The sequence below is a fragment of the Leptodactylus fuscus genome, chromosome 7, assembly GCF_031893055.1.
Source record: "Leptodactylus fuscus isolate aLepFus1 chromosome 7, aLepFus1.hap2, whole genome shotgun sequence".
Classification (NCBI taxonomy): Eukaryota; Metazoa; Chordata; class Amphibia; order Anura; family Leptodactylidae; genus Leptodactylus; species Leptodactylus fuscus.
The window spans coordinates 38,958,352-39,102,530 of NC_134271.1; the positions used below are offsets into that span (position 1 = coordinate 38,958,352).

Below are 144,179 nucleotides of genomic sequence, written 5' to 3' on the forward strand. Positions count from 1 at the left end.
ACAGCAATATATTACACATCCAGTCTTGGTCAATAAACTTGTCATAATTTTATTTATTACATCATACACATATATAAAAGATGGACATTAGAAGGGGAATCTACAAATACAAACTGACTGGGTAAAAGTGAAGTGCAACAGATGGTATATGGTCCCTTTAAGTATTTACATACAATGGAATACACATGGATTAAGCTAATGCCAGAAAGGACCTCAGCATTGGAGTCCTTTATACACCGTATGTGGCCATTATATACACATAGCAATAGTATCAATAGCCGCTGAGGTATATATCATGATTGGCCACTAAGTTATACACATTGCCACAACAGCTCAAAGAAAGTGCTAGAAGTTTAAAGTTACCATGTGGTCCAATATATGTCTCCTATCCATTAAAGTAATAGCATTGATACACACACATTGGTGACTATAACAACATAAGTTAACATGTATCCTATACCACTATATACAGGTTTAATAGCACTGTGGCTTACCCATGTTGCCAATAGGAGGTATACAAGTCAGGACAGGCACTCACTCCCCAGTACTTGGTATAGTTTAAAGGAACCCATGCATTTACGCATATACTTTAGGTTGCTTATTTTTGGTTGGTTGTCTATCTTTGGTATGAAAGTTAGTCTGACAGGCCAAGTCTGCAGCCTACCTTGAACACTACCCCTTTCTCAAAAGAGGAGACGAAGACATAAAATTGGTGCAGTGGTGAGTTCTAGGTGCAAGTGAGCCACTTATGCACCAATAAACTGGCATGACAAAATTAGTAAAGTTTCTCCCATTATGTGTCTCCAGTCTAAGGCCAGGTCCTCACATTGTGTCTTTACAACCATCTGAGGCTATCCTTCTGCACTATAGTGGTAGTATAAAAGGGCATTCACACATTTTCCTCCATGTGAATGCCCCCTAATGCATGGGATTTAATCAAATAATAATAATATCTGCAAAGCACTGCTGAAAGCGTCGGTGCTAATAAATAAAAACCCACGGCAAAAAACATATTGGTTGCTTTTTGCCAGAGGCAGGTCCACTAATGGGCTGAGGCAAACAAAATGGTATTTAACAGGGACAAATGCAAAGTTCTACATCTGGGTAACAGAAATGTAAAAAACATATATAGTATGGGAGGAATAGAACTAAGTGATAGCATAGGGGAAAAGGACTTGGGCATAATAGTAGATCACAAATTCAACATGAGCCAACAGTGCGGTGCTGCTGCAAAAAAGGCTAATAAAATTCTGGGATGTATTAAGACAAGCATTGAATCTAGATCAAGAGAGGTCATTATTCCGCTGTACTCTTCCCTGGTCAGACCACACCTGGAATACTGTGTACAGTTCTGGGCGCCTCAATTCAAGAAAGACATCGATATATTGGAGCAAGTCCAGAGAAGAGCAACCAAAATGGTGGAAGGTCTGCAAACCATGTCCTATGAGGAGCGGCTAAAAGAACTGGGATTGTTTAGTTTGCAGAAGAGAAGGCTGAGGGGAGATTTAATAGCAGTCTACAAATATCTGAAAGGTAGTCACAGTGCAGAGGGATCTACCCTATTCTCATTAGCACAAGGAAGTACAAGAAGCAATGGGATGAAACTAAAGGGAAAGAGATACAGATTAGACATTAGGAAAAACTTTCTGACAGTGAGGGTAGTGAGAGAGTGGAATAGGCTGCCACGGGAGGTGGTGGGCGCTCCATCAATGGAAATCTTCAAGCGGAATCTGGATAAACATATAGCTGGGATGATTTAGGAAGACCTGCACTCGCAGGGGGTTGGACCCGATGGCCCTTGAGGTCCCTTCCAACTCTACCAAAAGTAAAAAAAGTAAAAGTACTAATGGATATCTGCCATGGACATCTCGCTGCCTCACGGGTTTTTATTTATTAGCGCCTAGCAGAAATGTATCATTTTCAGCTGCTGTGGAAATGCAGCAGATAAAAACACTGCATTTTACAGTACTAGCAATGTGAATGAGAATTCATTCCTCTCTTCTACAGTGTGGCAAAAAATAACTGTAGAAAAGCTGCATTTTCAAAAACGCTGGTGTGTTTGATGTTAATTTTAGATGAGGAATAAAAAAGCAAACTAAATACCAGTATTACATTAAAGTTGCAATTCACTATGTGGGGCCTTAGCCAGGAGGTGCCTCATGGAATAAACTGGAGGGGCAGCATTTTTTAAAAAAAATAGCAGCTACTTGCCATGAAAAGTTGTCAGATATTGTGTGGGGGACCATAAAAAGCAGGGTCATGCCTTGGTATGGAAAAGAATGGTTTATACACCGTGTGGGAGTATAAAAGGTGGTCATGTACTGTGTGGATGGCTAAAAAAGCAGGGGTCATATACTGTGTGGGGGCAAATAAGGGGGTCATATAGAATGGGGGGGAGGCAGAAAAATTAGGTGGCCCATCATGCAAACAAAGATAACCAGGGGGTTATTGGGTTTGTGTGTTTGGATGTTTGTTCCTCAATCACGCAAAACCCGCTTGACCAATTTGGCTGAAAGTTTCCACAAACATAGTTAATACACCCAATTGCGGAATAGGCTACTTTTCGTCACAATAGCGCACATACGTTTGTGCCAGGACCCCCACAAAACCCAAACTCACACCACCATCTCTGCAATCTCACACACGTTGGACCATAGCAAGCCACAAAATTCATATTGCCCTCTACAGCCTAGCCCCTAACCCCACACAATCACATTCACATATACTTTACCACTTTGCCCCTCACCTTAACGATACTCCAGGAGGCTCTCTCTTTAACGCTCCGGAGCAGCCATGTTTGCCGACCCCCACCGCTCTGACAATCCGCGACACCGCCCACCCATGTCAATACCCCTAGGCGATCTAATAAATGCAAAAAAAAAAAGTTTAAAAAAGTAAAAAAAATATAAAAAAAAAATAAAAAGGATTAAAAATTCAAATCACCCCCCTTTCCCTAGAACACATATAAAAGTAGTTAAAAACTGTGAAACACATACATGTTAGGTATCACCGCGTCCGAAATCGCCCGCTCTACAAAGCTATACAAATATTTTTCCTGTTCGGTAAACGCCGTATCGGGAAAAATGGTCAAAAGTGCCAAACCGCCGTTTTTTCACTGTTTTGATTCTGAAAAAAAATTTGAATAAAAAGTGATCAAAGCAATAACATTTCCCGAAAATGGTAGAACTACAAAGTACACCCGGTCCCGCAAAAAAAGACGCCCTATACATCCCCGTACACGCACGTATAAAAAAGTTACGGCTGTCGGAATATGGCGATTTTTTTTTAAAATTTTTTTTTTAACACAGTTTTGGATTTTTTTTAAGGGGTCAAAATGTAAATAAAACCATATAAACTTGGTATCCCTGGAATCGTAACGAAACACAGAATACAGGGGACATGTCATTTTGGTTGCACAGTGAACGCCGTAAAACCAAAGCCCGTAAGAAAGTCGCAGAAATGCATTTTTTTCTTCAAATCCACCCCATTCTGAATTTTTTCCCTGCTTCCCAGTACATTATATAGAATAAATAATGGTGGCATCATGTAGAAAAATTTGTCCCAGGAAAAATTAAGACCTCATATGGCTCTGGGAGCGGAGAAATAAAAAAGTTATGGGGTTTAGAAGGAGGGGAGTCAAAAACGAAAACCGAAAATCAAAAAATGCCATCGGCGGGAAAGGGTTAACTTCAAATACTTCTGGTCCCAAAGTCACTATGTACAGTTTCTCACAACACCGTATATATAGCAGCTCAAATACAAATTAACTTCAACACAAAAGTCTCACGTATTCTCTGAATTACTGCAAAAACAAGATACAAAGTTACATTTCATATCCCATACCTTATACACACTACGAAAACCTTACCCACTCCTGTATATACCCACTTCTACAATCACCGCAGACGAAGTCGCGGGTACCAGCTAGTATAGATATATTTTTTCTCTGCTTGCCTCAGGCAGCAGGGAGGCTCGGTTCACCCCTAGCCTTAAAAGGTGTTTTTCTACGAAGAAAACTTAGCTTTCGAGTATGTGATTGCTGGGAGTTCTACAACTGGATCCCCCATTCATCACTAAAATGGAGTAACAATTACATATGCATTCATTGGAACTATGCTATACTAGTCCCACAGTGGGGAAATTTCAGTATGTTACAGCAGCATAGTTATACAGATACAGGATAATACACAGTAATATATTACAGAAGTAGACACATATGCTGAGAAGAGAAGATATACTAGGAGTCCATAGCAGCTAAGGAACAGAAGAAGAAAGAAGGAAGACATCATAATCATTAGTTCTCTGTGCAGAGTGATCTTCGCTTGGTCTGATGTAGATTATACAGCCTGATCGTGGTTGGAAGGAAGGACTTGCGATAGCACTCCTTCTCACACTTGGGGTGAAGCAGACGGTCACTTACGGTGCTGCCAAATGCCATCAAGGTTCTCCCACATGGAGCTTACCACGGACAGTATCCTTCTGTCACCCACCACCTGTACTCAGGGGTGAACCTTCCCCTTTCGCCGCCCGAGGCGAACTACAGAAAGCCCCCCCCCCCCGGAGGGGGCGTGGCCGAGCGGAGGGGGCGGGGCTTAGCGCCGTTCGAAGGCACGGAGATGACCTGCTCTCTGCCTGAGCGTGAGGGGAGGCAGCTGGAGCAGCGCTGCTCCAGTGGCCTCCCCAAACCACCGCTCGGTGCTAAGCCAGTCCCGGACAGCTTGTCCTGGACTGGCTTAGGGAAACAAAAATGCCGCCCTCCCTGGGGCCCTGACATAGCGACGCCTGAAGCGCTCGCTGCCTGTACTGGGTCCAGGGGGCTCCCCAGGACAGAGCTGGCCCTTCTGATCAGCCTGTCATGTCTACATCTGTCCCTGGTTGATATACTGCTCCCCCACCAGGCCACACCAAAAAAGATGGCTGAAGCAACTACAGAGTTGAAAAAGGCCCTAAGAAGTGGCCTCTGGATTTCGACGCCTCTTGAGCATGTAGAGTCTGCTGTGACCCTTTCTGTGCAGTGCCTCCAGGTGATCAGCCCAGTCTAGTTTAGTTTATTATTGAGGAGCACACAGAGATACTTATAAGTCCTGACTATCTCAATGCAAGTCCCTTGGATCTCCACCGGGGTCGGAGCACTTTTCCGTTTACTAAAGTCCAGCACCATCTCCTTGGTCTTACCAGCAATAAAGGGGCTCTATCAATGGGAAAAGTCATTTTTAACTCATCACATCCTTGCATAGCCTTTAGAAAGGTTATTTCACACCTACCTTTAATATGTAAATTGCCTCAGCGGTGTTTGAATAAGTCAATTTTTTTTATATGCTAATTAGACTGGGTGCACGATGCATCGTGCAATCTCTTTGCTATTGCTTCCTATGGGTGTATACAGCACAGGCTGCTGCTGCTGATGACTCAGCTTCCTGTTTGCACACACATAGGAGATAATAGGAGAGACAAGTGCTGCTGGGAACTTCCTGTGGTGGCTGAAAGCTCATTAGCATATGAATAAAAACGGACTTAGGGTATGTTCACACATCAGTATGCCATCCATCCGGTTTGAATTCAGTTTGACACTTCAAAACGGACTGATACACATACTGATTGCATACTAAGGGCTCGTTCACATCTGCGCCTGGCACTCCGTACTTCAGGTTTCCGTTTCCTGCATAAAACAGAGCAGGAGACGGAAACCTGCAGGAGGCTTTCTCACCCATTCATTTGAATGGGTGAGAAAGCTGTCCGGCGGTGAGCATTTTATGCTCTCCGCCGCGTAAACCGGGTTTTATAATCCGGACACAGAGTCGGACATGCAGTACTCTGTGTCCGGATTAAAAAAAACGGTTTCGCAGCGGAGAGCATAAAATGCTCACCGCCGCTCACGGCCGGACCCGGTCTGTGGTTTCCGTCTTCTGGCATGCAGAAGACGGAAACTACAGAACGGACAGCTGAATGCAGGTGTGAACCTAGCGTAACACCTTTTTATGCTGATAGCAAACGTTCTCCATCCCCTAGAGGACAGATAAGGGGATTAAAAGTAGCAATTGTAAACAGAGTAGAGATAAGGAGGACATAAGGACATTTATTATATCTCCTTATCTTTACTTTGTTTACAATTGCTACTTTTAATCCCCTTATTTGTCCTCTAGGGGATTGCTATCAGCATAAAAAGGTGTCAGTATACAATCAGTATGTGTATCAGTCCCTTTTGAAGTGTCAAACTGAATTCAAACGGACGGATGGCATACTGATGTGTGAACATACCCTAATTCCGTTTTTATTCATATGCTAATGAGCTTTCAGCCACCACAGGAGGTTCCCAGCAGCACTTGTCTCTCCTATTATCTCCTATGTGTGATAATAGGAGAGACAAGTTTGAGGGAGAACGTTTGCTATCAGCATAAAAAGGTGTCAGTATGCAATCAGTATGTGTATCAGTCCGTTTTGAAGTGTCAAACTGAATTCAAACGGACGGATGGCATACTGGTGTGTGAACACAGCATTATTCAGAAACCACTGAGGCAATTTACATACAAAAGGTAGGTGTGAAGTAGATTTTCTAAAGGATGTGCTATTCAAGGATGTGATTAGTTAAAAATGACTTTTCCCAATGATAGAGCCCCTTTAATCCTGAGCTGGTTCCACTGGCACCATTCAACAAAGTCCCAGTTTAAGTCTCTGTATTCCCTATTGTCGCCATCAGTGATAAGGCCTACTATAGCAGAGTCATCAGAGTACTTCTGTAAGTAACAGCTGGATGAGTTGTGCCTAAAATTAGCAGTGTACAGTGTGAAGAGAAATGGGGCAAGAACTGTACCTTGTGGTGCCCCCGTACTACAGATCACAGTGTCAGACACACAGTCCCGGGCTCTCACATACTGAGAGCGGTTTGTCAGGTAGTCTAGGATCCAGTTGGAGAGGTGATGGTCCACTCCACCAAGGTTCAGCTTCTCCCTCAAAAGGCCTGGGTGAATGGTTTTGAACGCACTAGAGAAATCAAAGAACTTATTCTCACGGTGTTCCCAGGCGAGAGAGAGCTCTGTGAAGAAAGTGGATGATGGCGTCATCTACCCCAATGCCCCGCTGATAGGCAAACTGGAGTTAGTTTGTAAAAAGACCCCCCCCCGTTTTGTTAATTACCTTGGTAATTGATATGTAAATGAATTTGATCGTGCATGGTGGGCGTGTCGTGCACCCCTTAGCGTCATAGCTTCTGCATGCCCACCGCTGCCTACAAGCCCTCCTCCTGCTTATTCATGGCGGTTTCTATTGAAAGCACATGTGTGCGCAGTAGAGCTCCCTCCAGTGCGCTACTGTGCACGCTCCAGCGCCATTTTCCCATAGAGAACATTGCGAGCTGGAGCATGTGCAGTAATGCGCTGGAGGGAGCGCTACTACGCAGTCGCGTGCTTTCAATAGAAACCGCCATCAATAAGCAGGAGGAGGAGGGCTTGGAGGCATCGGTGGACGTGCAGAAGCTATGATGCTAAGGGGTGCACGATCAAGCTCATTTACATATCGATTACCAAGGTAATTAACAAAAACAGGGGTCTTTTTACAAACTGATAGCTGTACTTGAATAACCTTTTTAAAGACTATTCAGGCATATCTTTAGCTCATAACCTGTAAATCTGCTGATAGAGCCGGTTTAACTTGAAATTCTCATTAAAAAGTCAAAATGTAGACAATTTCCCACTGATGGGAAGATACAAAATACCTATTGTCACTGTCACAGGAAAATAGGTGCTGCTGTCTCTCATGCTGCATATTACTCAACCACCACATACCCCATACAACACAACACACAGTGTCCAATGCAGCACTCACTAAAAGCAACAGCTCCCAAACACAACTTTATTAACCAGCTCTCTCCATTCACATCTTCCCAGTACAGTCGCGTCCACAGCATTGCACAACAACGAACATACCCTCACAGCAGGAACCAGCAGTAGAGCGAAATCCTGTACCACGTGACTCATTGGTCACGTGACGTTACTACGTCACAGGGTCCTTATCGAGAAGGGGAACTAACCGCTACTGAGGCCCCGAACGCTCGACACAGAGAAAGTTGGTGTGAGGTTAGAAAGCAGGGCGGAAAACCGGAGAAAGGGCGAGAAACCAGCGTGGAGAGAACGGAAAGCTGAGTGCGGGCTATTGGCACCGATGAGTGCCACACATTGTGGTTCTGACGAGTTGGACTTCAGGCTCATATTCGGGGAGGAGGCGGCACAGCCCTTAGAACCGGCAGGTAAGACGCTCTCCAAGTGTTTCGTCTTGTCATTACTGGCAATAGGAGTGCGGTGAGCCACTACGTCATTCATGTTTGACCGGGGGGGGGGGGGTTGGTGCAGGTGTTGTGGTATAACCGTAAATAGTAACCTGCGTTGGGGTCCGATTAAGTGACTTTCCGATAGGGGGTGCTCTGTTTGTAACGTAAAGATAGTGACATGTGTGTCAGGCTAGTGGGTAGGGTTATAGTTCCAGGCACTTGCAATACGTTTGTAGGCTGGCCATGAACTGGCGTCATGAACTGTTTGAGTTTGCCGACAGGGCAGGAAGCGAAGGGCCGACAAGCGGAGCTGACAATGAAGTGTCTTTTAACGTTGTCCTTGTGTCAGAAATGTGGCCGTCATTCATCTAAGCACGCGGGGTCGTCACAAGAGTGACGGGGAGAGCTCGGTTTGTTGACAAAGCGCCTCAGTATTGGGGCAAGTTCGACATGTGTGACGCTGCGGGTTCCGATTGGATACAACCAGATGGAGTTGTGACATGTGATTGAGCGATCAGATCGAGTGAGGCGAGCGGTGACGTGGGGACAGTTACTGGCCACAGCCGGGTCTCATCTGCTCCTCAAGTAACAGCAACTTGTCATGGCAGAAATATTTGCCTTATATGAGCGCACACATTATTTATGGCCTGTGCCTGATGTGAAGGTTACACATGCCAGGGAGACTTCTTACTGCTTGGTCAGTGCTACAAGTACAAACAGTTTGTAACTTTCATTTGAGGAATATGAGTTATGGATGTTTCTGTAAAATATAAATGACAGATCTGTCTTGTCATGTTACATAGCCTCATAATGAATGCACATTGTAGAAAACCGCACCTCTGTGTGGCAGAAATAGCCTTCATGTCTATGTAGTTGGCAGTGCTTTGATTTTTAGTTGTAATTAGATTTTATCGAATTTTGTAACAAAACAAAATAAGCGCACAACAGAGTGTAAACAATAATGAAAACAACGTAATAAAAATGCAAGCGGATGTGCAGGTCTGAAACTGATAAGGAAAGAGAAGAAAGAGAGGGGAGGGGTAACAAATGGACACCAGGGAACAAGCAGACACCAAAGGGAAAAACATGAAAATAAAGGGGGGGGGGGAGAAGAGGGAGAGTCATGAAGACAGGTTACGGTTGGTTCACACTAGCGCTTGTATTCCGTCCGGAAGGAGTCTGCATGGACACCCCTCGGACGGAATACAATCGCAATTGGAAGCTCTATGCTGTCAAAGCACACGCACCCTATAGACTATAATGGGCTCCGTGTACTTAAATGATTCGTGCGCGGCAAGCACACGGAGCCCATCATAGTCTATGGGGTCCGTGTGCTTTGACAGGACATCGCTTCCAATTGCAATTGTATTCCGTCCGGGGGTGGTGTCCATGCGGACTCCTTCCAGATAGAATACAAGCACTAGTGTGAACCAACCCTTAGAAAATTTGGATGACTCCCGAAATACCACCCATGGTTGCCAGAGGGTTTCAAACTTGGAGGAGACAGGGGAGTCCTCCGTGACCAGAGTTTCTATCCACCTAATGAGGAGAAACTCCTGGAGCCACTCAATCAGGGAGGGAGTCACTGAACTACGCCAATGGAGCGGGATAGCCGTCCTAGCGGCCGAAAGTGGCGGAAGAGATCACTTTTCACTTGAGACATCAGACCCAGAATGAGGGAGAGGAGAAGGGACCATGTCCCGCCTTCTGATTTTGGAGTAGAGAGAACACAGAAGGCCCAAATCTCCCGCGATTGGCTGTGCTGTGAAGAAGGACGTCTCTGACTGTCAGAAGCGCCCTTCTGACCATAGAAGAGCTACGGTACCGGGACCAATAGCTCTTCACACTGGGCCCACATCGGGAAAGCTGACAGTGCGTTGAATTCAGCACACTGTCAGCTTTCCGGCAGTATATAGAACTGCCTGTGGGCAAAATGGTGAAAGGTCCTCTTTAAGTGGGTATTGTTTTTATATTTGTTTGATCACATAGTTCACACCATATTCTTGGCCCGTTAGATATAGGCAACTGTACACTTGTAATATGGGGGATATGTTTGTCTACTGTAACATCCACACAGACTCCTGAAGAAGTATGCTAATAATTTTATTATCAATACTGTTTTCGAAGCCTCAAAAATGTTGATTTTTTTCAATAAGGTTTTTCGTCACGGTGATCTATCTCTATAAACCCCATTGGTGGGTCAAAAAACCCGATTATACACTTCTTCTATAATGAATTAAGCCTCATTCACTACATGCATTATTTCTAGTTATTTATTTATCAATTTCTAATATAATTTAGCACTCGATTGTCTACTCTAAAATAAGATGGAAGTATTAAAACTGGAGATTCCTGGTGTAAGTAGTATAATAGTAGTGCAAGCATAATTTGTTTTTCATATTGGCTCACCATTTTCTACTGTATTTTCAATGGTATATCTGCAGTACATGCCCATGAGTGCTCACACCTATAAGCTACCTATTAAAGACTAAATAGACACCCCTCCTTATGTTTCTCCCAGCCAGGGCATCCTCAGGGGTTTGTGGAGTCTAATCACTGTCATTGTGACACAGACCTAAATTATAGCTCCCTTACAATTCTATGGGCACATGCTGTACCTCTGTGGATCTGTTTTTTGGCACCTGTGAGAAGAATAATTGTGGCTTGATTCAGCACACGCTGCATTACAGAGATATGCCTGTAGGTAACAAAGCCTTATGATGGAATACAGTCGCCTACAGGGCCATAGTGTGTACAAGTAGTGAAGTTTGTACACTAATTACATGTGTTTGTATTTTGTTCCAAGCAGAGAAAGTCTTTCACTAATGGCATTGATGATTTAGAGAAAGTCAAAGATGCTGCCTGGTTGATGCACAATTGTAGCAGCTTACAGGGGGAGATTTATCAACGGGAATTGTTGGTCAGATTTGCTGGGATATGCATTGATGCAAATTTCTCATGTCACACTTTGCATGTTTGGCATATCATTAAGTCTGATGATCCTGTCTTGAGATATTATTCCACTTGCTGCACTACCCCCTTATTGTAGTGAGAGTGTGTCAATTTTGCCTTCAACGTCATTTTAGTAAAAATACAGCAACTCTCTATTAGAGATGAGCGAGTACTGTTCGGATCAGCCGATCCGAACAGCACGCTCCATAGAAATGAATGGATGCACCTGGTACTTCCGCTTGGACGTAGCCGGCGCGATTAACCCCCCGCGTGCCGGCTACGTCCATTCATTTCTATGCGAGCGTGCTGTTCGGATCCGAACAGTACTCTCTCATCTCTACTCTCTATCTTTCAACCACAACTCTGGAGTGCAGGACTTGATAAATCACCTCCCCCCCCCCCAATAAAATAAATAATAATACTGGCCATAACTTTAGATGAAGCATTAAAGGAAAAATCAAAAGGAAAACCCGCTACATCTGACTGCATGTATATATGCAATGACTGCAACGGACAACCCCAGACTGTAAGGGCCAACAACAGACAAAATAGAAAGAAGCATTAAAGGGGTTGTCCATTTTCAGCAAATAAATGTTATTGTTTTTATAATGAAAAGTCATTAATTCTGCTTATTTCCAGTGGATAAAGAAACCAGTCTATGTTCATGTGATGGACACACAAGTGCACAAGTCATTGATGCTAAGTTCATATTTGCACTGTGGTCTCTGACGGAGAGTTAGACTGCTGTTTCAGACCCCATTTTCTATAATGGGGGGGCCTCTTTTTCAAAACTAAAACTGGTGGAAAGAAAAGTCCTCCATGCAGGACCTTTCTCTCAGAGGATTTTCTGGCAGTTTCTGCAACAGAGAGGCGCACATTTGAACCGGGCCTGTTCACAAAGTGGAATTTGCCATTTATTTAGGTCTAATCAGCAGCTAAAAGCCGCAACAGAATATCAATGCTGGGACAAAAAATGAAGAGGAATCAGAGGCAGATTTCCACCTCAAATTCCTTTTCGTTTTTGCACATTTGCAATACTACTGTGCACCTGTGTCCATCATATGACCATTGTCTGATTTTTTTTTTTTTTTTTTTTTTTTTTTTTTAATTTATTTTTTGGTTTTTTATTCCCCTAAAGCAGAATGAATGATGGCAAGCAGAGATTTGGATAACCATGATGAATTGATACTGAAAGTTTATTGGAAAATTGTGTAAGGGCTAGTTCACATGGCGGAAACCTTTTATGCCATGTGGCTATTTCGCGTGGCTACCCGTGATGGGATGCCAATGCAGTGCATCGGCATCCCATCACAGTATCCTGCTCCCTATTAGGCCCCGATGAATGGGCCCAATCAGGAGGTAGCCTCGAGCCACGGACGACACGGCTGACTCAGTCGCGGAATCCGCCTAAAGATAGGGCATGCTGCTTTTTTTTTTTTTTTTCCCCGCTAGCTGAAAAAAATAAATAACGGAAAAAAACTGCTAGTGACTCCCATTGAAATGAATGGGAGGAGGTTTTCAGGCGGATTTTGATGCAGATTCTGTGTCAAAATCCACCTGCAAAAACCTCTGTGTGAACATACCCTAACTTTTCTTTATGTAAGCAAGACCAGAATAATTATTTGATGACACTGGACAATCCCTTTTAATATAGGCTGATATGCGCAGTGAGGGCTGCCATCAGGAACTTTGTGGGCCTAATGTATCTTACAGTTCCCTGTCCTGTGGCCCTCACACAGTTTATATAATGTTCTTGATTGCTCTCCCCACAATATAATGCTTCACAGTGGCTCCAAACACTATAAAATTCTCTGCAGAGTCTTCATATAGTAAAATGCTCCACAGCGGCTTAAAACAGTATAAAATGTGTCCAAGAGCCCCCCCCCCAACAGTATAATATGCTCCCTAGTGCACCCGCTGTATAATGCTAACATTGCATTAACTCTCCTGGCCATCCTTGTAGAGTCTGGCAGGTCACTTCTGGCCTCTTGGCTGATTTCAATCGCCTTGGGGTCACCGATTTGACTGTGTCATGATGTAGGTGGTTCGGAGCACATAACGTCAGCTACAGTCCTGAAAAGGACACCGGGGAACCTCAGAATACTAAGGAGAGGTGAGGCCGGGTGAGTATGAGTTTGTAAGTGGTTGTTATTTTTACTCACCTTCTCTGGGCTTCCACTTTTTATATTTTGCAGCAAACGGGCTTCTTTTGGAAAGGGGCCTGGCAACATGTACGTATATAAATACATGCATGTACATAACTTGATGCTGGGCCCCTTTCCATTGGCAATGTGGCCAGGCCCACCAATAATCCTCTGATGGCAGCCTGGTTTGTCAACATTGTGACATGAAAAGCAACAGCAGTACGGACTCCTGACCTATTAATAGCTATAGTATTTTACGGAATTAAAAACCTGTACAAATGGTCATATATATTTGGGGAAACATGTTGGGCTGTTAGGCATGTTATTTCATTACAAAACCTCATAGCTGGTACATGGGTATACCGATAATTTTCAGCAAATTCTGGGTCTGTCAGTGCTTCTTCATGTCCAAGGTAGGACAGGTAATATGGCACATACCATGGTTCACTTTGTTGCATTCTGCTTAGGAAATTTATAACAAGAATGAAACAGGCTATGTTCAGATGGCTGAAAATGAAGTGGAATTTGCAGTGAATATCAGTCTCAGATTCCTCTTCATTTTCCACTTCCCGCAGCAGAATGAAGCAGAGCTAGATCAATCAATTCAGTGAAGTATGGAGTTGTGGACTCCGCTGCAGAATCAGTCACAGAATCTGCAAAATCGAGCAGGATGCTCCCTCCCCCCCCTCCTCCAATGGGGGATGGACAGCAAGTAGAGCTCCACAATACCTTGATAAATTGACATAGAAAGTATATTGCAAAATTGTATAACATTTATAAGGAATAATATTTATTTGCTGAAACTGGAGAACCTCCTTATCCTGATTGCTTTTCTTCCCAGTCCCCATCATTTTCAATAAGGGGAGGTGAATAGGCTGCTGCTAGAAGCACTGGGCAGTGATTTATCTCCCTAGAGAATCAAAGAATTTCAAAAGGCTCAACCAAAACCAAATTGCCACTTTATTTTGCCATTTCATCTCCCAAATAAAATTCTGAAAAAAATTGACTTGTCTGCAACTATTGAGCAACTTTTTCAGTACGCACCCCTTTGAAAAGACCACTCCTTGGCCATACATACATCGTGATACCAATGTATATGCAGCTCTGTGCTGACTGGATCACTGGAGTGCTGCAAGCAAGACTCTTGGAAGGAGCATGGGAGAGAAAACTGACCAATGTCACGCTGGAACAGAGTCAATGCCAGATTTAAAGGGTTTTATCAATTTTGCATTTTTATGATTTAACAGTACTATTACAGGGATCATAAACATAACAAACCAGTACCCGACTGTCTCCGTACACGGTTTCCAGCAGCAGTATCTATGTTGCTTTGTATTCAGATCCCGTGCTTTTTGCATGAGGGTACTGCTGCAGCCGTCACAGGCCTCAATGGTCTTCACATCACATCAATCATCTGCCCTTTGTGAACAGGCCACCTTTGAGGCCTATGATTAGCTACTGTGCGCCCCTCATCCCCCCACAGAACAAATGGAGCGTCATTGGTGATGTCAGCAGAGGCGTTGTATACAGAGCAATGGAGAGGCCACTGATAGAAATGGAGGAAGAGGTGAGGTGTTTTTAAAAAAAAAAATAAAAATAATTTTTTGTTTTTATCCTGAGAAAAATCATAAAAATACGAACTGGATAACCCCTTTAACGTTCTAGTCAATGTTATCTGCCACTAAGGTGCATGAGCGTACATGCCCAACAGTCCCATTTTTGACAGGACAATGTTAGGAACTGGGTTACAAAGGGCCTGGGTGACGTATCATTTTAGAGACTAGGATGAAGGACCACAATTTAAAGGGATACTATGCTGGGGACTAGTAATGGGAGTGGTATCATCATAAGGACCACAGTTTAAAAGGATACTATGTTGGGGATTAGGAAATAGAGGGGAGCCGTGCTAAGTACCATGATTTAAAAGGATAACATGGAGGGGACCTGGAATGAGAAGGGCAAGCTGTGTTTATTCCTAGGAATGAGAGGGAAAGCCACACTGGACACCAAGATTTAGAAAGATACAGTCCTATGAAAAAGTTTGGGCACCCCTATTAATCTTAATCATTTTTTGTTCTAAATATTTTGGTGTTTGCAACAGCCATTTCAGTTTGACATATCTAATAACTGATGGACACAGTAATATTTCAGGATTGAAATGAGGTTTATTGTACTAACAGAAAATGTGCAATATGCATTAAACCAAAATTTGACCGGTGCAAAAGTATGGGCACCCTTATCATTTTATTGATTTGAATTCCCCTAACTACTTTTTACTGACTTACTGAAGCACAAAATTGGTTTTGTAACCTCAGTGAGCTTTGAACTTCATAGCCAGATGTATCCAATCATAAGAAAAGGTATTTAAGGTGGCCAATTGCAAGTTGTTCTACTATTTGAATCTCCTCTGAAGAGTGGCATCATGGGCTACTCAAAACAACTCTCAAATGATCTGAAAACAAAGATTGTTCAACATAGTTGTTCAGGGGAAGGATACAAAAAGTTGTCTCAGAGATTTAACCTGTCAGTTTCCACTGTGAGGAACATAGTAAGGAAATGGAAGACCACAGGGACAGTTCTTGTTAAGCCCAGAAGTGGCAGGCCAAGAAAAATATCAGAAAGGCAGAGAAGAAGAATGGTGAGAACAGTCAAGGACAATCCACAGACCACCTCCAAAGAGCTGCAGCATCATCTTGCTGCAGATGGTGTCATTGTGCATCGGTCAACTATACAGCGCACTTTGCACAAATAGAAGCTGTATGGGAGAGTGATGAGAAAGAAGCCGTTTCTGCACGTACGCCACAAATAGAGTTGCCTGAGGTATGAAAAAGCACATTTGGACAAGGCAGTTTCATTTTGGAAACAAAAATTGAGTTGTTTGGTTATAAAAAAAGGCGTTATGCATGGCGTCCAAAAAGAAACAGCATTCCAAGAAAAACACATGCTACCCACTGTAAAATTTGGTGGAGGTTCCATCATGCTTTGGGGCTGTGTGGCCAATGCCGGCATCGGGAATCTTGTTAAAGTTGAGAGTCGCATGGATTCCACTCAGTATCAGCAGATTCTTGAGAATAATGTTCAAGAATCAGTGACGAAGTTGAAGTTACGCCGGGGATGGATATTTCAGCAAGACAATGATCCAAAACACCGCTCCAAATCCTCAGGCATTCATGCAGAGGAACAATTACAATGTTCTGGAATGGCCATCCCAGTCCCCAGACCTGAATATCATTGAACATCTGTGGGATGATTTGAAGCGGGCTGTCCATGCTCGGCGACCATCTAACTTAACTGAACTTGAATTGTTTGTCCAAAATACCTTTATCCAGGATCCAGGAACTGATTAAAAGCTACAGGAAGCGACTAGAGGCTGTTATCTTTGCAAAAGGAGGATCTACTAAATATTAATGTCACTTTTCTGTTGAGGTGCCCATACTTTTGCACCGGTCAAATTTTGGTTTAATGCATATTGCACATTTTCTGTTAGTACAATAAACCTCATTTCAATCCTGAAATATTACTGTGTCCATCAGTTATTAGATATATCAAACTGAAATGGCTGTTATAAACACCAAAATATTTAGAACTAAAAATGATTAAGACTGCCCAAACTTTTTCATAGGACTGTAACATGCTGTGGTTATGTGTATAGGTTGGAGTGACTTCTACACACTACCAGGGCTGTTTTTATTAGTCCTAGCCTAGGCCTGGTTTTGCATGATGTGAAAAAACATGTAATATATAATTTCCATCGTTTTTGGGGAACAGTATATGTTTGCTGATTCCTTTACACACTTTAACCTGTACATTTTTCTGTGCATATTTCATATATAGTTTTCCATTCCGGGGGTCCCCAAGCGGACTCGCCGAACAGAAACCCGAACGCAGATGTGAACTGGGCTTGACAGATGAGGTCTTCCATTCATGTGTTACTAAAGTAAACAAACAAGAAAAGGTCCTGCATGCACAACTTTTTCTCCCGCCATAAAAGTAAAAACACGACAAATGAAAACCTATTTTTTTTTGTTATTGTTTTTTTAAAATATTGGGGTGAATGCAGACAGACCCCAGTGAATGGAGCTTCACCTGAATATCATTTAATGACTTTTGCTCTCAGACTGTGATGGATGAGCGCAACAGACATTAAATAATAGTATATATAAGACAACAGTGAAATTATATAGTACACTAGCTAGCCATAATGTCTTAATTAAAACAGTCAATGAACATTGAGTAGTAAGGCTACATTGACATCTGTATCAGCGTCTTCACTGCTATGCTGAGGAGATCCAACAGACCGAAACAGCGCTGTCCATAGCTGGGAATCTGTTCCTTTTGGAATAGAAATACTAGTTTGGCAATAATCTCTGCATTATGTTATTAGGCTCACTAAACGAGTCATGCATGATGTTAAGGGGGCTGCCCCTAGAGGGCAGCAAACAGAGGCACTGTTCTCCTAATTACATCCTGGAGAATAGATTTGCATATTTTTTTACCCATAATCCCTAGCGGAGCAGAAATGGCTTGTAAGTCTCCGTACTGCCTATGTAGGCGCACACTCTCCCTAAGGAGTATGATTACCTCCTGATCCTAAAAAAGAGGAATTAAAAAAAAAAAAATAAAGAAAAAATTACATGACATGGGGTTATATTATTGAATGGATGAATTTACTGATCCAGAAGGATGTAGTTCTGGATGGCTGGTGATTGGCCACCTTGTTCCTCCAAGACTGCCAGCAGGGAGGTGGCACAACGATGTTTTGTCCTGGAATATTGAGAAGTGAGATGGGTGTCAAAATGAAGTGATCTGAAATGAATATGGGGAGTTCTTAAAGGGGTTCTCTCTCACACCAATTCGTCTGCTGTCTCTTCTTCCCACTTCCTGTATTCGGCTTTGACTGCTTGATAAACGAAGTACTTCAGTAGATACAGACATAGCTTTTACCATAAGAGTTTGATTATGATTACCATAAACCTTTAATAATGCAGATTAAATATGCACAGTAAACTTATATTACATTACAAAGGGATGGAGGGGAACACTTACATCCTACCAGGACAGACAACAGACTTGCAGTAATCTTGTGTTATCTTTGTGTTTACGTAAGAGAAGGGGGTCTGATCACTAATGCAATGCATTGCAAAACTAAGCATAGAGCAGTCTGTAATAGAATAATACGCCATCAAAGCGCATGAGCTTTCAATAGGCTTCCGACTATCTTGAAAATGGATTGATTGCCCTGCCGGGAAATCTTTTTTTTTCAACTTTAAATTTTTATTATTTTGGCACTTTACTAATTTGTCATAACATTGATTTTATTTTAAATTTGATTTTTATTGAAGAGACAAAAGAAAGTTATACAATATATAAAACAGTAATAACAAAAACCAACAGAATACCGTACAATAGATATTTGTATACAAGGTTAATGCTCCATTCAGCAGTCCAGGTGCGGAAGCATCTGCAAAAAAAAAAAAAAAAAAAAAAAATGTAGCCGTATGTATGAAGACCAGAAAGCCAAACATACATGGGTTTCCCAGACATCAGTTACTACGGTATAACAGAAAGAACAAACGAGATCAGGAACAAGGGAGGAGAAAGAAAAGGGAAACACAGAGAGGGAAGGGACTAGAAAGGGAGGGGATAAGGGTAACGAGATAGAAACAAAAGAAATCAAGAGAGCAAAACACAATCAAAAACAATATACCTGAGTACAATGCTGTTGTCACAGAGGGTGCAACAAATACAAAAATACAAAAGTTGCAGAATAGAAAAACCATAGAAATATATCAGCCACCGTTATCATGAAACAATTTAAGGGGTCGCGATAAGGCCAACCTGAGACTGCAATGGAGGAGATGCTTTTCTAGTTTCCATATAAGAGAGCCAGAGGGACCATTTGAAGCGAAAGCTGGAATAAGTATGATTTCTATTGGCCAGCATACGCTCCAAAGTGAATGCTAAGTCAACGTGATGGATTAACTCAGTTACAGTTAGACAAAGAGCAGATTTCCACTGACGGGCGATCATAGCCCAAGCCGCCGGCACTATCTGCCCCAGTACAACCTGTGTCCCTGAGGGGAAAAGACTAGTATCCAAAAAACAAAGAGCAAGACTGGGGAAGGGGCGTATAACGAGACCAGCTATAGTGGACATAAATTCAAACACTGCCGTCCAAAAGGCTAAGGTCGGAGGGCACTCCCACCATAAATGTATGAAAGAGCCTATGTGACCACATCCCCGCCAGCAAAGTTTCGAACAGGAGGGGTCCATGTGCGCCAGTTGACTTGGAGTCCTACAGTGTTGGCTAAAAGTATTGGCACCCCTGCAATTCTGTCAGATAATACTCCTTTTCTTCCAGAAAATGATTGCAATCGCAAATTCTTTAGTATTATTATCTTCATTTAATTTGTCTTCAATGGAAAACCACAAAAAGAATTGTCAAAAAGCCAAATTAGATATAATTCCACACCAAACATAAAAAAGGGGGTGAACACTGTTTGAAAAATCATGCCCAGCGCCACTTAGAAGTCTCATCCCAAACAACCTTAAGCTGTTCGAGAATAGACGTCATATAATACTTCTTAATATCTGGGACACCTGCACCTCCATTAGACCAAGGCCTGGTCATCACTTTAAATCGGACCCTGGACCTCTTGCCCTCTTGCCCTCCCATATAAAACTGGAAAGAATAGACTGTAGTTTAGGGAAGTACGAGTCAGGGAGAGGAATGGCAACTGTGCGAAACATATATAAAATGAGGGGCAACGCTATCATTTTAATAATGGCTATTCTGCTTGCCCAGGATAGCATCGGTTGAGAGAAGGAAGCTAGGAGGGGGATATAGTTGGCAGCAAACAGATCAGAGCTACGCGCCGACAGGGAGATGCCAAGGTACGTAATACGGGAGTCATTCCATTGATGGTCGCGTTTCAACGAAGGTGGGATGACAATGGGTAAAATCTGGGACTTAGAAGAATTATCTTTATAATAAGAGACCCTACCAAATCTCACAAGGGCATCAGTAGCAGCACTTAAGGAAGAACTAGGGGAGGTCAGAGCCAGTGTAACATCATCAGCATATAGACCAATCTTGTGCTGCTGACGGCCCACAGTAATACCTCCAATATTCTCGGCCACGCGAATGGACTCCGCCAGGGGTTCCATCACTAAAGCAAAGATAATGGGAGATAGAGGGCAGCCCTGACGGGTTCCATTTGAGATCCAGAAAGCTTCCGACAGAAAGCCCGATGAAAGCACATGAGCCGACGGGTGGGAATAAAGAGCTAGTATAGCAGACTTAAAGATAGGGCCCATTCCAAATTTATCTAAAAGACTATCAAGGTAATTCCAGTGGACCCTATCAAGAGCCTTCTCGGCGTCCAGGGCCAAGAGCAAAGAAGGCACACCATCTTTTTCGGCTTTCTGGATGAGGTCTATAAACCTCCACGTGCAGTCCGGGGCCTGTCTTCCAAACACGAATCCTACCTGATCAGTTTTGATCAGCTGGGGAAGAAGATGGAGTAAATGCTCGGCAAGAATTTTAGCATATAATTTAACATCAATGTTTAGAAGTGAAATAGGTTTAAAATTAGCCGGGATGGTGGGAGACTTGCCTGGTTTTGGGAGGGTCACTATGGTAGCGTACAACATTTCCTCCGGGAAACACTGTTCCTCCGCCGCCTTTCTAAACACTACTAAAAGATGAGGGGACAAAATGTCTATAAATTTTTTGTAGTAAATCCCCGAGAAGCCATCAGGTCCAGGAGACTTTAACGGCTTCATCGAAGATATAGCTTCTTTAACTTCTAGTAAGGTGATAGGAGAGGCCAGGGATACAGATTGTGCAGAAGAAAAACGGGGAAGAGACACAGAGTCCAAGAACCTATTTCATCCTTAGAAGGCTGATACGTCAGGCGATCCTCCCTGAGATTATATAATATAAATATCTGAAGAAGAAGCTCAGAGGAAGCTTCGAAACGTCATATTCTGTCATCATTATGAGTTAGCCATTAAAAAAGGTATCGCCTACTGAAGACTTGCAAAGTTTTTTTGTTTTTTATATTTTATAACCACTGGCTAACACGGTACCAAAACAAACATTTTCCTTTTACTGAGATTATATAGGGACTTGTAATATAAGCGGAACTGTTCCGCAATAAGGTGGGGGTCAATAATTTTGTTACCTTGATCATCCAGAAGGTAGGCAATACGGGATTTGGGATGAGATTGTTTGTTTGATTTTCTTGGCTAAAAAGGCACTAGCCCTACTATTGTGGACATAAGCCTGACACTGGAAACGTTTGAGAGCCAGATCTTCTTGACAGGCCAGGAGCCCCTGCAGACGGAGTTGACATTGCCTAATCTCCGCAGAGACAGAGGGGGTGGGATTGAGCTTATTAATTGCGGAGAGAGAGGATAAAGAATGAAGTACCGCATCTATGTCCCTAGACTGCTCTTTTTTGACTCTCGCACGTTCCAAAGTACATGAGGGTCTGACATGGAAGGGGCATTAAGGGAGAAATATTCCACTAGGGCCTCACGGAGATGCTTGCTATAGGAAGGATGATCCAGTATATATTCATTCAAACGCCATTGGGTGGGCGAAGCAGTGGTGAACTTCTCATGCAGGGACAGGCACACCAGAACATGATCAGTCCAGGTGATCAACCCAATATTGGTCGATTCCGCCTGCATCAGACCTATTTTATCAGTGAGAAAGTAATCAATTCGGGAGGAAGAGGAGGAAGAGGATGAGAAGTAACTATAGTCTCTTTCGCCACCATGCTGGCAGCACCAAACGTCATACAGGCCCTGATCAGTCAGAGAGGGGGTTAAAATTGGGGAACGTCCCTTGGGATTAGAAGAGTCCAGGGAATTATCTACTAAACAATTGAAATCACCACCGATGATTAACATTCCAGTGGCGAAAGCACAGACTTCCAGTATTGTGCCTGAGAGCGATTCGGGAAGTAAACAGTTACCAAGGTATATTTAACATTATTAATTAGGCAGTTTCGGCCCAAAAATCGGCTCTTGGGATCAGCTAAAACTGACTCGAGGAAAAAGCTACTGAGTCTCGCACAGCAATAAGGACACCCTTACGTTTAGCATCACAAGAAGCCTGATATATATGAGGAATTAGAGAATTTAGGGCTCTTGCCTGCATGGAAGTGAGTTTCCTGGAGAAAGAGCACGTCTTACAATGCTCTGCTGGAATTTTAGACCATTCTTCTTTGGCAAACTGCTCTAGGTCCCTGAGATTTGAAGGGTGCCTTCTCCAAACTGCGATTTTGAGATCTCTCCACAGGTGTTCTATGGGATTCAGGTCTGGACTCATTGCAGGCCACTTTAGAAGTCTCCAGTGCTTTCTCTCAAACCATTTTTCTAGTGCTTTTTGAAGTGTGTTTTGGGTTATTGTCCTGCTGGAAGACCCATGACCTCTGAGGGAGACCCAGCTTTCTCACACTGGGCCCTACATTATGCTGCAACATTTGTTGATAGTCTTCAGACTTCATAATGCCATGCACATGGTCAAGCAGTCCAGTGCCAGAGGCAGCAAAGCAACCCCAAAACATCAGGGAACCTCCGCCATGTTTGACTGTAGGGACCATGTTCTTTTCTTTGAAGGAACCTTTTTTTTTTTCCTTCTGTAAACTCTATTTTGATGTCTTTTTCCAAAAAGCTCTACTTTTGTCTCATCTGACCAGAGAACATTCTTCCAAAACATTTTTGGCTTTCTCAGGTAAGTTTTGGCAAACTCCAGCCTGGCTTTTTTATGTCTCTGGGTAAGGAGTAGGGTCTTCCTGGGTATCCTACCATACAGTCCCTTTTCATTCAGATGCCGATGGAGAGTATGGGGTTACACCGTTGTACCCTCAGACTGCAGGGCAGCTTGAACTTGTTTGGATGTTATTCAAGGTTCTTTATCCACCATCCGTACAATCTTGCGTTGAACTCTCTCTTCAGTTTTTCTTTTCCGTCCACATCTAGGGAGGTTAGCCACAGTGCCATGGGCTTTAAACTTCTTGATGACACTGCGCACGGTAGACACAGGAACATTCAGGTCTTTGGAGATGGACTTGTAGCCTTGAGATTGCTCATGCTTCCTCACAATTTTGCTTCTCAAGTCCTCAGACAGTTCTTTGATCTTCTTTCTTTTCTCCATGCTCAATGTGGTACACACAAGAACCCAGGACAGAGGTTGAGTCAACTTTAATCCATTTCAACTGGCTGCAAGTGTGATTTATTATTGCCACCACCTGTTAGGTGCCTCAGGTAAGTAACAGGTGCTGTTAATTACACAAATTAGAGAAGCATCACATGATATTGCTAACAGTGCCAATACTTTTGTCCACCCCCTTTTTTATGTTTGGTGTGGAATTATATCCAATTTGGCTTTTTGACAATTCTTTTTGTGGTTTTCCATTTAAGACAAATTAAATGAAGATAATAATACCAAAGAATTTGTGATTGCAATCATTTTCTGGAAGAAAATAAGTATTATCTGACAGAATTGCAGGGGTGCCAATACTTTTGGCCAACACTGTATGTATGCGTGTGTGCATGTGTGTATTTGTGTTTATGTGCATGCACGTGTGTGGTCTGTGTATATGTATTTCTGTGTGTGCATGTATGTGTGTGGGTGTGATCCATGTGTATGTATGCGTGTGTGCATGCACGTGTGTGGTCTGTGTATATGTATCTGTGTGCACATGCGTGTGTGTATTTGTGTGTGTGTGTATACACGTGTGATCCGTGTGTATGTATGCATGTGTGCATGCACATGTGTGGTCCATGTACTGTATATGTATGTGTGTATGTGTGCACATGATTCGATGTGTTTCTGTGTGTGAGCTCTGTTCGTCCTTGTGTGTAGTGTGCATCCATCTGAGTGTCTTTGCGTGCGTGGTCCGTGCGTGTGGTATTTATGGGGTGGTGGTGTGGTATTTTTTGGGGTGGTCTTTGTGTTGTATGTGTCTAGAGTGGTCTAATGTTTGTGTGGTGTGGTGTTGCATTTGTGTGGTGTTGTGCTTGTGGGTTGGTGTATGTGTGCTGTCTGTGTGATTTTTATTAGAGATGAGCGAACAGTGTTCTATCGAACTCATGTTCGATCGGATATTAGGCTGTTCGGCATGTTCGAATCGAATCGAACACCGCGTGGTAAAGTGCGCCATTACTCGATTCCCCTCCCACCTTCCCTGGCGCCTTTTTTGCTCCAATAACAGCGCAGGGTAGGTGGGACAGGAACTACGACACCGGTGACGTTGAGAAAAGTAGGCAAAACCCATTGGCTGCCGAAAACATGTGACCTCTAATTTAAAAGAACAGCGCCGCCCAGGTTCGCGTCATTCTGAGCTTGCAATTCACCGAGGACGGAGGTTTCCGTCCAGCTAGCTAGGGCTTAGATTCTGGGTAGGCAGGGACAGGCTAGGATAGGAAGGAGAAGACAACCACAACAGCTCTTGTAAGAGCTAAATTCCAGGGAGAAGCTTGTCAGTGTAACGTGGCACTGACGGGCTCAATCGCCGCAACCCAGCTTTCCCAGGATCCTGAATGGAATACACTGTCAGTGTATTCCCGTATACCCGATATATACCCCGATACCCGTTCCAACGGTGTGCCCCCCCACCTTCACCCCAGAAATACCCTGCAAGTCCCCTAGCAATAGAATTGGGGCTATATACACCCACAATTTTTACTACTGGTATACAGTGCCATTGTCTGACTGGGAATTCAAAGAATATATTGGGAATACAAATACCCTCATTTCTTGCTACTGCCATATAGTGCCAGTGTCTGACTGGGAATTCAAAGAATATATTGTGGTTACGTGCACCCACAATTTTTACTATTGGTATACAGTGCCATTGTCTGACTGGGAATTCAAAGAATATATTGGGAATACAAATACCCTCATTTCTTGCTACTGCCATATAGTGCCAGTGTCTGACTGGGAATTCAAAGAATATATTGGGGTTACGTGCACCCACAATTTTTACTACTGGTATACAGTGCCATTGTCTGACTGGGAATTCAAAGAATATATTGGGAATACAAATACCCTCATTTCTTGCTACTGCCATATAGTGCCAGTGTCTGACTGGGAATTCAAAGAATATATTGTGGTTACGTGCACCCACAATTTTTACTACTGGTATACAGTGCCATTGTCTGACTGGGAATTCAAAGAATATATTGGGAATACAAATACCCTCATTTCTTGCTACTGCCATATAGTGCCAGTGTCTGACTGGGAATTCAAAGAATATATTGGGGTTACGTGCACCCACAATTTTTACTACTGGTATACAGTGCCATTGTCTGACTGGGAATTCAAAGAATATATTGGGAATACAAATACCCTCATTTCTTGCTACTGCCATATAGTGCCAGTTTCTGACTGGGAATTCAAAGAATATATTGGGGTTACGTGCACCCACAATTTTTACTACTGGTATACAGTGCCATTGTCTGACTGGGAATTCAAAGAATATATTGGGAATACAAATACCCTCATTTCTTGCTACTGCCATATAGTGCCAGTTTCTGACTGGTAATTCAAAGAATATATTGGGGTTACGTGCACCCACAATTTTTACTACTGGTATACAGTGCCAATTTCTAACTAGGAATTCAAAATGCGCAAGGCTCCCGGAAAGGGACGTGGACGAGGCCGTGGGCGAGGTCGGGGGAATGGTTCTGGGGAGCAAGGTAGCAGTGAAGCCACAGGGCGTCCCGTGCCTACTCCTGTGGGGCAGCAAGCATTGCGCCACTCCACAGTGCCTGGGTTGCTTGCCACATTAACTAAACTGCAGGGTACAAACCTTAGTAGGCCCGAGAACCAGGAACAGGTCTTGCAATGGCTGTCAGAGAACGCTTACAGCACATTGTCCAGCAGCCAGTCAGACTCTGCCTCCTCTCCTCCTATTACCCAACAGTCTTGTCTTCCTTCCTCCCAAAATTCCGAAGCTTTACAGAACAATAACCCAAACTGTCCCTGCTCCCCAGAGCTGTTCTCCGCTCCTTTCATTGTCCCTCAACCTGCCTTCGTCACGATTCCACGAACCTAACAGAGGAGCATCTGTGTCCAGATGCTCAAACACTAGAGTCTCCTCCATCTCCGTTCGATTTGGTGGTGGATGACCAGCAACCCACCCTCATCGACGATGATGTGACGCAGTTGCCGTCAGGGCATCCAGTTGACCGGCGCATTGTGCGGGAGGAGGAGATGAGACAGGAGTTGGAAGAGGAAGTGGTGGATGATGAGGACACTGACCCGACCTGGACAGGGGGGATGTCAAGCGGGGAAAGTAGTGTGGATGTTGAGGCAGGTGCAGCACCAAAAAGGGTAGCTAGAGGCAGAGGCAGAGGTCAGCAGCTTAGGCGAAGCCAGGCCACACCCGGAATCTCCCAAGATGTTCCAGTTCGTACCCAGCCCCGAAAAACTCCCACCTCGAGGGCACGTTTCTCGAAGGTGTGGAGTTTTTTCAAGGAATGCGCCGAGGACAGATATAGTGTTGTCTGCACAATTTGCCTCTCGAAATTGATTAGGGGCTCTGAGAAGAGCAACCTGTCCACCACTTCAATGCGCCGTCATTTGGAATCCAAGCACTGGAATCAGTGGCAGGCAGCAACGGCAGGACAAAGGCCGCCTGCCGTTCACGCCACTGCCACTGCCTCTGCCACTGCCTCTGCCACTGCCACTGCTGACTGTGCTGGCGATGCACTCCAGAGGACGAGCCAGGACACCACTTCATCTGCCTCCGCCACTTTGTTGACTTCTACCTCATCCTCCCCTGGTCCTGTCTTATCTCCTTCTCCTGCACCATCAAAGGCACCATCAGGCGTTTCTTTACAACAACCCACCATCTCTCAGACATTGGAGCGGCGGCAGAAATACACTGCTAACCACCCACACGCGCAAGCCTTGAACGCCAACATCGCTAAACTGCTGGCCCAGGAGATGTTGGCGTTCCGGCTCGTTGAAACTTCCGCCTTCCTGGACCTGATGGCAACTGCGGCACCTCGCTATGCCGTCCCTAGCCGTCACTACTTCTCCCGGTGTGCCGTCCCCGCCTTGCACCAGCACGTGTCACTCAACATCAGGCGGGCCCTTAGTTCCGCGCTTTGCACAAAGGTCCACTTGACCACCGACGCGTGGACAAGTGCATGCGGACAGGGACGCTACATTTCACTGACGGCACACTGGGTGAATGTAGTTGAGGCTGGGACTGCTTCCCAAACTGGCCCGGTGTACCTCGTCTCCCCGCCTAACATTCCTGGCAGGGACACGAGAAGAACACCCCCCTCCTCCTCCTCCGCCACCGCCTCCTCCTCCGCCACCGCCTCCTCCTCCGCTGTTAGATTGACCCCAGCTACGAGTTGGAAACGTTGCAGCACTGGCGTTGGTAGACGTCAGCAGGCTGTGCTGAAGCTGATCAGCTTGGGGGACAGACAGCACACTGCCTCCGAGGTGAGGGATGCCCTCCTGGATGAGACGGCAATATGGTTTGAGCCGCTGCACCTGGGCCCAGGCATGGTCGTTTGTGATAACGGCCGGAACCTGGTAGCAGCTCTGGAGCTTGCCGGACTCCAACATGTTCCATGCCTGGCCCACGTCTTCAACCTAGTGGTGCAACGTTTCCTAAAGAGCTACCCCAATGTTCCAGAGCTACTGGTGAAAGTGCGGCGCATGTGCGCCCACTTTCGCAAGTCGACAGTAGCCGCTGCTAGCTTAAAATCTCTCCAGCAACGCCTGCATGTGCCACAACACCGGCTTTTGTGCGACGTCCCCACACGCTGGAACTCAACGTTTCAGATGTTGAATAGAGTGGTTGAGCAGCAGAGACCTTTGATGGAATACCAGCTACAAAACCCTAGGGTGCCACAAAGTCAGCTGCCTCAGTTTCTCATCCATGAGTGGCCATGGATGAGAGACCTTTGTGACATCCTACGGGTCTTTGAGGAGTCCACAAGGAGGGTGAGCTCTGAGGATGCGATGGTGAGCCTTACAATCCCGCTCTTGTGTGTTCTGAGAGAATCCCTGATTGACATCAGGGATAACTCAGATCACACAGAGGAGTCAGGGATAGCATCCGATCCGTCACAGCTGGAGAGTAGGTCCACACATCTGTCCGCTTCATCGCGTTTAATGGAGGAGGAGGAGGAGGAGGAGGAGGAGGAGGAAGAAGAGTTGTCCGATGATGTGATGGTGATACAGGAGGCTTCCGGGCAACTTCGAATCGTCCCATTGTTGCAGCGCGGATGGGTAGACATGGAGGATGAGGAGGAAATGGAGATTGAACTTTCCGGTGGGGCCAGAGGAGTCATGCCAACTAACACTGTGGCAGACATGGCTGAGTTCATGTTGGGGTGCTTTACAACCTACAAGCGTATTGTCAAAATCATGGAGGACAACCAGTACTGGATCTTTGCTATCCTTGACCCCCGGTATAAAAACAACATCTCGTCTTTTATTCCGGTAGAGGGGAGGGCCAATCGCATCAATGCTTGCCACAGGCAATTGGTGCAGAATATGATGGAGATGTTTCCAGCATGTGACGTTGGCGGCAGGGAGGACAGTTCCTCCAGTAGGCGACCAAGTTCTCACCGGTCCACACAAACGAGGGGCACACTGTCTAAGGTCTGGGACACCTTGATGGCACCCCCTCGCCAAAGTGCCGCCACAGAGGGTCCTAGTGTCACCAGGCGTGAGAAGTATAGGCGCATGTTGCGGGAATACCTTTCCGACCACAGCCCTGTCCTCTCCGACCCCTCTGCGCCCTACACGTATTGGGTGTCGAAGTTGGACCTGTGGCTTGAACTTGCCCTATATGCCTTGGAGGTGCTGTCCTGTCCTGCCGCCAGCGTCCTATCTGAGAGGGTGTTCAGTGCAGCCGGTGGCATCATCACTGACAAGCGCACCCGTCTGTCAGCTGAGAGTGCCGACCGGCTCACTTTGATAAAAATGAACCACCACTGGATAGAGCCTTCATTTTTGTGCCCACCTGTGTAAAGCACCCCAACATGAAACTCCATGTCTGTACTCAACCTCTCCAATTCCTCCGCATCCTCATACTCATCCACCATAAGCGTTGCACAATTCTGCTAATACTAGGCTCCCTCCAACATGATTTCCCCCAACTCTGCTGGTTAGAGGCTCCCTCCACCCTGATTTCCACCAACTCTGCTGGTTAGAGGCTCCCTCCACCCTGCTTTCCCACAACTCTGCTGGTTAGAGGCTCCCTCCACCATGAATTTGCCCAAACTGGGCTGGTTAGAGGCTCCCTCCACCATGAATTGGTCCAAACTGGGTTTTTTAGAGGCTCCCTTCACCATGAATTGGTCCAAACTGGGGTTTTTAGAGGCTCCCTCCACCATGAATTTGCCCAAACTGGGCTGTTTAGAGGCTCCCTCCACCATGAATTGGTCCAAACTGGGGTTTTTAGAGGCTCCCTCCACCATGAATTTGCCCAAACTGGGCTGGTTAGAGGCTCCCTCCACCATGAATTTGCCCAAACTGGGCTGTTTAGAGGCTCCCTCCACCATGAATTGGTCCAAACTGGGCTGTTTAGAGGCTCCCTCCACCATGAATTGGTCCAAACTGGGTTTTTTAGAGGCTCCCTCCACCATGAATTGGTCCAAACTGGGGTTTTTAGAGGCTCCCTCCACCATGAATTGGTCCAAACTGGGGTTTTTAGAGGCTCCCTCCACCATGAATTTGCCCAAACTCTGCTGGTTAGAGGCTCAATCCACCCTGATTTTCAAAACAAATGTTGGTGCCAACCTCAACTTACTACAAGGGCCAAATTCACTGCTGGTGACAAGCTCTCCTCACTGCAAGTGCCAAATACACATGTTTCAAGGTGTTTTCCTACTGTCAGAGAGGTGAGTGTGTAAAGTGTGTAGTTGTTAGGCTGTGATGTTGGGGTAATAGAGGGTCTTTGGTGTGTTAGATGCCCCCAGACATGCTTCCCCTGCTGTCCCAGTGTCATTCCAGAGGTGTTGGCATCATTTCCTGTGGTGTCATAGTGGACTTGGTGACCCTCCAGACACGGATTTGGGTTTCCCCCTTAACGAGTATATGTTCCCCATAGACTATAATGGGGTTCGAAACCCGTTCGAACACACGAACATTGAGCGGCTGTTCGATTCGAATTTCGAACCTCGAACATTTTAGTGTTCGCTCATCTCTAATGTTTATATGGTGTTTGTGATGTGTTTGTGTATTGTGTGTGGTGGTGCAGCCCCTTTAGCAGTGACTCTTTGGCGCCGTCGCTATTATCTGTCCCTGTCAGTCACAACTGTTGTTTTCCCCTCAGCACTTTCACCTTCACATTTCCCCATTATATGTATAGGGCCTAACTTCGGTGGCCCCAATCTCATGACGGGGGGACGCTAGCAAGATGTAACATGTGCAGTATTCCTGTGGGTGGAGAGGGGGCATGCCAAATTTCAGCCAAATTGGGCGAGAATTGTGAATTTGTATAGAGCAGACTACTACAGATTTTGAGTTTTATACAGTGGGGCAAAAAAGTATTTAGTCAGTCACCAATAGTGCACGTTCCACCACTTAAAAAGATGAGAGGCGTCTGTAATTTACATCATAGGTAGACCTAAACTATGAGAGACAAAATGAGAAAACAAATCCAGAAAATCACATTGTCAGATTTTGTAAGAATTTATTTGCAAATTATGGTGGAAAATAAGTATTTGGTCAGTAACAAAATTTCATCTCAATACTTTGTTATATATCCTTTGTTGGCAATGACAGAGGTCAAATGTTTTCTGTAAGTCTTCACAAGGTTGGCACACACTGTTGTTGGTATGTTGGCCCATTCCTCCATGCAGATCTCCTCTAGAGCAGTGATGTTTTGGGGCTGTCGCTTGGCAACACGGACTTTCAACTCTCTCCAAAGGTTTTCTATAGGGTTGAGATCTGGAGACTGGCTAGGCCACTCCAGGACCTTGAAATGCTTCTTACAAAGCCACTCCTTCGTTGCCCTGGTGGTGTGCTTTGGATCATTGTCATGTTGAAAGACCCAGCCACGTTTAATCTTCAATGCCCTTGCCGATGGAAGGAGGTTTGCACTCAAAATCTCACGATACATGGCCCCATTCATTCTTTCATGTACCCGGATCAGTCGTCCTGGCCCCTTTGCAGAGAAACAGCCCCAAAGCATGATGTTTCCACCCCCATGCTTTACAGTAGGTATGGTGTTTGATGGGTGCAACTCAGTATTCTTTTTCCTCCAAACACGAAAAGTTGTGTTTCTACCAAACAGTTCCAGTTTGGTTTCATCAGACCATAGGACATTCTCCAAATACTCTTCTGGATCATCCAAATGCTCTCTAGCAAACTTCAGACGGGCCCAGACATGTACTGGCTTAAGCAGTGGGACACGTCTGGCACTGCAGGATCTGAGTCCCTGGCGGCGTAGTGTGTTACTGATGGTAGACTTTGTTACATTGGTCCCAGCTCTCTGCAGTTCATTCACTAAGTCCCCCCGCGTTCTGGGATTTTTGCTCACCGTTCTTGTGATCATTTTGACCCCACGGGGTGAGATTTTGCGTGGAGCCCCAGAGCGAGGGAGATTATCAGTGGTCTTGTATGTCTTCCATTTTCTAATTATTGCTCCCACAGTTGATTTCTTCAATCCAAGCTGGTTGCCTATTGCAGATTCAGTCTTCCCAGCCTGGTGCAGGGCTACAATTTTGTTTCTGGTGTCCTTTGACAGCTCTTTGGTCTTCACCATAGTGGAGTCTGGAGTCTGACTGTTTGAGGGTGTGCACAGGTGTCTTTTTATACTGATACCAAGTTTAAACAGGTGCCATTACTACAGGTAATGAGTGGAGGAAAGAGGAGGCTCTTAAAGAAGAAGTTACAGGTCTGTGAGAGCCAGAAATCTTGATTGCTTGTAGGTGACCAAATACTTATTTTCCACCATAATTTGCAAAAAAATTCTTACAAGATCAGACAATGTGATTTTCTGGATTTGTTTTCTCATTTTGTCTCTCATAGTTGAGGTCTACCTATGATGTAAATTACAGACGCCTCTCAACTTTTTAAGTGGTGGAACTTGCACTATTGGTGACTGACTAAATACTTTTTTGCCCCACTGTATATATATAGACTAGTGGATTACCCGCGGCTTCGCTCGCGAAAAATATGTTAAATTGTTGGTTATGCTAAAGTAAAATTTTCAGTGTCACACTGAAATTGACATTCTCAGAGCTACAGTAAATCTTTTTTTCCCACTTTAAATTTTTATTTTGCCATTTCACTAATTTTTTTTTTTTTACTAATTTGACATTTTTATTGATTTTAAATGTTCAATACATATTATGTAGTATATACTATTACATCTTTTTCTTGAACTATTTTTTTTTTAATCAAAAATTAAAATTTATGCCCCTTACACAAACAATTTTAACAACATAGTGCAGCCCTTCCCCCTCCCTCCAGTGTAATCTATAAGTAGTTCACGGACCAAAGAGTAACATTGGTTTCCAGTTACACAACTATATTGTGGTGCTGTTTGGTACACAATGTTTCTGGTTTTACCTTCAGGGGCATACCTGTATATGAAAAGATTTTGGGGGTTACCCACTCTAGAGCAAGCAACGTACAACTGTCCATGTGAGAAACACGGGCTCTCCAAATTAATGCCGGCTACTTTAAGTGATTGACCTTGTGCTTTGTTTATAGTCATAGCAAATGCAAGTCGGATTGGGAAGGGCATGTTGCTTGGTAGCAAAGGAATACGCGGAATGAAAACATTTGCTCCCTAGGGATGGGGCCCCACGGACCGGAAACACCGTCATTTTTCCCCCGTGGGAAACATTGCAGCTTTTTACAGTACTTTCAATGTGGATGGGATTCATGCGAATCCCGTACCCACATTGCGGAAAAAATCGCAGTGCAGAAACGCTGCGATTTCCAAAACCGTCACAGTTTTGAAAATCGCAGCATGTCAATTATATCTACGGAAGCGCCGGTGGCTTTACCGTAGATATAATTGTAAACAGAGAGTCAGCGGAGGAAAACTTCATGAAGTTTCTGTTCAAAGCTCTGCAGGAAGAACCGTGATGCGTTCACTGTTATTTTAAAACGGGGGGGAAGGGGGGGTAGTTTAATATAACATTTACGGTGCCTGAATAGCCTTTTTAAAGGCTATTCATGCATATGTGGGGCTCTATCAGCATGATTTTGCTGATAGAGCCCCTTTAATGCACAATTTTGTGTCGTTACACATGTAAAAATACACGTCAAAATACTCTTCAAAATACAAGTGTAAAATGTCATTAAAATCAATGGGAGTCTTATTTTTACACGTGTATTTTTTACACATGTATTTTGCCAAAATACGCGCATGTTTACTCTGTGTGAACAGGTCCTTACATGTAGCCTGTCTCATCCGTTTCTTTTCAAGCTATGAGTCACGTTGTTCACTTGTCTCAGCTCTTTGACACAATTTTGCGCTCTAAGCTTTTTGATAAACTTGCCCAATAGATGGTCATTTTTTGGGCGGCATATTAAAAAACAGTCCTTAGTATTATGAGCCTTTAGTATTCACCTGACACTGATAAGAGATGTAATAGGATTGATAGTGATACAGAGCAGCCTCACAGTATTACTAGGACCTGAAGGAGCCGCCTCACAGGCAGACTTGTTGCTCATAGCAACCAATCAGAGCTCAGCTTTCACTTTACCTCCACAGCTTCAGTGATGAAAGCTCCTGTATAGTACAGATTTCACATTTCCCCATTATATGTATAGGGCCTAACTTCGGGGGCCCAAATTTCATGATGGGGGACGCTAGAAAGCTGTAATGTGCGCAGTATTCTGCTCCTGTGCGTGGAGAGGGGGCGTGCCCAATTTCACCCAAATTGGGCAAGAACTGTGGCTTTGTATAGAGCAGACTACTACAGGATTTGAGTTTTATATATATATAGATTAGATAATTTGCCCACCATATTTACAGTATATAGCCAACATATGCTGTAATAATATGGAGGATTTTGGGAAGGAGTTAAACAACTAAATCAAATGTATACTTTATTGTTCCAATAATAAAAGCCTGGCTATAATCTAAAATAGTGGTTCTCAACCTTACTAATGCTGCGACCCTTTAATACAGTTCCTCATGTTGTTGCGACCCCAGCCATAAAATTATTTTCATTGCTACTTCGTCCACCATCCCATTAATATTATAAATGTGAAATGTTTGTGGGTTTGTGACTTTGGATGTTCGGATGTTTGGCGGTCAATCACGCAAAAACCGCTCCACCGATTTGGCTGAAATTTTCCACAAACATAGTCACTACACTCGATTGCGCAATAGGCTACTTTTTGTCACAATAGCGCACATACGTTTTTCCCAGGACCCCCACAAAACCCAAACTCACATCACTATCTCTGCAATCTCACACACTGTGGACCATAGCAAGCCACAAAATTCATATTACCCCCTACAGCAGAGGTCTGCAACCCCTGGCACACATGCCAAGAGTGGCACTCCTGCCATATTTCACTGGCACGCCAGCAGCACAGGACCTGCATGAGTTAAATGAAGTCCGAGTCTCTTCAGTGCTCTGCTAGAGCTCAAGCATAAGGACACTCCCCTTTGCAAAGTGTGCAGGAAACCCAGGGGGTGGAGCTTAATCGCTCAAGTCTCTGCCTGCTATAGTGATAGCTCCTGCCGAAGCTGCTAGCAAACTGAAAGTAAGAAACACACAGCTCCCTTCCTTTACTTCCTATTCTCATTAATGTCAGGCATTTGGGGTTATTAGTTTAGTGTTAGTAACTCCATGTGCCTCACATTAATAGGAATAAACCCCATCATGTCCCTCATATTAACCCCTGTGTGCCCCATATAAAGATTACTAATATGTGAGACATATGGAGGTACTAATAAAAGACCTCAATAATGAAGAGACTTAATTATTACCTCCAAGTCTCTCACATATCAGTAACTAGAGATGAGCGAGTACTGTTGGGATCAGCCGATCCGAACAGCACGCTCCATAGAAATGAATGGATGCACCTGGTACTTCCGCTTGGACGTAGCCGGCGCGCTTAACCCCCCGCGTGCTGGCTACGTCCATTCATTTCTATGCGAGCGTGCTGTTCGGATCGGCTGATCCCAACAGTACTCGCTCATCTCTATCAGTAACTCTTACAACAAGGGTTAATGTGAGGGACATTATGGGGTTAATTGCTATTAATAAGAGGCACATGGAGTTACTAAACTGTCATGCACAGGGCCAGACTTTATGTTGCTTGCTCAAGAGTATCCTGTGCCCAAAACTTACATGTACTGGCGCAAAATAACAAATCATACAATGTCGTATGTCGAAGTATATTAACCTGAAATCCCTCTGTCCCAAAGTCACTATGTACAGTTTATACCAACACCGTATAGCGGCTGAAATACAAATTACATTCAACACAAAAGCCTCACGTATTCTCAGAATTATAGCAACAACAAGATACACAGTTACATTTTATATCCCATCCCTTATACACAGTACGAAAACCTTACCTCCGCCTGTATATACCCACTGCTACAATCACCGCAGACGAAGTCGCGGGTACCAGCTAGTTATAAATAATAGCCTCCTCCCCATATAACACCCCCCTTATATATAACTAGCTGGTACCTGCGACTTCGTCTGCGCTGATTGTAGAAGTGGGTATATACAGGCGCTGGTAAGGTTTTAGTACTGTGTATAAGGTATGGGATATAAAATGTAACTTTGTATCATCTTGTTTTTGCTGTAATTCTGAGACTACGTGAGACTTTTGTGTTGAACGTAATTTGTATGTCAGCTGCTATACGGTGTTCTGTGAAACTGTACATAGTGTCTTTGGGACAGAGGTATTTCAGGTTAATATATTTCGATATACGACATTGTATGATTTGTTCTTTTCCGCCAGTACATGTAAGTTTTGGGCACAGGATACTCTCGAGCAAGCAACATAAAGTCTGGCCCTGTGCATGACAGTTTAGTAACTCCATGTACCTCTTATTAATAGCAATTAACCCCATAATGTACCTCCCATTAACCCCTGTGTAAGAGTTACTGATAGAGATGAGCGAGTACTGTTGGGATCAGCCGATCCGAACAGCACGCTCGCATAGAAATGAATGGACGTAGCCGGCACGCGGCGGGTTAAGCACGCCGGCTACGTCCAAGCGGAAGTACCAGGTGCATCCATTCATTTCTATGGAGCGTGCTGTTCGGATCGGCTGATCCCAACAGTACTCGCTCATCTCTAGTTACTGATATGTGAGAGACTTGGAGGTAATAATTAAGTATCTTCATTATTGAGGTCTTTTATTAGTACCTCCATATGTCTCACATATTAGTAACCTTTATATGGGGCACACAGGGGTTAATATGAGGGACATGATGGGGGTTTATTCCTATTAATGTGAGGCACATGGAGTTACTAACACTAAACTAATAACCCCAAATGCCTGACATTAATGGGAATAGGAACTAAAGGAAGGTAGCTGTGTGTTTCTTACTTTCACTCTGCTAGCAGCTTCCTCTCCTCCTCCGGGAATGTTTGCAGGGTGCAGATGGCAGGAGCTATCACTATAGCAGGCAGGCAGAGACTTGAGCGATTAAGCTCCACCCCCTGGGTTTCCTGCACCCCTCTCAAAGGGGAGTGTCCTTATGCCTCAGCTCTAGCAAAGCACTGAAGAGACTCGGACTTCATTTAACTCTTGCAGGTCCTGTGCCGCTGGCATGCCAGTGAAATATGGCAGGAGTGCCACTCTTGGCACGTGTGCCAGGGGTTGCAGACCTCTGCTGTAGAGGGTAATATGAATTTTGTGGCTTGCTATGGTCCAAAGTGTGTGAGATTGCAGAGATAGTGATGTGAGTTTGGGTTTTGTGGGGGTCCTGGGAAAAACGTATGTGCGCTATTGTGACGAAAAGTAGCCTATTGCGCAATCGAGTGTAGTGACTATGTTTGTGGAAAATTTCAGCCAAATCGGTGGAGCGGTTTTTGCGTGATTGACCGCCAAACATCCGAACATCCAAAGTCACAAACTCACAAACATTTCACATTTATAATATTAATAGGATTGTTCCCCCTTGTAATAGTCCTTAATAATTCCTATCTTATAATAGTGCTCCTTATGTATAATAGTTTCTCCATTATAAATACTAGCCCCTTTTTATTTCCCCCACTATAAATATTAGGTAATCTCTTTCCCTTACCAAAAAACAATAAGTCTTGTACTCGCCGGACCCGGTCTGACAGCTTTTAGTCTTCTGCATATCAAACTTTTCTGCAGGTTAAACTTTTCTGTCTTGTACACTGGGTTAGATGCATTTCCCTCTAAGAGTGGTATAGAGCCAGTGGGTTTGTTAGATAGGTCTTGAAGGGAGCTGCCCACTGGGAGATAGCTTGTAAGGTATCTCTTGTTGGTATAGATACCCTATTAGCACATGTGGTTTCTACTGGCTCGAAACTGTGGGAAAGCTTTTGATAAACAGGGTACCGTTATACACATGTTGTGGGAGTGTCCCCTTGGTACTTTCTGGTCTGCTATGTTCCAGTTAGTGTCTTCTTTAGCTGGGGTTCCTATTCTGATGTCTCCAGGACAGGCGCTTTGTTTTCTGGATACAGACCTCTTTCCAGATGGCACTCAGGTGGTTTTGGGACAGATAGTAATGGCTGCCAGAGCTATGATTGTGCGCCAGTGGAAAACTGCGTCGTGTCTGAGTGTAGGGGTGACAGAGCCCATCTAGAGTGAAAGCCAGGGATCAGTGGTGTGCTTTCACTAGCTGGGTGGAGGACTCCAACTCCTCGCTCCTAGATTTTCTGGGATAGGCCCGTAAGCCCACATTGGTACTTGATCTTAGGTTGTCTATATTCTCTACAAACTATTGAGCTACTATTTTTTCCCATCCCCCCCCCCGTACTTACTGTTTCCTGACCATTTCTGCTTACCTTTTTCTTTTGTATAGTGGATTTATAAGAGTTATTGTCTATTGTGTTGATTTTACATTGCCCTAATGGGCCCTGTGACAGCCGCTACCCCCATAGTTACGCCACTGGATCAGATAGTTTTAATATGTCTGATCATTATTAATGCCTTAAAAGGACAATTACTAATACCACAAATTAGCAGTGTCGTGTTGACCTCTGCAAATATAATATGTTCATTTTCACCCTTATAACTTGGAGCAAGCAGAAGATACCTGATGTAAACCAATCTAAAGTGTAGCCTATAACATGCTGTGTAGCACATAGCTCTATAGCCTGAGGAGGCTAAAAGGAAATGTATTGTGTGACTTGTGAGTTATTTGAACTGAATGAACTATTGAACTAATATGTTAGGAGAACGATATTTATATAGTTGAGCTCAGAAGTGCCACGCCACCTATGATAGTTAAATTTTTCAGAGTCATTGTGAATGTGTATGAGGCCCGGTTCACGTCTGCGTTTGGGCCATTCCATCCCCCTCTCCGCATAAAAAACGCAGAGAGAAAAGTCCTGCAAGCAAAACACTTCTCTCTGCGTTTTTCATACGAAACCGCACGGACCCCATTATAGTCTATGGTTATAGTCTATGGGGTCCACCGGTTTCCTAAGGTAACCGTTTTTTTTAAAGCTGACTCCCTGAACGGAAACCCATGCACATATGTGAACCGGACCTGAGAGCAGAAATTTAAAAACTGTTCAACAGCACCTAAGGCCCGGTTCACATCTGCATTTGGGTTTCCGTTCAGGGAGTCCTCTTGGGGACCTTCCCCAAACAGAAGTCTATCTGCATAAAAAAATGGTTACCAAAGGGAACTCGCCGACCCCATAGACTATAATGAGGGCTCTGTGTGGTTTCCGCTCGACTTTTACTTGCAGAACTTTTCTCTCTGCATGTTTCATGCGGCTAGGGGGACGGAATGGCCAGAACGCAGATGTGGACCGGACCTAACAACATATAATTTTTTTTTTAAACTTTAGTTTTATTAAGTTTTTACAAAAGTTTTAGAGTACAAACAGTGAGATAATGTATACAAATATAGGAAAGGGACAATCTGTTCTACTATAATGCCTAAAATACAACTAATTTGAAGTGACCCTCCCCCACCAACCAATTTCCTTAACCTATACACACTGAGTGGCAGAGTAAGACGCTGTATTAAAAAGGGTAAGAATAAAGGATTTCACATAAAGGAACCAAAATGTACTGTATATACTCGAATATAAGCCGAGGCCCCTAATTTTACCACAAAAAACTGGGAAAAACTTATTGACTCGAGTATAATCCAAGGGGGGGGAAATGCAGCAGTTACTGGAAAATTTCAAAAATTAAAATGGTCAGAGTTTTTGGGTGCAGTAAATGCTGGGCTTCTGGGAAAGGGGAGGGGGTGTTTTGGATGTCTGTCTGCCCCTTCCCTGAGCTTGAGGACTGTTTTTTTTTTTCTTCAACCACTTGGAATTCAGTCTGGCAGAATATAGTGTATCTGCAGTGCTCCTATTAACCCCTCCCGACAGAACAGGAGCACTGCAGATCCCCTATATTCAGTAGACCGGGCACTTCCAGACACAGGGATGCCTAATGTGTATGTGTTTCACAGTAATTTTCTACTTTTGCATGTATTCTAGGGAAAGGAGTGATTTACAACTTTTATTTTTTTTAAATCTTTATGGGAGACTCTATACATTTAATATTGTGGCTGGTCATAGACCCCCCCCCCCCCCCCTCCTTAAAAAAAATAAAATAAAATTTGCTCACTCGAGTATAAGCCGAGGTGGGCGTTTTCAGCACAAAAACTGGGCTGAAAAATTCGGCTTATGCTAGGTTCACACTAGCGTTCACCTGTCCGTTCTGAGCTTTCCGTCTTCTGCATGCCAGAAGTCGGAAAGCTCAGACTGGGTCCGGCCGTGAGCGGCGGTGAGCGTTTTTAGGCTCTCCGCCGCGAAACCGGATTTTTTAATCCGGACACAGAGTACTGCATGTCCGACTCTGTGTCCGGATTATAAAACCCGGTTTTGCGGCGGAGAGCCTAAAACGCTCACCACCGCTCACGGCCGGACAGCTTTCTCACCCATTCAAATGAATGGGTGAGAGACTCCTGCAGGTTTCCGTCTCCTGCCTCTGTTTTAGGCAAGAAACGGAAACCTGAACTACGGAGAGGAGAACGCTGATGTGAACGAGCCCTTATACTGTAGTATATACGGTACTAATAATGTAGATTACAAACTTTATAAGTGACACCAGTTCTAGTAGAAAATCAAAATCTAGGTAAATTCACACTACCATTTGAAGCCTGTTGTGATAGTGTTTTTTTTTTTTTGTTTTTTTTTTTTTTTTTTTTCTTTCAATGGATCCTATCATACCGGAAGGTAGATGGACACTGATCTTAAAGGGGCTCTATCATTTGAATAACTTCTTTAATTTTTTTATTGAGATGAAGGGAAAGCGCAGTTTGCAGTGTTCAGCATGGTCAGTGTAAAACACAAGGAGGGCGAAACATTAGCAGTATATAGTTAGATATGTGTATGTAGTTAGTGGCGGGGAGGATAGAAGCAGATTGAAAATGAAGCAACAGTTGTTCTTTAAGATAATTAAGTGTCAAATAGGAAAAAATGGTAATCGCATACAGCTTTTTTTCTTGTCCTACTGCTAAGATTGATGTTCAGTTTTTATGTGTCAAACTGATGGTATGCGAAAATTCCATAAACTTGTTTTCACAAGTGTAAGATAAGAATTTGGACTTCATGTTTTATCACGTAGCTCCATTCTTAGACTTCTACTTCTGAACTGTTCTTAAACCCTGTTTTTTTTTTTGTTTTTTTTGTTTTTTTCCTTTAGTAAGTCCTTTATTTTTGTTTGTTTCATATATTCAAAAAATTCTACCCTTGTGTGGCTAAACTACCAAGTAAGGCAAATATTCCAATCATTTTGATTTAATTAATTAACAGCTTCACGACCAACCCCTGTAGATTAACGTCGGCGCGGCTCAGGCTCTGTGCCGTTCCAACGTTAATTAACGGCCCCTTCTAAATTTGGGGATCGGGTCTCCCCAAGGGTCGGGAGCCTCGTGAACCCAGCACTAATAGTTGCTAGGGTCCCTGGAGACATGATCAGGACCTAGTAGATTCATTAGTGAATGCGATTTTATTCACTATTTTTTTCTATCTGTTCACCATGTTTGTTTTGTTGGCTATCTTGCATTTTTGAACTATGATGGAATAAAAGTTGCGTTTTAACATACCCTAGTTGAGCGGATCTTCTATATATCATTACTTGTTCAAGCATAGCCTCAGAGAGTCGGAGGCTCGGGTAGTGCACCTCGAGATGTAATACCGTATATACTCGAGTATAAGCCAACCCGAATATAAGCCGACCCCCCTAATTTTACCACAAAAAACTGGGAAAACTTATTGACTCGAGTATAAGCCTAGGGGGGAAATGCAGCAGCTACTGGAAAATTTCAAAAATTAAAATGGTCAGAGTTTTTGGGTGCAGTAGTTGCTGGGGAAGGGGAGGGGGTGTTTTGGTTGTCTGTCTGCCCCTTCCCTGAGCTTGAGGACTGGGGTTTTTTCCCCCCACTTGGAATTCAGCCTGGCTGAATATAGGGTATCTGCAGTGCTCCTATTAACTCCTTTCCAAGGTTACAGGAGCACTGCAGATAGACTATATTCAGTAGACTGGGCACTTTCAGACACAGGGACACCTAATGTGTATGTGTTTCACAGTCATTTTCTACTTTTGTGTCTATTCTAGGGAAAGGAGGGATTTAGAACTTTAAATTTATTTTTTTCCCACTATTTTATGGGAGGTTCTATACATTGATATTGCTGCTGGTCATAAAAACTGTGCTGAAAAATTCGGCTTATACTCGAGTATATACGGTAACTTCGATACTGGTGAGCAAGTGCATATATTCTTTTATCTTATACTGATTAATTTTTGTGAAGCACTCTTAGGCTCAAAATGATAATACCCCTTGATAAATTCTTTAAGGGGTGTAGTTTCTAAAATGGAGTCACTTTTGGGGGTTTCCATTGTATTGGTTCTTTACGGGGCTCTGTAAATGTGACCTGGAACCTGAAAACTATTCCAGCAAAATCTGCCTTCCAAATCCAAAATGCATTCTACCCATTTTGAGCCCCGCCATGTTCCCATACAGCAGATTATGATTACATATGGGGTAATGCTGCGTTCAGGAGAAATTGTGTAACAAACTTTGAGGGGCTTTTTCTCATTTATCCTCTTGTAAAAATAAAAAAAATTGGACTAAATTGACAGTTTATTGAAAAAAAAACAACTAATTTTTCATTTTCACGTCCCATTTTGGTAAATTTTTGGTATCATTGAACACCTGGGAGGCCCTGTAGAAGTTGATGCAAATTAAGCCATCCGCTGCGCCATCAATCAGCATTAGATCCAATTCAGATATTAATTTTTCATTTACACATCCCAATGATAATAAAATCTGTGAAAAGGCCGCTGGGTGAAAATGCTCACTATACCCCTTGATGAATTCTGTGAGGGGTGTAGTTTCCAAAATGGGGTCACATTTTGAAAACTGCGGGGGGGGGTTTTTCCCAAAATTTCCAACAAATTTCCTTTTTTTTTTTTTTTTTTCATAAATATAAAAATATTGATCAATATTTACCACGAACATGAAGTATAGTGTGTCACGAGAAAACATTCTCAAAATCACTTGTATAAGTTAAAGCGTCTCAAAGTTATTACCGCATAAAGTGACACGTCAGATTTGAAAAATGAGGACTGGTCAGCTAGGTACTTTTAGGCTTGGTCTTGAAGAGGTTAAGAAAAGTCTTCAAATCAGAGGCAGAACCCTGCCAAATAAAGGGTTGATATACCTAGACCTAGACTTATAAACAATTTCCATATCCCACAGCCCCAGGAAAAGATTTGCTTACGAGGGTGCACAAGTCACTCCCAAAGTGGTTCCCTGGAGCTGTAGAAAGAGGCAGTCCCCGAAAACAAAATAGTTATGGATCAATGCAAAATCAAGTAAAGGGATAATAAACTCTACTAGATCTAAATCAAGGTTGATCATCTCCAAAAAGAATCTGGCAGCCCTCCTCCCGTGGTCATGGCATATCGACATATACAGTATAAAGCCTCGACATCACACGTGACCAAGAATACGTCGACGTCATGTGTGTACGAGGGCAGTTTCCACACATTTCTGTAGATAGAAATCAACAAATATTCATATCCTCTCACACAACTCCCCCCAGCTGCCAGAAACAATTGGTTGTCCAGGATGAGTACCTGGATTTTTGTGGACCTTCAGTAGAAGGTAAATTTTTGGTATCATTGAATGATCAACTGGGAGGCCCTGTAGAAGTTGTTGCAAATTAAGCCATCCGCTGCTCCATCAATCAGCATTAGATCCAATTCAGATTTAAAGGGATTAATCCCGTTTGAGTTAATCCCAGTTTTCATTGGTATGCAAAATAGTTCTCTTGCAGCACTGGGGGTGGGCCCCAGCGCTCAAACAGCACTTGGGGCGTCCCCAATGCTGCGAGAGAACTCTCCAGCGCCGCCTCCATCATCTTCTGGAACGGTCTCTCTTCGTGCCTTCTTCCGGCTGGCTTCAAACTTCTAGGCCTCGTGCAACCGACTGCGAATGCCCACCGGCCACAAGAAAATCGCCGCTTACAATACTGTGTAAGTGGCCATTTTCTTGTGGCCAGCGGGCATGCGCTGTCAGCTAGGCCCGAGACCTAGAAGTTTGAAGCCAGCGGCAGAAGAAGACGCGAAGAGAGGCCGTTCCAGAAGCAGATGGAGGTGGCACTGGAGAGTTCTCTCGCAACATTGGGGACGTCCCCAGTGCTGCGAGAGAACTCATTTGCATACCGACGAAAACTGGGATTTACACCAAACGCCGACCTGGAGTAGACATCTAAAGGTAGTAGAAGAATAGCCTTTCTTAGGGCTATTCTGACGTGGTACCCAGAAAAAAAGGCATTTTAATGATAGAATCCCTTTAAAGGGATTTTACCATTAAAACTTTTTTTTTTTTTTGTGTGGATAAGACGTCGGAGTAGATATAGACGTGGTCTCCGCTGCGCCGTTCCTTAGAAATGCCGGTTTTTACCGGTATGTAAATGAGTTCTTTCGCATCGATGGGGGCGGGCCCACCGCTGCCAGAGAAGTGTCTCCAGTGACGCCTCCTCCTTCGTCCACAGCGTCATCTTCAATGTTTTCTTCCCGCGCAGGCTCGTAACTTAACAGGCCTCGGGCCTTGAGCAGAGCAGACTGCGCAGGCCACGGTGAAAATGGCCACTTGCACAATATTGTTAGCGGCTATTTTCCCGTGGCCTGTGCTCCTGCGCAGTCTGCTCAAGGCCCGAGGCTCCACTCGAGGAGAACTCTGTTGATTTCATAGCTCTCGTTGTTTGCGACAAATTAGATTTTCTTTTTCCAGGCATGTTTAAAATTGGCAAATTGCCAATTTGGGTTAAAATGGGAAAATCCAGTGTGTCAGCACTGCCTGGAGCAGAACAGATAATATGCAAATGCAGGGCACAATCCAACTGAGGGTTTACACAGACTGCAGATCTTGTTTTAACTAGTCTAACAAATATATCCACAGCAGCACAAGATGACATAGGGGGAAATGTTGTGATCGGCGACATAAATAGAGAGAAATTCTGGAATAACCAGAATGGACTTGTTACTCTACCTCGTCCATAGTTGACGTGCCTGTATTACTGCTACTAAAATGTTTTTTAAACAATAGTTTGCGAGCAAATAATTCTAAATCCTTAATTGCTGTAAAATGGTTACATTTAGCTCTGGGTAAAAAAAAAAAAATAAACCCATTCCCATAACTTCCTTTTGGGGTTTCATCAGTACATAATAAAGACTTATTACCTTTTAATGTCTCTTTGCCCATTTGACCCTGTTAGTAGCAATCCCTGTTTTGCGCTTGATGGAAGGAGTGCAGTAAAGAGATTCTTTGCTATCTGAAATACTTCCATTTCCTGATTCCATACGACTTCCTAAAAAATGATCCCCACATGATTCTTCTGATAAGTTGGATCTAATTGAATTGGAGTAGGATCTGACTTCAGTATGTTCCTTCTGAAAGAGCCACTTAGGGATTTTCAGAATCGGAAAATCTCCATGGTCACATTGAAATTTCTTGACCTTAAAGGGGTATTCCAATGAACATAATCATATCTATATTTGTAGATAGTTAAAGTTAAACATTTTTGCAAATATAAGTAATTAAACCTTTTGCAAAGTTTAAAAGATTTTCTCTAAATATCTTGTTGTTGTCTTGATCGGTTGCCAATGGAAACGACCACAAATACAGAAACTTTCTATGGTCTGGGACTTGTCAGGAACCTAGCTATGGTTTTCTTATTGTTGAAGGGTTATCAGGAAGTAATGCAAAAAAGAATGAACATGAGTTAACCTCTACAGCCTCACTACGTCTGCTAAAGGGCAAACCCTTTCTTGATGGCTTCCTGTGGGGGTGGTGCTCTTCATCCCAAGTATAAGTGTAAATATAAACACTGTAAGAAAAAAGTTGCGGGGGCACTCGCCCAACCAGAATAACTGTATAAAAGTTGTCTGTTTTTCAAACGAATAAAAATCATTTCGGAAGAGGTAGTCACACGAAGCATAGGAAGGCAACAGCCGTTTTGAGCTATATCCAAAGCCCCTTTTCAAGCCATATGTGTACACGTGTCACTCACTACCTCTTGAGTACAACTTTTTTTCTTATTGTGGTCATCAGGAAGTGACATTACATGTATGAGAAGATATCCCGGCCACAATAAGGAAATCATGGCTGGGTTTCTGGTCTTAGAAAGTTCCTACATTCATGCTCGTATCCACTGGCAACCGATCAAGACAACAACTTGTGACCACAAGACATTTAGAGAAAATCTTTAAAACTCTTCAAAATGTTTAATTACTTATATTTGCAAAAATGTTTCAATTTTAATTATCTACAAATTTAAATATGGTTATGTACATGGGAATACCCCTTTAAGGTCTTGATTTCTTTTTCCCACTTGGTCAGTTCAATATCCAGAGATTTATCAAAAACTTCAATATCCGGCTCAGAAACACTTTGTTGAATTTTATCCCCCAGTTAATCAATTTCCTTCTCAATTGACTCTAATGCTTTCCAGTCTGCTCCAATAAGAAGCTCGATTAAGATGCTGGAGCACTTAGTCAGTCTCCTCCCACCTAGTAATAAATGTATCTTCAGCTTCTAAAATTGGAAAAATCTGGACCCTGAGACCTCTAGGAATAATATCTCGATGCAGGTAATTTTCTAAAGAGGCCTTATTCCAGCACAGTTTAACTTCACGTGTTTCTACATTATACACTGTAGAATTGCCAAAATATAGATCCCAATTGTGAGAGTCAAGTTTTGTCCCTCTTTTTATAATCCATTAGACTTGGGGATTTCTCTAACATAAATAAATAATTACTGTATAAGCCGAGTTTTTCAGCACATTTTTCATGCTGAAAAAACTCTCCTCGGCTTATACACGAGTCGGGGTCCACAGAGCACAGAAAACTGGAAGGACCTGGAGGGGGGAGGTCCTTTAGTGTTACTGCTCTGTGATTGGCTTGTCATGAGGTCACGTGACTGTGATGTCATCAAAGGTCGTGTAGCCTGTAGGATCACTAATATGTGAGACACATGAGGGTACTAATGAAGGACCTTAATTATGAAGATACCTAATTATTACCTCCATATGTCCCACACATCAGGTAACTCCTTATGTGAGGCACACAGGGGGGTTAATGTGTGGGACATGATGGGGTTAACTGCTATTACTATGAGGCACATGGCGTCACTGAGCTGCATTGCACATGACCAGACTTTTTATCTGCAATGGTGCATTTCCCCCTCCCCCCTCATCGGCTTATACTCGAGTCAATACGTTTTCCCAGTTTTTTGTGGTAATATTAGGGGTCTCGGCTTATATTCGGGTCGGCTTATACTCGAGTATATATGGTAGACCCACACAATACTCCAAAGGACAAATAAATCGAGATGCTCAAAAAAACAAACAATGATGCACACAAAAATCCAAACGAGCAAATGAATAATTCAAAAATGTTAATTTATTAATAATGCATATAAATAAGCAACATAATTATGGCAAAAAGACAGTTCAACACTGAAGACAACTAACTTGTAGAAAATAATCTATTCCCACAACAGTGGGAGAGACACATGAAGAATTAGATAATACATGAGGGGAAAATACTACACTTAGATGTAAGATATGAAAGCCACATGGTTGCCAATACCCAAGTAATTATTTGTATCTCCAAAAGTGTAAACAAGATAATGAAGAGTGACAAAGAGTGACAATCTGAAACAGACCCTAGTTATCACATTAGTTATAGAGATTGTAATTATTCATTAGTGTTACAATTTTTATAGGGAGATAGAAAATTATGTTCTTTTGTTAGCCCATATTTAATTTATATGTACAAAATTGGTCGGCACATTTATGCCATTTTGGCTTTTCTTTAACTCTTTCACTAGTAAATACATAATGTATGACGTGTGAATTCATCACATCTTGCAGTCCATTTTGTTTGCAGAAAGGGGTTGCTTGTCCTTAGAGTTTAGTGGCAAATTTTTTCTGCAAAGTTGTATATATGAAATATTAAAGGGGTTGTCCCACATCGGATACTCACCAGTCTTCGTTGCTATAAAATCTTCTGTCTTCCGGCTTTGTTGCGTCATTGGTGGGCGGGGTCACATATGCAAAGCCAAGCGGCGAGATGCCGCTGGCCCTGCGTACGCGCTCCTAGACCAGTCTAGCCTTCACAATGCGAATACAGACCCGACATCCGCCTCTCTCTATTACAGCAGATGCCGGGTCTGAATTCGCATTGTGAAGGCTACACTGGCCTCACCATCTATGAGCGTGCACGGCATCTCGCCGCTTGGCTTTGCATATGTGAATACAGACCCGGCATCCGCTGTAATAGAAAGGCGGATGCCGGGGAGTGTAGACGCCGACACAGATGCACAGACGCCGGCACAGATGCCAGCAACATCGCTATGCTTCTGCCCTGCATGAAGCCAGCAGCGGCAGAAGCGATGCTGTTATTCCGCTCCCCCCCCCCACCCGGAATAGCAGCATCGCTCCTGCAGCCGCTGGCTTCATGCAGGGCATCTGTGCCGTCGTCTAACCCTCCCCAGCATCCGCCTCTCTATTACAGCGGATGCCGGGTTTGTATTGGCGGCCCCTTCCCCCACAAAGGGTAAACTACCCCCCCCCCCCTCCAGGCTCGCTCCCGTGCACATAGCCCCTCCTCTCTCTCCCCTCAGAGCAGCAGATACATCACTTGACTTATGACCAGATGAGTCAAGGGATGTGTCCCAAAGAAATGAATAAAGTGATATAGTGGACAAACAAAGCAGTTTTGCTGAAGCAATGTATTTAGGAAAAGTCTTACATTCACATTAACAAGCAGTATAGATAGTATCCTTGTGATGGGACAACCCCTTTAAGCTAAGCTGTGTTTTGTTGTTTGTTTTTTTTTATACGGTATGCTGTACAATCTCTAAAAAAAAGGTAGATTTTGGTATCACAGTCAGTTTGCTATATGCAGTATGGTTTTTTTAAAGGGATTCTATCTAGAATCCCGTTTTAAGTTAAACCCAGGTTGGAATAGCCTTAACCCTTTCCTCACATCCGCCGCATGTCGGGTGTTTAACTATGGCAGCTGCCCGGGAGTCGGGCAGCCGCCATAGCCGCCGGGTGTCTACTGTGTTACACAGTAGACAGCCAGCGCTAATGCCTCCAATCGGTCTGGGGACCGATCGGAGGCATTAACCCCTCCAGTGCCATTTTCCCAGCGGCGCATGGGCGCCGCCATTTTATACTTCATTGATGTTGACTTCGTTATCTCCACTTAATGCCATCTTTTATCAGCATTTCTGTGACCACCTACTACGAATCTGTTCAATCTGCCCAGACTTATTGTCAAACAACTACTACGTTTTATTTTGTATTCAATCTTATTAATTGTGTTCTAAATTGAGATGTGGTCTTGTTTTGTTTTGTACTATTTTGTTCACAGTTCTTTTGCACTTGAAAAAGGGCAATTATAGCCTGAAACGCGTTGTGTGTTGAACTATAATAAAGAGGTTTGATTTTCAACTATCTGGTGAAGCGCAGTCCTTACTTTGGTCCTTATGCATATTTCCTTATATGGCTCTATATACAGCCTTTTTTATGGGGCGAATTGTGTTCTATACTATATTGGAGATCATCTGACATTATCATCATTTCATTCAGCTTTTATTTTTACACTACTCTACATATTGGATGGATTTTTATGGGATAAAGGATCAGGCATTCCGTGCAGTAGTTAGGAAGCTCTCAAAGAAAGGTGGACCTGGGAAATGCAGATTTTGCTGGTGAATCAGACATTCATACGCTGCATAGTAAGACTGAAAATGTAATGCTGGGGAAAAAAACCTTTAATGCATTTGGCTAAATACTCATGTTGCAGAAACACAGCTTTTTTTGTTGATTTTGTTGTGGGTTTTTTTTTTAGCTGAAGTCAATGTCTCTAAAAGGAATCGGAAATACTGTATATATGAAGTTCCTTATACCTCTCCCTTCTGCTCAATCCACTCCTGCCTTTGGCTCAAAAAACTGCAACGTTTCCACAACGTGGGGCTTTAGCCTACTAGTGATTTCAGAAGCAGGGAAGAGCCTCTGCGTGTATAGGAACTGAAACTATACTTATTGTGTGTATAGGCTGTCCTATAGCAATGCCCAGAACGTAGCTTAGGAGAGTTTACAGGCTTTTCTCTTGCCTTTGCTTAGTAAATTTCTTCCTAGTATTCCAATAGAAATGGTGAATTATTACTGCATACCAAGTTCAGATACTCAGGAGAGCTGCCAGGTCCTCTGAGTATACATTACTAGATCTTTTTGCATTGTTTATAGGGTCTTGTAAAATACGTAGATTTTGGTTGCATAACTCGGTTTTCAAAGAAAAAAAAAAATCTATTTTGCATTCCTGCAGTTTTGACAGATTTGTGAAGACATGTCCGTGTAGTCCTAGGCATGTGTGGTATGTATTAATTCTGCTCATTTTGCACTTATTTTCTAAGGCACTTTTTATATGCTAGGGGGTTGCTAGCACCATATTTATTTTGGAAAATATGAGTGTGCATGCACTTTTGTTTCAAATAACTAATGCAAACTTGCATGATGGCTGTTGAGTGTAAATTGAGTAGTATTTTTATAGACCCATGTTGTATTATGTTATTTTATGTTAACACAATCCCTTATAAATGTGGTGTGTGTGTGTGTGTGAGTGTGTGTGTGTGTATATATATATATATATATATATATATATATATATATATATATATATATATATATATATATATATATATAACCATTTCCCTGCCACTCACATATTTATACGTCTGGCCAGAATTTAGCTCTTATTCATTTTAAAGATGAAAATCGAAGCGATTCGCTGGTGAAAACACTATTTGGCATTAAGATCCCAATACAGATCTGAATTCCCAACAGCATTTTTAACAGCAAATCACAAATCAGCAAATTTGTAAGACCTGTCATGATGATCTTCTCATCTTTAAAGATTTTCATCTTTAAAATGAATCCAAGCTCCTCTTCATAGCCTTAACAAATCATATCCTTAGATTAGGGGCTCTAAAGTGATAAAGTGAGAAAATGATAAATCCGTCATCCAGATTGCAGCACATAGAGTTACACCAAATACAACACATACACAAAGACATTGATAAAGTTTCTCTCCTCTCCATACCTGATCTTTACAGAGATAAAATACGCCAACCACCGCTCTGAAATCCATCACACACTAAAATAATGGCAATCACAATTATCACTAGTAATGAATGTGATTAGAGATGAGTTAATGTGCTTGATCGAATACCTCGGCCGCATAGCTTCCGGTGCAAAAACACTTCCAGGGCTTCGAAATTGTTACTGCTCCTCCTACCTTCCCTGCTGCCGGGAGCTATGCGACTGAGGTATTCGATCGAGCATATTCGCTCATCTCTACTAGTGATATGTCAATTTTTTTTTGTTTTGTTTTTGCACCCACAGTACAAATAAAACACCTGGACTTCCAGTAAATCATCATATCTAGAATTATGGATCTCTAACACCAGTAATGATGAACCGCAGGAACTTAGGAACTTCAGAGCTTGCATCAATAATATGTGAGCAATAAAACAGCCAATCTGAAACCGACCCTAGAAATTACATTAGTTAGGGGGCGTTCACACTACCGTTGGTGTCCGTTATGAAGATGTCCGTTTAAAAGAAAAAAAAAACGGACACCATAAACGGACACATTAACTGATGTTAGTGTCTGTTTTTTTTAACTGATCCATTTAATGGATCAGTTAAAAAAAAAAAAAAAAAAAAACGGACACATTAGTATCAGTTAGCATCAGTTAGTGTCCGTTTTTTATACTGTCCGTTTTTTCTTTATTGCTGTTTATGCTTTCTGAGCATGTGCAGAAAATAAACAGACAGAAAATAACGGACTGTAACTGATGGCCATCAGTTACTGTCCGTTATATGTCTGTTGCCCATAGACTTCAATGTTAAATAAAAAACGGACACTTTCTGTCCGTTTTTTCAAACGGACAAAAAAATCCTGCATGTGTGATTTCTCTGTCCGCTTGAAAAAACGGACATGGTTGTTAACGGACCCTTAAGGACACAAACGGACACAAACTGACAACAGATGAAATCCCATTGAAATGAATGGAAATTGTAACGGACACAGCTAGTGTCCGTTGCTAAAATCTTGAACGGACAGTAGCAACGGACACTGCAGTCGGACACCAATGGTAGTGTGAACGCCCCCTTAGTTATGGAGATTATACTTATTCCTTAGCGTTACAATTTTTGTAGGCGGATAGAATATTATATTCTTGTGTAAGCTCCGATTTAATTTACATGCGCAAAAATGGTTGGCACAATTATGCAATTTTGGCTTTTCTCCTTTACCTGTAAATACATTATATGTAATGTATGACGTGTGAATTCATGACATCTTGCCGTTTTTTGGAAAGTACATTTTGCTTGCAGGAAGTGGTTGCTTTTGCATGCACTTTAGTGGCAAATTTGATTTTTTTTTTTTTGTGCAATATTTGTAATCTGTTGGCGGCAAAGCTGCTTGAAGGTGGCTGTATATATGAAATTTAAGTTGTGCTTTTATATACGATATGCTGTGCAGCCTCAATAGTTAGATTTTAGATCAGTTTGCTATGTGCAGTATACATTTTTAATGTATTAGTGAATAACCGCAAAATATTGCTTGTCTACTTTATATGTTTTGTGTGTGAATGTACGATTGAATAGCGGTTTTAGGTGCAAATATATGTTTGCATGGCTATTGATAACCCATTCAGACGCACGTAATTTTCAGGTTGTCTACTTACAAGAAATACAGTATATAGGGTTTAGTGGTTCACTTGTTTTTCTGGGTGTATTGACTACATTTAAAAGGATGATATTTTACTAACATTTCTCGCTTCAAAGCAGACTTTTGTTCCTTCTAGTTTTGGTTATTTTATGAAGACATATGCATGCTTGTGTAGGACTTAATGATATGAATGAACATTGCACGTGTTGAACTCTTATGTTTAGGAGATTTGGTGCATATAACTTTTTGTTTGCATTCACTTTTATCAACTAATATAAATTTATTTGCAGTTTTTTCTAAAATGAACAAAGAAATAAAAACCCGGGATATCTATAGAGCACTACTGTGTGACAGTAAAGAAAATCCAAATACAACAGTGGGCAAAATTGTGGACACGGTGCAATTTTTTCATTATATTTTAGAAAAAAATGGCTTAAAACACAATAAAATGAGATATAAATCTTGTAATAAAATGTTTTTTGAAAACCTATAGTAAAAGTTAACAAAGAGAAACAATTCTAATGCAAATTTGATATTAAAAATTAAAATTTCATCCTAAATATATATTTAAACCGTTTTGATGAGCACTGTACATTGACGATGATTTGGTTAGTAGCGTGTTGAATAACCCTTGGCATTAATTACAGCTTTGCATCTTCTAGGCATTGTTTCCACCAGATTTTCTAATTCTTCCTTACTTATAATGTGGAACCAAGAATTAATTATGGTCTCTATTAATTCTTGTTTGTTCTTGGCATGTTTTTTGGCCACGATCCGCTTTAACCTCGACCACAGATTCTCGATGGGGTTAAAACCTGAGCTGTTTCTAGGCTTAGACAGCAGTTCTACATTGTTTTCACCAAACCACTTCTTGCATAGTTTCGCAGTGTGGCAATGGCGCTCCATCCTGCTGAAAAATATAACTGTTTCCTGAGCCAAATAAGTCTAGAGCCGATGGCAGCATTTTAAGCTTTAGAATGTCCTGAATGTATCGTGCTCCATTAATTGACCTGAATTCTGCCCACACCATTCAAAGACATGCATCCCCATACCATGACACTCAGAGGATGCTTCATTGTTGGAATTAAACACTCAGGATTGTAATCCTCCCCCTTTCGCCTTCGTACATAACGCACACCATCACTACCAAACATTAAAATTTTTGTTTCGTCACTCTACAGAACTCTTTTCCAGTCCTCAATCATCCAATTAAGGTGTTCCTTTGCCCATTCTAGCCTTTTCCTTCTTTGAACTTCATTAAGTAGTGTTTTTTTCCAAGGAATTCTAGCCCTAAGGCCAGTATCCACAAGTCTCCGGCGAACTGTTCGATCGGACAAAGAAACACCTGCATTGGACAGAACATTGTTAACCCCTTCCCGCCGATGGCATTTTTTGATTTTCGTTTTTCATTTTTGACTCCCCTCCTTCTAAACCCCATAACTTTTTTATTTCTCCGCTCCCAGAGTCATATGAGGTCTTAATTTTTGCGGGACAATTTTTTCTTCATGATGCCACCATTAATTATTCTATATAATGTACTGGGAAGCAGGAAAAAAAATCAGAATGGGGTGGATTTGAAGAAAAAATGCATTTCTGCGACTTTCTTATGGGCTTTGGTTTTACGGCGTTCACTGTGCAGCCAAAATGACATGTCCCCTGTATTCTGTGTTTCGTTACGATTCCAGGGATACCAAATTTATATGGTTTTATTTACATTTTGACCCCTAAAAAAATTCCAAAACGGTGTTAAAAAATTTTTTTTCTAAAAGTCGCCATATTCCGACGGCCGTAACTTTTTTATACATAGGTGTACGGGGATGCATAGGGCGTCTTTTTTTGCGGGGTTGGGTGTACTTTTTAGCTCTACCATTTTCGGGAAATGTTATTGCTTTGATCACTTTTTATTCAAATTTTTATCAGAATTAAAACAGTGAAAAAATGGCGGTTTGGCACTTTTGACTATTTTTCCTGCTACGGCGTTTACCGAACAGGAAAAATATTTTTATAGATTTGTAGAGCGGGTGATTTCGGATGCGGGGATACCCAACATGTATATGTTTCACAGTTTTTAACTACTTTTATATTTGTTCTAGGGAAAGGGGGGTGATTTGAACTTTTAATACTTTTTATATATTTTTATATTTTTTTTTACTTTTTTTTTTATTTTTCTTTTGCATTTATTAGACCCCCTAGGGGTGTTGAACCCCAGGGGGTCTGATCACTAATGCAATGCATTACAATGCTAATGCATTGCAAAAAAGCATCATCTCTTTTGCAGGCTGTATACACCAGCCTGCAAAAGAAAGAATTTGCAGACCGGCTGGGAGCCTTTAACAAGGCTCCCGGCTGTCATGGCAACGGGGGGTCGGCCCTGGAGCATGCTCCAGGAGCCGGCGATCCCTGCCAAAATGGCGGCACCCATGCGCCGCCGGGAAAATGGCGCCTCCAGCGCCTTTGACAGCAGCGCCGGAGGGGTTAATGCCTCCGATCGGTCCGGGGACCGATCGGAGGCATGAGAGCCGGTTGTCTACTGCTTAAAGCAGTAGACACCCGGCAGCTATGACAGCCGCCCGGCTCCCGGGCAGTCGCCATAGTTACAGACCCGACACGCGCCGTACTATTACGGCGCATGTCGGGAAGGGGTTAATGTCGCTGGAGGTAGATTTTCTGTTCTGAAGAGCCAGTTGAATAATTCTTCTGTCTTTTGTTGCTGATGTTATTTTTCTTCTTCCTTTCCCTGATTGATTTTCAATAGTTCCAGTTACTTCAAAGCGCTTGCACAACTTTCGGACTCCGGATGCCGTGACTCCTTCGCCTATCTTGACGGCTACTTGTTGGAAACTGTAGCCTTCTTTTCTTAAAGTTATAGCAGTAGCATGCTTTTTTGGTGACCGATCAACTCTTTTCATGTTTAGCTAATTCCTAAACTAAAAATTGATACCAAATTCAGTGTCAAAACTCATAATTATTAAAAAATGTATTTTTATTAGGAAATTATTTACCGTATATACTCGAGTATAAGCCGAGTTTTTCAGCACAGTTTTTGTGCGGAAAAAGTCTGCCTCGGCTTATATTCGGGTCATTACGGTAATACCGTAGTTACAGACCCAACATACAGACACAGGGGCTGGTGCTGGGCCGCAGCATCTCCACGCTCCTGGCAGAAGTACCCTAAGTACTTCTGTAGTTTGACATGAACAGCATCGCCATGGAAATGACGATTTTTGCAATGTATTGTAATGCATTGCATTAGTGATCAGACCCCCTGGGGTTAAGACCCCTAGGGGGTCTAATAAATGCAAAAAAAAAAAAAAATATAAAAAAATAATAAAAATTCAAATCACCCCCCCCCCCTCCTTTCCCTAGAACACATATAAAACTAATACTGTGAAACACATACACATTAGGTAGCCCTGTGTCCAAAAACACCCGCTCTACCAATCTATAAAAATATTTTTCCTGTACGGTAAATGCCGTAGCTGGAAAAAAAAGTTGTCTAACTGCCCCTTCCCTGAGACAGTTCCCCCCCCCCACACACACACTTGGAATTCAGTCTGACTATAGCCAGGCTAAATATAGGGTATCTGCAGTGCTCCTATTCCGTCGAGGAAGGGGTGAATAGGAGCACTACATATACCCTATATTCAGCCAGGCTGAATTCCAAGTGGGGGAAAAAAAAAACAGTCCTCAAGCTCAGGGAAGGGGCAGACGGACAACCAAAACACCCCCTCCCATTTCCCAGCACCTACTGCACCCAAAAACTCCGACCATTTTAATTTTTGAAATTTTCTAGTAGCTGCTGCATTTCCCCCCTAGGCTTATACTCGAGTCAATAAGTTTTCCCAGTTTTTTGTGGTAAAATTAGGGGGGTCGGCATATACTCGAGTATATACAGTAATCTATTATTTTTAAGTATAATACAAAATAAATTGTCACCGGCTAAACGTCAGGATCACGCTGGGACCTCAGCTGTTGTAACAATTAATCAATATTGATATAAAACTTTATTTAAAACAGCATAACAAAGTAAAACGTTTAGCAATATCTAATCATTGTTTGGCTAAAATGAAGAAATTCACATACCCGTCCAAAAAGACACGAAACTCAAGAAATTCTTCCGATATCTTCAAAGTTTATAACCCTCCACACACAGTAAACATAACCGTAAACAAGCATAGACTAAAAAACATTAAAGACTTAGCAAAACCATAGAAATATCTACAAGTAAGTTGAAACAAGGCCTCAATTCAAAAACGTGTCCACAATTTTGGCCACTACTGTACATGCAAAAATAAAATAAAATGTGTCTTTATTGATTCCAATTGACAGTAGAAAAGTAGGCTACGCGTTTTGACACTGAACCAGCGTCTTCTTCAGGCCACTAAAACAATAGTACCGTATTTTACGGACTATAAGGCGCACTGGACTATAAGGCGCATTGCCCATGAGCGCCTTATAGTCCGTCTCGGTTCATATATAAGGCGCACCGGACTATAAGCCGCAGTCCGGTGCGCATTATATGTTATTGAAAGCGGCGGCAGGCAGACTTTGCCAGCGGCCGCTTAACCCCCCGCGTGCCAGCCGCTTCTATTGGAAGCGCTCGGCAGGCGAGGAGGGGCTCTATCAGCAAAATCATGCTGATAGAGCCCAACCGTAAAAGTTAGATTAAACTACCCCCCCCCCCCCCCATTTTAAAATAAAAGCCTGAAACAGAATGTGAAACTTACCGAGCGGTGCAGGGTGGGCGGGCATTCAGGCCTCCTCTTCCTCCGATGTTCCGTCCTCCTCCTCCGCCGCTCGCTAACTGATAATGGCCTGGGCGCATGCGCAGTAGCCGTAGTAGAAGCATTATGATATTGCGCATGCGCCCAGGCCATTATCAGATCGCGAGCGCCGGAGGAAGTGGTCAGGACATCGGAGGAAGAGGAGGCCTGAATGCCCGCCCTGCACCGCTCGGTAAGTTTCACGTTCTGTTTCAGGCCGGCGTGACAGCAGGGCTGCCGGACACTTCCCATTCATTTCTATGGGAGCCGGCATGCGAGCGCTCCCCATAGAAATGAATGGACTGCTTTTTTCCATTCATTTCTATAGGGAGCGCTCGCATGCCGGCTCCCATAGAAATGAATGGGAAGTGTCCGGCAGCCCTGCTGTAACGCCGGCGTGTACGGCTGTGATACACGCCGGCGTTCCGTAGTGTGAATGCACCCTTACGGTGCCTTTTATGTATGTATGGAAGCGGCACTCAGACTTTGCCGCCGCTTCCATCCATATATAAGGCGCACCGGACTATAAGCCGCACTTACGATTTCTGAGGAAATCGTAGGTTTTTATGTGCGCCTTATAGTCCAGAAAATACGGTAGTAGAAAATACACAAATAAGGAGATTGATCTCATGAACTTTTGGGTGGAGCTCATCGTTAGCGGCTCCGCCCTCCCCTTCAAGCGCTTGCCCTGTGTGCTGATAACATCCACTGTCGACACACGGGCATGCGCTTTCACTATAAGTATAACATTATCCGGACCACTGTAGATGTGATGTTACATCCCCACCCCTACAGCCATTGAGGGATCGCTCTAAGGATCCCCCTGACACACACCACCTCATAATCACGCCCGCCTCCTGTGATGCACGAGGCATTGGCGTCGCCCAGGTAGTTTATTTAGTTCTGGCTGTCTAGCGGGCTAGCAGATTCCCATGCTCTGACAGTTCAGGACAGTAACATCCTCTGATATAACTTATTGCAGATTTACCCTCTACATGAACTTTTGATCGATTTAGTGTACTATAAGACTACTGTCTCAGTTTTTACTTGTTTTTTATCATCCCCACCAGCAATGGGCTATTTTTGTATATAACATTTTTGGGACATTATAACTTTTATCCTGCTTTGAACTTGCAATAGACTGTATTTATATTATTTTTAAGTTCTGGCAATCTACTTATTTGCGTATTTTCTACTACTATTGTTTTAGTGGCCTGAGGAAGACGCCAGTACAGACCTGAGCACCATTTCACTGCTTATACAAAACGGAGCCCAATTCAGCAGATGCTGGACGACACTTTTAAACATAGGCAACTGTAATGCTTAGGGCTGGCGCTAAATAGAAAGTAACAAGTATGGTGGAAACTGACAGTGTAGGGATGAAGACACAACTACAAATCTATGCACTCTTTACCCTGCCAGCAGTAGAATCCTAACACAATTGTGTGTGTGTGTGTGTGTGGGGGGGGGGTGTGTGTAAAGTTTCTCTTCTGTGCAAAAACAAAATCCTGACATTCCTAAATGGTAAATTAATCTAATTAATTTATCATTCCTCCCTAAGCATGAGTTCACACAGTGTAGTTCGATTTTTGTTGCAGTTTTTTTTTTTATTTTTTATTTTTAATTGAAGCATCTAGTGACACACAATGAAGCAATGTAGCTACATTGGATGGATTGGAAATCGCAAAATCAATAAAATCCAAAGTAAAGAGACTTTGATTGGAAGAATAAACACAACTGCAAGAATAACTTAACAGAACTGGACCATGTGAACCCAGCTTAACTTAAATTTCTGGTTAAATATCAGTATTGCCAGCAAAATCATAAGGCTAAATAACAGGTTATTTGACAAAGCCTGCCCTATATTTGCCAATGTGGTTTAAGCTGCATGTAGCTCTGTTGTCTTACCCTTATATATAGGTCACTAATTGACCTTGTTTGCATGTTAACTTATGGTTGGGTTATATTATTTTGGTAAATTATGGCTGAGACAGGAATAATTGGTCTTAGTCCCCAGCCATCAGGTTGAGACTTTCGGAAACAGTCATAAGGTTCTGCTCTATGCTATTTCCTTAACTCCTATTGCAGTGAACAGAGGCTATGGAAACAATGTAGTATAGCTGTTTTGTTACTTGTTGTGTTACATTGTTGTTGAGTTACAATTTGTTGTTAATTTACTTTGCTTTAATTTGTGTTACAAATTGCTGTGTACTTGTTACAAAGCTCCCATTCATTTCTGTTTATAGTTATGAAAACAGTTTAGCGCAGTACACTTCCTTTTTCCATAAATTCGGATTATTCCAGTGTCCGCCATGATTTGTCAAGATGCGAGCGGCTACTATCCTGAATACAGGTTGTTATTTAGGTGAATTTTCTTTTAACATTTTACTCTTTCCTTATTTTCAGATCTTCAACCTGATGACAGTGCTTCATTTTTTATCTTCAATGTTGACCAACCTTTATCAGCAGTAAATCAGCCTATTTCTCTCCCTCAGCATGGACATCATCATCCGTGCTCTACACGATCTCCCTCTTCCCGCTTACAAGGTTACAAAACTTATGGCACAAATGAAATGCAGGATTCTAAGTACAGTCCGTCTGGAGGTCCAAAGCCATTTGAATGTCCCAGCATTCAGATTACATCAATATCTCCTAACTGCCAGCAAGATACTGAAACCAATGAGGATCTCCACAACAATTGTTCAGAAAGTGACTACAGTGAAAGACCATCCCGTGACCACCTCTACCTCCACCTTGATCCATCTTATAGGGAGCCATCATTAAGTCCAAGCCCAGGAAGCAGTATTTCTTCCCGGAGCTGGTTCTCAGATGCTTCATCTTGTGAATCTATTTCTCACATCTATGATGATGTTGATTCAGAGCTCAATGAGGCTGCAGCACGTTTCACTTTGGGATCGCCATTGGCATCACCTAGCTGTTCACCTAGAGGGTTTCCAGGGGATGAAACATGGCAGCAGTTAGGCTATGGTACATCTCTATCACCCAGGCAGTCCCCATGCCACTCTCCCAGAACTAGCATTACTGATGAGAATTGGCTAAGCCCACGTCCTACGTCTAGGCCTTCATCCAGACCTACTTCTCCTTGTGGCAAGAGACGACACTCCAGTGCAGATATCTGCTATCAAAGTCCAACTTCCCCTCATCACTCCCCTACACCATCACCCAGTCATTCACCCAGGGGAAGTGTCACGGAAGATACTTGGGTCAGTTTGTCATATACTTCTGTTTCTAGTGCATCTCCAGCCCACTGCTTCCCGGAGACTGCTGTACCATTAAAAACAAGAAAAACCTCTGAAGACCAAAGTGCCACATTGCTTGGAAAAGTTGACCTTTGTGGTGAGGATCAAGGTAATTTATCTCCAACCCGTGAGACTCCTACTGAGGATAATTCAGGTTCTCCCCATTTACTGAAGAAAGACTCTAATGATCAGTTCTTGTCCGTTCCTTCGCATTTTACATGGAATAAACCAAAGTCTGGACATACTCCTATATTTCGGTGAGTACAATTGAATATTGGTATTTGAAAGGGAACTGTAGACAGCATATTATAGAAGAGGAGGCGTTGAGCAGACTGATATACAGTTTTTTGGGAACCTTTAATTTATTCAATGAAATTTCTGCTCTTTTTGTGTTAAGTCAAGGATTGACTGCCTCCTTTACTTCACAACATACAGCAGAGATTACAGTAAACAAGTGACTTTTTTATTCTATATGTTTTTCTAGAAACCTGCACATCAATCTGCACTGCTCTTTCTGCTCTATAACATGCTGCTGGCATACTTGACTGCTTTTTTCATTTGATAGGTTCCCTTTATCACCTCGATGACTGCCTATTTTGGGCCTTTAAGGCAAAACTTTTTTTTGTTTTTCCTTCTATTGCCACATTCCAAGAGCCCTCACTTTTTTTTTTTAATTCAAGTAGCTATTGTGAGAGGTTGCTATTTTATTCATTTTTATTTTATTTTTTTTGCGTGTTGTGGTTTTCAGTACCACCATTTTGTTGTACACAAAATGTTTTGATTGACTTTTTTTAATTGGGGGGGGGGGGGAGTGAGTTAATTTGATTAATTCACCCTTAACCACCTCTGGACCGTTCATAGACTGTATACGTCCGGGCGTTCCCTCTCTTGTTCTGCAAAGACTTACTGGTAGGGTCCTTGCAGTTTCAAGCAGCTGTACGAAATCATGTACCTGCAGAAGCAGGGAGCCAGCTATTACTATAGCCAGAGCCCCTCTAGAGAAGGCAGATTTGGTTTATTACTGTCCGTGCCTTCTTGATTTGCTGTGTACACCATGCTCAATGAGCACTGTATACACAGCTTTCGGAGCCACCATGATGCGGCTCCCCTCTGACTCGGCGGTCACATGAATCGCCAGAACTGTTAGAGCTGCTGGGTCCTAGAAGACCCAGATTAGCTCAGTAGTCATGGTCAGGAGGCTGTATTCCTCCTGTAACTGAGACTAAATGTATCAGCTCCAGTTACAGGGGAAATCATGCCCCACCACAACGTTTTTTCCACTGTTCAATCGTCCAATGTTTACGCCCTTTACACCAAGCGAGGCGTCGTTTGGCATTGACCTGTGTGATGTGTGGCACCCAATCACCTGACCACGTTTGAAGTCCGTGAGTTCTGCGGAGCGCTCCATTCTGCTCTGTCACAATGTCTAATGTCTACTGAGGTCGCTGATATGGAGTACCTGGCAGTAGGTGGCAGCAGAATGCACCTAATATGAAAAACGTATGTTTTGGGGGGTGCCTGTTTACTTTTGATCACATAGTGCAGTTATATTGTAGTGCAGAAAAGGGTTCACCTTTTTACAGTTGTAATTTGTATGTGTTACCTGGCAGAAATGATATCCATTATAGTAACACAATTCGTAATACTCTAGAATAGAGATGAGCGAACACTATTCGAAACAGCCGTTTCGAATAGCACGCTCCCATAGAAATGAATGGAAGCGGCCGCTTAACCCCCCGCGTGCCGGCGATGTCCATTCATTTCTATGGGAGCGTGCTATTCGAAATGGCTGTCTCGAATAGTGTTCGCTCATCTCTACTCTAGAACACTTTCCCAACTTTTTTGGACTCAGCACCTTTGGAAAGAAAAATGTCCCTACCAGAGTGTTGCAGCCCCCCAAGACACCCCTGTTTGCTACGGCACCCCTGTTTGGGACTTTCTGTTCTAGGAATACTGCGAGTGATACAATTTAGATTTTTTGTTTTCCTCTTCTTTGAATTTATTTCTAAAGAATTCACTATATGTAGCACCATTTTGGGTTTTGTAACACACAGTATACTTTTCAGCATGATAAAAAATGAAAAAAACATGGCCAGGTCAAAAAGAGAAACACACTTCTTTACTACTTCTTCCTTTATATCCTTAGCATATTCTCCATTGTCATTTGCTAATAAGTGCCTTTATTCCTCAGGACTTCATCTCTGCCTCCATTAGACTGGCCCTTACCCAGCCATTATGGGCAGTGTGAACTAAAGGTGGAGGTACAGCCAAAGACTCATCATCGAGCACACTATGAAACTGAAGGTAGTCGTGGTGCTGTAAAAGCCACTACTGGTGGTCACCCAGTTGTTAAGGTACAGTTCTTTTTAAAATGCTAGGTTAAAGGAAATAAAACAGAAGTCATCCATTTTTCATCTGGTTTAAGTGCCCAGTTAACTGGCTTTTCTAGACTCTAAAGGTTTCTCCTCATATTCTAATTTCAGCCATATTTTTTAGGGGTTTTTTTTTTCCACAATAAATCCAAAGCTCCATTCACATTCTTAATAGCTTGAACGGTAGAAGTTATGTTTTTCTCTTTGCCTGTGAATGGTGATTTGAAATAGTGGTTACTTCCCCAAAAGGCTGGAACTTTATGTCCTTTGTCTCCTCTTGTAGACAGAGCAGTGGGGGAAGGCTCCTTCTGCAACCAGTTGTCTAACAGCCAGACACAAGAGTGTGAGAAGAAGGTAAGAGGGAATGGCTGATATCTTTTGACACATGCAGAATTATTCTTTCTCAAATTTAAGTGCAATATGAGACAAAATAGGATTAAATGGAGAATATTAAAAGCTATGGCCACCTTTAAAAAAAAATAGATGTTTACTTGTTGTTAGTAAATAAATAATAAAAGTTATGCCAAGGAGAGTTGTCACTATGCCAGAATTTTGAGTTTGCTACTGATACCATGTGTAGTTTCACAATCCTTCACACCCAAATGATATTTTGGCATGGAGTTGGTCCAGCAGTTTAGATGGTAATTGTGCTGTTTTTATTTACCAGCACTGTAAGCATTATTTTTTTTCAACTGCAATTTTTGAGTTTTTAAACCTATAAAACAATACAAAGTTCAAGGCAAATAATAACCAAGAACAGGAGGGAAAGGTCAAACTGCCAGACCCCAAGGAGGGGAAAACCAAAAGTGACAAACAGCACAGCAACAAAATAACAGAGAGGGGGAGACAACAGACAGGCAGAAACAGGAGTGGGTGGGTGGCTTGGGGGGAATTAGGGAAGAAGGTCCAAGATCAAAGGCCACGTAACGCACAGTGAGCATCCCAGGGAAACCAGATAGAATGGAAGTTAGCTAGCCTTAACAACACCCTCCAGGGTGTTGTTAAGGCTAGCATTTAGGAACTCCAGACTCCTCACATCCTTGATACGTGCCAGGAGTCCAATGTCTGAGGGAGGGTTCCCGCTCCTCCAGTGTCTGGCAATAAGAGTTTTGCAGCCGTACAGAGGTATAGGAAGAGTCTGGAAGTCTTGCTACCTAGGTGCTTGGGAGGGAGGTTCAATAAATACAGGAGGGGGGTCTAAAGGAACCCCCTGCACAAAGAGGGCATCTGTCAGGGCTTTCACCTCCCCCCAGAAACCCAGGACAAGACCAAAAGATATGAAATAATGTACCCACCGCAGTATTGCAACGCCAGCAACTTGATGGAAGTGTAGGGTTCAGAGCATGCAGAAGAGCCCCAGTATGATACCAGTGCATCAAGAGTTTATATTGTGTTTTCCTAAAAGTAATACACTGGGAAGATTTTTGAGCATGAGACCAGACAATCTGCCACTGTTCCTGAGAAATGGGGATACCCAACGCCTCCTCCCATTTGGCCATATATCGATGCCGAATAGGAGAACCAGTCGTCTGAGAGACAAGAAGCTGGTTCACAAAGGATATGAGGCCCCTTGTGGAGGTGCCAGCACGGCAAATCTTTTCAAATGACGTAGGAAGGGAGACAAAGTGGACTACCTGAGAGTAATGGAGCCACTCTGCCTGGGGAAGACCCAAGTTAGCCACTAAATAGTCAAAGGGCCTGAGCTCTAACGTCACGGGGCAGTCATATCAGCAATCCGGAAGAGGCCTGCGGAGGACCACATTCGAACCATGGCGGGAGAAAGACTGTCGGGTAAGGGAGGGTTGTACAAAACAGAAACCATGGAGGAGCGTGGGGACACCAGAGAGAATATAGCATTACACGTAGACCATATAGAGCGGGTAAAGCGGATGGGGCCAAGTAGATAGGGGGGGGGGCAACCCATAGGAAAGCATTGGGGTGCATGGGAGCTAGCCAAAGCTTTTCTATCTCCACCCACCTGCATTTTAACTGCTGCGATCCTCCCCAGTAGGGAGATCGGCAGGGGCTGCCATTTGTCTAAGAGGGCCCTTAAGTCGCGAAACAGCCTTGGGTAGTTTGCCGAATAAAAGGTGTGATAGGCTATAGGGCTATACGCGGAGGCCCGCAGCTAATGCCCGCAATTAGAATGCATTCTAATTGCGGGCAAAAAAAACCTTAACCCCTCCCCCCAAAGTATCAAATACCCCCCGGGTCCGGTCCCCACCAGCCCCATAGCCGTAAAGTTGCAGGCCAGCTCCTGCGTGGCGATATCGTAGGAGCCGACCTGTTCTGGTGACAGCCGGGAGCCTACTGAAGGCTCCCAGGCCTGTCACTGCTATATTACTATTGCGGCTGGTCCATGACCATCCGCAATAGTAATGTATACTGTAGAATCTCCCATAGACGGCAATACACTTGTATTGCCGTCTATGGGACTTGCAATCAAATGATTGCAGGTTCAAGTCCCCTAAGGGGGGCTAATAAATAGTTTAAAAAATAAAAATAAAAAAAGCTTTAAAAAAAATTTAAGAAAAGTTCTAAATCACCTCCCTTCCCTAGAATACATATAAAAGTAGAAAATTACTGTGAAACACATACACATTAGGAATCCCTGTGTCCGAAAATGCCCAGTCTACTAATATTTTTCCTGCATGGTGGACGTCAAAATCAAAAGTGCTAAACCTGCCGGGTTTTTTTTCACCATTTTGCCTCTGATTTAAATAAAAGGTGATCTAAGCAATAGACATTCCCCAAAATGGTAGAACTAAAAAGTAAATCTGGCCCCGCAAAAAAAATGCTCTATACATCCCCTGTACAGCTGCAGGGTCACCTGTCAATGCGGCCTTGCAGCTGTTGCAAAACTACAACTCCTATATATTAAATATTTTACCATTTTGTGCTTCAATTTTTTTCCCCTATTTTCCCCCTCTAAAACCTAGATACGTCTTATAGTCCAGTGTTTCTTATAGTCCGAAAAGTATGGTAAATGATGGGGGAAAAAAATGTGTGTGTTTGATGCCAAATTGGCTTTAAGGGTCATACCAGTAATTTCAAAACAGCTCTTGTCCACTGGATTGGTCAGAGTCAAATTTTTGAGACCCCCACCAATCACGAGAAAAGACTTCCGGGGCAACACAGTGGCTAGCACTGCAGCCTTGCAGCGCTGGAGTCCTAGATTCGAATCCTACCAAGGACAAAACATCTGCAAGGAGTTTCCCATGCTCCAAAGACAAACTGATAGGGAAAAATGTACATTGTGAGCCCTATATAGTGCTCACAATCTACATTTATAAAGAAAAAAAAAGAGAAAAGGGTTCCATTTCCCCTGTCTGAAAGTAAAGCTGGGTCGAGTATGGATGATGCTCACCCATGTTTTCTCTACAAGACTGCGGAGCACTGTACTCTGCAATTTCCAGCAGTCCTATAGAGATGCATTGACTACATTCCCAAAGTCATAAGGAGCCCATGTTGTCTTATTGTCTCTCTGATTCATTCTCGCCTTGACTATTGTAACTCCTTACTAATCGGTCTTCCCCTTACTAAACTCTCCCCCCTACAATCTATTCTGAATGCAGCGGCCAGGCTCATCTATCAGTCTAGACGCTACAGCGATGCCTCCAGTCTGTGCCAGTCGCTACATTGGCTGCCTATTCAGTATAGAATAAAATATAAAGTTATCACTCTCACCCACAAGGCTCTCCACAATGCCGCACCTCCCTACATTTTTTCCCTCATCTCTGTCTTCCGCCCAACCCGTCTTCTCCGTTCACTCAATGACCTAACACTTACATCATCTATTATCAGAACTTCCCATGCTCGCATACAAGACTTCTCCCGAGCTGCACCTCTTCTCTGGGATGCTCTACCCCGGACAATCAGATTAACTCCCAATTTCTACAGCTTCAAGCGCAAACTAAAGACACATCTTTTCAGACAAGCCTATCACAAATCCTAATGTAAACCCTTCCTAATGTAAACCCTGTACTGTCATTAGAATCCTCCAAATCTAACCCTCCTCTGTTACAGCTCCCATATTACCCCACATGATATGATGCCATTTCAGGCTAACTATATGCCCAAGCACCTTCCACATGTTAAAGGACACGATTGGTGACGGCTCATACAGTTTTATGTTTGTGTAATGACGGTAACCTCTATTACAAAATTGTCTGACCACTGTATAAGCAATGCCGCCCCTGCTACCTCTTGTGTCACCCCTCTACCTCATAGATTGTAAACTCTTGCGAGCAGGGCCCTCAGTCCCATTGTGTGAAATTACTTTCTTTGTAATGTATCTTTCTGTCTGTATTTGAACCCTACTAATTGTACAGTGCTGCGAAATATGTTGGCACTATATAAATAAAATTTATTATTATTATTAGGCTAAGTTCACACCAGGATAAATAGACAGTTACAGTAGCAGACACAAACAGAACTTTACGGACCCTTATAACTATAATGTGGTCCGAGCGTGTGTTTTTTATTCACTGGATGAAAGTCGGACTTGGGGGACTTTTTTTGTCTGATATTTGAAGGACATGACCATGAAATTTCCAAATAGAGACTCCAATGCAGATGTGAACCCAGCCTTCGAATGCCATTTCTTATCTAAGCATCTGATGGCTCTTTCCTCTTCTGAGCAAACCTTTAGGTAGATTTATGATCTGATCAAAGTTAAAATTTGATATGGTTATTAATCAGCTTAAAAGATCTTTTAGGGGAGGTCATGGAAGGGCTGGAGAAAGAGCAAACCCATCAGCCTGTCCGACAGATTAGCTAATAACCAGCATTCTACAATGTATATTTTAGTGCTTAATCACACAAAGCAACATTTGTGAATAAACCCAGTTACAAAATTATTTTACTACAAAATACATAAAATCAATATTATTTCCAATATTATAATTAAAACAAATTGCTACAGAGGTGTACATAGCCTTTAAAGTGTAAGTAAACTTTCAAATGATTTTCTGGCAGCATTTATAATATTAATAAACTTACTTTATTAATGAATTCTTGCTCCTTTCTGTGAAATCTTCTCTAAAATCCACTTTATTTCCATTTTCTTTGTTACCAGATGAACATTTCTGTGCATTTCTTCTAACTGGAGTAGAGATGAATGGGCTTATGTACAATGCAGGGAAGCTGAGGCTGGGGAGGTCACTTTGAAACCGGTCTAGCGCCGGCTTTTTATAACCTATATTATTTCAGTAGGTCTCACCAGTTGAAAACCGTCAGAATTGGCTAGAATTTCTATGTAGTTGTAGCTGCTCCAAAACCCAGGTGTATTTTTAACTGGTAATATCTGCAGAAATAATACAGGTAGTCATCACTGTCATTTTTCACTATTATATGTTACAAAATGACGCCCCCTCCCCCTCCTAAGCCTCAGCTTTCCAGTGTTGTATGTGACCCCCCTCCCCCCACCCATAAGAGCCAAAACCTCTTAGTATAAAGTATATTACAATATTGCTGCCAGAAAATTAGTCATTTAGTCATAAATGGGTTTTCCAGGAATTTATCTTTATCACATGTGCCTTCCCAGTATATCATTACTGTGGCTCGTGTCCCATTGATGTCAAATGGAGCTGAGCTAAAGTAATGGCACCTGACCACTATGAAGGGTACAGCACTTCTTGCTCGATGCAATATATAGTAGGGCAATCGGAAGCCGCCTCAAACAGCTGATCCATGCAGGGGTCCACATTTGTACACACACACACACTGATCAGATATTTATAGAAAATCCTTTTACAATGTACATCAAGGTGAAATATCCCATCACTTCATGACTTAATTTCTTCCGATCCTTTGGTTCTATTTTGTCTCATATTACGAGTAAAACAGAGAAGTGTATAAATCTTCTCTGTGTGTCTCAGGAGCTCAGCCATGCCCCCTCCTCTTTGTCCTATGTCTACATGCAAGGCAACTTTCTGGAGCGGCAGCCCTCCCCTCTGCCATGTGTACATTAGAATTGAAGATCATTAGAGATAATTTCTTACATGGCTGACTCTGGAGCATCTGTGGCCTGGATTACAGAAATAACTGAGCTTGCTGTCTTTCTTAAACGTAGAAGTGACTGGAAGTTAAAGGGATTCTACCATTAAAACACTTTTTTTTTTTTTTTCTGGTTGACACATAGGAATAGCCTTAAGAAAGGCTATTCTTCTCCTACCTTTAGATGTCTTCTACACACCACCATTCAGTAGAAATCCTGGTTTTCGTCGGTATGCAAATGATTCTATCACAGCACTGGGGGCGTCCCCAAAGCTGCGAGAGAACTTTACAGCGACGCTTCCATCTTCTTCAGAGACTGCCTCTTCACGCGTCTTCTTCCGGCGCAGGCCACAAGAAAAATGGCCGCTTACACAGCGGCCATTTTCATGTGGCCTGTGGGCATGTGCAATCGGCTCTGCCCAAGGCCTACAAGTTTGTCCGCCTGCACTGGAAGAAGACACGTGAAGAGGACATTCCTGAAGAGGCGTCGCTGGAGAGTTGTCTCGCAGCATTGGAGACGCCCCCAGTGCTGTTTGAGTGCTGGGGCCCGCGCCCCAGTGCTGCGAGAACTCATTTGCATACCGACAAAAACTGGGATTTCTACGGAACGGTGGAGCGGAGAAGACATCTAAAAGTAGGAGAAGAATAGCCTTTCTTAAGGCTATTCCTATATGTCAACCAGAAAAAAAGTGTTTTAATGGTAGAATCCCTTTAAAGAAATGGCGTAGCACAGCAAACTATGCTGCTTCTGCTATTTGGGAGTTATGGAAATAGTGTAATTTGCTGCGCTGTCTGTGTAGCTTATATTATAATATTATATTTTTTTTTAATGGGCGTTAAAGGGAAAAAAAAGTGGAAAATTTTTTGTAATGCTGGCCACCTAAAGATGGTCACAGATTGTCACTTTGTATCTTATCCATGAGAGGCTGAGATGGAAGTATGCCTTCTAATGATCTTTTGTCCTACTGGATATGGGATAGAGGGGCTTCTTTCATCAGGTACGCCCAAAAATAACTCTTGTTTTCCCTGCAGGATTTTTAAGATTGTTTATTTGTATAAGTATCGTGCAGAAAACCTTGCAGACTGATAAAGGAACTATGATTTAGTTTAGTTGAATTAATCTTTTTTAGACTATTGTTCCTATTAAGTGTCGTGGTAAGTTGTTACATCCTGTCATGTACTACCTAACTTTCTTGACAATCCTTTTAAACATTTTTTTTTTTTAAACATGGCAGACAACAACTTTTGATGCCAGACACATTTTAGCTGCATACGTGTGTCAATTGACCCTTCAACAGAGTTTGTCTATACTTAGTGTCATTTTAGGATTTAGGAGATTAAACTATGTAACTTGTGATGTAATGCAAGCGTAGTGTGTGCAACCTTCCGAATGATAGCTTTGCGCAGTACAGACTCCTCTCTAATATACGATCATTAAAAATATCAACACTTTGTCAGTTAACCTTTTTTTTTTTTTAAATCCCAGTACTTTGTGACGGTAAAAAACACGGCTGTTGAGAAATTTAGCTGGAATACTTCCTTCTGTTAGTAGGAGGCAGGTCTGTGGCTCACCCCACTATTTTGCTGCCTTGTATATCACAGGTTCTGAGTTCAAGACCCTCCCAGAAATACATAGAGGTGTTTCAGGGGTAGTAGGAAAGTGCTGTCAGGTGAACATCTCATGCAGAGGAAGGATAGCATGTTCTCCTGTGTCAGAGGAAACATCCTATCAAGAAAGAAAGGGATAGGAGGAAAGTCATCTAAAGTGTTTTTAGATGCAATTTCCAATGTTCTTGCAGTTTTGGATGTTGCAATATATCAATAACACCTACAGAAACGCCGGCAGTTTCCCCATAATGAAAGCAATTATAATGGAAGCAGAAAGTCTGCAAAGGAAACCTCTGCAGACGTTCTATGAAAGTGGGGCTACATGGGGCATTAGCCTTAAAGTCAAGCTAGGGAGAATTCCTCTAGATCAGCGTTTTAAGATATCCTTATATTTAGACGTGAAAACTGCATATGGACTATTACCAAGTTCAAATGAATCAATGTATAGACAAGAAACTCTCAGGCCTTTTTCCCCCATTTTTATTGTGACATTGAGGAGATTTAGGACAGATACAAATGCAAAGTTAATAAGGGAAATGTTGCTTTCTGTGGTTGTGATCTTCTGATAGCTCAGAACAGTACACTGCTATGTATATTTGTAATTTTCTTACACATTCTTGTACCAGGTTAAATCATTTAGATGTTTCATTTTTATCTCTAACAAAGGAATATCATCCCTTATCAGTGTTTCATAAGATGAATAAAGGAAAGCTAGACAGATGCATCCGTTTGTCTTAGTGCTACCTTGCAAACACACAGCTTATCCCATTGTGACCTTCACTGCTTCCTTTCTAGTCACTCAGCTTTTGTTAGCTTACGCATGCATTGGCCTTTGCTATGGAAACAGCAGGGAAACACAAACTAGAGCTGGCTCTGTTCCCTGTCTGCTGACAGTGTTGGTATAGTGCTATGTTATAATGAAAAGTCAGCATCTTCAGTCCTTGGGGGAGGGGGTCCTTACAATTTTTTGGGAACGCTAAAATAATATAGGGACAGAATAGTGTTTTGTTTTTTTTTTTGCTGACCTACAGTTCCTGAGGAGGTAAAACAAAAACATATAAAGCATAAATACACATAGTAATCTGTAAAATGCATCTAAACTGTGTGTAGGAAGATCAAGATGCCAGCAGTTCCACCACTACCACTCCATGAAAATCTGCAACACCCACAAGTTGCACATTTACACAGGTGAATCTCCCAGAAGTTCCCTTACCCAACCAGTCAGACAGGGACACAAATCCTGCAGAAAAGCAGTTTATTTAAGAAAACTGCAAAATAATAAAAACCTTTACAAAAGTGAGCAAGATAAAATACAGCTTTATCTTTAGGCAAAACGAAACCTGCCTGTCTGGGCGCTAACTAAACAGAAAATACTAACTATACATGTGGCTTACTACCAGCCACATGAATCAACCAAAACAACACTGTACTGTAACACCAGGCTCTCAGTGACGGGGAAGACCCATCCACTTTCTCTCTTTCCAGGATCTGCCCTGAAGTGTAGGCTCTACAGTTTTTTATGACCCACTAATGAGCCTATGACCCACACCTGGGCTGCAGCTTATTCAAGATACGCTCTGGAAAACACATGTCAGGAATGTGGGGGAGATATACCAGGACCCCAGGTCTCGGCCTGTCACCTTCTCACAGTAATTAAAGGGATTTTCCAGCACTAAATCAATTTTTCATAATGCTGACCTAATTACAGATTAGGTCATCAGTATCACCTGGATTCAACACAGATCAGCTATTGCAGCAGATAGCGGGTGGTGCAAAATGCTACTACACAGGTAATGCATGTACAGCATTTACAGTACTTTGCAGAAGACGTGTGGAAAATTCTGAATGGTGTCAAAAATATAAGTGCATTTAGTTAATTGACAAAACTAAACTTTTAACAAAGTGAATGAACAAAAGATAAATCAATATTTGTGTGACCTCCTTTTCCTTTTAAGGCCGGGGCCCCACGGGAAGTAAACGCCGCGATTTGCCCGCAGTGGAGACGCTTCGGGAAAAATTGTGGCGTTTTACAGTGCAAGCAAAGGGGATGGGATTCATGTGAATCCCATGCCCACTTTGCGGAAGAAATCGCAGCGCGGACAAGCTGCAATTTGCAAAGCCATTGCGGCTTTGCAAATCGCAGGATGTTAATTATATCTACGGAAACGCCAGCGGCTTTCCCATAGATATAATTGTAAAAGAAAGTCCGCAGAGGAAAACTCTGTAAACTTTCTGTTAAAAGCGCTGCGGAAAGAACCACAGTGCATTCACGCCGCGGCTCTTTCCGCAGCGCTTTAGCGCTGCTATTACGGCCCGTGGGGCCTTAGCCTAAAAGAGCATCCGTTTTTCTTGCACACAGTTTTTTTAAGAGACTCTTCAGGGAGGATTCTCTAAACCTGTTGGAAAACCATCCACAAATCTGCTGTAGATGCAGGCTTGCTCAGATCCTTGTGTCTCTTCATTTTATCCCAATATGTAACAATGTCCAACACAGTCTCCTTAGAAGATCATTTAAATTTTATTATTACAACATCAGAAGAACCCAGGTAATGAAATATATTCACAAAGGGTAACAAATTGGGCCAATGCTATACTGAGCTGGACATTTCAATCCCTTTCTTAGGAGAGTGAATTGGAATTTAAGATGAGATAATCCTTTAATAGTCCCACCATGGGGAAATTTAGTGCATTACAGCAGCATGGATAATACAGTAATATATTACAAGAAAAACAACACATACAATCTCAGAATATGTTGGGCTTTTGGTGTCATATGAAAGAGTCGTCGTATGATGCTGAGGATGATATCCAGAGATATCGCTGGTTGAAACACTCAAGATTGGGATATTTATATTCAGTGTTGTCTCCTCTTTCATAGGACACCAAAAGCAAGTAGTTTGAAGCGTCCCTTCCCACCCTTATTTTCTCTTCACACAGCCCCTGTGCTCTGTACACAATGAGATAATGAGAAGTAGGGGACAGATCTTAATAGAGAAGCAAGAGAAAAAGTGAATAAAGCAGGGTTTCACAGAAAGGAGCCAAAATTTGTAAATCATGTATATTACAAAATGTATTAATGACAGAATCGCTGCCAGAAATTAAAAATTTGTCCAAAATTGTAGTAACGCTTTAATGACACAGTTAGCACGTAGAATTGCCTTGTTATTCCCCTCCATGAAGCATGACTTTTGAGGTGATTTTTATAGCTAAACAATCGATTTCTAACATAACATTCCCTACCTGGGGGAGCTGTGGGTTTAGTGGTGAAAATCCTTGCAACAGGTTTCCTTTAATGGCACACCTACCCTAATATAGCAGCCTAGTCAATGGCAGTAAAAGGATTAGAAATGGTAAACTGCCACTAAGAAGTTGATATTTTGTCTTCCAGCTCACAGGTTATTCAGAGAAGCCTGTTAACCTGCAGATGTTTATTGGAACAGCTGATGACCGTTATTTGAGGCCTCACGCCTTTTACCAGGTGCACAGAATAACTGGGAAAACCGTAGCTACTGCAAGCCAAGAGATTATCATAACCAGCACTAAAGTTCTGGAAATTCCACTTTTACCAGAAAATAATATGTGCGCCAGGTATGTACATTTTTTTTAATTTTGTTTTTTTTACATTTTTGCAGTGTATGAGAATGTATGTACAAATGAATGCATGTTCATTTTTTTATTAATATCGACTCTGTGTCAAAGGATCACAGTCACATTTTAGTATCCATTTTTTGAATCTGTAAAGTTATTCATCTGTAATATATCCATATACATTAAATGGATGATCAAAAAGTGTTGTGAACTGCCCCTTATTCTCCAAATGGCTGATAAAGTTTTAACGGATAAAAACGTACTTCGGGGAATAAGAGCTAATTTACTTATAAGGGCTCTCGTTCACATCTGCGCCCGGTCTCCGTTCTGCAGGTTTCCGTTTCCTGCACAAAACAGAGGCAGGAGACGGAAACCTGCAGGATTCTTTCAAACCCATTTATTTGAATGGGTTTGAAAGATGTCCAGCCGTGAGCGCCGGTGAGCGTTTTATGCTCTCCACCGCGAAACCGTTTTTTTTTTTTAAAATCGGACACAGAGTCGGAAATGCAGTAATGTGTCCGATTTTAAAAAACCGGTTTCACGGCAGAGAGCATAAACCACTCACCGCTGCTCATGGCCGGACCCGGTCTGACAGCTTTCCGTCTTTTGCATGCAGAAGACTGAGAGCTGAGAACGGAGATCGAATGCTAGTGTGAACCTAGCGTAACCTGTTATGGGCCATATCTTTCAAACAGGTGAAGAGATTTAAAAATAACATTTAAAAAAACAAAACAAAAACTCAAACAAGCGCCAAAGGATGTATGTCATTTATCATTTTATGACAGGTCCTCTTTTAGTACTCAACAATATGCTGGTGCATATAAAAACTGCAGATTGGCTTTCCAAACTGCATTTAGTTCTATAATCTACAGGTAGAATATTAAATGGCACCATTACGAAGTACAATTTGTGCTGGGGCAGCAGCTTGACAACACTGGGTGCTTTGTCATGGGTAAAGCCCAGGCCGACAAAAGATCTACCACTGTGAATTTTGCAATAACTTGCATGTATGATGGGAAGACGATAAATTCACAGACATGCTAATGTTCAACTGACCTCAGTAAGAATGACAGTCAGAACATCCTTACAGTTTTGTGGCTCAGAAAGCCATGTGCCTTTATTGAGCACATGAAGGACTTAACGAAAGAAAACATGGTCTGTGCAAAGTGTACAGTTCTTTCTTTCTTATCATCATGACGGCACCCCTGCAAGTAGGACCGCCCATCCATTATAGGAAACCTATGATCTCGGATGGTTGATCTTGGAGATACTACTCTCACCTTGGGCAGAGGGGAGATACCTGATACACTTCATCCTGGTGGGGCATAACTCGTGTTATGACACTGCCTGATAACCAGCCTGTCCTGGTCTTTTCTGTGATTCTCTCTCCCTCTTCTAATGCCAGTACGGGATTGCTCCACAGTACCTGGGGCTTTTTCTTTAGGTCTGCTGGAGGGGCTCTAAGTGATGTCTGGCAGTTCCACATACTTTTTAGACCTCTGCAGTGCCTCCAGAGTCGTTGAGATGCTACTTCTGGTGGTTTTTGACATCCTTTCCAGTCTTTCGAAGCAGGCCGCAAGTGAGCACTCTGTGGCCAGCTCTTGGGAGCATCATGAGTGAAGCGTCTGACGTAATTTCTGCCGCAGATGCTCACTGGAAGGTGAGGGGAGGAGCTACAGGTTGCAGGTGCAGGAAAGGAATGGCAAAATCCTGACATAGGGTCTTTTTCCCATCTTAACTAAAGAGGAAATACCCTTTTGATGAAAAGTGACTCAGAGGACTGAGATAAGGCTCAAGGCTGCTGTCTCTGCACAGCCTTGGATGGTTTGGGGTAGAACATAAATTGAGAAAAATTATGTTGTCTTCTCTGAAAGGTCCATTGAATTCCTCCAATCAGAGGTTCTGTTTGTAAGGAACAAAGTAATGGAGCTGTTCCTGACTTAAAGATGTTCAATAAGGCAAGCTATGTTAGTCTTGAGGATATTGACCTTGACAATACGAGCAGTAAAATGGGTCAGATTCCATTGTTGCCCCCTTCAACAGGAGAGCTTAAGTTTTAGGGATGGTTCTTGCTTGAACCTGGACCCAAAGTTCTTTCTCTCCTCCAGGGTCACAGTGGGAAAAGTGAGCAAAAATGGAACACCTAAGGTCCAGAGTCCTCTGCTTCGTCCACATTTTTTAAATTTATTTATTTCTTAAATGTAGATTGTGAGCCCTATTTTTCCCTATCAGTTACCACGCAAACACAGGGAGAACTGCTAACTCCTTGCAGATGTTGCCCTTGGCAGGATTTGAACCCAGGACTCCAGTGCTGCAAGGCTGCAGTGCTAACCACACCGTCTTGCCCCTGCTCCGTCCACATTTGGGAGACAAATTTTGTCAGTAAAGGTGATCGATAGGGGTAAGGAGTTCGTCTTCAAACTACAAGAAACTTTTGGCTATTCTGGTTTTCTAGCAAGCATCTGCCTAAAGCCTAGATATCTGTCGGGTCATATAATCACATTAAACATTCGTAGTGCACAGATAATTTTCATCTAAAATCTAGGAGCAGGATATGACCTGCTTTAAAATTATCAGATCGGATCCCTGCTTAGATGGCGCACTCTGTCATGTGCATGTGGCCTTAGTTGCAAGCTTTGTTTTGAAGGATTTTTGAGATATATACGCGGAGGCCTGAAGCTAATGCCCGCAATCAGAATACATTCTAATTGCGGGCATAGAAACTATACCCCCCGGGGCCCCATACCTGTAAAATTGCAGGAGGGCGATATTGCAGGGGCTGACCTGTTCTGGTTACAGCCAGGAGCCTACTGAAAGCTCCCAGGCCTGTCACTGCTATATTACTATTGCGGCTGGTCTATGACCATCCGCAATAGTAATGTACAGAATCTCCCATAGACGGCAATACACTTGTATTGCCCTCTATGGGACTTGCAATCAAATGACTAATAAAATAGTTTATAAAAAAAAACTTAAAAAAAAAAACTAAATAAAGAAAAGTTCTAAATCACCTCCCTTCCCTAGAATACATATAAAAGTAGAAAATTACTGTGAAACACATACACATTAGGAATCCCTGTGTCCGAAAATGCCCGGTGAATGTCATAATCAAAAGTGCTAAACCGCTGGGTTTTTTTTCACCGTTTTGCCTCTTTAAATGAAAGGTGATCTAAGCAATAGACGTTCCCCAAAATGGTATAACTAAAAAGTACACCTGGCCGCTCTATGCATCCTCCGTACAGCTGCAGGGTCACCTGTCAATGTGGCCTTACAGCTGTTGCAAAACTACAACTCCCATATATTAAATATTGTACCGTTTTGTGCTTCAAAAATTTTTTTCCCTATTTTTCTCCTCTAACACCTGGGTGCGTCTTATAGGCCAGTGCGTCTTATAGTCCAAAAAATAAGGTTTGTGTGTGTGTGTGTAAGAATTTTAATGAATAAATACCTCAAATTTTTCTGAGCTTATTAATATATAACCTATTTTTCTGCAATTGTTTTACAGCATTGACTGTGCTGGCATTTTAAAGCTGCGGAATTCTGATATTGAGTTGCGTAAAGGGGAAACAGATATTGGTCGGAAGAATACTCGTGTACGCCTGGTGTTTAGAGTACACATACCCCAGTCGAATGGAAAAGTTCTCTCTTTACAAACTGCTTCCATACCTATTGAATGTTGTAAGTATTGTTTATGCACAAACTCAATATATATATATATATATATATATATATATATATATATATATATATATATATATATATATATATTTTTTTTTTAATAATAATTTTTGTTGAGAATCAAAGTATAAAATAGGACGTTTCATTATGGTGATGCCTGGACCTCAAATTTGGTCAAGGTGGCAAATTTACTTATTTATTTTTTAATATATTCTATATGTGAGGTCTGCAAGTTCTCCTGCAGTGCAATTCCAAGGGGCTGCCATGGCAACTTCACTCTGTATTCCTGCCATGTATGGTAGACTATTAGGAAATGTAAGTGATGTAAAATGACCATAAGTATTTTTACAGAAGCAGTAGGGGAGAACAGGCAGTATTTGCAGCAGTGAGAGAGTCCTCCTGTTTGCCCGTCAACTTGTGCTAGAAAAAAAACTGGTTATACTGTGATCATGACCTTGTAAAGAAAAACATTTACCCAAGGGAAAATATATAGACAGTATATGGCGTGAAAAGAAAATCATAAGTTCTGTTTTTGTGTAGCATATATGCTTACTACTTAGTGTATTCCTTTTTAATTGAAATATTTATTTTTACTTTTTATAATGAAAGCTCAGCGATCTGCCCAGGAGTTACCACAAGTGGACAAATATAATATAAATAGTTGCTCTGTTAATGGTGGAATGGAGATGATTATCATAGGTTCCAATATCATGCCAGAGTCCAAAGTAATTTTCGTGGAGAAGGGGCAAGGTAGGATGCTTTAAAGTTCTTTTCTATTTTGTATTTTTCTATCTATCAATCATCTATCTAAAGTTCTTTTCTATTATGTAATGTTTACAGAATTCATAAGAAAGCTAGCAAATTTTCTTAATTACTAAGAGTTTTCAAATCATTGTATATACTTTGTCTTAGGCAATTTCTTAAGTTTTCAATAGTTCAATTTTTATTTTTTATTTTTTTTCATGAAACTGCACAACTCTTGTGCATCTACTATGTATTGCTGCTCAATTCTTTCTTTAAATCCCAGTTTAACTTTATTACTTTTAAGAGCCTTTCAACCTGCTGTGGTTCCTTAAAATTTCCAGTTTTTAATAATTCCATTGAGAGTTGATTGATAAATATCTAGGTGGGAAGAAATTTCATGAATAGACTTGCTGCAATGGTTGTATACTATTACATTACCATACTCTAATTCAGTGAGATGTCTACAATGACCCATTGTAGCTGACATGTTGCCGCTAGCAGAAAAAAAGAAGTGAGCTGCCCTTTCTTCAGGCGGATTCCGCGGCTCGTTGAGCCGCGACGTCCACCTAGCGGCAGCAACCTCCGGAGTCAGCCGATTTCATTTGAGTCTACTCCGGAGGGAAAAGCCGCGACTGTCAGAAGCCGCGACAATCGTGGCAGGCGGATTTTGGCCTGAGAGTGACACGAAAAAAGAAAGCTAGCGGTCTCCATAGACCACCATTGTGAGGGGGCGGATTATGACGTGGATTCCGTGCCATAATCCGCCCCCTCTGTTCCCGTGTGAACGGGCCCTTAAAAAGCTACAATTTTGTTTTACCTTGTACACCAGAAAACTGTCGCACATGGCATTGCAAGTATGGGCCATTGTATGAATAATTTGTGTTGTTTGTTGTTTTAATTTCACCCATGTATATTCATCACAAGTATATTAATTTATCATAATTTTATTTTCCTCATATTCTCAAAACTTTTTTCGTATCTGTAATGTGAATATATTTTTCACATGCATAAGGGAGGCAAGTTCTTGCGATTACAGGTCTTTATGTTTTGGAGCACTAATGGTAGTAAAGTTTTCTGACAAAGGAAATATGGAATCGTATAAAACCAATAATTAAATATTTATACAAAATCTCCCAATCTATGTGAATATTTCTAATGTATTATGTCTGCTGTAATTAGAGTAAATAATTAATGGTTTTATTATGTATGAGCATGGCATTAATATTTACTTATGCTTTGAGCAGTGTAAGCAGCTGTCCAAACAATACACCATTATAGATGATAGTTCAAAGTAGATGGGATAGATAATGAATGATACATTAGGCAATACATCTGTGTTTCCTTCAGAATAAAATATATCAAAGGAATACTCACAAATGTAATTTAATACTTTCACAGAAAACTGATCACGTAATGATCACGATCATGTAATATATTTATAGAATTTAATGGCTGTGTTTTTTTTGTTTTTTTTCATGCTATTTCCTGTTGCTTACATTATGCGCACATATTTTGCAATACTGTATAGATATTGACATCACTCCGTCCTTTATTACTTACAATCTCCATTCCTCGTCTTAGACTCTTACTCACACAGAATAGGATCAGTTTTCATAGCACGTCAGTACCTGTCACTATGCTTTTTGGAGCTTGCTTATCCATTGTGCAAATTAAGATAGATAAATACTCTTTAGTATTAGTAAATTAGTTATACTGTGTGAAATAAAAAAAATAAATAGTTGAATAGATAGATATTAGGCTTGATATACATCTGTATTCTGGTTTCCGTTTGGGGGATTCACTTGGGGACCCCCGAATGGAAACCTAATCCGCATAAAAAGCAGTTACCTTAGGAAACCTGCGGACTATAATGGGGTCCGTGTGGTTTCCACACGAAAATTTTGGACTGCAGAGCTTTTCTCTCCGCAGAAGGGGGACAGAACACAGATGTGAAACGGGCCTCATTATTCTGTATTTCCACAAAACTTTTGAAATTATAACTAAGCAATTAATTATAATTTCCTCATAATGGATTCATCCAAAATTACTATTTATTGATAAAAAGCATTGTCATATGATTTTTGTGAATAGAAAAAATAGAAAGTTACAGATTTTGAAATGTATTTATAAGAACATTTTTAAAATCGGTCAATATTTTCCCAATTTGCTCTGTACCCTTCTTTTTCTTCCTTGCCCCCTCCTCTCTCCTAGTTTGTCCTTCCCATCACTCTGTGACCCTGGCAGCCGATGGGCCACAGCCCCATTCCGTAGCTAGTACTCCATCAATCACCTCTCTGAATGTCACAGGATTGAACAACACAAAAAAACATTCAGCTCTGTTGCAAAAAAATCTACCTCTGTGGCTTTCTTGCACTTTAGGAGGGATCAGATTTCAAAACGAACTAATTCCAAAACTTGGCAGTTCATGGAATCCTGTACAGATGACCAGGGTTGTTAGGGTAAATTCACATGGAGTTTTTTGTCATATCTGCCTTAAAACCCTAACCAAAAAGACGACTTCCATTGAAATGGGAGCCACTCAGGTCTTTTTTCCGGGAGCCGTTTCTTCCAGCTCCCAGAAAAGAGAAGCAAGGTGCTCTTTCTTCAGGCTGAGTCGCCTCGTGATTCAGCCTGAAGACACTCCCTCCTCTGGACTAGAACCATTCATTGGGACTAATCCGGAGTGGAGTGTGCGGCTGGATGTCGGTGCAGTGCATCGGCATTCAGTCGTGCCTACCTGGTTTTTGGACCGGAACCTGAGGTGGCCTCCACCTCAGGTTCCGGTCCAAAAATCTCCGTGTGAACTTACCCTTAAGGTCAAGACTTCAGGTTCAGTGTTTACTTTTTGCTCTGCTTTTCTGCTCAATACTTTCTAGCTGGTCTCTCTTATGCGTCTAAGCTAAGGATTTTTTGAAGGGTGTGTTGGTGTCCCAGGGGTACATAATCATGGCACTTGTAACACCTGTTGGACACATTCAGTGGGTCTTCTTCCTTAGCCTATCCCGCACTTCATAGATCGCATGCTCCCCTCCACGAAATTCAACTGGTCAATGCAGAGAGCTTTACCTACACTCCTGACAGAGATTATACCTTCTTTTCTCATCCCATAACATTTATTCCCAAATCAATTATCTGTTCATATTGCACACCCTCTGTGTCAGTATCTACTCACCCTCTAACGACCGCCAGGACCTACCACTACCTTCATCAACCATTTCACCACCAGGCTCTCACACACTTCCGATCCACAGACACCCCCACCATCATCATGGGCTATTTCAACATCCCCCATTCACACAGACCACCCTCCTGCCTTCAGTCTCCTGTCCCTCACCACCTCCTTTGGACTCTCTCAATGGTCCTCCTCTGCCACCCACACAAAAAGGCACATGCTAGACCTCATATTCACCCGCCTTTGCTTAATATGCAGCCTCTGCATCCATGCTCTCTGACCACAACATCCTGATATTCTCTGCCCTCTCCTCTGTAATAGACCCTCCAACCCCTAAACCAACACGCCCCCACAGGAACCTCATCCACCCTAACATCCGCACGCTCTCAGACTCCCTCCTACCACTCGTTTACATATCCTCACTCCAGGATACAGATGCCGCTCCTGCCTTCTACAATACTACCATTATGTCAGATGTTGACTCTGTGGCTCCCTTCACAAACACCAGAGCCTGACCGACCAATAGGCAACCCAGGCACACTGACCTGACTAAATAATTGAGATGTGCCTTGCGGGTTGCAGAATGCCTCTAGAAGAAAAGCCACTCCAAGGTGGACGTCCTCAACTTATACTTGTATTCAAGTACGCACTCACTTCTGCAGAGCAGGTCTGTTTCACCACACTCATATCTGCCCTATCCCGCAACCCCAAACAGTTATTTACTACCTTCAACTCCCTTCTCTGTCCTCCTGTGCCCCCTGTGACGTCACTTATCTCAGCTGACAACTTTGCCTCTTATTTCAAAAGTAAAATTGACTCCATCAGAGGCAATCTAACCCTACAACCCCGGCAACCACTCTACCCAACTGCTTGGTGCTCCTCATCCTTAACCGGTTTCTCCACCATCACTGACAAAAAGCTCTCCTCCCTAATCTCCAAATCCCACCTCACCTCCTGCACGCTTGATCCGATCTAGTCACATTTTATCCCCAAAGTCATTGAAGTCATCACTCCAGCTCTAACTCATCTCTTTAACTTATCCCTAGCCAATGGATCCTTCTCTTCCATGTTCAAACATGCCACAGTCACACCTATACACACCTATCTGTCCCATATGCTTCAATGGGCTGCAATACCACACACAATCTCCAGACGAATGGCACAGTTTGTGGAAGAAAGGCATGTATTTTTATTCCTGCGTGAATAGCAGCAGAGCTTCAGTTCTCTGGTGCCATACGAGTCAGAAGCTATATATAGTGTATGGAGCTCTGTACACTGCAGCAGGAGCGCTTGGGAACTGCAGCTCTGCTCCCATTCACTTGAATAGGAACATTGCTGCTTCTAGCTCTATACCCTGTATACGGCTTCTGACGGCTGAAACAGCTGATGTGTGGAGGTTCCAGGTGTCTGATTCCAACCGATCTGATACTGATGACCTTTCCTGTGGATAGGTCATAAGTATCCATTTTGCTTGGGTCTTGGACAACTCATTTAAACTTTAAAGTGTGCATCCAATTATAAAACAACTTTTCATGTATGAATAAGGCAACTCAATAGAAAAAACTTTATAAGATTTATAAAAGTTGAAATATGTGCAGGATTTTGCCAGGCACATTGTGCATTGACTGAATAACCCTTCATATATGATGTCCTATTAGTTTTTCTGGCATTGATATTCCCATTATGGCTGCAGCACAGCTTACTTTTGTTTTTCAGTAAAGGGGTGTGTACACTAAGGAGTAGTCTTTCCACCTCCCCTATTCATTACTGTTCTGCCATACTGCCAGGAGGAACTGTACAGTAGCAAGCAAATAGCTGATAAAAGCCCAGATGACCGTAATGTATTTATGGATCTCTAACACCAGTAATGATGAACTGCTGGAACTTCAGAGCTTGCCTTCCTAATATGTGAACAATAATGCGACCATGCTATGCCAATCTGAAACCGACCCTAGTTATCACATTAGTTAAGTATAGAGATTATAATTATTCATGAGTTATAATTTTTATAAGGGGATAGAAAATTATGATGACCTACTGGAAGTCCAGTACAAACACCTGCTAATATACCCATCTGAAAGCTGCCAAAAACTGTGATTTTATATGGTGACATTCAGTGGGTAAAAATGTATTTTCTGACTGATGGAACTTTTCCACATGTCAGAAGTGTTTTATACATTCAGCTCCAATGGTATTCATTATTACTAGAGATGAGCGAATATATTCGATCGAATACCTCCCCTGCATAGTTATTGTTGTAAAAAAAAAAAAAAAAAGCGCCAGGGAAGGTGGGAGGGGGAATCAAATTACTCGACCGAGTGCACCAATAACTATGCAGGGGAGGTATTCGATCGAATACTATTCGCTCATCTCTAATTATTACTATTATTTTAGCATGTAACTGATATAGCTGGATTATTTTACGCTATAAAGATTGGGTATAGACAGGATGGCCACAGTGTCAAATCTAAACTTTTATTAATGACTTTGTGTATGTGTTGTGTGTTTGGTGCAACTCTTTTGATGCTGCAATGTGGATGATCTGGGTCACTTCGACCAATAAAACCTCCTGGTTAGAGGGGTATTACCTAAAAATATACCTCTGTGACATGACAATCAGAGAACAAAAGTACAGTACATGCCATGATTGATAGTAGAGGGGATAACAGAAGTCCATGCTACTCCTCCCCCTGGGGTCACACACAGGTTATGCACAGACGATGATGATTTATAATTTCCAGTACATTGTACAGAATAATAAATGGTACCATTATGAAGATCAGTTTGTCCACTAAACATTAAGCACTCATATGACTCTGTGAATGGAAATATTTAAAAGCTATGGGGTTTAGAAGACGGAGAGTCAAAATTGAAAAACGCCACCACCAGGAAGGGGTTAACTCAGATTAATGAGTGATTATTTTAAAACTCTCCCCTTTTTACATGCCATAACCTTAAGTTTTGGTTATTCACACATCAGCAATCCTTACCATACGGTTAGTGACATGTCGTTTAACCAGTGGCATGGTTAGACAGGATCGCATGCACGCACATCAATTAACTTATTCTAATCAATGTGGACATTGATTATTTCTTTTTCCAAAGATACCTTTTTTATTCTGCATTGCAGCCCCATTTTAAGTTACTGACAATAGACCCAGTTTATGTACACCCCTCCTTGACAGATCATGAATAGAGATGAGCGAACAGTAAAATGTTCGATATTCAATATTCGTTTCGAGTAGCCGCTCAATATTCGACTACTCAAATCGAATATCGAACCCTATTATAGTCTATGGGGGGAAAATGCTTGTTTCAGGAGTAGGCAACATTCGATCAAATTACACTTACCAAGTCCACGAGTGAGGGTCGGGCTGGATCCTCCGAGAAGTCTTCTCCGTGCAGCGTCCCCGCGGCATCTTCCGGCTCTGAATTCACTCTGCCAGGCATTGGGCCTGGGCAGAGCCGACTGCGCATGCCCGCACTACAAGAAAATGGCCGCTTACAGTCAAAGCGGCCATTTTCTTGTTGCGCAGGCATGCGCAGTCAGCTCTGCCTAGGCCCGATACCTGGAAGAGTGAATTCAGAGCCGGAAGACGCCGCGGGGAAGCTGCACGGAGAAGACTTCTAAAGGTAGGAGAAGAACCAGCGTTGATTGGCCGACTGTATAGCATTCGGCCAATCAATGCTGGTTCTGCATCAAACTTTTCCATTCGAATAGCGAGTGGTACTCGATCGAGTACGAGTATTTCGAATACCGTAGTATTCGATCGAATACCTACTCAATCGAATACTACTCGCTCATCTCTAATCATGAACCATAGTACTCAGAGTCGGCTCCTGTATGTTGCTGCCTATGACTGTGAGACGGTTGTTCAGCATATTACTAACTGCTGTTAACAGAGCAGAGTAGAAACGGACAAAATGGCAGCCCCCATGATCATGTACAGACAATAGAATTCAAACGTCTGCAAGTAGAAAATTAAGACAGAAAAATAAAGAACAGAAAAAGTGATATATCTCACTATCTGTTAAAAAAAAAACAAAAAACACATTGCCTTTAAATTTGAATCATTAACTTAGATGCGTCTCTTTTAAGTTGTAGCGAAATCTAGCTGAACTATTTTATCCAATACATTGTTTTATTTTCCTTCACCACTTTTCAGAGACAGCTCAGCTCATTGCTTAGGTTTCACACCACCTCTGATATCTGACAGCACTGACTGTATTGGTGATGTCAGGCCTTCTTTCTCTACACTGTGATTACGGATTGATGGAGCAGTCTGTCAGTGGCATCATCTGCCAAACCTTGATGGCAGATAGAACAGTGCCTTGATCACGGACTCTGTTATCTCTGAGATAACTGTGCAGTTTAGCCTCCAGAGCAAGCTGGCCTGAACTGTTCACACAAGCCAAAGTCACCCACCAAATTGTCATTAAAACTAGGAAGGAGAGAGGAAAGCAAATGGTTGATAGGAAAAAAATTTGGAGTACAATCCAATTACATCTGGGATGTTTCTTTAAAACTTCCTAAGGCTACATTCACATGAATGTGGGCTTTGCCAGTGTGCTAGTCATTATTATCTATGGCTGCATAAACATGCCTGTGAGCGGGCAGAGAGTAGGGCGTGGAGGCACAGGTGGCATGCGGATGTCATCTATATGCCATCTGTGCTGTTCAATCATGGCCTGGATACATGCACATGATTGTGTATGTGTAGCCTAAATGTGACTCTGTGGGCATAGTTCACACACTTGTCTTATGAAAAAAAGTCATCTGCATTTTATTGCTTATCAAGTGAGAAATATATACAGCAGTTGAGAAACTGAGCTTATTAACCTCTAGGCGCACCAGAACGTACATGTATGTTATGGTGCATGTGACTAACTATGATGTCCGCTCTGATGACAGCAGCACCGTTATCTTGGCAGCTGCTGTAGGGGAGGCAAAAAAAAAAATTCTGGAAAATCCCCAAAATATCAGAACATTTTGTCCCATACGGTAAACACCATAGCAAGAGAAAAAGTCTTAATGGCTTAATTAGTGGGGTTTTTTGTTTCTTTGCCTCCCTAAAAAATTTTGTAATAAAAAGTGATAAAAAAAAAAAAATCTTACATTCTCCAACACGGTATTAACGAAAACTACAAACTTGTCCCGCAAAAAGACTCCTTAAATTGAAAGCTAAAAAGTTGCAGGTGTAAGAATATGGTAATTCAAAGAAATGTACAGTCCTATGAAAAAGTTTGGGCACCCCTATTAATCTTAATCATTTTTAGTTCTAAATATTTTGGTGTTTGCAACAGCCATTTCAGTTTGATATATCTAATAACTGATGGACACAGTAATATTTCAGGATTGAAATGAGGTTTATTGTACTAACAGAAAATGCGCAATATGCATTAAACCAAAATTTGACCGGTGCAAAAATATGGGCACCTCAACAGAAAAGTGACATTAATATTTAGTACATCCTCCTTTTGCAAAGATAACAGCCTCTAGTTGCTTCCTGTAGCTTTTAATCAGTTCCTGGATCCTGGATGAAGGTATTTTGGACAAACAATTCAAGTTCAGTTAAGTCACTGATTCTTGAACATTATTCTCAAGAATCTGCTGATACTGAGTGGAATCCATGCGACCCTCAACTTTAACAAGATTCCCGGTGCCGGCATTGGCTACACAGCCCCAAAGCATGATGGAACCTCCACCAAATTTTACAGTGGGTAGCAAGTGGTAGCAAATATTTCCACTGAAATATTACTGTGTCCATCAGTTATTAGATATATCAAACTGAAATGGCTGTTGCAAATACCAAAATATTTAGAACTAAAAATGATTAAGATTAATAGGGGTGCCCAAACTTTTTCATAGGACTGTATTTATTTTCATTCTGATTTTTGTAAAGTTATTAGAGCTTGAAAAAAAAAAATCTATATAAATTTGGTATCTCCAAGATAGTATCAACCCGGAGAATAAAGCTAACATAGCAGTTTTACCACACAGTGTAAAAGCAGAACAAGTAAGAAAATGGTGGTACTACTTTTTGGGGGGGCGGGATTTCACCTCATTCTGAAATATTTTTTTTTCCGGCCTCCCACACAAAAATTAAGCCCTAATATGACTACTTAAACGGAAAAATGAAAACGTTATGTCTTTTGGAATACATGGAGTGAAAAACAAAAAACAATTTCTAGCAGCAGAGACCATATGGCCTCTATCCCACTGTGCCAGTTGGTCATTGTTAGTATTATATTTGTTTTGTGTATTTTGTGTACCGTATGTAAACCCTCAAATGTACAGCACTATAGAATAATATGGCACATGCATAATTGTGTGCTCCAAATTGTTGTCAGGTTTCTAAAGGTATCATTGGTTTTGAACGTACCTCTTTTAGAAAGTACCAAACAGAAGTGAGCAAATTCATCTATTGTGCACATCTGTGTTTTCTTCCAGTAATGTTTTTTTTGTTTTGTTTTGTTTTTAAATATAGATGGACGGCCACAGTGGGAAGTAGATGCAAAAATTGTAGCTGAAAAGAGACAAATAATGGTGAGTTTTTAAAGCCTAAATTTATAGGACATTTGTTTGCTCAAAAGGTTCTTTTCAAAGATTTACATTTATTTTATTGTATTGATTCGGGAAAGGATATGGAGATGTATTTAAAAAAGTAATTGCTTCCTTTCAGAATGAAATCGTTGTTGAAATTCCTCCTTACCACAACAAGTCAATTGTGACAGGAGTTCAAGTACAGTTTTATCTATGCAATGGCAAGCGAAAACGTAGCCAGTCCCAGCGCTTTACCTATACACCAGGTTAGTTTAAAGAGCTATAAATTCTTATGGTTTTCTTTCTCTAGCTTTTAGATTTTTTAGGTGACACTACAGCTTTTTTGTGTTTTTGGTTTTTAAAGCTATTTCTAGGTCATTCTGTTGGTTTCTATATATCCATCTCAGTGGGTCTATAGCACCATCAAATCAACAATCCCTTCACAGAAAAGGTAACTAAATCTAAAATATAACTTTTATTAAATTAATATAAAACTATAATTAGTGTGTAAAACTCGCACAACAATACACACTAAGTCTCAGGACGTTCCGTAGGTGTCGGAAAAAGATACCAACATTACCCCCTATAGAACACCCCTATAGGACCATATGTGTAGACACCTTATAGGCAAAGAAATAATTGTACCCCTAGTCCAAAGGTATAAGAACACCTCTTAGTAGTTGCAGGGTGCAGACTGATAGGATAACTCAATCCCTTTAACCCCTTGGGTTGCTACAATCCCCACTTAAGGGGAAACATAGGACCCCTAAGGCTAAAAGACTATGAGACTGCTATACAGTCTAAAACATACATGGAGACTTAGCTATAGTTATATGACATCCTATTGTTATCAACTGCAGTACTGCTCATATGTATTCAGTGGCCCCATATATTTATAGCAATCTCAGTAGTAAAAGCCAACTCCAGGCTAGCATAAATCAAGAGCCGATAATTTGTCTCTGTTAAACTATCTCAACGCATTTCCCCTAAAGATTGTACTAAAGTAAATCAGGAGTGGATGTTATATGATAAACTAAGAGGTACGATCACCTAAATCAATCCTCCCTACGGAGTCCCTGATTAGCGATGCTTCAGGCCCTATACTCAGTTCTAACCTGCAGTTAAAACTGCATTTCCTGGCGACTCTAGTGGTGAGCCCTGGTACTCTCAGCTATAGACACTGCAGGTTGCAGACTGCCTCCTTATAAAGCAGCCGGCTCAACAAGGGCGCAAAGCCACGCCCACCTGCGTGTGCCTGTCAGGGACCAATCAGCTAGCGCCACCGTGCCCTGTCTATCTCATCTATCATCTAGACAGAGCATGAGGGTGGAACTGGAGAACTGGACTTCTTTTTTAAGGAAAAAGTGAAAGTACTCCAAAGTCGGCTTTCCCTCCTTAAGGGCCTTCACCGTACTTCCTGAGCATAGGACTTTTTAGAATAGGAATCAGCCAACTCTTTCCTACAAAGTGGACATTTCCTGGAACTTTTTGATACACCCTTGCTCCTATGGTAACCTTCCGTCTCTACTTAAAATTGGAGAAAGGAAGCCCAAATTACACTATGCCCCATTAAAAGAAAAAAATAACTCCGGTACAGAGCAGCTGTTCCAAGTACTCACAACACCATTCGAGCTGGAAGCAGCCAGGGGATCTGTAATCAACAGCTGTGCCTCAGGGAGCAACATGCTGGAACATACAGTGATACACCACATACCTTGCAGGAATGCCGTCTCGTTCACTCACCGCCCAGCATTCATACAATGACATCACCTTGTGTAGACCAGAACTCCTGGAAACCAGTGAACCTGCAGCCTCAGCCTCCCAGGTAGCTGGGAATACAGACGCACGCCACTGCGCCTGGCCTCATGTACACCACATCCTGGAACGCCAGTACCCATAGGTTGGCCGTTCCTCCCCTGTGTGCTGGCCGGATACGGCATCCACTCTACCCCCTGCATTAGCCCTAACGGACTTCTGGAAGGGGGGAGTTTTCCACCCGGGGGCAGGCCAGAGTGATACCCTCGTGTCCTTAATGACCCAGGGAGGCAGGCGCCTTTGACTATGACCAAGGGCCGGACGGTGGTAATTCTTTACTTATCCCGACCCTGTGTAGGGACAGGAAACACTGGTGAATGGTGGTGGGAGTTTGAGGTTGACAGAGGGTCAGAGGTCAACCTCCTTGTGTAGCCATCATGGTGGACGTAATGGAAAGTCATATACTGTATAGCCCAAAATGGTACCAATGAAAAGTATAGCTTTTCTCACAAAAAGAAAAAGAATATACATTTTTTCCCCAAATTGATTCTGCAAAATTAGAAACACATAAAAAATCTATATAAATTTGGTATCACCGTAACTGTGCCGATCCATAGAATAAAGATCAAATATTTTTTATGTTGTATGCAAAAAAACTTTAAATGTTAAAAAGCAATACCAGAATTAATGTTTTTCTTTATCTACCCAGAAAGAGTTAGTAAAATTTTGTTAATAAGTTATAGACACCCCAGAATAGTGACATTAGAAAATGCATTTCATCCCACAAAAATAAAAGCCCCTATATGGCTTGTGCAATGCGATGACCAAAAAAAAACCAAAAAAATATCTGTAGTACAAAACTGGCTGTGGCAGGAAGGGAATGTATAAGCTGTGCACCTGTCTGCTCATCACATGACCATGGTCAGAATTTCATCCACTATATGTAATCAGAATGAATGGTAGCAAGCAGAGATTTAGAAAACTGTGAGGAATTGATACAGAATCTATATTGAAAAATTTTACAACTTGTTATTATACAAACAAAAACATTAGTCTCTCAATATTGGTTTAAAAGTGGAGAACCCCCTTAATGATGTGGCAGTTGTGGGTGTTAGGGTGATGCTACACATTGTTCTGAAAGCAGTTATATCTGTACTAGTGTTGGGACCAGTACTTGGATGTTCTTATAGCATAGACTATAGCCACAGGCTAATTTTTGCTGCTGAAAATAGTCATGTGTAACCAACCTGAGATGGATGTGGACATGTGAGGTCCCTACTCATTTGTGGGTGGTGTGTTTATATTATTTTTTTGTTTCATTTTCTGTATTTTGTATGTTTCTGGGTCCATGTGAAGAAAAAAAAAAAAAAACACGATTGTCATATGGATATCTCTCCCCCACAGATGTATAGACCTGTATTGGTGTGATGTATCAGCATATGTGACTATAAAGAACATGCTTTTCTTTAGTTAAAAAAAAAAATACTGTGTGGCTCAATGCCACTTATCTGCTTTTTAGTATTGATGGATAGGCCATCAATATTAGATCTCCAGGGGTCCGGCATGTGGGATCCCCTGTGGCAAGACAGCATGTCTCTCTGTAACGTTCACACACCATGAGCTGCGTTGCTCTCTCGCCATACAAAGTGTAGCAGTGAGTGTATGTACTGGAGCACTGCCCTTTAGACTTCATTGGGACATCGCTGCAGTACTTACATTCGCCTCTACGGTTTGTATGGTGAAAGAGCAGTGTGGCTCATGGTATGTAAACACCTGGGACCTCCGCAGATCTAGATTTTGATGGATAACCCATTTTAAGTCTGCCTTACTGATATATGCCCTAAAATATGTATTGTTTTTCAACAGTTATACTAAAAAGAGAACATGCAGAAGAAGAGGATCCACCATCAACATCTTCTGTATCTCTCCCTCATGTAGTGAGTGTTTCTAATCAGCAATCCATACACTCTGATAGGCCTTCTGATGATCAGAGACCTAATCATGAAAATCTCATGTCAGCTTTGGATCGAAATCTTGGATGCTCTGCTCAACCTACGTACCCATCCTTGGTGAACCATGGAGTTCCCCGCCTTACACAAGGTAGGAACTTGAATGGGAGAGCAGAATGCCTCCCTCCAATGTTGCAGCAGTCGTATCATGTATCAGCTTCTGCCACCAGGTCTTCCTATTCATCTATGCAGTCTAATGTAATGTATAACGGACAGTCCAGTCTTCCATTGAATTCAGTACCTGCTCAGGGGTATGACGCACTGTCATTTCAGCAAGAAGCAGGTATTCCTCACTTGGTCAACCATGGTCACCAGTCCTTGGCAATGATGCAGTACCATACATCAAGATTAAGTCCTTCCACCTCATCTCCTGCCATCCTTGATTCATTGGCCCATGCAGTGCAATCATCACATCTCCAACAGATTGGCTACTCTTGCCAAAACACTGGTCAAAGTACCATTCCATCATCTTCGACAAGTCCGACAATTGGGCATCTACCACTTCAGCTTCCATCCGGCTCCTATCACCTGACAAAACCAGGCCCTACCTCCTCGTTTACCAATGCTAATACAAATTCATTAACGCACTCACCACTGTCCAGTCCATCTTCTCCTCAAATACAGCCTATCTCATATGAATCACCAACATCAAGTCTAAAGGCTTCATCACCATCTCCCACCCCCATGGTTCATTCTGGACAATTGCCTTCTCAAAGCCCTGGACTGGGTAGCCTTGCCCACACTGTCACTCTTGGGCACCATGCAATTCAGGACTCTTCTCCATTCCACCATGATGACCCTACTCTGTCTGTTAAACCTGAGCCTGAGGATGGTGATCTGAACTTCCAGTCAATTGGCTTGCAGGACATCACTTTGGATGATGGTAAGAAATTATATGTTCTTTCAGTTTTGTATGGGTTTTTTTTTTTTAACTGAGAAATTACTTTCTTTCTACAGGTCCTTTTACATGCAGGTTGATAATAATGGATGTTAAATATGTAGTGATATTTCTGTTTCAGGTAACCCTTACGTTAATAATGTGCAAATGATACAACCTCTCTCTTTATTCAGTATCAAGTATAAGCACCATGCATTTACATGCCTTGGCAAACTATCAATGAGATTTTTAATGGTTTGTCTGAGGAATGTTAGGCCACACCGAATGAACTCGGGTATGAAAATCATGAAGATTGCCGGAGGCGTTGCAGGCCAGGAAGCACATTAAGCTTTCTGCTGATTTGTGTCGACACTGTTTTCCACCCTAGGCTTAAGGTGTGATGTGTGCAACTTCACTTGTACAGTACAGAATGAATCACTACACACCATTCTTTCAATCAGATGATTCGTGATGCTTTGATAAAAGGGACACATGAAAAAGTAAAAAAAAAAAAAAAGAAGAAAGAAAAAAAAAAGTGAAAACTAAAGTGTATGAAAAAAATGAATAAAGTTATAAAGCTCCCCAAATTCCCTTTTTCTATAGAAAATGAATTATATAAAAAAAACAAACCTAAAAATTAATAAAAGCTATGCATATTTGGTAATGCTGCAACCTTAACACACTGTATAATAAAACGGAAACGATACTTAATGTACACGGTGAACGTCGGGAAAATGTTGGGAAGTAGTGTTTTTTTCGCCGTCTCACCTTACAAAATATGCTATAAAAAGTGATAAAAAAAGTCATATGTACCCTACAATAGTAATAATAAAAAGCACAGGTTGTCCCGCAAAAAATAAGCCCTCAACCAACACTGTCAACCAAAAAATAAAAATGTTACGCCTCTCAGAAGATGGCAATGCAAAAAGCAAAGATTTATGTCCCCAAATGTGTTTTTGTTCTGCAGAATTAGTATAACATAAATAACATAAATGAGGTATCGCCATAATCGTACCAACCCAAAGAATAAAGGTCACGTGTTACTTATGCTGTACGTTACATGGCAAAAAATTTAAAAGGTAAAACGCAATGCCAGAATTGATTTATTTTCTTTTTTTTTTTAAATAGAGCAAAAAAAGAGTTAATAAAATGTATTTAGTAAGTTGTAGGCCCCCAAAAATTGTGTAATTACAAAATGCATCTCATCCTGCAAGCAACAAGCCCTTACATGGCCACGTCACTAGAAAAATAAAAAAAAAGCATCTAGCAATTTGAAGACAAAAACCCCAAAATCGCCAAATCATTAGAATACAACTGGCTGCGGCAGGAAGGGAATATATATGCTGTGCGAGTGAATATAAGATAAGAGAGAGAATCCTTTAATAGTCCCACAGTGGGGAAATTTCAGTATGTTACAGCTGCATAGTAATACAGATACAGGATAATACACAGTAATATATTACAGACGTAGGCACACATATGCTGAGAAGAGAAGATATACTAAGAGTCCATAGCAGCTAAGGAACAGAAGAAGAAAGAAGGAAGACTTCATAGTCATTTAGTTTTCTGTGCGGAGTAATCTTCGCTTGGTCTGATGTAGATTATACAGCCTGGTCGCGGTTGGAAGGAAGGACCTGCGATAGCACTCCTTCTCACACTTGGGGTGAAGCAGACGGTCACTTACAGTGCTGCCAAGTGCATCTCATACATGGGGTGGGATTTGTTCTCCCACATGGAGGTCACCACAGACAGTATCCTTCTGTCACCCACCACCTGTACTGGGTCCAAGGGGCTCCCCAGGACAGAGCTGGCCCTCCTGATCAGCCTGTCAAGTCTATTTCTGTCCCTGGTTGATATACTGCTCCCCCAGCAGGCTACACCGAAAAAGATGGACACCCCAGATTTAGAGTTTATGAGGGAAAAGACACCAGAAGTGACTCCCCCAATCATAGAAGCTACTGTGACTTAGAAGGGAATTTGGTGTTTGCAATGTACTCCGCACAGCTTATGCAGCTGTGCAGTCACGTCAGGGATACTAATACTCACTACACCCCCTGATAAATTCTTTGAGGGGTGCAGTTTTCAAACTGAGATCACTCCTTTTGGGAATCCACTTTTCTGATACCTTACAGACTCTACAAACATGATATGACGTCCAGATACCAAACATCTGAATCTGTACTCCAAAGCCCGCATAACGTTCCTTCCCTTCTGCGCCCTGCTGTGTGCCCAAACTGCAGTTTATGTCACATGTATGACACTGGTGTACGCAACATAACGTACGTAATGTCATATGTGCGTATAAACTGATATTAGGGCACAGCCGGACACAGAAGGGAAAAAGGGTTATTTGGCTTTTGAAGCACAGACGGTTTGGTTTTTGGATGCCATGACACTTTTGCAGAGCTGAAACGCCAGTAAAGTGGAATCCCCTGATATGAGATGTTATTTTGGTAACTACAGTCCTGAAGGATTTATCCAGGGGTACAGAGAGCATTTTTAACCCTTAAGTGTTGCTATAACTTATTATCCATAAATGAATACGAAGCTGATTGTGAGAAGTGAAAATTACAATTTTTCCAGGAATCCGTCATTTCAGTGCCTGACTTGATATGTTGTGCCCGCCTTGTATCAGAGACGAACCTTGTAAAAGCTGTTGTGTCCGGGATACCTGTGTAACAGTTTTTGGAGTGTGCTGACATAAGTTGGGCTCAACATATCAGGCACTGAAATGGAAAATCTCCGTAAAAATTTCATTTTTAACTTCTCATTATCAGCTGCGACTTCATTTCTGGAAACTAAATAAATGCAACACTTAAGGGTTATAAATGCTCGTTACACCATTTGATAAATCCTATCAGTGGGGTAGTGTCCAAAATGGGGTGACATGTCTGCGGATTCCACTTTATTGGCAATTCAGGGGCTTTGCACAAGTGGCATGATGGCATGTGTTGTGTGCAAAAAAAACCTGTCTTTAAAATGACACTTTTGTGTAAAAAAAAAAAATATATATAAATATATATATATATATATATATATATATATATATATATATATAATCTTCGATTGACGCAAATATTTTCAAAGCTTGTGGGTCAAAATTCTCACTATACCACTCATTGAATACCTTAAGGGGTGTATTTTATAAAATGGTGGCATTTATTGGGGGTTTTAATTGCTTTGTCAACTCAAATCTTGTTCAAAATTGCAATTGGCCTATCAGCGAGCAAAATTTGTGTTTTGAAATCCATTTGGCCCTCTTAGGCCCTACTGTATGTGCATACATAGGACTAAGGCCACAAAGTGTACATTGTTTAACACGGGAGAAGTGGGGTGATATATTTTGGGGTGTGTTTCTTCTTTTTGATGTGTTGTGTGCAAAAAAAACTGCCTTTAAAATGACACTTATTTGAAGAAACTGAAAATTAAAATTTTTTTGTAATTTGTAATAATTCTTGCCAAACAATATTTGTATGATCAAAATGCTCACTATACCGCTCAAAGAATACCTGAAGGGGTCTAGTTTTCCAAACTGGGTCATTTAATGGGAGGTTCTATCATTATGATCATTATGCCATCTATTCCTGTCTGCAAACAGAGCTTGGCACAGGAAAAAAAAAAAATCACATACTCCAAATTTCCCAAATTTGCTTATAAACTTGTAAACTTATAAATTGTCCAAATTAGTCGAATATGCTAAAATTATTTCAAATAGATTTGAAACACAAAGGGAACATTTGGAAATATATAACTACAAACTTTTTTTCCATGTACTATTGTGTATATGTGAGATATTGCAGCTGAAAAATAGAAAACATTGAAAAATTTTCAGCAATTGCGAGTTTTTTAATAAATTTACGCATGTTATATCCAGGGGTGAACCTGCCCCTTTCGCCGCCCGAGGCGAACTACAGAAAGCCGCCCCCTCCCCGCCGGGAGTAGGGGACGGAGCGGAGGGGGTGTGGCTAAGTGCAGGGGCGGGGCTTAGCACCGTTCGCCGGCAGAGAGCAGGCACGGAGACGACCTGCTCTCTGCCTGAGCGTGAGAGGAGGCTGCTGGAGCAGCGCTGCTCCAGTGGCCTCCCCAAACCACCGCTCAGTGCTAAGCCAGTCCAGGACAGCTTGTCCTGGACTGGCTTAGTTAACCAAAAATGCCGCCCTCCCTGAGGCCCTGGCATAGCGCCGCCTGAAGCGCTCGCTTCAGGTCGCCTCATGGGAGGTGCGGCGCTGGTTATATCAGTCTAATTTTGCCTTCTCAGTAAAGTAATACATGTCACAAAAAACAATATCAGAATCGTTTGGATTGGATTGGATGACTGATAGTCACACATGGCAAATTTCCAAAATTTGGCTTGGTCATTAAGGTCCAAAACAGGCTGGTCACTAAAAGGTTAAAGTCTCATGTGGCTAAAAAATTTTACTTTCTGGTTTTTATACCCCTCCCACTTGTCACAGGTTAGCGCTAGGTGATTAAAAATGTGATCATTTTCAGATCTTGGGCACACCTGGTACTTGCTTGATTTACATAACCTTGGTGTTGTAGTTTCAATGTTGAAGAATTTAACTCACAACTCATTGCTGTCTTCATCAGTGATTTACAGCAATGTCTGTACACATGCTTATGCAGGGAAAGCTATCATTAATTACGTGACCACAAAACTGTATATATCATCAGTCTGCTCAGCTACTCCTGCTTTATAACTTAGTGACTGGTTCCCTGTAAAGGGATTGTTTTCATAGTAAATGGAAGAGAATAACAGGTTGACATGCAAGTGCTCCTGCAGATTAAATGGGTTGTCCCATCACAAGGATCCTATCTATACTGCTTGTTAATGTGGATGTAAGACTTTTCCTAAATACATTGCTTCATCAAAACTGCTTTGTTTGTCCACTATCTTACTTTATTCAATTCTTTGTGGCCACAGCCCTGACTTAGCTGCTCATGAGTCAAGTGATGTATTTGCTGCTCTAAGGGGGAGGGAGGAGGGGCTAAGTGCACGGGAGCGAGCCTGTGTCTCTAGCTATTCCTGTGTCTACACCACGTGACCTAGGTCCTGCACTCAGATAAGGGAGAGGAGCTGCTTTCATTTCTTCTGTTCTCCCAGTTATCAGGCTAGCTAATTCAATTGTGTTCATTATGGCAGAGACAGGCAGTCTCTGTATGTAACACAGAATGGAGTTGCTGCTGCCTGTACTTCATAGTCCAATATAGGTGGGCGGGGCTACACACGAATTTGGGGGCGGAGCTAAACAGGTTGCATGTGAAACGCCGCCCACCAAATGATGCAAGAAACCAGGAAGAAAGAAGATTTTACAGCAGTAAAGACTGATGAGTATGTGAGGTGGGAATACCCCTTTAAGGCCTAGTTCACACAGGGAAGCAATAGCGTATTTTGGTCTTGATTTTGACACTGTTAGTCGCGGCTTCCCACTCCGGAGTAGGCCCAAAATGAATGGGCCTAGTCCGGAGGGTGCTGCCACAAGGTGGATACTGCGGCTTTATGAGCCGTGGAATCCGCCTGAAGAAAGGGCAACTCGCTTCTTGTTTCCATGATCATTTGGATGATGATTTCATGGAAAAAAGATCACTAGCGGTCTCCATAGACCACCATTATGAGGGGGCGGATTATGACGTGGATTCCGCGCCATAATCCGCCCTCTTTGCTCTCGTGTGAACTAGCCCTATGTCCGTTTCTTTTTTAAGATACATTTAGGCACTACATAGGAGTCTGATATAGAAATATTTTCCATTAAGCACTTCCGAACCATCCAATGACATTATATATTTGAGCTGTCTGTGTTTAACTCTGTAAGGATGTACAGCTGCAGGGAAATAGCATGGACTGTTTATTATCACCACTGCCTTCACCATTTCTGTATACACAGCTCTGAAAGCTGCCTTGATGCAGCTTCCTCCCAGCCATGCGATGTGCTGGGTGCCAGGAACTGTATAAGCTGCTGGGTCCTAGAGGATCCATATCAGCTCTGCAGTGTATTCTAGAAGCCTGTATTCCTTCTGTAAAGGTATCAGACCCAGTTACAGGGGAAATCAGCAATATAAAAAAAAATGTAATGTTAAAATAACGTTGACCTTTTGGATTGATACAGTGGGGGTTATTTATCATCTGCCCCTTTTTTTGGCCATCTTTTTTGGAGATGTTCCTTTTTTTTTTTTAGACTATTTTTACTGTGGTACCTGTTTATGATGTAGGTGTAATTCCTTGTCAAATGTTGCATGTCATATAAGCAGTGTGCATTTTGCCACTGTTTTGCTAAAAAAAAAAAAAATAAATAAATAAATTAATAAATAAATAAATTGTGCATTTGCCTCTTTTTAATGTAGTCTGACCTGGCTCTTTTAAAAAGGCTCAAGTCATTGATAAATCATGAAAAGGAGATCCATTTAGGGCTCTACAAAAAGCTAAAGTGGCGAGGACAGTATAACATCTGGGGAAAAAATGCGAAAATACTGCTTTAATGAAATGCAGGGCAGAAAAAGACTACAAAAGGCACAGTTTACACCATAAGGGTGCATTCACACTACATAAACGGCAGCTTATTCTGAACGTAAAACACGTTCAGAATCAGCGGCGTGCATTCACACTGAGTAAACGCGCGTGTATTTTTGCAAAATACACGTGTAAAAATAAGACTCCCATTGACTTCAATGACATTTTACAGGCGTATTTTTACACATGTAAAAAAATATCATTGAAGTCAATGGGATAGCAAAATTTACAAGTGTAATTTTACTCTACAAAATAAGCTAGCGGTTACTCAGTGTGAACTTACTGTTCCATTCATTTCTATGGGAGCCGGCATACGAGCGCTCCCCATAGAAATGAATGGGCCGCTTTTTTCACTACGAGCACTTCCTTTGAAGTGAATAGGAAGTGCCCGCATATATGGCTAGCTCTGCTCATTCCGAGCCGTACACGCGAGCACACCCCATTCACTTCAATGGGAGTGCTCGTAGTGAAAAAAGCAGCCCATTCATTTCTATGGGGAGCGCTCATATGCCGGCTCCCATAGAAATGAATGGAACTGCTTTATACGCCGCTGATTCTGAACGTGTTTTACGTTCAGAATAAGCTGCCGTTTACGTAGTGTGAATGCACCCTAAGAGGCACAAGTAGCTTAATAAATGTGTCCCAATGTGTTTAATCCCTTCCCAACATCCTCCATACTACTACGGCGGATGGCAAGCACTCTTTAGCCAGGTAGCCACCATAGCCACCAGGTGTCTGCTGTTTTATACAAGTATAATGCGGGCACCGATCTTGGGCATTATCTCCTCTGACACCTTGTTCAAAGCTGACCAAGGTGCCGTTATTCCGGCAGTGGGTGGATGCCGCCATTTTTCCAGGGATCTCCGGCACCTGGAGTAAGCTCTGGGGCCGGCATCACGTTGCTATGACAGCCGGGAACCTTGTGAAGGTTCCCAGTCTGTCATTCAATTTGTTCTATTGCAGGTTACTCTATGTAGCCTGCAATAGAAGCCCTGGTATTTTGCAATGCATTAGCATTGTAATGCTTTGCATTAGTGATCAGACCCCTAGGGAGTCTAACAAATGCTAAAAATAAAAATAGAAAAAAAAAAAGTTAAAATATAAAAATAAATACTTGGAACTAAATTAATTAATTAATTAAAAATATTAAAAGTTCAAATCAACCCCTTTTCCTAGAACACATATAAAAGTACTTAAATACTGTGATACTGTGATATTAGGTATCACTGTGTCCGAAAACGCTCGCTCTACAAATCTATAAAAATATTTTTCCCATATGGTAAACGCTGTCGCGGGAAAAAAAAGTGCCAAACTGAAGTTTTGTCACTGTTTTGCTTCTGATAAAAATTTGAATAAAAAGTGATCAAAGTAAAAGCAATTCACCAAAATGTTAGAACTAAAAAGTACACCTAGCCCTGCAAAAAAAAGACACCCTATACATCCCCGTACATGGAAGTATAAAAAAGTTATGGGTGTCAGAATATGGCGACTCTAGGAAAGTCCAAAAGAAAGTCGCACAAATGCTTTTTTTCTTCAATTCCCCCCCTATTCTGATTTTTTTTTTTTTTTTTTTTTCCAGCTTCCCAGTACAGTGTACAGAAGAATTAAGGGTAGCGTCATGAAGAACAATTTGTCTCACAAAGATTAAGACCTCATATGGCTCTGAGAGTGGAAAAATAAAAAAAAGTTATTGGGGTTTGGATGGAGAGAAGTCAAAAATGAAAGGAGTTAAAAATTAAAATTATGACTATTAATTTTTGAGAATCGCTATACCACAAGATAAACCACTGTGGGCTCAAAATCCTGTTATGTGAGAGGTGTAGTTTCCAAAATGGGGTCACTTTTTGGGGTCTTCTACTGTACTGTTACTTTAGAGGCCCTGCAAATGAGAAATGTTTATCCAAAAAGCGTTCCCAGCATAATCTACCTTCAAAAGACAAATAGCACTCTTTGCTGTCCAAGCCCTCATTTTGGGTAGCGGCTAATTTATTAACATTTTATTAAATTTATTTAATTTATTTATTGGAAAAAAAAATCTGGCATTACTTCTGCCCTCCACCATACAACACAGATAATGTTCTTCTGAGTCAGTATGATTACAGTGATACCTAATTTATATAGTTGTGTTGTTACTAATTTTGAAGAATAAACATCCATATGGGGGAAAAAAAATCAATTGAGATGTGTAACTTTCTTTTTTAATTGACGAAGCTGGTTGAGGGCATAATTTCTTTGCTACACTGCCAAAATTGCTGCATTTCCGCAACATAAGGCCTTAAGCTGGGGCCCCATGTGGTGTAAACGCCGGGATTTGACTTATCCCGCAACGTTTTACAATCAGGGCAAAGTGTATGGGATTCTAGCGAATACCATGCCTACTTTGCGTTAAAATCCATGGTGCGGACATGCCGCAATTTTAAAAAACGGCGCGGTTTCGGAAATCGCAGCATCTCAGTTATACCTACGGAAACGCTGTCGGTTTTCCCATAAGTATAATTGAAACCTCTGCGAACTTTCTGTCTAAAGTGCTGAAGGAAGAACCGTGTGTTGCCACCACAGTTTTTCCCGCAGTGCTTGTTTGCTGCAGGACGCCCTGTGGGGCCTTAGCCTTAGGGTCCTTTCACACGGAGGATAATGGTTAGCGGCACCCATTGAAATCAATGGGAGGCTTTTTTTTTCAGTGCTGAAAATTCAACGCCAAATAAAGCGCCATTTTTCTCCGTGTGAATGGACCCCGAGTCTGAAACTCCTTTCCTATTTCCTTGTCTAAGCTCAAGGCTCCCAAGATCCCTCTGTGATATTATATTTTCATCCTCTGTGTTGACTGTAAAATGGCATCTTTTAAAATCCTGGTCTAGTACATATTTAATATGCTGCGTGCACTTTCGCAGTCCTCCAGATTTACCAGTGATAGAAATGGTGCTGTTTTGAACTTGACCTTTTTGGTATGACAGTGTAGACAAGAACAGCTGTACTTGCTTGTGCTAATGCTAGTTAAATTTAGCAAGGTTGGCTTAAGACCGTGTGTGCTAAATATGTTTGTGAATTATATAGCACATGCTAAAAGAACCTTGCTATGTTTGGCACCACTTTGTATTGGAGAACAACAAAGTAAAACATAATAATCTCAAGACATTTATGAGTGTGTGTGTGTGTGTATGTATAGACATATAATTTTAAATTATTATGTTCCTTCAGCAAATGTTCATGTCTCCATTATTTCTGTTCCTTTATAATAAAATCGCTATTGGAATTTCCATTGTCCTATTACAGACACAAACAGATCCCAATGGACCTGTTAGTTATGGTTTCCGTCCTTTTATCAGACCTTTTCTGTACTTTATCATACACAGAAACAAATTGATGTGTGACAGAATCTGCGCTTGATGCTGCTAACAAAACCTAAGACACAGATGATGTGAACACTGCTTTACTCACTTAAATGGTTACAGTGTTTTGCAGAACTTTTGTGCCAACCCCCAAAGATATACGACAATTTAAAGATATTGGTGAACCTGTATACATGCACTGAGCTTGTACCTAACCTCTAGTTCCTCTCTAATGTATACGATATTCTTAGATATTCAGTGTTGTGTGCATGTCTAATGGTCACTACTAAGCTAAAATTAAAGCTAGAATTGTAGTGGAAGAAGCCTTAGTGGAATTTAACCCTTTCCAATCCAACCGCTGTAGATATTTGTTCCATCAGGCAAAATAAGAATATATTATTTAAAGGGATTCTATCATACAAACCCTTTTTTTTTCCTGAGTAAAACGTAGGAATAGCCTTAAGAAAGGCTATTCTACTATCTTTTGTTGTCTTCTCCACACCGCTGTTCTGTAGGAATCCCGTTTTTTGTCGGTATACAAATGAGTTCCCTCGCAGCACTGGGGGGCAGGCCCCAGCGCTCAAACAGCACTGGGGGCGTCCCCAATGCTGCGAGAGAACTCTCTGCACCACCGCCTCCATCTTCGTCAGCAGCATTCTCTTCATCCTCTTCTTCCAGCGCAGGTTTCCGACTTCTAGGCCTCAGGCCTTGGGCAGAGCAGACTGCCCATGCCTATAGGCCATAAGAAAATGGCCTCTTGCACAGTATTGTATTGATTTTCTTTTTCCTGGCATGTTTAAAAGTGGCAAACTGCCCATTTGGATTTTTTCCCATCCAGTGTGTCAGCATGTTGTCTGGAGCAGATCAGATAATATGCAAATGCGAGTACAGTATCCACTGAGGGTTGGCTGAGTGTTTACATAGCTTCTGATAAAGCCAGGTCTGTTATCTCTCTGATATAAGCTGCTGGCAAAAGCAGTGTTATATAGTATGTGAACATAAATTCATAACAGTGGTGAAGCCATGTCATTTACCGGGATAAAAAGTGTGTTAATCGAGGTTACAAACTTTTGGAATAAACATCCTCGAGGGAGGAAAAAAAAAATTAAAAAAAACACTGTCCCAAGTGCTCCGGTGTCCTTCCAGCGTGATGTGGTCTTGCTGCTTGACTGTCTTTTGCAGAAGTCCTCGCTGGCTGTGACTTTCCTGATCCCTTGCTCTGAGGCTGCTGATTGGCTTGAGCGGTCATTTGACCTAAGGAAAAGACTCTGGGTTGTCTCATGGAGTGACGTCCTGTGTCTTTCTCTAAGGCTGCTGATTAGCTTCAGTAGTCACGTGCAGTGGGGACTTCAGCTGGAAGAAAACAACAGAGCGGTAGGATCAGACCATTCTGGGAGTGACCAGAGCTCTGGGGACAATGTGAATGGGGAGTTTTGTACAATTTTTGCCTGGAAAACCCCTTAAATGTGGTACGACAGAACCATGAGACATACTGTACCTAGATAGAAGGAAATTATGGGAAAAAAATTTAAAGCAAAAAAAATGTGGTAAAATATTTGCCACATGTTATTGAAACTCCCATGTTGCAATAACATGGGAGTTGTAGTTTTGCAACAGATGCAAGGCCACATTGTCAGCTGTATGAAATGCATAGGGAATCTTTTTGCAGGGTCAGGTGTACTTTTTAGTTATATCATTTTGGGGAATGTCTATTGCATTGATCACTTTTTTCAGAGGCAAAATATTAAAAAAAAAAAAAAACACAGTTTGGCACTTTTGATTATTCATTTATTTATTTTCCCGCAACGACGTTCAACCTATAGGAAAAATATTTTTGTACGTTTATAGACCGAGCATTTTTGGACACAGGGATATCTATTGTGTGTGTGTTTAACAGTAATTTTCTACTTTGATATGTATTCTAGAGAAAGAGGGTGATTTAGAACGTTTATTTCTATATATTTATATTTTTTTAAATTATTTTTGCACTACTGTATTAGCCCCCTCTTAGGGGTCTTGAACCTGCAATAATTTGATTGCAAGCCCCATGGGCTGTAATCTAAGTGTAGGAGATTCTAGACATTGCTAAGACAGGCCTTGGACCCTTCTTAAAGGGGTATCCCACGTCGCATACTCACCAGTCTTCACTGCTGTAAAATCTTTCTTCCTGGTTTCTTGCCTCATTTGGTGGGCTGGGTTTCATATGCAATCTGCCATTTACCTCCGCCCCCAAATTAGCGTGTAGCTCCGCCCGCCGCATAGTGTGATCCTATGGGGCGGCTGAAGGGCCTGTGATGTCATCAAAGGTCCTCAAAAAACACTATATGCACAATATTGGACTATGAAGTACAGGCAGGAGCAACTCCATTCTGTGTTACATACAGAGACTGCCTGTCTCTGCCATAATGAACACAATTGAATTAGCTAGCCTGATAACTGGGAGAACAGAAGAAATTAAAGCAGCTCCTCTCCTCTATCTGATAGCAGGAAGGTCATGTGGTGTAGACACAGGCTCGCTCCCGTATACTTAGCCCCTCCTCCCTCCCCCCGGAGAGCAGGCAGATACATCACTTGACTTTTGAGCAGATAAGTCAAGGGCTGTGTCAACAATGAATTGAATAAATTAAGATAGTGGACAAACAAAGCAGTTTTGCTGAAGCAGTGTATTAACAAGCAGTATAGGTAGGATCCTTGTGATGGGACAACCCCTTTAAGGCTCCCGGCTGTAATAGGAACATACTTGATTCTGCAGCATGCCCTAACAGTATTTTGTGTTCACGTGAAACACCTGTAGGGTCAAATTGCTCACTATACTAGTTGTTAAATTTATTCAGTGATGAAGTTTCTAAAACATCACCACTAAGTCTTGGGCCCCACGGACAGGAAACGCTGCAGTTTGCCCCATCTCTGCCCCCAGTTTCAGGTCCCCCCATCTCTGCCCCAGTTTCATGTCCCCCCATCTCTGCCCCCAGTGTCATGACGTACCCCCCCCTTCATATGCCCACAGTTTCATATCCCCCCATATCTTCCCCCAGTTTCATGTCCCCATCTGTTCCCCAGTTTCATGTCCCTCTATCTCTGCCCCTAGTGTCATGCCTTCCCCCCCCCCTTCATCTGCCCACAGTTTCATGTCCCTCCATATCTGTCCCCAGTGTCATGCCGTCCCTCCCTTCATCTGCCCCTTCATTATGTTCCACCTTAATGTTTAAAACAAATAAAAACACTTATACTCACCTTCCAATGCTCCCCTGCCGCTCTCTACGCAGTCTCGGTTACTCATATAGTTGTAGCTGCGATGTGACGTCGTCACATCGCGGCTACACATGCAGAAGCCGCAGCACAGCGTTAAAGCAGGAGCTGGCTGTGACAGCTCCTGTTTTAATCGCCTGTGTGTTCAACTCATCGGCGTGCTCCGGGTGCCGATTAGAGATGAGCGAACACTGTTCGGATCAGCCGATCCGAACAGCACGCACCCATAGAAATGAATGGAAACAGCTGTGACGCCGGACGCCGGCAAAGTCAGCGTCACAGGTGCTTCCATTCATTTCTATGGGTGCGTGCTGTTCAGATCGGCTGATCCGAACAGTGTTCGCTCATTTCTAGCGCCGATAAGTTGAAAACCGGGACATACCTCCCACCGACCGGGATGGTTGGGAGGTATGCTTCAGGCGACGCCTGTGTTTTGGTCGTTCGACCCCCGCCGGGATCACGACCCACAGGTTGAAAACCGCTGTTCTAAGCCCTTTTGTTTGCTCAGTTTACAACTACATATTAGGTATTTCTGTATTTGCAAGAAATTGTATAACAAATTTTTGGTTGCGCCTTCTTCCTAATCCCATTGCAAAAACTAAAAAGTTTGGGGCAGTGGTGAGATTTAAATTTTAACAGGTTCAGTGGTAAGGGAGGTGTTGAGCAATGTGCAGAGCTTCCAGGGTGCTGGCGGCCTGCTCTATGTGCCATCTTTCAAGTAAGACTTGAAAGTATTTTTTTCTCCAAATCTACAGAACTGATATACATAACAAAGTATTCCAGTGGAATCTATAAAATGTGCTGTGGGATGTTTCCAATCCATTGCAACCCTCAGCAGAGCCATTATGTTGTAGGCTTGAATATTAGGAGATGGTAGATGAAAAAAGATATATAGGATGAGAAAATTCTGCAATATTTACAAGGTTAGCTATACCAAAGTAAGACAGTGGAAGGCGACTCCAGGCCCCAATGTCTCTTTCAAGGCTCAGATGTATGGTTTAATATTCATGTTCCATGAGTGGAGTATTCCCAGCAGGTATCGGCCTATTTACCAACCTCCCTGGACCTGCTCACTGCTGCCCCCTCTTCACCTTATACTATAGGCCGCGGAGGCCGGCAGTGAGTAGGCCCGAGCCCTGGCCGCAATCCCACTGCCGCTATTATACTTGGGGGTCTTTTCAGACCCCCGAGCATAATAATCGGAGCCCCAGGGGAGGTGAGAGAAAATAATAAACAGTTTTACTCACCTCTCCGGGATCCAATGTTAATCCTAGCCAGTTTCGGGCCCATATGGTAATATCCCAGACGTCACGTGGTCTGGGTTATTACCATATAGGCCCAAAGCCTGTGGTAGTAGTAATAGCCTGTTACTGCTAGCACAGGCTTTGGGCCTGTATGGCAACAGGCTGCTACTGCTACCATAAGGCTTTGGGCGTGTATGATAATGCCCCAGAGTCTGTGGCATTATCATACAGGCCAAAAGCCTTATAGTAGCATTATCAGCCTGTTGCCATACAGGCCCAAAGCCTGTGCTAGCAGTAACAGGCTATTACTACTACCACACTACTACCATATAGGCCTGAAGCTGGCTAGGATTAACATGTGCACAAACAGAATGTCATGCATTTTCCCCCCTCGGCTTATACTCGAGTCAATAAGTTTTCTCCATTTTTTTGTGGTAAAATTAGGGGGTCGACTTATACTCGAGTATATACGGTATGTTGTTTATCACTGTAATGTGCTTTGTAACACATTGGTTACAGTTGAGTATTCTTGGGTGAGATGATAGAATCCTTTTGAGGGCAAAGTTGGCTCCGTCCTTAAGAGATCCATACACTCAGAATGTACTACTTAATGGTTGGAATCGCCATATTTTCATCTTTAGGTTGCCAATAAACTCCAGGTTTTACACCTTATTTTTGCTCCTTAACGGGGTTGTTCTGGATCATAAAATTTAAATTCATCCCACAGGGGTGGGCTATAAAGTCCAAAAGCACTAATACTTGCCTACATCCTTATACCCGCTGCTGTGCCAGGCGCCATTACTGCTACTCTATGCAAACAGAGCGCCTGCAGTAGTGACATCACTTCTACAGTCACTGCTCTCAACTGCATATGTCTGGCACAGAGCAGGAACAGAGAGGCAATTATGAATGCATTTTTATTTTCTAGCACTCCCTTTCTGAATACATTTAGTTTTATTTTTTTTATCCCAGCCAATGACTTTTAAGTATTTTCTGTATTTGCTAGGCTTTGCAAAAAATTATAGGTGGTTCTTTGTAAAGAATTTTTATTGTAATTTGAAATTCCTTTATAGCGCCATTCTATCATTCAGCACAGAGCTTTGATCTAAGGTTACATGCATGTGTGTCAGATACAGGTGCAAGAAAGATGGAGAGGATGGCACATGGGTGGCTTTTGAATGAATGAGAGAACCTGTAGCTATGGTTCAATGGAGCTACACAGATCTGTGAAATACACAGTCATGTGCATGGGGCCATAGAATTGAGTGGGACCATGCGCTATCCATGACAAAATTGTTAGCATGTGAACAAAAAAATATGTCATGTATATGAAGCCTAATGTGACGTTTTTGAAGACCTGAAACCCAAGACTAAGTTAAGATAATTGGTAAGGGAAAAACTGTAATGAAAACCAAAGTGCTTTGTTTTTTACTTTTTCTGTCTTCCGGACGTTTCTACCCTTACAGATGAGTTATGTATAATTATTGTGTGACCATCTATTAATTCAGCACCAATCAGTTTATTCTTGAACAGGATAGAATTTAATACTATCATTACTAATTTGTTTTGTTTTGTTTTGTTTTACAGTTAATGAGATCATAGGACGTGACATGTCTCATGGAGCCTCAAGGATACACAGAGAATGCCATAAGCCCCTGGAGTCTAATATGTCTGATACCTGATAAGTCTAGCATTCTTTGTGGCAGCAGAAAGAATGACAAGACTTCAGTGGAAAGTCTATGGTTATCCCTATTGCACCCTGATTTTTCTGAACTTCTGTGCTTCCAGCTTTGTTGCCTTTAAGTCTCCTTGGAGAGATTTTTTACTTTTGAAAATTCTCCATAATATAAATCATGGACATAAGTAGCTGCTTGCAAGTATTTCACAGTTGCTGTTAAAGCATACCATTTGTAAAACAGCTTTTCATGGATGAATAGTGTGATTATAAAAAAAAAAAAACTTTGTACTTTAGTTTATTAAAGAGAAAAAAAGCTTCTTTATTTATCTGACTTTTCTGCCCCTTCCTTCATTCACTCTCATGACTCTATCTATCTCTCTTCCTCTTCCCTCCACAGAATTCTATGTTTGAAGTAACTTGCTTGTACAAATGGAGAAAGAAGGATTTTTTTTTCCAATAAGATATATTGCAAAGTTTTTTATATTCATTGTACTATTAATTTCTGAAAAGCTGTTTTATTAATGGAGGAACACTTTAAATTTCTTAAAGTTTTTTTAAGCTGTGTTGAAGTTGTTTTTTTTGTTTTTTTTTTTTGTTTTTTTTCAGCTGTTGGAATTTGCTATTTGCAACCCTATTTTAGATTGTGAATAGTTAAGCCTGAATGGGTGTTGTAGGGCTATGGACACATTTGCACTGATTTTTTTTTATTGCTGCTTATTTACTAAATGCAAGTATATCTGTAATTTCATGTATTTTTATATTTGTAGAGGGCAGTTGATTTTGAGTAACTTTAAGTGCAATATATTTATTAGACAATTATCCTTTTTTATGGTAAATTGGCCCCTGTATTGTCCCCATTGCCATCCTAATTCTTTTGCGGAGCTTGTATTTAGTGTTTTATTGCTATATTCATGTATTCTGTCTGTAATGAGCTTCACTGTGCCTCTATTGCTTTCTGCAAAATCTCGTGTACAGTCTTCACGTATATGCAGTTTCATTTCTCAGTCATAGACTGTGCCTCTGTTTCTATACTGTACTAAGTATTCAGTAGCCCAGGCTACACCCAACATTCCTCCCCAGTGTGCTTCCTGGGATTGGAGATGGTATTGGGGCGGTTGAATTCTTAAAATATTATAGAGGGCACAGCAAGACACAAACTATAAATGTGACTTGAAACTGGAGCAAAGTTTTGGAGAAATATCCGATGTGCTGAGACACTGCATCCTGTTTTGTAGGGAGCAAGACACGTTCAAGTTCATCATAGTCAAGTGCAGTACCTACACTGTCATATACCGTATATACTCGAGTATAAGCCAAATTTTTCAGCATAGTTTTTGTGCTGAAAAAGTCCCCTTCGGCTGATACTCAAGTCAGCAAAGAAAAAAATTATTTTTCTTCTTGGGGGGGGGGGGGGGGGGGGTCTATGACCAGCCGCAATATCAATGTATAGAATCTCCCATAAAATAGTGGAGAAAAAAGAAGCTTAAAAAAAAAAAAGTTCTAAATCCCTCCTTTCCCTAGAATACATACAAAAGAAAATCACTGTGAAACACACACACATTCGGTATCCCTGTGTCTGAAAGTGCCCAGTCTACTGAATATAGGGTATGTGCAGTGCTCCTGTTCCGTCGGGAAGAGGTTAATAGGAGCACCACAGATGCCCTATATTCAGCCAGACTGAATTCCAAGTGGGGGGAAAAAAATCCCAGTCCTCAAGCTCAGGGAAGGGGCAGACAACCAAAACACCCCCCATCCCTTTCCCAGCACCCAGCATCTACTGCACCCAAAAACTCCGACCATTTTAATTTTTGAAATTTTCCAGTAGCTGCTGCATTTCACCCCCTAGGCTTATACTCGAGTCAATAAGTTTTCCTAGTTTTTTTGTGGTAAAATTAGGAGCCTCTGCTTATATTCGAGTATATACGGTACTATACAGTGCTGAAAATGGATTTGGGTTGGCAAAACACATCTGATAGAGGGGACACTTCAGGGCTGATTTTTTTTTTTTTTACCTTAAATAGAAGTATAATTGTCTAATAAAATATATTACATACTTGCTTTAAAATGTATTGCTATGTACAAATTTTTTAAAAAAAATGAAATTACATTTACACTTTAAACAACTTTCTAATTAGTCTAATAAAAAGAAAATCCTAAAATGTAGTTGCTGTGGAGTCTTACTACTTCACGTAGCTGGCTGCCGAGCTAAATTTGACATTGCTTCTCGCTCTATTAACCCTTGGGTATCGCACACTTCTCAGCATCAGTGTTTGTCTGTACAAGTGGATATATACACATTGCTGAAGAACCAGTGAAAGCCAGGTGTGGAGAAAAAAACAAACTAATTTTGTTCTCAACAGGTTTGATATCGACTGAAACGTCATCATGCCAATATAGAAATCAACCATTGCGAAAAGTTTAAAGACCTTCAAATAGTAGGGAACAGAAGATCAATGTAAGAGCAGACGAGATCAGATGTCACATTAATTACAATAAATAACTAATGGGTATTAGAAGCAAAGGTGTACAGTATATAAATGATGTATATTAAAAACGTAAACGTATAAACCTAGTAAAACGTTGTTCAGATTCACAGCATTCAGGTACTAAAGATCTGTAGTGTAGGATAGTACAAAGCTTTGGAAACTTTGGAAGTAAATTGGCAACGAACAATTGTTTTACAGTGGAAGAGTATATATAAAGTAAATAATATGGTAACCAAGGCAACATTACCAGCAAAAAGACAATATCGGATTAGAGAGGAGCGAACAGCGTTCGATCGAATATCAGGCTGTTTGAGATATTCGATTCCAATCAAATACCACCCGGCAAACGCAGTAAAAATTCGTTTCCCATCCCATCTCAGGTGTAGCAGAGTTGAGCGCACTGCTCTGCTACATCTCAGGTGTAGCAGAGTTAAGCGCACAGCTCTGCTACATCTCTGGTGTAGAAGAGCTGTGCGCTGAACTCTTCTACACCTGAGATGTAGCAGAGCAGTGCGCTCAACTCTGCTATACCTGAGATCGGACCACAATGGAGACTGTTGTGGACCGATCTTAGACTCCGCCTCCTCACAAACGAGCCTCCGGCAGAACCATCGTTGATTGGCCAAATGCTGTACACTGGATAGCATTCGGCCAATCAACGCTGGTCAATGCATTCCTATGGGAAAAAGTCAGCTCCTGCATAATGCAAGCTGACAAGGATCCCGAGTAAAATATAATGGGCTGCCACGAGATGTACTTGCAGGTGAAGCTTGAAAGTGATGAGACCTTGCCAACCCGAGCTAAATGCGAGATTAAGTTCAATGCAAACACATCGTGGCAGCGCACCATATGCTAGTCGGGATCGCTGGCAGCTTGGCGTAATACAGGGACTTGGGCATGTTAGATGCCCCCAGGCATGCTTCCCCTGCTGTCCCAGTTGCATTCCAGAGGTGTTGTCATCATTTGCTGAGGTGTGATAGTGGACTTGGTGACCCTCCTTAGTCAAATAGTGGTTTCCCCTTAAACAAAGCTTTTTTCCCCATAGACTATAATGGGATTCGATATTCGTTCGAATAGTCGAATATTGAGGGGCTATTCGAATCGAATATCGAATATTTCACTGTTCGCTCATCTCTACTTAAGATTCTTCTAGTTCTTCAGCAGTGCTTGTGTATTATCTTTTTTTTACCTCTCTGTTGCATTGTGAAGACTGCAGTGGCACCAAAGGCGCAGACTTAGGGCAAGCAGCGGGTGATTTTGATATTTCTATGCTTTTTGGTATTCGGTCATCTCTGTGAGATGAGCACGAAACCTACCACCGTCCTTGCTGTCATATCCAGTATAAGGGATCACTGTAACATGTAGAGCATTGTCTTGATATGGTTTATTTTGCTCTCATACCAGCTCAGGGAAGATAAAATCCCTTGTAAAATGATGAAAAAAAGTTACTGAGTGAAGCTCTGCTAGTATGGGACATCTGGTGATGGCAGCAGCATCCTAAACACAGACCTAACATCCAGCGTGTAGTACTCAAGCTCCCACTTGAGAAATGTCTCAAGCTAGGCGCAGGTTGCAAACTGCATATCAAAGGTTTTGACAATAAAGGTTGCAGCTTTAACATGGTGTAACTTTTTTCTTAACTCAAGGTAATCTTCAAAATATGTTAAACTTAGGTTTCCATGTCAAAGGTGTCCATAGCCTTTAAAGTGTCACTCTTATTGCAATTTTATTATACAAGTTAATACCCCAGTTTACACAGGCTAATGTTTTTTTTATTTATTTTTTGTGATTCAGCATTTTTTCTGTGTATGCATACATTTCTTAAAACATAAATTTATGCAGGGCAAGGCCTCTCCACTAGGGGGAAACTGAAGACTGGTCTCTAAATCCATCTTCAGTTTCCTTTCTGTAATCTAGAAGCAGCCTTATCCTGTACAAATCTATGTCTATCCTTGTATAGAAACAGATCCTGTAGCACACGTGAAACCAGTTCTAATATAGTATTACTCGATGTAAATGATGGCATTCATTTCTGTACAAAATATAGTGATATAGTCACTTATGTGAAAAGCTTTCAATATAAAAATACAACTGTAAAAATAGTCAAATGTGACCAAGTTGTCAGTGCAAGGTAGAAGCCCTGATATGTATAAAAATGGTGTTGAATATACAAAGCTGGCTCTCAAGATGTTTTATGAAAAATTGTAATGTTTGTTTGACTACAGATATTGTCTCTATGTTTAGAAAGCTAAAACCTTGTTGAAGGCACATAACACCAAAATGACCCAAAACTAGATGCCTAAATTGAACATCAAGACCTTGGCCATAAGTTTCCCTACATGTTAGGCCTGGTTCACATCTTTGTTCGGGGCATTCCGATCTTGAAATTTCAGGATCGTTTTTAAAATCCAATTTCCGATTATTTTCCATTCGAACCCAATCCTGATCCTAGTTCCGATCCTAATGCAAGTTAATGAGATTTTTTTAATAATCGAAGATCGGATTTTAAAAACTATCCTATTCACTACACAGCATGGAGCCCAAAAATTGAACGCTTTAATTTTTAGACTCCACGCTGTGTAGTGATTTTAAAAAAAAATCCTCTGGCTAATTAGTCCGCCCTGGTGTCCACTTACCTGCACAGATCGCTGCCGCTCACCGCTGTTCCCGCTCCTCTTCTCGCCCCGCTTCCCCCGCCTCCCAGGTTAGTGTTACAGACCTAGGAAGAAGGCGGGTCTTGAAGCGAGGCGAGAAGAGGAGCGAGAACAGTGGGCAGCGGCAGCGATCTGTTCAGGTAAGTGTTAGCTACTAGAGATGTTAGCTAGTCTAGAGATGAGCGAGTACAATTAGAAACTGCCATTTCGATTAGCACGCTCTCATTAGAATGAATGGACGCAGCTGGCGCCCAGTGGGTTAAGCGGCCGGACGCCGGCACAGGCTGTGTGCTGTCTGCATCCATTCATTCTTATGGGAGCATGCGATTCGAAACGGCAGTTTCGAATAGTACTCACTCATCTCTAGAATAGCTAACATTGTTAGCTTTTCCCACAATGCTTAGCCAGTAGCAAAGCATTGTGGGAAATAACCTCCAACCTTGATCCCGCCTAAAAAGATCGGGATCGGAATTCTGATAGCGATCATGAAATTTACTCGATCGCCGATCTTTTCCGATCCCGTTCAACCCTAGTTACCGCTTTTTTATGCGGATAGGTTTCCATTCGGGTGATCCCCAAACGGAAACCTGAACGCAGGTGTGAACCGGGCCTTATATGGTTTATGTACATACCAGAGTTTATTTAGACATCTAGTTTGGGGTTAGGATCATGTAGTTAGTGGTTTTATGTACCCACAGCAGAGTTTTTGCATCCCATATAAAAATTGTAATTAGTAATGAAAAATTAAAATCCATCACATAAAATGTAGTCTGGGTAAAGAGGTGGTATTACCAGAAAGGTGGAATAGTCTATAGATTCTTTCACTTTTTTCATAAGATTCCTAAAGAGCTAGTTTTGCACTATTTGATAAAATACAAATGTGGGTAAAGAATTCCATTTCAAAATTGAACCTTCAAACAAATTCACAAAATCGATTCTACTGTTAAAAGTTCACCTTCCACTTTTGTGCAACTTCTGGAGTTTGCGGATTGCAGAACACGGAAATGTTTGAAATGTTTATTTCTTATCATGCCTTTCTATATCCTCATTTACAGGTATGCTACCACCTCCCCATATATATTTACCTGCCTCCACCATGATACATTACACTGTTAAATAACATACCTTTGTGTATGTCACTTTTGTAGATTTGGAGAAACTTTGAAGTCTTATGCAAATGAATCAGTTGTTGCACTGGGGATGGGCCATTTGCTCCCTAGAACTCTGCTTTTGTTGCTCAGACCTCTGCCATCATGTTGCACTGAGGACAAGACTTTAGCTCCGTGAAGCAGTGCATTTGGGCTCATACCCCTACTATTTTCTCCCTTTGCCACTCTGTGCATTGAGACGTGATCCTCCAGCTATGACATCATACTACTTGAGAAGCAAAAGCAGTGCTCCCAGAGCTGAAGGCCGAACTCCAGTGCACCAATTGCCTCACTTATAGATCAGTTGTTTTCTCCCAATCTACTCCTGTTGTATATCACTGTAATGTGCTGTGTAGCAAGGTGGAGGCATTTGGATATGCATGGGGTAGGTTGTAGACTCCCTTTTATATAAGTATTGTCATCAAGTGCTACAAATGGATGATATTTATAGAACATCAGATGGGGAGAAAATGAGACCTAACTACACTAATGTAAGATTTGTTAACAGATCTCATACTTGGAGGTTAGGGTGCATTCACACGATGTCTTTTGGCACGTAATGTGCCATTTAGACGCCGCGGGATCTTTTGCGGGCCGTATACGCTCCCATTGTTTTCAATGGGAGCCGGTACCGTATACATGGCGCTATTTTGCGGCCGTGATTTTGCGGCTACGTGGCACATTACGTGCCAAAATACATCGTGTGAACCCGGCCTTAGTGTGACTTTTTAAAGGATAAGGGAGCAAAAGTGACTGCAGCGGAGCTTTAGAGAAGAGCTGTGGGCAGCAAATACTGTAATGTACTAAATTCCCATGAGCTCCACAAAACTCAAACTGTATTTTAACTGTGTAGAAAAGAAGGCTACAAAGAACATTTTTAGCTGTGACTTGTTTCTTGTATGTTATAGAACATGAAGACGAAATACCCAGAGATTGTTATGGGCAGCAATACATTTTTCTTGAAGTGTGGAAGAGTTCCATAAGTTTTTACTATTGTATTTGTCTTTGTTTGCAGCTAACAATAGACTATTCTTTTGTAATTGGCCATATTGTGCTATAAGTGCCGTGCCTTCAAAACAAACATATAACTAGCCACACTGCTATAAAGTAAGGGTATTTTGATGCATTGAAAACTCTGACTCTTGTCACTAAAGGGCCACCCAACCTAAGATGAACGGGCCAGCTAGCAGGCTAGTGCACTTGGTTGATTTACAGGAGATAACCTGGTGCAACAAAGGCACTGTGCCACCTATTCATATGTGAAAGAAGTTCAGACTGTTTTACATACTGTACATGGCGCTCTTGAGTCGCTGCAAACGCATAGAAAAGATTGAGAGAGGGAAACTTTACTTCTATAGGACGTATATAAGATGCCGTCACTTTGTAGCAGTCTTCTAGTTTGGTTTTAGTGGGTTTACTGTTGAAGTTTGTATGGGAAGAACTTCTTTTTTCTAAATATATTACCTGTCTTAAATATATGCAGCGCTGAGAAACTGGGGCATTTAGAACTTGTCTGCTTAGATATATCCAGTTTTGTTTTTCAAAACTGACTTTTGAAAAGAAGTAATCCGTTTGTAATATTGAATGTGTGGTCTCTCAGGATTTAGTAGCTTGAAAAATCATGTGAGTTGTATTTCATTTTAAGCATCAGCAAAGTAATATATGTTCATGCAAGTTTTAATTGAGCTTGCAAATCCTATGGTAGTCTGGGGTATAGTTCAGAGGTTTCCTACTGGAGAATATTGACATGTCTGTTCATTTAATCATGCATTGTTGAAGAGAACCCTTCAATACCTCCAACAAGTCCAACTTTTTACATCGATTGAGAGGTGCTGCGCCACTAATTCTGAGACAGTTGGAATTTTTTCTCTAGCCCCCACTGTTCCTGAGCAATCAATTCTGATGGTTTTGGTTCCTGATATAGGTTCTATATTGTCAGGAGGGCGGTGTCAGGCAGGAGCCAGAAAGAGGTGTGATTCAGAGTTCTGACACTGACTGCCTCTGTTGGGAGCTCTGAATCACAACTCCCCGCCCCCCCTCCCTTACCTACTGACATTACAGAGCTTAAATAGCACATCAAGCACCAAAACTAGGAATAATGAGGGCTCTCTTTAAATATGCATTTTCTTATAAGTGAACCTATATATACTGTTAAAGAATAACAGAGTTGCCTCTATTTGCATTTATTTAATAATTTGAAGTGTTATTCATTTGAAAACCTCTTCAGGCGGAATAAAAAATGTCCCATGTAAATTTTATTTGTAAAGTTCAAACTTAAATATGGTATGGCTGAGTAAAAAAAAACTATGTATTTTCTTACAATTTGAAAATTGTAGCAAGTGTATGTGTATAAATTGTTGCATTTTCTAATTATGAGACGAGAAAAACTTACTGAGCTACACATTTTAATACTGTAATAATGTGAATATTTTGAACCAAAGTAAAATTTAACCAAATAAAATCCATTAAACAAACAAAAGCTCCAGTGGAAATAAACAAAGAAAAATTATGGTCAATTTCACACTTTTCATTTTTATGTAGTGTTTTGAAGCCAAAAACTAGTAAGGGGATAGTAAAGGAGAGAATATTTCTACAGCTGTCCATTAAAAAGCTGCAAGTTCCTGTTTTTGGCTGGAAAAAAAATAGTTGTTTGAAAACTGCAGCGTGTGAGCCCAGGCTTAATGCAGTATTTATTAGTTAAAAAAAAACAAGGTGGGCAATGATGAATAAATTGAGATGAACATTAAATCAGCGTTCACTGTTTTTCATATATATTTTTACACAGTGATAAATACTCATGGTAAAACTTATGTCTACACACATTGCAGGTCCTAATGCTGTATTGGAATTGCTGATGGTACTGGAACTGATGGTGTGTGTGTGTATACATATATATATATAATATATTGTAAGCCGATGGATGGTCAGGTAATGCAGGGGGTGTACATCTCACCCAGACTGCTCAGGTGGGTGAGATGAGAAAACTCCAGGAATGTTTGTTCTAAACCAGGGGTGCCCAATACGTCGATCGCGATCTACTGGTAGATCGCAAAGGACGTATGGGTCGATCATGGGATGCAGGGATCCCCGGTGTCTGCTTGTTCATAGTGCAGGCTAAGAGTCATCTCCGGACACTGGCAGGCGGGGCCTGCCAGTGTCCAGAGATAACTCTCAGCCTGCGCTGTGAACAGACAGACAGCGGGGATCCCTGGGCGGCCACAGAACGCCGTTGTCTCCTGCTCTCACGATCTGCCCGGCCCCGCCCACATGCCCGGCCCCTCCCACAAGTCCCCTGGCCCCGCCCTAGTAGATCTTTTGCCTTGGTCAGCTAATAAAGTAGCTCACACGCTGAAAAAGTGTGAGCACGCCTGTTCTAAACTTTCATCTGCTCAGCATTTTGGTAAATCCTCAGTATTGGGCTGGATTTTTAGGAATGGCAGGAAGGTTGGTAGTGGGACCTGTCATTCCACTTTGGGGATGTTCTGGCAGCAACTCAGCTGCAGAGAGTCTCCTCGTCAAGGAGGCTTAAGAAGTTGCACCAGCAGCAACACTTTGGTAGAGCTTGGCTGGAGAGCTGACAGAGAGGTCATATTTTTGGAGCTGTGTCCTGAGTGATTCAACTGGCTTTTGATTTCTGTTATCCTAGGTGAGGTAACCTATTCTTATGTTTAGTTAGAGCCTAGCCGGGCAGGTATTTATTTTTGTATTGTTTCCTTTTGTTGCTGCACTACACTTTGTGAGTGAAAATAAAACTCTACTTTTGTTTTGGACTAAACAAACTGGACTTGTGTGTCTATGCAACCCCAGACCCTGACAATTGGTGGAGGATGTGGGTAAACAGCAGTTGCTAGGGGCAACCACACGTCCACTCCTTGCTGGAGAAAAAAAATTTATGTCCTGGGTAAAGGCTGCTGCCACTATACAAACCCGGACTATGGAGGAGATACTGAAGCATCTCGTGCAGTCCAGTGTGCAGCAACAGGAGACCAACCGTTTGCTGTTAGAGCAGATTACACTCTGTAAAGAGACTGGTGTCACTGGCCTGCAGAGACCTGTGGAGCACAGAGATAAGAAGCTCTGCAAAGAGCTTTGCAAAAGTTGACCCCAGATGATGACGTGGAGGCCTTCCTGACTATGTTTGAGAGAGTGGCCAAACGGGAGAAACTGCCAGCTGCTGACTGGGCAGACGTCATTGCTCCCTATCTGACCGGTGAACCCCAGAAGGCCTATTATGACCTCTGCCAACAAGATGTCCAGGATTATGATAAACTAAAGGCGGAAATTCTTGCTCGGCTGGGGGTAACCACTGCTGTCCTTGCCCGGCGGGTACATACCTGGAGCTACCTGGACAAGCCTGCCAGATCCCAGATGTATGACTTTAATTCACCTTGTGAAAAAGTGGCTGGAACCCCTGCAAAGACGGTGGAGAAAGTGGTCCTAGACCGGTTGACCAGAGCTCTTCCTACGGCGTTGCAGCGCTGGGTTGGACATGAAGACCCCAAAGATGCCAACCAGCTCGTCAGCCCAAAGGCTTCCCCATACCGTAGTGTCATAAAGCATGTAGCTCAAATGCAGGACCGCATTTCAACAGTCATGCCAATTGTAAAAGAACATTTGCAAAGAGCACAAGAGGCCCAAAGCAGAATTTACAATCGTTCTGCCAGAGTCGGAGAATTTAACCCAGGGGACAGAGTCCTTATTTTGGTGCCTACTGTGGAGAGCAAGTTCTTAGCGAAATGGCAAGGCCCATATGAAATTGTGGAAAAAGGGCCAGGAACCAACCAGGGAAAAGGAAGCCTTTTCAAATCTATCATGTGAATTTGATTAAGCCCTGGAACCAGAGGGAATCTTTGGTGGCCTCAAATACAGAGGTGGGTGATTCGTTGCCACCAATCGCTCCGTCCGTGTGAATGAGACCCTCTCAGTGCTCCAGCAACAGGAGGCAAAAGAGTTCCTGCAGAAAAAGACGCAATTTCTCTGATCTACCAGGCCGTACACCCCTGATAAAGCACCATGTAGAGACAGAACCTGGGAGGAAAGTAAACCTCAAACCCTACAGAATACCAGAGGTACGTAGGGAGGTAGTGTCAGCTGAGGTTAAACATATGCTGGAGTTAGGTGTAATTGAGGAATCCAAAAGTTAGTGGTCTAACCCAATTGTATTGATACCAAAGCCCAATGGTACTTGGAAGTTCTGCAATGATTTTAGAAAATTGAATGAGATTTCCAAGTTTGACGCTTATCCCATGCCCAGGGTTGATGAGCTTGTTGAGAAGTTGGGTAATGCCAGGTACATAACCACACTGGACCTGACAAAAGGTTACTGGCAAATACCTTTGTCTAAAGAAGCCAAGGAGAAAACTGCCCCTTTGTTGTTCCAGAAAGGCTGTTCCAGTACAGGGTCATGCCATTTGGTTTGCATGGAGCTCCTGCTTCCTTTCAGAGGTTGATGGACCAAATCTTGCAACCATATCGTGACTACGCAGCGGCTTACCTGGACGATTTGGTCATTCATAGCCCAGACTGGGGAAGTCATCTCTGTAAGGTGCAGGCAGTACTAGACTCCATAAGGGAGGCAGGCCTTACTATCAACCCTGAGAAATGTGCTTTAGGGCTAGAGGAAGCCAAGTACCTGGGCTATGTCATTGGCAAAAGGGTAATAAAGCCCCAAATTAATAAAGTGGAGGCAATACCAAACTGGCCAAGACCGCTAACCAAGAAGCAAGTCAGGGCATTTCTTGGCATTGTGCGCTACTATCGGAGGTTTGTGCCAAACTTTACCTCTATTGCAGCTCCTCTCACTGACTTGACAAAAGGTGGGAAGTCAGTGATGATCCACTGGACACCAGAGGCAGAGGAGGCGTTCCAGAGGTTAAAGCAAGCTCTGGAGTTCCTGGTGCAGACAGATGCCTCAAATGCAGGTCTAGGAGCGGTGCTGTCCCAGGTTGTAAATGGTGAGGAGCATCCAGTAAGGTACCTGAGCAGGAAGCTGTCCCCTGCTGAGAAAAATTATGCCATTGCAGAGAGGGAATGTTTGGCCTTTAAATGGGCGCTGGATGCTCTGAGGTATTACCTCCTGGGGAGAAAGTTTAAATTGATCACTGACCATGCTCCCCTTACATGGATGAAAATCAATAAGGACAGAAATGCTAGGGTTACCCGATGGTTCCTGTCTCTGCAAAATTTTGTGTTTGATGTAGAACACAGGCCAGGGAAATTATTGGGAAACGCTGATGCCCTGTCAAGGGTGTATTGTATGATGGCCACAAATGCCCAGCCCTCCAGTCTGGAGAAAAGGGGGGAGATATGTAAGCCAATGGCTGGTCAGGTAGATAATAATGGGGTCCGTGTGTTTTCTGAACGGTGCCCGCACAAATTATGCGGAGAGATAAGTAATTCTTGAAGTCATTTTCTTTCCACATGACTCATGTAGACACCGTGTGGAAAACATACGGACCCCATTATAGTCTATGGGGTCTGTGTGCTTTCATTGCTAATCGCTTTTTAATGCGTTCGGTATTCCATTCGGGGGGTCCCCAAGCAGACTTCTTTGCCTCCCATTTGAACAGAATTTTGGAGCTGATTTTGAGGTGGAATCCACCTCCAAACTGGCTCCAAATGTTCAAATTTAACCTAAGAGCGCTCTGTGTAGTAAAAACTAGCTGCAAAAAGGTATAAAACAGCAAAAAGATATATTTCAATGCTATTCTAAACATATGCACAAAATATGAGTTTAAAGAGGACCTTTCATGGTTTGGGGCACGGGCAGTTCTATATACTGCTGGAAAGCCGACCGTGCACTGAATTCAGCGCACTGTCGGCTTTCCCAATCTGTGCCCCGGGTAAAGAGATTTCGGTCCCGGTACCATAGCTCTTTACAGTCAGAAGGGCGTTCCTGATAGTCTGTCAGGTATGTCCTTCTTCAAAGCAGCGCCTATCGCGCTGTACAGTGTGAGCAGGGAGGAACGCCTCCTCCCTCTGCTCACAGTGCTCGTCCATAGACTAGTATTATCAGGAGGGGAGGGGGTGTTCCTCCCCGCTCACACAGTACAGCGCGATAGGTGCTGCTGTGGAGAAGGACGTACCTGACAGACTGTCAGGAATGCCCTTCTGACTGTAAAGAGCTACAGTACCGGGATCGAGAGCTCTTTACCCGGGGCACAGATTGGGAAATCCGAAAGTGCGCTGAATTTAGCGCCCTGTCGGCTTTCCAGCGGTATATAGAACTGCCTGTGCCCCAAACCATGAAAGGTCCTCTTTAAAATATTCAGTCCACAACAAATTTTCTAAAACAAATGCACTTAATACATTGAAGCTGCTTGTCCCATGAACATAACCATATTTAACACCTTGAGATCCGCCGTAATACTATGAGTCTTGACATATTGTGTTTGCAAAAGTTACTGACTCTCCACTGTTGTGTGCCCACCTGATTTCAGAGTTCTGATTTCAGAGTTCTGATTTCAGAGTTCTGATTTCAGAGTTCTGATTTCAGAGTTCTGATTTCAGAGTTCTGATTTCAGAGTTCTGATTTCAGAGTTCTGATTTCAGAGTTCTGATTTCAGAGTTCTGATTTCAGAGTTCTGATTTCAGAGTTCTGATTTCAGAGTTCTGATTTCAGAGTTCTGATTTCAGAGTTCTAAGAGCGCTCTGTGTAGTAAAAACTAGCTGCAAAAAGGTATAAAACAGCAAAAAGATATATTTCAATGCTATTCTAAACATATGCACAAAATATGAGTTTAAAGAGGACCTTTCATGGTTTGGGGCACGGGCAGTTCTATATACTGCTGGAAAGCCGACCGTGCACTGAATTCAGCGCACTGTCGGCTTTCCCAATCTGTGCCCCGGGTAAAGAGATTTCGGTCCCGGTACCATAGCTCTTTACAGTCAGAAGGGCGTTCCTGATAGTCTGTCAGGTATGTCCTTCTTCAAAGCAGCGCCTATCGCGCTGTACAGTGTGAGCAGGGAGGAACGCCTCCTCCCTCTGCTCACAGTGCTCGTCCATAGACTAGTATTATCAGGAGGGGAGGGGGTGTTCCTCCCCGCTCACACAGTACAGCGCGATAGGTGCTGCTGTGGAGAAGGACGTACCTGACAGACTGTCAGGAATGCCCTTCTGACTGTAAAGAGCTACAGTACCGGGATCGAGAGCTCTTTACCCGGGGCACAGATTGGGAAATCCGAAAGTGCGCTGAATTTAGCGCCCTGTCGGCTTTCCAGCGGTATATAGAACTGCCTGTGCCCCAAACCATGAAAGGTCCTCTTTAAAATATTCAGTCCACAACAAATTTTCTAAAACAAATGCACTTAATACATTGAAGCTGCTTGTCCCATGAACATAACCATATTTAACACCTTGAGATCCGCCGTAATACTATGAGTCTTGACATATTGTGTTTGCAAAAGTTACTGACTCTCCACTGTTGTGTGCCCACCTGATTTCAGAGTTGATTTCAGAGTTCTGATTTCAGAGTTCTGATTTCAGAGTTCTGATTTCAGAGTTCTGATTTCAGAGTTCTGATTTCAGAGTTCTGATTTCAGAGTTCTGATTTCAGAGTTCTAAGAGCGCTCTGTGTAGTAAAAACTAGCTGCAAAAAGGTATAAAACAGCAAAAAGATATATTTCAATGCTATTCTAAACATATGCACAAAATATGAGTTTAAAGAGGACCTTTCATGGTTTGGGGCACGGGCAGTTCTATATACTGCTGGAAAGCCGACCGTGCACTGAATTCAGCGCACTGTCGGCTTTCCCAATCTGTGCCCCGGGTAAAGAGATTTCGGTCCCGGTACCATAGCTCTTTAGGGCTAGGAACACCCCCCTCCCCTCCTGATTTCAGAGTTCTGATTTCAGAGTTCTGATTTCAGAGTTCTGATTTCAGAGTTCTGATTTCAGAGTTCTGATTTCAGAGTTCTGATTTCAGAGTTCTGATTTCAGAGTTCTGATTTCAGAGTTCTGATTTCAGAGTTCTGATTTCAGAGTTCTGATTTCAGAGTTCTGATTTCAGAGTTCTGATTTCAGAGTTCTGATTTCAGAGTTCTGATTTCAGAGTTCTGATTTCAGAGTTCTGATTTCAGAGTTCTGATTTCAGAGTTCTGATTTCAGAGTTCTGATTTCAGAGTTCTGATTTCAGAGTTCTGATTTCAGAGTTCTGATTTCAGAGTTCTGATTTCAGAGTTCTGATTTCAGAGTTCTGATTTCAGAGTTCTGATTTCAGAGTTCTGATTTCAGAGTTCTGATTTCAGAGTTCTGATTTCAGAGTTCTGATTTCAGAGTTCTGATTTCAGAGTTCTGATTTCAGAGTTCTGATTTCAGAGTTCTGATTTCAGAGTTCTGATTTCAGAGTTCTGATTTCAGAGTTCTGATTTCAGAGTTCTGATTTCAGAGTTCTGATTTCAGAGTTCTGATTTCAGAGTTCTGATTTCAGAGTTCTGATTTCAGAGTTCTGATTTCAGAGTTCTGATTTCAGAGTTCTGATTTCAGAGTTCTGATTTCAGAGTTCTGATTTCAGAGTTCTGATTTCAGAGTTCTGATTTCAGAGTTCTGATTTCAGAGTTCTGATTTCAGAGTTCTGATTTCAGAGTTCTGATTTCAGAGTTCTGATTTCAGAGTTCTGATTTCAGAGTTCTGATTTCAGAGTTCTGATTTCAGAGTTCTGATTTCAGAGTTCTGATTTCAGAGTTCTGATTTCAGAGTTCTGATTTCAGAGTTCTGATTTCAGAGTTCTGATTTCAGAGTTCTGATTTCAGAGTTCTGATTTCAGAGTTCTGATTTCAGAGTTCTGATTTCAGAGTTCTGATTTCAGAGTTCTGATTTCAGAGTTCTGATTTCAGAGTTCTGATTTCAGAGTTCTGATTTCAGAGTTCTGATTTCAGAGTTCTGATTTCAGAGTTCTGATTTCAGAGTTCTGATTTCAGAGTTCTGATTTCAGAGTTCTGATTTCAGAGTTCTGATTTCAGAGTTCTGATTTCAGAGTTCTGATTTCAGAGTTCTGATTTCAGAGTTCTGATTTCAGAGTTCTGATTTCAGAGTTCTGATTTCAGAGTTCTGATTTCAGAGTTCTGATTTCAGAGTTCTGATTTCAGAGTTCTGATTTCAGAGTTCTGATTTCAGAGTTCTGATTTCAGAGTTCTGATTTCAGAGTTCTGATTTCAGAGTTCTGATTTCAGAGTTCTGATTTCAGAGTTCTGATTTCAGAGTTCTGATTTCAGAGTTCTGATTTCAGAGTTCTGATTTCAGAGTTCTGATTTCAGAGTTCTGATTTCAGAGTTCTGATTTCAGAGTTCTGATTTCAGAGTTCTGATTTCAGAGTTCTGATTTCAGAGTTCTGATTTCAGAGTTCTGATTTCAGAGTTCTGATTTCAGAGTTCTGATTTCAGAGTTCTGATTTCAGAGTTCTGATTTCAGAGTTCTGATTTCAGAGTTCTGATTTCAGAGTTCTGATTTCAGAGTTCTGATTTCAGAGTTCTGATTTCAGAGTTCTGATTTCAGAGTTCTGATTTCAGAGTTCTGATTTCAGAGTTCTGATTTCAGAGTTCTGATTTCAGAGTTCTGATTTCAGAGTTCTGATTTCAGAGTTCTGATTTCAGAGTTCTGATTTCAGAGTTCTGATTTCAGAGTTCTGATTTCAGAGTTCTGATTTCAGAGTTCTGATTTCAGAGTTCTGATTTCAGAGTTCTGATTTCAGAGTTCTGATTTCAGAGTTCTGATTTCAGAGTTCTGATTTCAGAGTTCTGATTTCAGAGTTCTGATTTCAGAGTTCTGATTTCAGAGTTCTGATTTCAGAGTTCTGATTTCAGAGTTCTGATTTCAGAGTTCTGATTTCAGAGTTCTGATTTCAGAGTTCTGATTTCAGAGTTCTGATTTCAGAGTTCTGATTTCAGAGTTCTGATTTCAGAGTTCTGATTTCAGAGTTCTGATTTCAGAGTTCTGATTTCAGAGTTCTGATTTCAGAGTTCTGATTTCAGAGTTCTGATTTCAGAGTTCTGATTTCAGAGTTCTGATTTCAGAGTTCTGATTTCAGAGTTCTGATTTCAGAGTTCTGATTTCAGAGTTCTGATTTCAGAGTTCTGATTTCAGAGTTCTGATTTCAGAGTTCTGATTTCAGAGTTCTGATTTCAGAGTTCTGATTTCAGAGTTCTGATTTCAGAGTTCTGATTTCAGAGTTCTGATTTCAGAGTTCTGATTTCAGAGTTCTGATTTCAGAGTTCTGATTTCAGAGTTCTGATTTCAGAGTTCTGATTTCAGAGTTCTGATTTCAGAGTTCTGATTTCAGAGTTCTGATTTCAGAGTTCTGATTTCAGAGTTCTGATTTCAGAGTTCTGATTTCAGAGTTCTGATTTCAGAGTTCTGATTTCAGAGTTCTGATTTCAGAGTTCTGATTTCAGAGTTCTGATTTCAGAGTTCTGATTTCAGAGTTCTGATTTCAGAGTTCTGATTTCAGAGTTCTGATTTCAGAGTTCTGATTTCAGAGTTCTGATTTCAGAGTTCTGATTTCAGAGTTCTGATTTCAGAGTTCTGATTTCAGAGTTCTGATTTCAGAGTTCTGATTTCAGAGTTCTGATTTCAGAGTTCTGATTTCAGAGTTCTGATTTCAGAGTTCTGATTTCAGAGTTCTGATTTCAGAGTTCTGATTTCAGAGTTCTGATTTCAGAGTTCTGATTTCAGAGTTCTGATTTCAGAGTTCTGATTTCAGAGTTCTGATTTCAGAGTTCTGATTTCAGAGTTCTGATTTCAGAGTTCTGATTTCAGAGTTCTGATTTCAGAGTTCTGATTTTTTTATATATTTTTGTTTTAATGGGATCATATACCCCTTCAGGTTACTGTTGGAGGATGGCTGTGATATCCCTATCCTTAAAAAGGCTCCCATGTCTTCGCTATATCTCAATTGCAGCTTGCCTTTTCCAGTTATCAATAAAGTCTTTGTGATTTCCTCATAGCCTGTAATACAAGTGATCTAACGATCGCAGGATCTAACCCCCTATGTGGACTAATAAAACCGTAGAAAAATAATTTTTTAAAATTGTTTCTTTTTTTGGAGGGGGGGATTTATCATCATAATAATAATATAATAATAAATTTTATTTATATAGCGCCAACATATTCCGCAGCGCTGTATCATCCCTTGCCTAGACCTCATATAATAACTAATGAAAGTTAAACATAAACAAATTGGGCATTCCCTAATGCTGAGAATGCCCAAACTTCAAACATTTTGAATGTGAAACATGTTGTAGTGGGGAAAAACCAGATATGTTTTTACATTTTCACCTTCCATAAAAATTTAAATAAAAAGCAACCAAAACATCAGATATTCCCCAAAATGGTATAAATAAAAGGTACATCTCGCCCCACAAAAAAAAAAAAAACACATCTTATGCTGACCTGTATACAACCCCTGGCAAAAATTATGGAATCGCCAGTCCCTGAGAATGCTCCTTGAGTTGTTTAGTTGTGTAGAAAAAAAAGCAGATCACAGCTGTGGAAAAAAACTAAAGGTATTTTATATGGCAACTTTCTGGCTTTAAGAAACACTAAAATAAATCCAGAAAAGTAATTGTGGTAGCCAGTAACAGTTAGATTTTTAGAACAAGCACAGGGAATAAATTATGGAATCACTCGATTCTGAGGAAAAAATTATGGAATCATGAAAAACAAACAAAATAACACTCCAACCCATCACTAGTACTTTGTTGCACCACCTCTGACTTTTATAACTGCTTGCAGTCTCTGAGGCATTGACTTCATGAGTAGGGTTGAGCGATCGTGTTTGGAAAAAATCGGATTCCGATTGGCGATCGAGAAAATTTCACGATCGCGATCGGAATTCCGAACACGATCTTTTTAGGTGGGATCGAGATTGGTAGTATTTCCCACAATGCCTTCACACTGAGTATATAGTGTATATTCAGTGTGAAGGCTCCGCTGCGGTTCCATAGGAATGAATGGAAGCAGCCAGCACACAGCCTTAACCCCCTGTGTGCCGGCTGCCTCCATTCATTCTAATGGGAGACTAAAGTAACATCTCTAGTAGCTACTTGCCTCCGGAGATGGTTGTTCCAGTGCCCGGTGTTCTTCTTTGCCTCGCTGCCGCTCCACGCTGCAGTCTTCTTCGCCTCGCTGCCCCCTGCCTCCCAGGTTAGGAGGTAACCTGCCCACACTCTCCTAACCTGGGAGGCAGGGGGCAGCGAGGCAAAGAAGACTGCAGCGTGGAGCGGCAGCGAGGCAAAGAACACCAGGCACCGGAGCAACCATCTCTGGAGGTAAGTGGACACCAGGAGGGACTAAGTAGCCAGAGGATTAAAAAAAAATCCTCTGGCTACTTAGTGATTCACTACACAGTGTGGATTCTAACAATTAAAGCATTCAATTGTTAGATTCCATGCTGTATAGTGAATAGGATTGCTTTTAAAATCCGATCTCCGATTAATAAAAAATTCCCATTGACTTGCATTGGGATCGGAATTGGGATCGAGATTGGGTTAGAATTAAAAATTATCGGAAATCGGATTTTAAAATCGATCCTGAAAAGTCAGGATCGGCTCAACCCTATTCATGAGTGATAAACAGTACTCTTCATCAATCTGGCTCTAGCCTTCTCTCGTTGCTGTTGCCAGATCAGCTTTGTCATGGACCATTTTCTTTAACTTCCACCACAGATTTTCAATTGGATCCGGACTGTTTGCAGGCCATGACATTGACCTTATGAGTCTTTCTTCAAGGAATATTTTCACAGTTTTTGCGCTATGGCAAGATGCTTTATCATTTTGAAAAATGATTTAACCTTTCGATAGATGGGATAAGAAAAGTGTCCAAAATTTCAATGTAAACCTGTGCATTTATTGAAGCTTTAATGACAATCATCTCCCCAGTGCCTTAACCTGACATTCAGCTCTATATCATCAATGAATGTGGAAATTTGCATGTTTTCTTCAGAGAGTTGTCTGCATAAATCTCATTGGAAGGGCACCAAAAAAAGTTCTAGCATCATCGCCTTGCCCAATGCAGATTAAAGATTAATCACTGAATATGACATTCATCCACAGTCCATGATTGCCTTTCCTTAGCCCATTGTAACCTTGTTTTTTTCTGTTTAGGTGCTAGTGAGGGCTTTCTTTTAGCTTTTCTGTATGTAAATCCCATTTTTGAAGAGTCCTGTTTATCACTCATTAAGTCCAATGCTTCAGAGACTGCAAGCAGTTATATAAGCCAGAGGTGGTGCAAAAAGTACTAGTGATGTCGGAGTGTTATTTTGTTTGGTTTTCATGATTCCATAATTTTTTTCCTCAGAATTGAGTGATTCCATAATTTATTCTCTGTGCTTGTTCTAAAAAAAATCTAACTGTTACTGGCTACCACAATTATTTTTCTTGATTTCTTTTAGTGTTTCTTAAAGCCAGAAAGTTGCCATTTGAAATGCCTTTAGTTTCTTTTTCCACAGTTGTGATCTGTTTTTTTTTCTTCAAGATTAAACAACTCAAGAAACATCCTCAGGGACTTGTGATTCCATAATTTTTGCCAGGGGTTGTATACAGAAATTTTTTAAAAAAAGTTAACATCTGTCCAAATATAGCGAATCCAAGAAAATGGTGTAATAAATTAATACCAAAAACTACACCACGTAGCTTAAATACCCCAATTTTATTGTTGCATTTTACAGTACCTGCAAAGTGTTTGTGGTTCTCGCTAATCTAATCCATATAATGCAGGCTTATCTGCAGTGGAAATAGTGCGATTTCAAAAACCACAGCCATGTCCATTAGATCTATGGAAACACTGGCATTTTCCGTATAGCTATAATAGGGACAGAAAGTCTGCAGAGGATTGCTTTTTGTCTGCTTCTCGCTATGTGGGTCCTTAGCCTAAATTCACCTTATCTTGCCAATATACAGTCCTATGAAAAAGTTTGGGCACCCCTATTAATCTTAATCATTTTTAGTTCTAAATATTTTGGTGTTTGCAACAGCCATTTCAGTTTGATATATCTAATAACTGATGGACACAGTAATATTTCAGGATTGAAATGAGGTTTATTGTACTAACAGAAAATGCACAATATGCATTAAACCAAAATTTGACCGGTGCAAAAATATGGGCACCTCAACAGAAAAGTGACATTAATATTTAGTACATCCTCCTTTTGCAAAGATAACAGCCTCTAGTCGCTTCCTGTAGCTTTTAATCAGTTCCTGGATCCTGGATGAAGGTATTTTGGACCATTTCTTTCTACAAAACAATTCAAGTTCAGTTAAGTTTGATGGTCGCCGAACATGGACAGCCCGCTCTCAAATGATCTGAAAACAAAGATTGTTCAACATAGTTGTTCAGGGGAAGGATACAAAACGTTGTCTCAGAGATTTAACCTGTCAGTTTCCACTGTGAGGAACATAGTAAGGAAATGGAAGACCACAGGGACAGTTCTTGTTAAGCCCAGAAGTGGCAGGCCAAGAAAAATATCAGAAAGGCAGAGAAGAAGAATGGTGAGAACAGTCAAGGACAATCCACAGACCACCTCCAAAGAGCTGCAGCATCATCTTGCTGCAGATGGTGTCACTGTGCATCAGTCAGCAATACAGCGCACTTTGCACAAATAGAAGCTGTATGGGAGAGTGATGAGAAAGAAGCCGTTTCTGCACGTACGCCACAAATAGAGTTGCCTGAGGTATGAAAAAGCACATTTGGACAAGGCAGCTTCATTTTGGAAACAAAAATTGAGTTGTTTGGTTATAAAAAAAAGGCGCTATGCATGGCGTCCAAAAAGAAACAGCATTCCAAGAAAAACACATGCTACCCACTGTAAAATTTGGTGGAGGTTCCATCATGCTTTGGGGCTGTGTGGCCAATGCCGGCATCGGGAATCTTGTTAAAGTTGAGAGTCGCATGGATTCCACTCAGTATCAGCAGATTCTTGAGAATAATGTTCGAGAATCAGTGACGAAGTTGAAGTTACGCCGGGGATGGATATTTCAGCAAGACAATGATCCAAAACACCGCTCCAAATCCTCAGGCATTCATGCAGAGGAACAATTACAATGTTCTGGAATGGCCATCCCAGTCCCCAGACCTGAATATCATTGAACATCTGTGGGATGATTTGAAGAGGGCTGTCCATGCTCGGCGACCATCTAACTTAACTGAACTTGAATTGTTTGTCCAAAATACCTTTATCCAGGATCCAGGAACTGATTAAAAGCTACAGGAAGCGACTAGAGGCTGTTATCTTTGCAAAAGGAGGATGTACTAAATATTAATGTCACTTTTCTGTTGAGGTGCCCATACTTTTGCACCGGTCAAATTTTGGTTTAATGCATATTGCACATTTTCTGTTAGTACAATAAACCTCATTTCAATCCTGAAATATTACTGTGTCCATCAGTTATTAGATATATCAAACGGAAATGGCTGTTGCAAATACCAAAATATTTAGAACTAAAAATGATTAAGATTAATAGGGGTGCCCAAACTTTTTCATAGGACTGTATATATACATAGCAAAGGCCAAAGGATGGTGTCACTTTCAAATAGCTTTAGAAAAGTGCTTTAGGTTTAGTTTGAAAGGTTTGAGTCTCAGCTAGCATATGCCAAAATGGCAGATCATAACTACAGTGTTGGCCAAAAGTATTGGCACCCCTGCAATTCTGTCAGATAATACTCGTGTTCTTCCAGAAAATGATTACAAGCACAAACTCTTTGGTATTAATATCTTCATTTATTTTGCTTGCAATGAAAAAACACAAAAGAGAATGAAAAAAAAAAGTCAAATCATTGATCATTTTACACAAAACATCAAAAATGGGTTGGACAAAAGTATTGGCACCCTCAGCCTAATACTTGGTAGCACAACCTTTAGACAAAATAACAGTGAACAACCGCTTCCGGTAACCATCAATGAGTTTCTTACAAGGCTCTGCTGGAATTTTAGACCATTTCTCTTTGGCAAACTGCTCCAGGTCCCTGAGATGTGAAGGGTGCGTTCTCCTCCAAACTGCCATTTTGAGATCTCCCCACAGGTGTTCTATGGGATTCAGGTCTGGACTCATTGCTGGCCACTTTAGAAGTCTCCAGTGCTTTCTCTCAAACCATCTTCTAGTGCTTTTTTGAAGTATGTTTTGGGTCATTGTCCTGCTGGAAGACCCATGACCTCTGAGGGAGGCCCAGCTTTCTCACACTGGGCCCTACATTATGCTGCAAAATTTGTCTTCAGACTTCATAATGCCATGCACACGGTCAAGCAGTCCAGTGCCAGAGGCAGCAAAGCAACCCCAAAACATCAGGGAACCTCCGCCATGTTTGACTGTAGGGACCGTGTCCTTTTCTTTGAAGGCCTCTTATTTTTTCCTATAAACTCTATGTTGATGCCTTTCCCCAAAAAGCTCTACTTTTGTTTCATTTGAGCAGAGAACATTCTTCCAAAACGTTTTTGGCTTTCTCAGGTAAGTTTTGGCAAACTCCAGCCTGGCTTTTTCATGTCTCTTGGTAAAGAAGTGGGGTCTTCCTGGGTATCCTACCATACAGTCCCTTTTCATTCAGACGCTGACGGATAGTACGGGTTGACACTGTTGTACCCTCAGACTGCAGGGCAGCTTGAACTTGTTTGGATGTTAGTCAAGGTTCTTTATCCACCATCCGTACAATCTTGCGTTGAAATCTCTCGTCAATTTTTCTTTTCCATCCACATCTAGGGAGGTTAGCCACAGTGCCATGGGCTTTAAATTTCTTGATGACACTGCGCACAATAAATACAGGAACATTCAGGTCTTTGGAGATGGACTTGTAGCCTTGAGATTGCTCATGCTTCCTCACAATTTTGCTTCTCAAGTCCTCAGATAGTTCTTTGGTCTTCTTTCCTTTCTCCATGCTCAATGTGGTACACACAAGGACACAGGACAGAGGTTGAGTCAACTTTAATCCATTTCAACTGGCTGCAAGTGTGATTTAGTTATTGCCACCACCTGTTAGGTGCCTCAGGTAAGTAACAGGTGCTGTTAATTACACAAATTAGAGAAGCATCACATGATTTTTCAAACAGTGCAAATACTTTTGTCCACCCCCTTTTTTATGTTTGCTGTGGAATTATATCCAATTTGGCTTTTTGACAATTCTTTTTGTGGTTTTCTATTGAAGACAAATTAAATGAAGATAATAATACCAAAGAATTTGTGCTTGCAATCATTTTCTGGAAGAAAATGAGTATTATCTGACAGAATTGCAGGGGTACCAATACTTTCGGCCAACACTGTATATAAACCTGTCCACAATAAGGAAGTCATGACTGGTTTTCTGACAAGTGCCAGACCATACCATATAAGGTTTCATAGTCGTATGCATTAGCAACCTATCAAGGCAAAAGACTGTTACCACTAAGTACATTAGAGGAAATCTTAGAGTGTCACGCATTGAGAAGATTGCTTTCAATCTTTGGCCTGTATTTCAGCCACTGGAGTGGGGGATTTGGTCAGGATTAAAGAAATTGGACAAACCACAGAAAAAGCCACGGGCAGTGTAACAAAAAAAATAAATACATCATATTCACCTTTCCCTGCATACTGCAGTCCATTTGGTCTTATGCCCTTGCCTTTATCACCGATGAGACCAATCAGTGGCCTGAGCCATCGCTGGAAACCAGAGCTGACTGTGCGTCACTCGCACACAGACAGACAATTCCTTGACAATGGTGTCCTCAAAGGTGAAAATACCGGCTGGTACTGCAGCAGAACACACACCACTGATCTCAAAATCATTGAGTCTTTTTGGGATTACATGAAGAGACAGAAAAATGTCATTAAGCCTACAACCACAGAAGACCTATAAATAGTTCTCCAAGATGTTTGGACCAACCTACCTGCTGAGTTCCTTCAAAAATTGTGCACCTAGAAAGACTGATGCTGCTCTGAAAGCAAATCTTGACTTTAGCTTTATGTTTTGTTCACTTTGCAGTTTACTAATTTTTATACATGAAAATAAATCTCACACTCATTGTAAAAATACATTCATGTATTCATGATTAAAATACAAAAATGAGCAGAAAGACAATGATATATACATAATAAAGGGGTAAAAAAAAAAAAATTGTCAAAGTACCAGAAATGCTGATAATAGTAGCATGGTGTAAAATGGACTAAAGAAACAGGTAAGCTATACTATACATGTGCCATGTATAGTATCATTGCAAATATAAGACTGCTCAAGGCCTTAACAATAAAAAAAAAAAATGCATAAAAAAACAAATAAGACAGCTGTTAAAAACAATAATAAAACCATAATAGAATTCTGTTACTCTGCGACAGACAAACTATCCCTTAGATAAAATCAAATCTGAGAGACCACAAAAAATATGGATCACTAACAAGATATGGGCGGAATATACAAATCTGTCTCCCAAGATGTAAACAGGGAGACAGTGTCTCTGTTATGCCGTCCTCCATGATTCCTTGCAGTGGAGCGACTATGGCTGTATGTCTCCACACATCTGAATAGGTGGTCTCTCCCTAAAGAGTGACATTATCCCCGTAATCTAACAAAATATGGGGAAATAAAAAAATCACTACATAATAATAGAATGAAATAAGACTGCAAACGGATCAAAACCCAAAATGAACGGAACTCACTATAGAAAAGGAGCTGCATGGTTTACAGCCAAGTTTATGACAAATACCACTCAACCAGGTCTGATCAGAATCTGCTGCAAAATGACTGCTGCATCTTCGTCTGTTCACCTGTGAAAGAAAAATGGCCAACAGAGCAGCGCTGACTGACAGAGCTGAGTCAGCCATTTTTCTGCAGTGCGCTGGTGTAAGAAACTAAATAAAAATAGCAGATGGAACGTGCACAGTCAGCTCTGCCCAAACCTTAAGTATCTGCTGCACATACGCTATCAGCCATTTTTCTTTAGCAGGTGAACAGAAGATGACGCAGGGGGCGTGAAAAAGCAGTGCTGGAGGCGGGGTCTAGTGATGACGAAGGTATGCTTGGAGCATATGATAATGAAACTGCTTTTTGGACAAACAGCAGTGAGGCAGGGTCGGACTGGGATGTCTAGGGCCCACCATCTAGACCCCTGCTGACCAGCGGTACCGAGACAGGGCAGCTAAAGGTAATAACAGGTCGGGAGCCATGCTGCACTACGCACTACCTAAACCTACTGCAACACCCTGGATGGCAAGTGAACAGCGTGACTCCTAGAATTGTTACCATTACCTGTAGCTGCTCTGTCCTGGAAAGCTGATCTGCAGAGGAGCAACCGATGTGGCAGGCATGAGGTGTAAAATAAATAAATAAAAAGCATACTCATCTGTCCCCGGCACACTGTTGTCCACTGCTAATGTCCATTCAGTCTTGTGCCAGCGCCTTCTTGCTGGGAGTCCTGCAGCTCATGTAACTGTAAAGACCAATTAGGTACAGGATTTCCAGAAATGAGGCGTCGCCATGAGACTGAACATTAAAATGTGCGATTTGACCAAATTAATGTCAATCTTTTTTACGTCCTTTGCTCAGTATAGGGCATAAATGCCTGATCAGTAGGGAGCTGACACATGGTCCCATCGGCTGTATGGAACCACTTCTGGCCCCTGTTCTTTACACAATACAGGCCTAGAAGCAGAAAACTCCATCCGCTGTTTAGTCACCCAGCGCCTTCACTGCAGCTCAGCTCCCCTCCATCTCTTTCCCCAGTTTCATATACCACTCCATCTCTGCCCCCTTTCATCCGCCGACCTCCATCTCTTCCCCCAGTTTCATGTACCCATCCATCTCTGCTCCCAGTTTCATATACCCCTCCATCTCTGCCCCCTTTCATCCGCCGACCTCCATCTCTTCCCCCAGTTTCATGTACCCCTCCATCTCTTTCACCAGTTTCATATACCCCTCCATCTCTGCCCCCTTTCATCCGCCGACCTCCATCTCTTCCCCCAGTTTCATGTACCCCTCCATCTCTTCCCCCAGTTTCATGTACCCCTCCATCTCTTTCACCAGTTTCATATACCCCTCCATCTCTGCCCCTTTTCATCCGCCGACCTCCATCTCTTCCCCCAGTTTCATATACCCTTCCATCTCTGCTCCCTTTCATCCGCCGACCTCCATCTCTTTCCCCAGTTTCATGTACCCCTCCATCTCTTTCCGCAGTTTCATATACCCCTCCATCTCTGCCCCCTTTCATCCTCCGACCTCCATCTCTTCCCCAGTTTCATGTACCCATCCATCTCTGCTCCCAGTTTCATATACCCCTCCATCTCTGCCCCCTTTCATCCGCCGACCTCCATCTCTTCCCCCAGTTTCATGTACCCCTCCATCTCTTTCACCAGTTTCATATACCCCTCCATCTCTGCCCCCTTTCATCCGCCGACCTCCATCTCTTCCCCCAGTTTCATGTACCCCTCCATCTCTTTCCCCAGTTTCATATACCACTCCATCTCTGCCCCTTTTCATCCGCCGACCTCCATCTCTTCCCCCAGTTTCATATACCCTTCCATCTCTGCCCCCTTTCATCCGCCGACCTCCATCTCTTTACCCAGTTTCATGTACCCCTCCATCTCTTTCCCCAGTTTCATATACCCCTCCATCTCTGCCCCCTTTCATCCGCCGACCTCCATCTCTTCCCCCAGTTTCATGTACCCTTCCATTTCTTTCCCCAGTTTCATATACCCTTCCATCTCTGTCCACTTTCATCCGCCGACCTCCATCTCTTTCCCCAGTTTCATGTACCCCTCCATTTCTTTCCCCAGTTTCTTATACCCCTCCATCTCTGCCCCCTTTCATCCGCCGACCTCCATCTCTTCCCCCAGTTTCATGTACCCCTCCATCTCTTTCCCCAGTTTCATATACCCTTCCATCTCTGCCCCCTTTCATCCGCCGACCTCCATCTCTTTCCCCAGTTTCATGTACCCATCCATCTCTTTCCCCAGTTTCATATACCCCTCCATCTCTGCCCCCTTTCATCCGCCGACCTCCATCTCTTCCCCCAGTTTCATGTACCCATCCATCTCTGCCCCCAGTTTCATACCCCCACACCTTCAGTATTATATGCTTCACAGTGCCCCCCCCCATGCAGTATTAAATAATACATTTTGGGCTCCCACAGAGTATTATATGCATCACAGTAGCGGCCCCCACACACAGTATTGTTTGCCCCACAGTAGGCCCCCCACACCACACCCCGAGTATTAAACTTACCTTAAGTCTCACGGCCCACGAAGAGCAGCCGCGTGTCCTCCTCCATCTTCTGGCTGCAAGTGCTGATGACGTCAGTCATCAGCATCGGGCGTCGGGGCAGAGGTCACTCTGCAGTCAGTGTAGGCTGTGGTCCGTGCGACCGCAGCCCGACTGACAGCTTTCAGCGATAAGTACATTTGTACATACCGCTGAAAGCAGCTATCACTCACTAACAAGGAATCCTGTACTGGATTCCCGGTTAGTGAGTGATGTGTGGGTGCGGAAGGTATGCATGTATCAATGTATCTGAAAAAATGCACACCAGGAGTCAGGGCCCACTGGGGGATTCCCCGGTACACCGGCAGGCCAGTCCGACCCTGAGTGAGGGGAAGAAATATAAAGGTAGGAGTAAAATAGCCTTCATAAAGGCTATTCCAACATGGCTTCAGTTAAAAACCATGTTTCCCCAATGATAGACTCCCTTTAAAAACTTTTTCTACTGATATGAACTCAACATGTTATAAAATGGCTGGGTTGTTATGGGAACCAGCAAGTTTCCATTGACCAATATGGATCACTTGATGTGATATGGAAGAAGTCCCTTAACAAGGAAACCAACACGATCATATTTGTAAATGTCACTTTTGTGAATGTCACTGGGTTGTTATAGAAACCCAGAAAACCCTTGTAAAGAAGTCCCTGAGCCTTATAGTCTGATGTCAGGGGACTAAAGTAGTGCCAACCTCCTCTAACTGCTTTATTTTAATGATCGAGGGAAATGCTAATAAAGAGCATTTTCCCCGATAAATGAGAGAGCTGTGTGGCTGCACATCTGTCCCCCTCCGCACTGCACCAATCTGTCAGAGCAGGACAGGGGAGAGGACAGTACACTGAGGGGCCCCCACCACCATAATAACCGTGATCAGAATGAACACTCCTTGCCCCTTTAGAATTAATTTATTACAGTAGAGTCAACAGGTATTGGTAATTGTACCTGCTGCCTAAACGGGCATAATGTGACTACATTCCTGTGCAGGCAGCAGGAGCTATTACCCTGCTGCCACAGCTCTATCTGTGGGGTTGTTGTGGGGACACTAATGGGAAATTCCACTGGGGGGCACCATTAGTGCCTCCAACATAAAGTATAACGCCATGTTAGTGGCCCCCATACAGTATAATCTTCCATTATTTTGTGAGGAGCCACCAATAGGACATTATACAATGGATGCCACTAATGGTGCTTTGGGGTAAAAGCTAGTGACATTGAAAACTCTTCTCCATTTGAAGATTAAATGGATATGAAATATTTTTTCCTATTTTTCTTGCCCAAATCTGGGGTGCTCCTAATAGTCAGAAGAGTCTTATCTTATGAAAACATACAATCTATTTTTTTTAAACTCCACTCAGAATTCTAATCTGTAAAATGTACTGACTGTGGTTACATCAGAGATACATTAACATTTATATACTCAAAAAGCACTTTGTGTGTAGTACCAGTGGCCCTGGGACTCCAGGATTGAAACTCATCAACTTCTCTTTATTTAAGCCATGGAACCTCAGCCAACCAAGTCCCTGTATGCGTGAGGGCCCTGGAAGAGAAGCCAAGGCGTCCAAGCATCCATATAGGCTGCATGCACTTCTCGAAGAGAGGCGGTGAGATCCTCCACAGCCCTAATATCCTCCATCCAATGATGGAGGAGAAAGGGGTGGGGGGGGGGTGGGATGATTTCCACAGTGCTAGGATACAGGCCCTGGCAGCATTGAGCATATGGCACAGAGAAGACCTATGATAGTTGTAACATTCATCTGGCAGCTCTGCAGCACAGTAGACCAGTCGGTATCGGTCCTATATAGCCCTCTTATAGATGTTAGATTGGAGCAAGCCTTCTTGAAGAGAAGTTTTAGCTTATGTGCTAAGGAATAGAGATGAGCGAGTACTGTTCGGATCAGCCAATCCGAACAGCACGCACGCATTGAAATGAATGGACGTAGCCGGCACGCGGGGGGGTTAAGCGGCCGGCCGGCGTCAAAGCAGAAGTACCAGGTGCTTCCATTCATTTCAATGCGTGCGTGCTGTTCAGATCAGCTGATCCGAACAGTACTCGCTCATCTCTACTAAGGAAGCATGGCATGGCAGTGGCTGCCACAGGGCCCAGGACATTAGGGGTTAGGCAACTGCCGCTACTGCAGCGTTTTTTTTTTTAAATAGGCCGTTACCACCTGGAGTTACTCCAGATGGTAATAGGCCCTATTTACTTACCGATCCTGGCAGGGGCTGGGATCGGTAAGTGACGCTCCGAGCCCCACAAACGCTTATTATACTCGGAGGGGGTCTATTCAGAAGTTCGCCATGGGGTCCCGCCATTCCTAGTTACGCCACTGGTCCATTTTATATGAGTAGATATTAGCAAAGTTTTGAAAAATTTGATTCTGCAGTTTCACCAAAAAATTTGATTCTATCCAAACTAATTTGTGGCAAATAGCATTAAAATTTCCTGGCTTTAGAGATCCTGTATAGTGGTGTAGAACACTGTACCTTGCAGTAACACGCATAGGGAGTCTGCTGTGGTAGTGAAACAATACTGAGAGTCATGGCACTACTGCACACTTCACTTATTTAGCCAATACTGACCAAATAACTCAAGTGTGAACTGGGCCTTACATGTCGACGTTAATACCAGGTAGAGGCTCAAAATCCTATAGTCCTTTAACCCCATCCCGACATCTGCCGTACTAGTATGGTGGACACCGGGTGTTTAGCTATGGCGGCCACAAGAAAATGGCCGCTTACACGGTAAGCTGGCGTAAGCGGCCACGGGCATGCGCAGTCGGCTCAGCCTGAGGTCCTATGGCAGAGCAGACTGTGCATGCCTAAAAGATAGAATCCCAGGACAGAAGAAGAACATGGGGAGGGCGTTCCAGAAGAAGATAGAGGCGTCGCTGGAGATTTCTCTTGCAGCATTGGGAACGCCCCCAGTGCTGCAAAAGAACTCACTTGCATACCGAAGAAAACCCGGATTTCTACCGAACGGCAGCACGGAGAAGACATCTAAAGGTAGGAGAATAGCCTTTCTTAAGGCTATTCCTATGTGTTAAGCATTCTATACAATTGTAAGGACCCCCTCCTGTTCTCCATCTACACCCTTGGCCTGGGCCAACTCATAGAATCTCATGGTTTTCAATACCATTGCTATGCCAATGACTCCCAAATATACATCTCTGCACCAGACATTACCTCCCTGCTGGCCAGAGTTCCAGGTTGCTTAGCGGCCGTATCCTCCTTCCTCTTTCTCAAACTGAACATGGAGAAAACGGAGTTCATCATTTTCACCCCACCCAATGTGGCCCCTCCACCTGACCCATCTATCAAAGTTAACAGAACCACAATTACCCGTCTCACAGGCCCAATGTCTTGGGGTAACCCTGGACTCGGACCTATCCTTCAAGTCACACGTTCAAACCCTCAACACCTCCTGCCGCCTCCAGCTCAAGAACATCCATCGAATCCGCTCCTTCCTCACCCCTGAAACTACCAAGATGCTTGTCCAAGCCCTCATAATCTCCCGCTTAGACTACTGCAACACCCTTCTCCATGGACTCCCAGCAAACACCCTCGCCCCCCCTCCAGTCCACCTTAAACTGTGTTGTTCGTTTAATTCACCTCTCCCCCCGATCTTCATTGGCTGCTCCCCTCTGCCAGTCCCTCCACTGGCTACCTATAGCCCAGCAAATTGAGTTCAAGCTACTAACGCTAACATACAAAGCCATCCACAACCTGGCCCCTCCATATATCTCGGACAGGGCCGCCGATAGGCCAGTACTACTGCTACTGGCGTCAGGGGCCCGGCCAAATTGAAAAATGGGGGGGCCCGGTTTTGGCCCGCCACCGTGTGCCGGCCCCCTGGCGCCCGTAGCAGTCGTATGTCCTATTTCAACTCAGATCTGCATCCAGAGGACACAGATCTGAGTTGAAGACATACGCGGCTGAAGCAAGGAGCTGACACAGGTCAGCTCCTCACTTCAGCCATCGCGTCTACAAGCCAGTAGCCAGCGGCAGCGGTGAAGTGAGGAGCTGACTCAGGTCAGCTCTTCGCTTCGCCGCTGCGCACCTCTCTCTCTGACACATATGCGGCTGAAGCGAGAAGCTGACCTGTGTCAGCTCCTCGCTTCGCCGCCGCTGCTACTGGCTTTTAGACGCGATGTGATGACGTCACATCGCATCTACAACTGTGCGCCAGTGAGAGAGAGGCGCGCACAGAGCTGCGAGGGAACGAAGGAGAAGCTAAGTGTAATGTCGTGTACGTTGAGGTGGAACGTGAAACTGGGGGCAGATGAAGGAGAGGACGGCATGACACTGGGGGCAGAGATGGAGGGGACATGAATCTGGGGGCAGAGATGGGGGGGGACATGAATCTGGGGGCAGAGATGGGGGGGGACATGAATCTGGGGGCAGAGATGGGGGGGGACATGAATCTGGGGGCAGAGATGGGGGGGGACATGAATCTGGAGGGCAGAGATGGGGGGGGACATGAATCTGGGGGCAGAGATGGGGGGGACATGAATCTGGGGGCAGAGATGGAGGGGACATGAATCTGGGGGCAGAGATGGAGGGGACATGAATCTGGGGGCAGAGATGGAGGGGACATGAATCTGGGGGCAGAGATGGAGGGGACATGAATCTGGGGGCAGAGATGGGGGGGGACATGAATCTGGGGGCAGAGATGGAGGGGACATGAATCTGGGGGCAGAGATGGAGGGGACATGAATCTGGGGGCAGAGATGGAGGGGACATGAATCTGGGGGCAGAGATGGAGGGGACATGAATTTGGGGGCAGAGATGGGGGTTTGAGGGGTTGAATAATAAATGACCCTCTGAATAAACTTTTCACAATTTTAAAAAAAATTAAACAAAGAAATAACATTCTTTTTTGCTGCAGTGCATTTCATACTTCCAGGCTGATCTACAGTCCAAATGTCACAATGCCAAGTTATTTCCGAATGTGTAAACCTGCTAAATCTGCAGGGGGTTGAATACTACTTGTAGGCACTGTAGATGGTGTTGGCTCTCTATAGGCGCTGTCACACGTAGCAGATTTTACCTGCAAATAGTCTGGGGGCAGAGATGGAGTGGACATGAATCTGGGGGGCAGAGATGGGGGGCATGAATCTGGGGGTAGAGATGGGGGACATGAAACTCGGGACAGAGATGGAGGGGACATGAAACTGGGGGCAGAAATGGATGGGCGGACATGAATCTGGGGGCAGAAATGGAGGGGGAGACATGAAACTAGGGGCAGATGAAGGGTGTATATGAAGCTGGGGGAGAGATAGAGGGGGGACATATAATGTATGGGTGACTGTAGGAGGATTATACTGTGTGCGGGCACATGAAAAATTAATGAGAATGGGCGGAGTCAACATAACAGTGAGCAGGGCTAAATTTGCCTGTTTTGGGGTGGGACTTTCACTTTAAAGGAGTGTTCACATTGCGTTTTTGGCCTCCCTTGCCGGGATACGTTGGTAACCAGTCACAATCAGCTCCCCACTTATCCCTGCACGGAGAACTGCAGGTCCCCCCTTTTTTTTTTAATGGCCAGTTCTTCGTGCAGGGATAAGTTGACAGCTGATTCTGATTGATTACCAACGTATCCCGGCAAGGGAGGCCAAAAACGCAATGTGAAAAAGCCCTGAGGATTTATTAAGAGGGCTCTTATACAGTAGATGGTGTTGGCTCTCCATAGGCGCTGTCACACGTAGCAGATTTTACCTGCAAATAGAATCTGATTAAGCCTTGTAATGCTGCTAAATAAAGGGAAATGTAATACAGAATTGGTATGTCGCAAAGTAAGGTAGGTTTTAAAATGGCGGGGGGGGGGGGGGCAGACACTTAGGCTGTATGGGGCCCCAAAATTCCTGACGGCGGCCCTGATCTCGGACCTAATCTCCCGCTACCTGCCCACATGCAACCTCAGATCCTCCAACGACCTCCTACTCCGCTCTTCTCTCATCTGCTCCTCACACAACCGCCTCCAAAATTTCTCCCGTGCATCCCCCATACTCTGGAACTCCTTACAAAGACACATAAGACTGATCCCCACAATCACAGGATTCAAGAAGGCCCTGAAGACTCACCTATTCAGGAAGGCCTACAACCTCCAATAACACTATCACCGCACTGCCATCTGTACAGTCTCCCCCGCTCCTTCTGTCTCTCCCCCTTTCCACATAGATTGTAAGCCCTCACGGGCAGGGCCCTCTACCCCACTGTGCCAGCCGATCACTGTTAGTATTATATCTACCTGTATATTCTGTGTATTGTATGTAAACCCCCAAATGTAAAGCACCATAGAATTAATGGTGCTATATAAATAAATAATAATAATAATACCTCACATTAGTGTTTTAGGCTTAAATTATTATAATTTATTTATAATCTTGGCTTGTACTTTTTTTCCATTTTTATTCCTACGTGTTAGAAAAAAAAAAGGGGTATCCAATGATAGGATCCCTTTAAGGAGTTTTCTTAGTCCTTGATGTTAGGGAATAGTCTGTAGAA

General features: G+C 42.3%; 1 protein-coding gene across 2 annotated transcripts; it reads left to right on the forward strand.

Moving 5' to 3' along the window:
* Positions 1-8,003: 8,003 nt before the first annotated feature.
* On the forward strand, positions 8,004-119,237 carry NFATC3 (nuclear factor of activated T cells 3). Of its 2 annotated transcripts, XM_075281780.1 has the most exons (11): positions 8,154-8,242; positions 50,406-50,453; positions 59,984-61,094; positions 63,029-63,191; positions 74,203-74,402; positions 77,908-78,080; positions 78,690-78,830; positions 88,485-88,543; positions 88,680-88,806; positions 92,162-93,187; positions 109,099-119,237. In XM_075281780.1, exons 2-11 carry the CDS (start codon positions 50,447-50,449, stop codon positions 109,191-109,193), a joined length of 3,102 nt encoding a protein of 1,033 aa, XP_075137881.1. In that variant the 5' UTR covers positions 8,154-8,242; positions 50,406-50,446; the 3' UTR covers positions 109,194-119,237. The 2 variants fall into 2 exon arrangements, with proteins under 2 accessions (XP_075137880.1, XP_075137881.1); XM_075281779.1 differs by lacking the exon at positions 50,406-50,453 and having other exon boundaries at positions 8,004-8,242.
* The last annotated feature ends 24,942 nt before the right edge of the window (positions 119,238-144,179 follow it).

Coding starts and splice junctions, on each gene's coding strand:
- NFATC3 (XM_075281779.1), top strand. CDS start 8,158: ATGAGTGCCACACATTGTGGTTCTGACGAGTTGGACTTCAGGCTCATA. Junction 78,081..78,689: donor TTCCATACCTATTGAATGTT/GTAAGTATTGTT, acceptor TTATAATGAAAG/CTCAGCGATCTGCCCAGGAG. Junction 88,544..88,679: donor CTGAAAAGAGACAAATAATG/GTGAGTTTTTAA, acceptor GCTTCCTTTCAG/AATGAAATCGTTGTTGAAAT.